General features: G+C 45.9%; 2 pseudogenes; both read right to left on the bottom strand.

Moving 5' to 3' along the window:
• Nucleotides 1–28469: 28469 nt before the first annotated feature.
• Nucleotides 28470–106561, bottom strand: LOC146861165 (zygote arrest protein 1-like; annotated as a pseudogene).
• A 16292-nt stretch (nucleotides 106562–122853) lies between these two features.
• Nucleotides 122854–123324, bottom strand: LOC146861164 (nucleoside diphosphate kinase B pseudogene; annotated as a pseudogene).
• Nucleotides 123325–144179: the final 20855 nt, after the last annotated feature.

Genomic DNA, 144179 nt, shown 5'->3' with positions numbered 1-144179 from the left:
ACAAAAGTGACTAGGTTAAGTATCTATACATACATATCCATAAACACATCTCACATGGGCTATTCTGCAATTACTCCATACATGTATTTTACTTTCTAGTGAGTCACTGCACAGATTATTTAGCCAGAATATATTGGAAGTTAACATCGGGGAACACAATCCTCCATGCCACTAGTTTTCACCTGGATAGACTTAAGAAAAGATTGAATCGGCTCAAAAGGAATTGACAGAGAGATTTAGAGAGGGGATACAGTGTGACAACAATAATGGAGGCCAGAACTAAGTCTAAACAAGAGAAGAGAGAGAACCCGCTTAGACAAAAAGAGAATGGGAAAGCATGTAAAGGACCAAAGCTGAAGACGTAAAACAACATACAGTAAAGAAAAGGAGGCAATTAGAAAGATAATGCAAAAACACTAGCATCTAATTAAAAATGGTCCAGTGCTAGGGAGAATAGTTCCAAAGAAATCAGGAGTCACATTTAGGAGAGGTAAGTTGATGAGAGACAAACTAGTTTGAAGTGGCCCATAGATGATAAGGGGACCTTCTTCAAAGAAAGCTGTGGTTTCAAAAAATATGGAATCAATAAAACAGAGTTTGACTTCCCTTTTCATAACATCCCCAGAAAAATCAGGATCCTGACGCGCCCCTGTACAATGTTATGTGTGGGAAGTATCATGTCCAACTCCACAAAAGAATATAATAGCATACAGGTGCACTACACAATATGGATAAATCAACCCAGCAACTCACTAATTTGAAGAAATACATAATAGCAATTACAAGGACTGAAAATATGTTGTCATAGATTCCATACTTAAGACCATCAGAGGACAAGAAAGGGAGAGAGCATTGAGAAGGGTAGAATTGGGACGTACTATTGAACTCATCTCCAAATAAACAATGGGCCACAACATGGTGGTTTCTTGCTCACTAGATTTGATTTGTTCCTGGAGCCTACTGTTATTCTGGACTCTGTTCTGTTCGCACCGATCCATACTCTGTTCCAGAGTTTCATATTCTAAGTCTTTTGTATGCTGATTCCCATGGTCTTCCCTTCTCCAGGTCCCAGTTCAAGCTTCCCTTCATTGGTGGTTCTCTTATTCCCGGCACCTGGTTAACTCTTTGCAGCTTGCTTTCTCCCTGCACCTGTGCACCTCCCTGAGCCTTCAGCTATTTCAGCCCTGTGAGCGCAGAGCGTAGGGGCTTGCAACTGACTTCTGTTGAGTCTACATGTGCTCTGTCTTCCTGCCGGTGTTATTACAAGCTTGTCCCTTTTCTTCTGTTTCCTTTTCCCCCTGTACCTATTTTCCTGTTTTTGGCTGTTTGTAGTATCAATTTCTATCCCTAGGTTTACTGCATCTCTGTTCCTGTGTTAGCCATAGTTCATAGTCTCCTGTCTACACTCTTCTTTGTCTGCCCTGTTATATGCAGACTCCTTGACTTGAATTATGTGTTCCTGTTTGTCTGCATATTTGTGTTTTGCCTTGTTTGAGTGCAGATCTTCCCTATCCAAGGTCTCAGAATTTCAGTGCTCTTCCCGACCCTGATTCAAGTCCCACTTTTGCCTGAGCCCAGTTTCTCTTTTGGTGTTCCTTGTTCTGTTCGATGTTGTTCTGATTTTCATTGCTTTCAAGGGTGCCAGTTAGATTTTAAGGCTTGTGCCTTTGGCACAGGGAACTATCCTGCGCTCCTACTCTACAGGAGCTGCTGGGCGTCTCCCAAAACTCTGTGAGATTAATATGCTCCTTGCTTTCATAAAAGATCTTTTTATCTAATTGAGAGATCATTTCTAAGGAGCAGATTATTTCCCTGCTTTATATTCTTGGTGTGTGTACTTGTGTTCTCCCTGCAGACTTCCAGTGCCCTAGTAACAGCATGTTCCAACCTGCTTCAGTACTCTGCTTCTGTCCTCCTTCCCTTCCAGCCTTCTGGCTTTGTATTGTTTACATTAACTTCAGAGACTACACAGAAACACAGGATCCAGTCTTGTCCCAGTCTCACCCAGCTAGTCCTCTGACCAATCACCCTGTTTGCTTAAAGTTCAATGACTGTACCTCACAAAAGTGGACAGCAGGTCAATTCATATGCATTTCACTAAAGGTGCATTTATTTAATCCAATATATATATATAAATATATATCTATATATATATCTATATATATATTCACTGAAAAAACCATAGGTTTCACACATGTTATAGTTAGCTGGACATTTTACTGATAAAAAACCAGTGAAATTCCCCCGTTATAGTTAGTGCAGGCAACTATAACTCACGCGACCGCAATCCCCTGCTGATGCTAATACTGTATTTAGACACTTATTTGCCCATGTCTTCTTCCATTAAATTTTAGCTATACATATATTACAAATATTTTTTTTTCATAAAGACACATATGTCATCAGCAGAGGATTGCGGTCGCGTGAGTTATAGTTGCCTGCACTAACTATAACGGGGGAATTTCAATGGTTTTTTATCAGTAAAATGTCCAGCTAACTATAACATGTGTGAAACCTATGGTTTTTTCAGTGAATTTGCAAGGTTTTTTAAATGCTAATTCCTAACTATAACGTGTGTGAAACCTATGGTTTTTTCAGTGAATTTGTACGTTTTTTTAAATGCTATGTTACTTTACGCCATTCGTGGCGTGCGCGCCCACTTAACGCAGTTCGTTCCGTGCGCGCACCGTGCGCGCACAGTGAGCACGCGGTGCGCTTTGCGCACCGCGCTCCCACTTTACGCAGTTAGTGCCGTGCACGCACGGTAGGCACGCGGTGCCCACGTTACGCTAGATGGGCCATGTACGCACGATGCGCTTCGCGCACCGTGCGCACATGGAGGACATATTATGCGCTTCGTTGTGAAAGGTAATCGTTTTAATTCCCATATTTGTTTATATGCCTTGCACAAATGGTGCCCTTCTGGCACCATTTGCATACGGGGTGGGGAGAGTATGGATAATTTTTTAAAAAAAATGTTTTTTTACCGTACGTGTACGGTAAGCGTAATCGGCAAATTTTTAGAAAAAATTTAAATTGACTTTTTGGCCTTGGGGGGTCTTGGGGGACACCTTCATCAAGGCTAGGTGGTTAGGAGCTGTCTAAACAGCCCCTTTACATGTTTTTTCCCTTTGTTTTCCCACCCCCCCTCAGAGTGCGAGAGAGAAAATGGCGGCCGCCGCTTCCTGGTTTCGACCGATTCGAATGTTTACTAAGATCTAACAGCCAATCAGATTCGCGCTCGCGCACGGCACCGTACGCGTACGGTAAGCTTACCGTAAGCGCACGGTAAGCGCACCGTAAGCTGCCACAGATATATATATTGATTTAAATGCTATTTTCTCAGGAACTACTGAACAGATTTACACCAGACCTACAAAAGGCACTTCCTTGACCTGAGGACTACCTCTCTGCCAAATTTCAAGTAACTCTGTTCAGCCGTTCGGGCTGTAGCTGTGTCTAAAGGTCCTATGGAAAAATGCATGGGAAAAACGCGTTTTGGGACCCCCCTTTTTTCTCAGCCCCCGCTTGACGAATCCCCCCGAGACTTTCAGGGTAGGAGCGGAGCGTAGCGCCCCACCTATTTTGAAAATTTCGCGAGGATTCGTCGACCGGCGCCAAAGTTATTCCAAATAGAATGTTGCGGTTTTCCTATGGAAACAGGGTCCTAACTATAACTACCTACTGGCGACCGCCAGTAGGTAATATATATATATATATATATATATATATATCTGTATATATATCTGTATATATATTTATATATATATGTGTGTGTATATATATATATACATATATATTCTTGAGCTTAATACCAAGATCCCAGAGGGTCTTAACTCTGAGGAAGAGCTATCTTGGTTTTTAGGGGACTAATTGATTGCAGTTTTTCTGGACTGGGCCTTTTGTGATTTAATTCACATTGCAATTGTGGCATTAATTCGATGTATTTTTGATTTTGTTTCTGAGTTCTTCTGCTAGACATCCATGTTTTTAACAGTTAACTGTCATATACAGAGTGTTTAATCTTATTGGGGAGATGATTTTATCAATTGTTATTTGAAGAATGTCTTGATTATTGATTTTTTCAGATGATGTTGACAGGTGAAGGTTAGCCGAAATGAAGAGATAGACAGATGTCATACCTAGTACAGTTATCTCAGAATTTGAGTTTGTGTTTAAGTAGTAAGTGAACAATGTGGGATGACCCATTGGGTTCCTACAAAGATACATAATGTCTCCACAGATACGAATATGATAACAATTGTACAAATATCATGTGAAGAGTGTGGGATGACCCACTGGGGTCTAATAATGATACACGATTATAATGTCTCCACATTTTGAGTAATGATTACAATTGTATATAGTCATCTTGATGAGTACATTATGGCTATGACCACCCACTGGGGTTTAATTTTACATATGGTATCCTGTTCCTTACAATGGTATTTTAAACAGGACTCATTTTGAATATAGGAACGTTATTTAATTTCCAATTTTCAATTTTTTTCTTTTTCGCCCACTGGGGCTGTATTGTTTTTGTACGAAGGGATAATTTACCTATTTACTCATCCAGGCATTACTTGGATGCCTTGTGCACTTACGAGCGGTCCGTGTGTCAATAAAGTTGTATTACAATACGATAACGTAGACCAAATAGCGATTGAATTAGTCTTCACGGTATAATGATATAATGATTTGTGGTTTCCGTGACAGACCGCAGCAACAAGTACAATGTGCGCATTTACATCATCTGTCTATACCATCTATGTTTACATTGGAATTGTACCCGACAAATATTTAATTAATTTATTTTTCAGGTTTTTGGAATTAGATAATCTGTATAAATATGAGACCTTGTAAGAGCAATGATTATGTGAATTACGATCATGCACTTTCATATGTAAAGGTTGTATACACTTTACCATTCCAATATGGCCGATACATTAAGAATGACACTATGACTCTGTTTACATGACTTTGTACCTTTTCTGTGTCTATTTTGTTCACGTCATGCATACGAAAAATTTTAAAAAACTGAAGGTAGAATGGCGGAACTTACCCGTGAACAAGGCGGCTACGCCGAAACGCGTTGGGCATGTATGGCTGGGTTTTTGTTCAATAAAACCACTTTAAAGCCCTGAGGTTGTGATTGTGCTTTCGATTGGAAGGAGTGCATGAAGTGCTTTTGCGCATTGTGGAACGGTATCGGAATAACAGGGAATCTTAGACCCTGGGATTGCACCGAGGTGGAAGTGTCCCGGTAATCTCCAAGGATGTGGCTTTACATATATATATATATATATATCTATATATATATATTATCTACTGGCGGTCGCCAGTAGATAGTTATAGTTCCAACCTAGTTTCCATAGGAAATCTCAAAATTCTATTTTGAATAACTTTGGCGCCGGTTGACGAATCCTCGCGAAAGTTTCAAACCAAATGGGGTGCTCCGTTCAGCTCCTACCCTGAAAGTCTCGGGGTGATTCGTCAAGCGGGGGCCGAGAGAAAGGGGGGGTCCCAAAATGCGTTTTCCCCATGCATTTTTCCATAGGACCTCTAGTCGCAGCTACAGCCCGAACGGCTGACCAGAATTACGTGAAATTTGGCAGAGAGGTAGCCATAAGGTCAAGGAAGTGCCTTTTGCAGGTATAAATCTGTTCAGTATTTCCTGAGAAAATAGCATTTAAAAGCATATCAATATCTATATGAGCGCACCGTGCGCGCACGGTGCGCGCACCCTGCCGTGCGCGAGCGCAATTCTTATTGGTTGTTAGATGTCGGTAAACATTCGAATCGGTCAAAACCAGGAAGTGTCGGCCGCCATTTTGTCTCTCGCAGTCTGAGGGGGTGAAAAAAAAGGTGGAGAACGTGAAAAGGGGGCAGAGTGGACAGTTCCTGACCCCCTAGCCTATGATACGGAGTTGAATCCTATTGTTAAATTATTTCACAATTGTATGTCCTAATATGACATTATTATGTGTCTTTTCTCTTCCCTTGTCTCCCCTCTTGGTTCCTGGATGTAAAGGTTACCAAAATGGATTGCAAATGAATTATTCATTGGAAACTTCGTTGATTCTAAATTAGGAACGATGGACAATTCAACCATGACAAGGGATCTAGAGTTATACAACTAAATCATGACTTGTGTAATAATGTTATAAATGATTTGGAGTATGGAAATAGAAGAATGATGCACTATTGATAGATTGGTATTGTCAGATAATGTCACTCTCTTTGAATTTTCTCCCGTACTTTTAATGGATGCTTTGATTTGAATGTAAATATGTAAATATATGAAATATTTGTAACTTTTAAATCCAATCCATTTTTTTGACTTATTTGAATGAGATAAATTTAGATATAAGAGAGATTTCTGGCACTATGTCATGACAACGTTGTATTGGAAAAATTAAGCATCACGGCAATAATAGTCTGCTGTTTATGTCTATTGAGGAGCTAATCATGTGACCTTGTATTTTTTGCTTAAAATGGAAACGTTTGGTCCACATTAGATTGTGTGAGCAAGGGATACGTCCCGAAACGCGTTACGAAAGGAAATAAATACCCAAGCCGGATGGCTGAAAGCATCCCGAGTGTCGGTGTCTGATTTGGAGAAAGTCGGATTTGGTTGCAAATATTGTGCCGTTGAATTGCTGGAACAGCGGCGAACCGAAGCGTCCTCGTTCAGGAGCATCCTCGACTTTCTGGCAATTTGGAACGGAGTGTTGTGAACACTACGAGGAAGCCCCCCCAGAGCCGCCTACCTGTATATTCGATCCGTGTTTCCGAGAGACGTCTTCTGTAAGCAGCGAGCATCCACGGAAGCAGCTTGCCGAACGAAGGCGCCAAAGAAATTAACGGTCAGTGATTCAAGGCAACGGGGAGAGGAGCTGGGTCTTAGAAAACCCGGCGGGATATGCTCAGCAGGCAAAGGGTATTTCCAGCGTGAATTGCATCTAATAACGAACGTTTTTTGCAACTCGATTTGAGAATGGATACCATTAGTGAACAACGTGAGGCAGCTGCTGACTCCGTGTTTAGTGAAAGGAGCAGCACAGAAGTAACTTCAAAACCAGGAGTGGACTCGGTAGTGAAGGAGTCTAATGATAACATTCTAGCGCTAAAGAAAAAAATTGAGAAACTTTATCGAAATGAAATTTCTAAGTGGTTGGAGGTCAAGTCGCTAAGCAGATACCTGGATGTGGGGAGGGTTCCCCGAGGACTGCGAGTACTGACAGCCCCCACGTATGAAAACCCTGATCCTGAAATGTTAAAGGAGTGGGCGGCCAATAACGCGCAGGCTTCTGAATGCATGATGAAAATTTTGGTGAAATATGCTGTGAGGGACCGAGAGAAAATTCTAGTTGAAATTAATATGTTGGAAGCGGAACTACTAAAATGTCTGGGAGAGGACGATACAACTAAATTCAAAGCTGACGTCAAAATCCGCTTAACCAAATATGAGCAATCAATAACGGCGCGAAAAGCTACTAAGTTTCAACGAGACAGGCAAGATTACCTACTCGGTCAAATCTATACTTTTGCACGACGCTTCGATACAATTCGAAAGCAACGTCTCTCACAGGTGCAGACATCAGCAAGTAAAGAAGCAACAACTAAAACCCCACCCAACATCCCAGGAGAAATGTCGGATCTGAGTTCAGTAGCAAGCTCAGATGTTGAATCACTTTCTGAAGATGGAGGATTACAACCACTGGCTATGGCAAACCCCCCATCGGTAATTGAGGAGTTTGGTTTTTTATACAAGGACCGGACTCAAAACCAACGTCCTTCGTTCCAAAATCAAAGTCAAAGAAAAGAAAGCTACGTAAGCGAAAAAACCGACGGAGTAGCCATGGAACTACGATCAGGGAAGAAGAAGCAATTTCAACGCAAGGGCTGGAAGAAATAGAGTCAACGGTTATAAATCTAACGGATCTTGTTTTAACGGATGAAGAAACAAGAATCCTTTCACTTGGCTTTTCTTTCTGCAAACGAACTAACTTTAATTATACTCAAACGCGCATTGACTTCTTTAAGTTTGTAAGGAAACTAAAACTACAAAAATTCTTTGATACGAAAAATACTAATCGAAAGGAAATGAGACAAGTGGTCAGTGAGGAACCAGGCAATCTCGATGTTGGGGACATGCAGGTACTTTTTGAATGTCAGCAACTCATAAGAGAAGGGGAAGGTATGACTGTGGTAAATCAAGTTAGTCAAGCAGATGAACTTTTTTGTCTAGATGTCTTTGACAGTACTACCACTAATTTTAGACCAAAATCGAGTTTCACACCCAATACCCCTAGAGATACTTTGGATATATACTCTGACCTGGTAATAAAAGATTTAAAGGAAATATCCTTAAACTCTAGCAAAGAATTTTTAAAGAAAGCTTCAGGTTTTGATAAAAAATACGAATCTGTGATGGCTAAAATTCAAAGTAGACAGGACATAGTAGTAAGGCAAGCTGACAAAGGCGGTAACTTGGTACTGTGGTCCCTTGAAGCATACAACTTTGAGGCAGCCTTACAATTGAGAGATAGAGAATGTTATTCAGTAGTCCCCCACAGTAATCTAATTGAAATCAAACTTAAATACCAAAAAGACCTTGCGAGATGGCGAGGAATTGGGTTGATTAATCAACTAGAATACTTGTTTTTGAGGGTGGATAACCCAGTGGTACCCATATTATATTTAATACCAAAAATTCATAAACACAAGGATAAACCACCAGGGCGTCCTATCATCTCAGCCATCGGTAGTCTCTTTGAACCAACCTCCAGATATTTAGACTCATTCCTACAACAGTATGTGAGGGCATTACCCGCTTATATTCAAGATTCAAGGGATTTTTTGAATCAATTAGAAAATATAAGATGGGAAGAGTCTTATCTCCTCATAACATTGGACGTCGTGAGTCTGTATACTAGTATTGCCCATGAAGATGGTCTAAGGGCAATGAGGCATTTTTTAAACTCAAGACCTATTAATCTCTACCAGCATACCAATATGCTGTTGGAGATGTGTAGGCTGTGTCTCACCAACAATCACTTCCTTTTCGGAGGTGATACTTACAGACAGATGAAGGGCACGGCGATGGGCACCTGCTTCGCCCCCAGCTATGCCAATCTACACATGGGCTGGTGGGAGGAGCAGGTGCTCAAAGTTGACTACATTAATGAGTGGAGAGAAAATGTCATTAAATGGATCCGCTTCATTGATGATTTATTTATCATATGGAACGGATCTAGAGAATCAGCACAAAAGTTTATTGAAAGCATAAACATAAACAAATTGAACTTAAAATTTACTGAGCAAATAAGCACAGAGAAAGTGACTTATTTAGATCTAGAAGTGTACATTGCACAAAATTCAATCCAAACGTGCACTTTCAGAAAACCAACTGCAGGAAATTCAATCCTGCATGCGGCTAGTTTCCACCCTACTAAACTTAAGATGAGTATCCCTTATGCAGAGAATCTGAGAATGAAACGCAACTGCAGCGAGGCTACTGCTTTGGGGCAGGCCCAGGAAGCCTTGAGCCACAGATTTCTCCAGAGAGGATACAAAATGGAAACGCTAAGACAGGCAAAATCGAAAGTAGCAAATATGGAGAGAAGTGTACTATTGAAACCAGACATTAAAAAAGCTGAAGAAAAGCGGAATAATACAGAAAGTCAGATCCGCATGATCACTGGTTTCAGTACATACCAGGCTAGAGTGAGAGATAGCCTGAGTAGACACTGGCACCTCGTCAAGCAGGACCCTATTCTAAAGGGGAAGGTCACACGAATCCCTTTGGTGACTTTTAACCGTGCTAAATCTATGAGAGATGACCTATTTAAAACTGATTTTGAAGCCAAGAAAGGTGGGGGTTGGCTTAAAGCAAGCCCAGGCTTCCACAAATGTTTTAAATGTAAGGCCTGTAGACACGGCAAAAATACACATCAAATAATGTCTCCCCTTTTGAATAGTCCTTGGAAAATAAGAAAGCCACTGAATTGTAAAAGCGAATTTGTTGTTTATGTCTTGAAATGCTCTTGCCCTAAGATGTATATAGGAAGCACCATCCACATGGTCCACGTGCGTATCCTGCAGCATCTTAGGGCAATCGCTAATAATGATAAAAACTATGTTGTTGCTCGTCACATAAATGAATTCCACAAAGGCAATACTAATGAACTAACATACTTTGCCATTGATCAAGTCCCTAAAGAACAAAGAGGAGGCGATAGGGAAAGGAAATTAAGAAAATTGGAGTCTAAATACATACTTCTGTTCAACACAAAAAGTCCTCATGGTATGAATGTTGAAGAAGATCTACACATACATTTAAAATAGAGGTATCGTTCCCAATCACGTTGATTTTTATAAATTTTGGTTTTAAATTTTGATTTTAACTATAACTATCCAGTGATGGATTGATTGCTCCTTTTTTCCATACTCTCCAATATGATCGTTTTAAGGACAACCGTTGTTTAACAATAATCATGGGATTCCCTGATAGATAGAATACTGTTGCACTAGCACTTTATTGTGACAACATTGCGATTTTTTGCACAAAGAAAGGCACTAGCACTTTATTTTCAAGCATTGAATTGCACAAAGCACTAGCACTTTATTGATACGGAGTTGAATCCTATTGTTAAATTATTTCACAATTGTATGTCCTAATCTGACATTATTATGTGTCTTTTCTCTTCCCTTGTCTCCCCTCTTGGTTCCTGGATGTAAAGGTTACCAAAATGGATTGCAAATGAATTATTCATTGGAAACTTCGTTGATTCTAAATTAGGAACGATGGACAATTCAACCATGACAAGGGATCTAGAGTTATACAACTAAATCATGACTTGTGTAATAATGTTATAAATGATTTGGAGTATGGAAATAGAAGAATGATGCACTATTGATAGATTGGTATTGTCAGATAATGTCACTCTCTTTGAATTTTCTCCCCTACTTTTAATGGATGCTTTGATTTGAATGTAAATATGTAAATATATGAAATATTTGTAACTTTTAAATCCAATCCATTTTTTTGACTTATTTGAATGAGATAAATTTAGATATAATAGAGATTTCTGGCACTATGTCATGACAACGTTGTATTGGAAAAATTAAGCATCACGGCAATAATAGTCTGCTGTTTATGTCTATTGAGGAGCTAATCATGTGACCTTGTATTTTTTGCTTAAAATGGAAACGTTTGGTCCACATTAGATTGTGTGAGCAAGGGATATGTCCCGAAACGCGTTACGAAAGGAAATAAATACCCAAGCCGGATGGCTGAAAGCATCCCGAGTGTCGGTGTCTGATTTGGAGAAAGTCGGATTTGGTTGCAATATATATATATATATATATATATATATATATATATATATATATATATATATATATATATATATATATATTTATAGCCACATCCTTGGAGATTACCGGGACACTTCCACCTCGGTGCAATCCCAGGGTCCAAGATTCCCTGTTATTCCGATACCGTTCCACAATGCGCAAAAGCACTTCATGCACTCCTTCCAATCGAAAGCACAATCACGACCTCAGGGCTTTAAAGTGGTTTTATTGAACAAAAACCCAGCCATACAAGCCCAACGCGTTTCGGCGTAGCCGCCTTGTTCACGGGTAAGTTCCGCCATTCTACCTTCAGTTTTTAAAAAAAATTTCGTATGCATATATCTATCTATATATATTACCCACTGGCAGTCGCAAGTAGGTAGTTATAGTTAGGACCTATTTTCCACCGGTCGACGAATCTTCGCGAAATTTTCAAAACTTGTGGCCAGCTCCGGTCTGCTCCTATACTGAAAGTCTCGGGGTGATTCGTCAAGTGGGGGCCGAGAAAAAAGGGGGGTCTCAAAACGTGTTTTCCCCATGCAATTTTCCATAGGAACCTTTAGCCGCTGCTACAGCTCGAATTACTGAACGGAATTACACCAAATTTGGCAAAGAGGTAGCTCTTGGTTCAGGCTCGTGCCTTTTTGTTAAATGGTGTAAATCCGTTCAGTAGTTGCTGAGAAAATCAAAAGTAAAATCACTTATATATCTATGGCCACGGTGGATCCGCGCACCCTGTGCGCATCCTGCGCGCACCCTCCCAATCACGAGCTGCATGCTAATTGGCTGTCAACTGGCTGTCAACACTCCAAACCAGAAAGTGTTGGCAGCCATTTTGTGCCTCGGTAGAACTGAGGCACAAGAAATCAGTGCAACAAGTGCGCAAAACGTAAAAAGGGGGCAGGGTAGAAACTCCCTGACCCCCTAGGCCTGCTTAGGGGTCCCACAAGGGCCCCCAGGGCAAAATAAATATATATATTTTTTAAACTGCAAAATCCGCGCAGGGTGTGCAGATCCTGCCGAGAAAAACAAAAAACGAAACGCAGGCTCCCGCGCTTCTTTAATTATTAGCCCCCGGGGGGGCCAAATCCCAGGGGCAAAAATATTTAATGTAATGGGGGGCCCAGAGGCACCCCCAACATCAGGGAATGCCACCCCCGGGGATTTTATGAAATATGTGTGGGGGGCTCACAGCCCCCCCAGCCCCGGGAATCGCCACTCCCCAGGGCTTCACTTATAAATGGGTGGGGGGGCTCAAACGCCCCCCCAAACCCTGGGGACCCCCACCCCCAGGGCTTTGTACATTGTGGGAGGGGGGGCGTGCAGCCCCCCTCCTGGAGCACTCGAGGGCCCTGGGGTCCACCACCCCCTGCAGTGTCACGGGCTGCCCACCCCCGGGACACTGCTGCTTGCTATGGCAGGGTGGGAGCCTCGTGGCTCCCGCCCTGTCATAGCAAACTGTGGATTGGATTTTGAAAGAGAGTGCAGGGAAACCTGCTCTCTCTTTGAAAATGCAAACCCGATTGCTTTTCCACACGGGGAGCTGCATGTCATGCTATGGTCGACGGCTCATTGAACTATGTCATCCGACTTCTGGTAGGATTTATATTTTTAGATTTTGCGCTTCCTCTGCTTCTTCACTACACTCTGGTCACTGTACTACATGTGTGTAAGTACTGTTAGTATGCGTTTATACTAACAAATGCATCATGGTCCTAGGGAGGGCGACCTCTCAGGCGCAGCTCATACAATGTCTCGGGGTGTGCATTCGCTGGACATTTGTGTTTGCTATTAGAGGGCGGGTGCATGGCTTCCACCCTGTGATAGCAAATACGTGTTCGACTACTTGAAGCGAGAAGAGGAAAACCTTGTATCGCTGAAATAGACGGGATGCGGATTGTAAAAATGGAGAGAAAAGAACCAAAAAAAAGAAAAAACGGGGTCTCACCCGTTCTTTTAAATGAGGCCCCTGGTGGGTAATGTTTCATTGCCAATCCAATTATTGTATTGCGGGGACTCTGTAGGATTGGGGATCTTAATGTCACATGTGAATTGGGCGCAGAAGGGCACAGAGACGTTTTGCAGTCTAGGAGAGCGCCACCTTCCCGGGTATTGTTTACTAATTGTTCGGGGGTTCGAGGCCAACTTAAGTCCGGGGATCGCCATACTCCAGGTCTTTATTTAAATATGCAGGGTGGGCCTCGGCAATCCCTGAAGCGTCGGTGGTCCTAGGCAGTGCCTTATTTGTCTGTAATCACATGGGCAGTACTTATCGAGTTATAAAGTGATACACTCATAGAACTTTTGCAGTTGTACAATTACCCTGGCTTCATTTGTCTAACAGTTAGTTAGATTATGTTTGGTAGGTGCACTCTAATATTAAATAATGTTGTCTTTAAAATCTCCTATAAAGAGATGATTATCACAATAAATAATAGACAAGTGTTGTCAGAAAAATGAGACCTATACACTCAGTTATTTATTTAAAAAAAATAAGTAACCTTTATTAAAACAGAAATAAATACAAATGTAACTTTAATAGAACAGTATAATAAAAATAAATGTGGGTTGGACTCCAGTGGAAGCAGCAAAGGAAACCTGCAAGACAAAAATGAAACATAAGTATGTGTGCTATGTGGAAGAGGTAAAGAAAGCTAGTTTGAATGAAAGGACCATACTGAAAATGGAAGGGAGGGGGAGTGGGTGGAAGGGAGAAGGGGAGGGAGAGTCAAAAGAAGAAAGAGAGGAGGAGACAGAGTGTCGGCCTATTGCACTCTGTCCTTAGTGTTTACACTCCATCACCCATTTGTCTAGGACACTGGCGTCTGCGAGAAAGAGTATGGTTTAGGAAGTCCTTAAAATTAAATACATGAAGCCAGAGATTATGGACCACATTATGAAGGAAGGGCGATAACATTATCTCTGCTTTAGTGGCAGGAAACTGCTGCTAAAGCGGTGATAAGGGGTCGATAATATGCCCTTGTGAATTCCCTTAGAAGCTCAGGTTTTGGTGTGAACCTGGGCTTCTATGGGAATTCACAAGGGCATATTATCAACCCCTTATCGTCGCTTTAGCGGCAGTTTCCTGTCGCTAAAGTGGTGATGTTATCGCCGTTCTTTGATAATATAGTCCTACATTAGCTACGGGAAAATCACTTGCATGCACCTGTGCACCCAGGTGCTGTACCCCAACCCTTTTCCCCGCACTGTGCTCAATTGTAGGTCTTGCAGACCGAGGCTTCACTGCTCACCTGTGATCACTGGTGTGTTCCACGACGTGTTGGTGCAAGCTCTTAGTTCGGAGTACGTTTGTATGGTAGACCAGGTCTCCAAAATGGAATGGTGTCTTGATATTGCCATGGAAGGTGTTAGAATGCTCAGGGCATCATTGCGGGGAAAGCTCCTGCTCAGTCCGTCTTGAGCCAATCAATGGAATTTCTGTAAAGGGAGAAATAATGTAATGGTGGAAACATCTGGAGGTAAATGAAGGTTTATTTCAAGCTTGATAGAAAATAGGAGTTGAGTGAATCCTTCGTTTTTGAAGTACGATCAACTAACTGTTAGTGGTAATCGTGGTTCAAAGAGGAGTTGGAGTGCACGAGAATACACAAGATTAAATAATAATATGTTATGGCAAGGTTCACATACAAAGGAATAGAGCGCATGCTAGAAGCATAATGTTTGCGTGTAATGCAGTGGCGGGAGCCTGTGTGCATGTACACTTAGTAAGGAGCTCACTACAGTGCCCTAAAAGTCAATGCCACATGTCTGTAGGGCAGCGTTGCGCTCTGGCTCAGGTCTACAGTACGGTCCAGAAGGTCCTTAAAATTAGACTGATGTGACTGAATGAGGTCAGAGATCACATCATTACGGACGGCAACGTCGCTTTTTCGCACTTGCGCACTCAGGGTGATGCACCCCACCCTTCCCGCAGAACCGCCCTCAACAGGTGTCTGTAGGGCAGCGCTGCCCGTAGGCTCAGGCCTCCCTTATGGTACAGCTGGTCTTTAAAATGAGACAGAGATGGGACTGAATGAGGTCAAAGATCACATCATAATACATGGCAATATCGGTTATTCGCACGTGTGCAGTCTGGCTGATGCATCCCACCACTCTCGCAGCACCGTGCTGAAGAGGTGTCTGTAGGGCAGCGCTGCCCGCTGGCTCAGGCCTACAGTACGGTCCAGCAGGTCTTTAAAATGAGACAGAGGTGAGACTGAATGAGGTCAGAGATCACATCATTACGCACGGCAATATCTTTTGTTCGCACCTGCGCAGCGAGGCTGATGCACCCTCTCGCCGCACCGCGCTCAATTGGAGGCCCTGTGCACCTAGGCCGCTCTGCTTACCTGCTGTCATTGTTGTGTGAGCAAACACTACAGGCAGCAGTGCTCACAATTCAAGTGGAGTGTTGATTGTCGGAGAGTGTACACCTTATGGATCCCTTTTGAAGACAACGGAGAGTAGGTCTCACAACTTACAGCCAGTGTTATTGCCGTTCTTGATAATATGGCCCTTTAACTTAAGAAAGAATGAGAGAGAGGAAGAGACAGAGAGAGAGAAAGTGTGAGAGAGAGAAAGGAAGAGATGGAGAGGGAGTGTTGACACTGGAGAAAATCTTCGCAGCTCACCTTTCTGCCACCGGTGTGTGTCCAACCACGTGCCGGGTCATAGTGCACCCTCAAGTTTAGTGATCTGAAAGATAGTATAGAATTAGTAATTGCAGAGTACATACAACTGCACACGCATAATTCTCTGTTTCGCCTCTGCGCACCCAGGCTGCTGCATCTCATCAACTCCCACTGCAAGGAGGTGTCTGTGCGCTCTTATTCTCCCTGGGTGCTGTACCCCATCCACTCCCACTGCCCAGCGGTGACTTCCCATTCCTGCACACCCAGACTGCTGCACCCCATCCACTCCCACTGCCTGGAGGTGAGTGCCCGATCCTGCGCACCCAGACTGCTGCACCCCATTCACTACCACTGCCTGGAGGTGACTGTCCATTCCTGCGCACCCAGACTGCTGCACCCCATCCACTCCCACTGCCTAGAGGTGTTTGCCCGCTCCTGTGCACTCAGGCTGCTGCACACTATCCACTCCCACCGCCCAGAGGTGACTTCTCGCTGCTGTGGAAAGAAGCTTCTCTGCTCACCTTCTGCCACCGGCGTGTGTAAAAGAGGGTCCACCACGTGCCGAAGCAACCTTCTCAGGTATTGTCAGGATGGCCACGCATCATCACAGGTTCCACAGGCATTGAGCTCTGGTGGTGTTGGGGGGACGCCAATTCGTGAAACAAAGCCTGTTAGATAAAAAGCAAGATAAGATTGTGCGTTATGCGTCCATCAAAGGAGAGAGGAAGAGAGAGAGAGAAAGAGTGAGAGAGTGACACTGAAGAGAATCTTCGCAGCTCACCTTTCTGTCACCAGTGTGTCTCCCACCATGTGCAGGGACATAGTGCACCCTCAAGCTCCGCATCTGAAAGATAGTAGAGAATTAGTAAATTGTAGGAAAGTCCAGTATGCAGGAATGAAAAGACAGAGGCTGTAATTCTCTTGATGTGGATTGATCCTCAGAGCACGTCTTGTATGCAGCAAGTATAAAGCAAGAATGACTGAACCCCCGTTAATTTCTACTTCCCAACCTTCTCACATTTAAAACATAACATTCCCAAAGCGACGCGAGGCAGCCACGAGCTGTGAGAGGAATGTCACGCTTGTGTCTGCATGCTTCGATGCTCCCAACACACCTTACCTCCTGATTGCTAAAAAATGCAACACCAATACCTCAAACTTTAATAATGCGAGACCTATTGCATTGCAAATGCTTGTTCTATGAAAGAGTTCAACTTAAAGTGATATTGCAGAAACCCTTATGTAGGACACAGATTCTTTAACAGGAATAACACGAAGGAAGATATTAATTGCCACTATCTTAATCTGGACTATAATAACACTGCCCTCTCACAACCCCCTCATTAAAAACACAACCACCTGCACGGTTCCAACTATTTTTCCGACCGCGTTGTGATTCCGCATACCATTACTCCGCAAGTCGGAACAACGACATGCGGAGGGGGGGGAGGTGTTGGATTTAAAATCCAACACGTTCCCTATTATCCGCACAGACTGGAGTTGGAATAGTAAATTATACTATTCCAACATCCAACACCCCCCTCCGCAAGTAGTTGTTCCGACTTGCGGAGTAATGGTATGCGGAATCACAACGCGGTCGTTCTAATGACCGCGTTGTGATTCCCTGCAGGGAAAAAGACTGCGGGATAAGAACATACATTCGTTCAAGATGGATCCCTTCCTTGTTTCAGACTTGCAAGGAATTATATGTACAGTCTGTGATGCTCCTGCAGTCATATATCACTGAAAGATTATTGACTGACCACATCAGGTAGTATCCAGTGTCAAAGTAGAAGTGTAGAAGTGTCCCCGAGGAACACATTCCACTTTGGGGATAGCTGTGTCTACCATTAGAGGGAGCCGACAACAGTCCCAAGGACTACTACATGCCCCCCGACGCATAAGTCATCTTGTACCAGATTGTTTTGTAATTGCTTTGTAAGTGTGAATAGGTATAAGTTAGCCGAAAATAACCTCTATGACAAGAACATTCAGTGAATAGACTTCATTATACAGTTGAAGAAATAGACCAATTTAGGGTACCTGTTAAGACAAAGAAGGGAGTTAAGAACTCTGAAAACAACTGAGATTACTGGTGAAAGAGAGAGTAGCAACCTCTGTAGTAAGATGCTACTTCCTGTTCTGAACCAAAGGTGCCAGTGTAAATTAAATCACAGAAGGTAGACAAATGCAGCAGTGGAATGACCATTGAGAGTTGTGAAAAATCATATGTTTACTGTCCAAGGAACAGGCAAATACCTGTGGAATATAAAGATTTCATTGCTACATATGGTCTTTTCCTAGTTGTATTGTACAGATGAGTGTCTGGTGTCTTATCTTGTGTTTGCCAGTATCAGTGGAAGTGCAGATGTGGAAGTAAAGTGGTGGAGGGCAAGTAGAGAGTGAACCCTGCTCTTTAAGAGCGGTGGAACCATAGCAAAAGAACAGGGCGTGGCTTGGAGAGTTGGAGAGGGGATGCAGGCGGTGGATGTTGCCTAACTATATCTGGCAGAATGAAGAATATGCCAGTTCACCCCAGTTGTGCCAGCTTAATCACTTTGTATAACGTACCCTGGTGGAATTATGGGGGATATAAATGCTTCATCATTTCCCTTATTTTCTTGTGACCGTAGACACTTGTAACAATTGTTTGTACTGTGTTATGAAATAAAGAACAGCATCTGCTTCTCCTCCCAAACTGGTCCTCATAAGTGAAAGGCACCAGATGTGCTTTATCCAATCGACTTATGCACATTTTAAGTTGGCGATTGGAATCCTGTATTATTTCTTCCTTCAATCTTTGGAGACTGGATTGGTAAACATGTGTCATGTTCCTTGTGGGGCTGTATAGACAAATTGTTCAAAGTATATATATATATATTATTTACTGGCGGTCGCCAGTAGATAGTTATAGTTACAACCTAGTTTCCATAGGAAATCTGAAAATTCTATTTTGAATGACTTTGGCGCCGGTTGACGAATCCTCGCGAAATTTTCAAAACAAATGGGGCGCTCGGTTCAGCTCCTACCCTGAAAGTCTCGGGGTGATTCGTCAAGCAGGGGCTGAGAAAAAGGGGGGTCCCAAAACGCGTTTTCCCCAGGCATTTTTCCATAGGACCTTTAGTCGCAGCTACAGCCCGAACGGCTGAGCAGAATTACGTGAAATTTGGCAGAGAGGTAGCCATAAGGTCAAGGAAGTGCCTTTTGCAGGTCTGGTGTAAATCTGTTCAGTATTTCCTGAGAAAATAGCATTTAATAGCATATCAATATCTATACGCGCCCACCGTGCGCGCACGGTGCGCGCACCCTGCCGTGCGCGAGCGCAATTCTGATTGGTTGTTAGATGTCGGTAAACATTCGAATCGGTCGAAACCAGGAAGTGTCGGCCGCCATTTTGTCTCTCGCAGTCTGAGGGGGTGAAAAAAAAAGGTGGAGAACGTGAAAAGGGGGCAGAGTGGACAGTTCCTGACCCCCTTGCCTTGGTCTGGGGGTCACAGAAGGACCCCCAAGGGAGAAAAAAACATTTTTTTTTTTTTAAATCGCGAGGTGCGCGCATCGCGCGCGCACGGCACGCACTGCAAACAGTGGGAGCTTGGTGCGCAAAGCGCACCAAGCGCCCAAAGCGCGCGCACGGTGCGTGAAGCGCACGGTGCGCGCACGGTGCGCGCACGGTGAAAAGCCTGAAAATAATAATAATTAATAAATACATAACTTAGCATTTAAAAAAACGTACAAATTCACTGAAAAAACCATAGGTTTCACACACGTTATAGTTACGAATTAGCATTTAAAAAACCTTGCAAATTCACTTAAAAAACCATAGGTTTCACACATGTTATAGTTAGCTGGACATTTCACTTGTAAAAAACCAATGAAATTCCCCCGTTATAGTTAGTGCAGGCAACTATAACTCACGCGACCGCAATCCTCTGCTGATGACGTCAGATATTACATCACTGATGACATATGTGTCTTTATGAAAAATAAATATTTGTAATATATGTATAGCTAAAGATTAATGGAAGAAGACATGGGTAAATAAGTGTCTAAATACAGTGATGTAATATCTGACGTCATCAGCAGAGGATTGCAGTCGCGTGAGTTATAGTTGCATGCACTAACTATAACGGGGGAATTTCATTGGTTTTTTACGAGTGAAATGTCCAGCTAACTATAACATGTGTGAAACCTATGGTTTTTTCAGTGAATATATATATATATATATATACACTCCTCACTGTCCCCTTCAAACCAAGGAAACACTCGGACACTCGCTAGAAAGCAAATTCTTTAATCCAGCAAGCAGAACGACGCGTTTCACCTTTACGGCTTTATCACGCTCGTAAAGTCAACACTACACCATGTTTAAATACACCATGAAAGTAAGTTAACCATAAAAATTGAAAACGGACTTCTCATACTCGTGTAGCTCAATCCAAGTGTTAATGCAGTGGCCATTTTACAATGTTGTATATACATAAAAATACAAGCACGTTAATCCCAAATCCATACATGACATAGAAAAATGATAATTATTACTGTGAATTCATGATGATTTAAATGAAATACAGAAATCAGCTTATGAATCAATATACCTTCCAAAAAAAACGTTTCTTTACACAAACGGAATAATGTGAAAATAGCGTTACCGGATATTAGCTGTAAAAATTTGGAAAGAGGAAAACCACAACATATTCATCGTCCAAGTGGACAGTAAAGAACAAAAATATTGGTACATGCCGCATAATAAGCATAGTAAACAATGGCCACACTAGCTGCGTGTATGGGTCTCATATTGGAAGTGTGCCAAACAAACTCTAGAAAATAACTATCAACTCAAATATATAAGAGAAGACAGGAGAGCATTCTCTCAGGTTAATCTATCAACATGGTACAGATGCATTGAATAACATGTGCCTCGAACAAATCACGCCCAAGTGGGCTACTGTATCGACAAGAGCATATTGACAAAAGTCCACATACATATAGATCTTAGATAATCTTCAACTAAATAGTCCACACGTGAGAGAAGTATCTGAAAATAAACAAAATCTAGTTAAAATCATGAAAACCTCTTTACAGCAGACAATACATATACAATTTAATTGTGCAAATGCACTGCCAGTTCTTCACTTAGATTCAACCCCATAGGGGCCAGACTGCCCAAATCAATAATGTACCGAGATTTCAATTTTCTTAGTGACAATTCTCTATTGCCACCCCTTACACCCAGATCAACTGTGTCTATTACCACCATGCGAACCAGTGTGTTATCTTGCATGTGTTTGTCAAAGAAATGTCGTGCTATGGGATATTGTTTGTTGTTATTTCGTATAGCACGAAGGTGTTCCAAAACTCTTTTTTTCGCCTCATGTTTCGTGCTCCCAATGTACCACATGTTACAGGGACAGATCAGAACATAAACACAGTACGTGGTGTTACATGTAAGTTTCTTCTTAATTACAAACTCTCTGTTGGAGTTAGGTACCGGTAATGTGTTGCAATCACTGCTGTTTCTGCATGCTTTACATTTACGACAGCACCTGAAACCTGGTGTCCCCTTAGAAAAATTACTCTCCCGTTCAGTGATGTGATTGTGACTTAATAAATCTCGCAATGATCGTCCTCTCTTAAAGGTAATTTGGGGGTTACTAGCCAAGTCCTTTTTGAGATGATCATCAGTGAGCAACACATGCCAATGTTTTATATGCATACATATATATATAAAACTTCAGCAGGCAGCGTTAAAAGTAAAATCCTCATATCAACACCGTAAATAGCAAGCGTTAGTTCACGGTTTGTGTACTAGCTCCGTTGAGATGAGGCAGGTTAATTGGCACAGGGCACTTATCCGGATCGTATGTAAGCTGCTGTGTAGAATAATGCTTCGTCTGAGCCCCCTGATATGTCTTTCTCAGATAATGATGAATGCAGAGATCTCCGACAGCCCTACAGAAAAGAAATGTTACACTTAGCTAGCGGACCACGGAGAGAGACAATGCATTTCTTGTTGTCGGCAGAGATAGGTTCCTTTCATTAGTTTATTAATGATAACCCATTAAAACAATTATTACCGAAGCTTCCTTTAACGGAATGTGTGCTGTAAACCTTACAAACAGTAAAGGGTGCTGAAAACAGCTCCGGAACCTTACTGTTCTAATCATTTCTTGTGTGTGTACAGAAAAAACAGCATTCAGGATGCCACATGTTTGTCTGATCTTGCTTACCCCAGCTAAGAACGTATTTATCTGTAATGATGACAAGTGAGAGCCTCCTGGGAGAGAAAATAGTGTCAAATTGCTTCTCAGCTTAGAAATGTTTCCCAGAGCCGCAAGGGAGTTGGTGCTGCTGAAGCTGTCTAGTTTTGCACCTGCACTTGTACCCTGGCACCATCAGAGCACAGGCAGGGACGTAACATCAAGCATAAATACGGCTTATATGCTCCAGTTTTGACTCACGATGCACCTTTTTTCCCCAGACTTTTCCTTTAGCACTAAAATATGGTAGAACGGGCAGCGGAACACTTCGCAGGTAACAAACACTACAGAGTAACAAAAACTACAAATGTAGGCCCATATTTACCGCGGGCATGCGTTGGCCTTGCGTCACAGGCACCAGGGCGACGCAGGCAGTACGTCAAATCTATCAAACTAGGTAATAGCACAACTGCGTCGTTTTTAGGGAACTGCATGGTGCAAATGCTGCACTGACTGCCTGCATCACACAGCAGATAATGTATGCAACGTAGGCGTTCCCTCATGAATTCTAACACAAATGTAACGCAGTGGAATTTATTATTTTCCACTGCTTCACGCACCATCATGCAGTGTAAAGCTATTAAAGAAATGCGTCAGAATGCTTTGCATCACCAGCGAAGGTGTAGGAAATGACACAGTGACTTCAGTATAAAAAGTTTATCACCACAGTACACTTTGGCATGCTCAACTACGCAATGGAAGTAGTCATATTGCAATTGAGAGTAGGTAGGAGACAACCAGGAAGGCAGTGTGTATCCTGTCAACGTATATGCCTCTTTGATCTCAGGGAGGAAGTGGTCATCCTGTTCTACAGACTGAAGAAGAAGAGTACCATGAAACTGTTGGCGAAGATACTGCCATGAGCAGACTGAAAGTCTTACTGTTTCAGTAAGGCTTTCAGTCTGCTTAGGGCATCAAAGTGCACGTTCGAAAGCTTTATCGAAGGCCAAAGCGTCGCCTCCCTACCTGTACGGGCAGGTGGAAACAGTACTTGTGTACAGCAAGTGACCACAGAAGAAACCGTGACAAGATAGGCTATGCCCAGTCTCATACCGCAGAAACGTTGATTGTTGATTGAGAGTAATCTGAAAGCCAAACTAATCATGCCCGCTGGAGAACCTTTCCAGTAGCAAGATAAGTTTGCTACGGTAGCTTTACAAGCCATGTCAAGCAAAACTTCCTTGCACACTAAGGAACCATTTTAAGCATTCTTGCAGCCAGAACAGCTGAGAAAAACTTCAGTTTCCTTATCGCGACTCTGAAATTTGAAAGGTAATTCTCACTACTTACGTACATACCCTTCCCCTAACGCGTCATACCTGGTGACTTGATGGTGATCTAAGCAGTATTGGGAATAAAATGTCGAAATCGGCATAGTAATGAACCTGTGGATTATCCAATCCCGGAAGGTGTTTCAGCAACAGTGCTGGTAGCTTCTCTAATTTCTCAATGTGTAACCTAGTGTATGTCGCATCTTTGCGTGCCATGAGTATTTTAAGTTTTGTAAGTTGGTATGGTGAAAACAGGCTTGTGGCATTAATATGTCACCATGGTAAGTGACCAGAATGAAGTGTCTGAAGTGTCCAACTCAATATCAGGATGGATCTAAGTTGCGACTGCCCATGTTGTGACGCAGACATTTCATGTAGTATAATGTCTATTGCCGATGACACTGAGGAACCTGCTGAGAAACTTTCCATATTTCATTGTATATTGCATACAAGAAGCGTTTTTGATGTGGGTTTCAAGGACTTAACAAGAATTCCAATAGTTACAAGTCATCGGAAAGAAGGGACAAGTGTTGTTTCACCTGGGACAATGTTGAGGTTTTTAGCCAATCAAGGCACAACTTCCCAAACAGTTGTTACCACCCCAGAGTGTTCTATCTGCACGCAACGTGGGTCAGACCTGCTGATCTTAAAGCCCACGTGTTACCTAGGAACCGTGCTTGATATTCATTAGTATCTAATGGCCAAACTAACTATCCACTCCAATTGGTTCTGACAAATTTTACATGCCATTGCATAGCATGATGTCTAATGTTCCTCCTTGTATTTTGTAAACTACTGTTAGCTTTCAAAACGTGCAAATGTGGGAATGCATGACGTGTTCAAATTCTAGCTAACCCAAGACATGATATTTCTTGCACAGATTTGTTCAGGGAAATCATCTTTTGTGGTGTAGGCATGCTCTAAACAAAGCCTCGTTCCCCTGAACCTGCCAAGCTCTTGTCCTCCAAATTGACTTGACATCAATAGTGTCTCTCCAAAAGTCAAACCCTTGTGTGGACAACTGGGAAATAAAGTAAGCAGAATACATCAGCTTGGTGTTTGTTAACATATTTTTCTTTGCAGGTGATGGTGCAAACTTATAATAATAATACACTGGGTCTAATGTATCATAACCAGAAAAATAAGTAAACATCTGCAAAAATGTTTATGAACTACCACGTGGTGGTGTAGGGCAATGTTTCTATTGTGTGCAATTAAAAATAACACATGGAGTACTTTCTTTATGCTAAAAATGATGACCGTAATGTTGTAAACAAAACATGCCATCATAATTAGATTTGCCTTTGTACAGTTCATCAGATGAAATAACAGTGGAATGCTCTAGATCTTCTAGCATTTAATGCACTGGATCAATATCCTAACCATCAGCGATAGTAGTAGGGGTAATGATATAGTTTAATGATAGGAACAGGACAGTCCTGATTGCTACTGGTCCATATCTTTAATAGATGCTATGGCTAAAATTCTGGGTAGGGTACTGCTGGATAAGCTTGAATGCTGGGCTCATGAGAAGTGCTGTGCAAACAAATGAAGGACGGAACCCTGACCAAATCAAACATTCACCCCCAGTCAAGCGATGTGGGTAAAATCCATTGTTCTTTTGCTCACCATGCCACCCCAGCTTGGACCTAGCCAAATGCAAATCAATCTTGATGCTTCGCATCATGAGAACAGTCCAGGCAGAACTGCCAAGCCAGGTCATCCCTGGACGGGAAACAAGCATCCCTGGACCGGTTTCATGGTATCACCCCTCATTAGTCAGGCCAGCTTGAATCCAGAGGGACAGCGAGCAAGGGACCCACGTCTGAGCATGCCCATCCAATTTAGGGCAAAAAATGCAGTGCAAACAAATGATGTATGGAATGCTGAACAATTCAAACATTCACCCCCAGTTAAGCGATCTGGGTTAAATCCATTGTTCTTTTGCTCACCATGCTACAACTTGTACTCACCCATAAGCAAATTAGTCTTGACCCTGCTCCTCATGGGAAAAGTCCAGCCTTAACTGCCAAGCCAGGTCGTCCCTGGACCAGAAACAAGCATCCCGGGACCGGTTTTGGAGTATCGCCCTTCATCAGCCAGGCCAGCTTGAATCCAGTGGCACACTGAGCAAGGGATCCACGTCTAGGCATAACCATCCCACTTAGGGTGAAAAATGCTGTGCAAACAAATGATGGACTGAATGATGAACAACTCAGACATTCAGCCCCAGTCAAGCGATCTGAACTAAATCCATTGTTCTTTTGCTCACCATGCCACCCCAGCTTGGACTCAGCCATATGCAAATCAGTCTTGCACTCACTCCTCATGGGAACAGTCCAGCCCAAACTGCCAAGCCAGGTCCTCTTTGCACCGGAAACAAGCATCCTGGGACCGGTTTCGGGGTATCACCCCTCATCAGCTAGGCCAGAATGATTCCAGTGGAACAGAGAGCAAGGACCCACGTCTGGGCATGCCCATCCCATTTAAGGTGAAAAATGCTGTGCAAACAAATGATGGGCAGAATGCTGAAAAATTCACCCACAGTCAAGCGATCTCGGTTAAATCCATTGCTCTTTGCTCACCATGCCACCACAGCTTGGACGCAACCATATGCAAATTAGTGTTGACCCTTCTCCTCATGGGAACAGTCCAGCCTTAACTGCTAAGCCATGCCCTCCCTGGACCAGAAACAAGCATCCCGGGACCGGTTTCAGGGTATCACCCCATATCAACCAGGCCAGCTTGAATCCAGTGGCATATCCAGAGCAAGGGACCCACTTGTGGGCATACCCACCCCACTTAGGGCAAAAAATGCTGAACAAACAAATGATGGATAGAACGCTGAGCAAAATCAAACACTCACCCCCAGTCAAGTGATCTGGGTTATTCATTAGTTCCGCCCTCTGAGCCTTTTGTACTGCAAATCTGCAAATGTGTAAGTAGCTGTCTTTAAAGGTCTGTATTCTAATTCTAGACAACATGAATGATCTGGTTTCATCATGGGAAATAAGGGATTATTCATTGAAGAGGTGCAACTTTCTATTTACACCATGGCATTCAAGTTGTTGGAGAATTTCCCTAAATAGTTTTTTAGCCTAATTTTTAATGGGGAATTATCTTTGAGGTTGTGGGGTTGACCTCAGTGGTATTTCATGATAAGGAGAACTGTTATTCCACTCCACATGGTTGTGATATAATGCGAAAACCAGTGCTAACACCCACTCCTGGGTGTATGAAAGTTAACTGATTCTGGGATACGTTCAGAAAAAGCAGGTAAAATGATGGTTTCTCCGTTTGGGCAATCAATCACAAATTCAGGTGTCTGATCCTTTTCGGCCAAAGAATATCATAACCGAATGACACGTCCTTCCAAAAGAGAAAATTAATATTCCTAGATACATCTCCCTCTAGCTGGAGTTGTATTTCGTCCAAACCATTTGGGACACTTATCCTAGTATCCTGTGTTTCAACCTGGATATTTTAACTCAACGCTGCTCCCACCAGACATTCCATCAAGTTCCGGTGAACTATCGTGACCTCTGCCGCACTGTCCAGCATGGTCACTGCCCATTCCCCGCTCAGAAGTAGTGTCCTCAATATCCACCGCATGCTTGACCTTCAGTCCAGCTACCTTCTTCTGTTTGAATTGAGGTTTTGATGTTTTATGTTTGTCTTCTGATGTAGTCAGATGAGCATTGTGACTCCTTCGGTTTCACATACTCCTCTGATCTGCGCTCTGACCGTCCACCTCTATCCGAATGTTTTTCAGATGACTCCTGAAAGTAACGAGATGGAAGTATATCAGTATCCTGATACCTGACAGGTGTCTAAGATTATCATGGTTATGCAGGGTATAGCACTTCTCAGTGACTTCCTGCTGAGGAGACCCAGCCCGCAATTCAGTTTTGTCTTTGTTTTTCTTATTGTCCAACTTCTTCTTAGTAGAAGACTTAGGTGCTTACTTAGAGTTATCCTTCTCAGAATTATTGCTTAGTTGTCGTTTACCAGGTCTGGCGCTCAAATTATCTCTACCTAGCGTTGCATAGGTATTCTCGATAATTTTAGGTAATTCACGTTCCTATTGTCCCGCAGCCAAATCCCTTAGACTATGGCATATAGCCAATGCTGCTGCTTCCCCTTGTATGTTATTTAACATAATGGCGGATACTGCGGCAAAACTGCCGATCAGTTTCATCCCCAAATCCAGGGCAGGTGCTGCCCTGTACTCATTCTGCATCTGTTTAAGGACCTCTGGCAAAAATGCTAATGAATGGGTGCCATGTGTCCGGTTATATACTGCAGCAAAAACTGTACTCCAAGTGATGTAGTCTTCTACTAGGGGAGCCATCCCCATCGGCAAGCAAATTGTTAAAATCCTGTGTTTTTCCTGTGGTCCTGTATGGGGAAACACCGCTTCAAGCTGACTTGTCTTTTATGCAATCCAGAACGGAACCTCCTCCCATCTGATGGGAACGTTACCCATGACTGCATTTAGTGTTTGTGGACGGATGCCTGGTTTAGCCAAGTTGTGGTTGTGCAGATTCAGCAGTCTGCACAGGATTTAATGCTGAAGTTCACTTAATGAACTGTGTCAAGCATCTTTATATTGTCACTAAATGTTTCTGAAGTCTAAGCAATTGTACTGCTGATAAATTATCAACATCAGGATGTAGTGTGCAACCGGCTAAAACTGGCCATGTTGCTCCCTCATTGCTAAGGGGGCCAGTCTAACATTTTCTGTTGTGTGTAGTAGGTGCCTTCAAACCAATTTCTGTGCTCTTGGTTTGTTGTAGGTATTTCTATTTCTTCATGTGTTGTGCAGTTGTTAGGAACTTCATCTTGTGCGTAGTTGTGGAATACCCTTGTCGTGTTGTCTGCTGCTGGGAATGTACCCCATGAATAGAATACTTCTGTCCTATATGCTTCGTGTGCCTCGACCATGAAGGTCACATCTCCACCTGTAAGTGTGAGACCATGTTGTAATAGTTTCTGACTAACCATATGTCTACAGTTCTTAGCAATGATAAGGGCTGCAGGGTTTTCTGTGTCAGACATAATCTGAAAATGGAAATCAGAGAGGATAACGCAATGGGAAAAACCCTTTGAAAAGTTCATGCTTGAAAAACATGCAGCCAATACATAGGGGGGGGGTTACCTACTCAGTTGAAGAGGATATTCCCTACTACCACAGACATCTCCAGTTAAGAGGTGTGTGGGGTTCTCTGGGTATGCACGCGAGAACTACTCAGGCAATCCATTCAATAAGAACCCAAATTACCAACGTTGGTAGTGCCATGTCATAGGGTTTCCCCTGACTGAGAAGGAACTGTTTGTTTATTGGAAATCATAAACATTGGGAGGGTGCCAGACTGATTCCATGCACTCCCTCACGATATGTTGGCCTATAGACCTGCCAGCTCACAGTGCAAATGGTTTGGGCAACCTCAGAACATGACAACCCTGACTCCCCAAGGAATATTGGTAACAGATCTAAAACCTTTTTGCCCCAGTCACTCGTGCTCTCTCAGATAGGTACATAAGAAATACACAAAGGGGCATATTCAATATTGATTGAACCATTGCAATTCTTGTATAAAAATATATGCACTGCAATAATTCCTAGACACAAGCAAATAAAAGTCATTAGCAATACAAGAGCAGTGAAAAGGATAAATGATTTCACCATTGTGCTAAAACAGTGTAAATATGCTGGCAATAAGTACTGCATGTAATGTACCCCTACTACGCGTTCCCTAACCTTGTTGCCTAGGGCAGGTGTTCTGTCAAGAATCCCCTATTGGATTATCTAACTCCCCATTGCCTGAAAGCAAGGTATTTATTTCCCCATCTTGGTCACAAGTTGGTCATCCCTCTTCATTGAGGGAAAATGGGAATCAGCTGGGCTGAGACTCCGACACAACAATGACCTCGCAATGACAGCAGGGTGTTCTTCTAATTTAGGCATGGAAATGCGTGTGTATTTAGAATAACATCATCCATGCTTCTGTGTCGAGGCTTGAACTGGGCTGACATTGTTTATTGTCTTGGTGAAAGCCACGTAATTTCAAGGACAAATAACAAACAACAGGCCTTGTACGAAGTGTTCAAGGTGTCGTGATAGTGTACTTATGAAGTGGGATTGTAAGCAATGTGGTTTCAGAGAAATTAATCCTGCCCTTTCATGCAAGCAAATGTGTGTCAAAAGTCATTGTGTAGAAAAGAAGTCAACTTAAGAACACATGTACATGTAAAATGGCAGTGTTTCTTCCCGGGCCTAACCTAGCCATGTGGCATACTTTTTCCACTGCAATCTATACCATTTGGGGGTAAAGTGTTGGCCACTAAAGGGGTGACATTTACTATTCCTACTCAAATCTATACAAATTTGAGGAAGGTGTTGGACACTAAAGGGGTGAAATTTACTATTGCCACTAGAATTTAAACCAATCTGGGGAAGGTGTTGGACATTGGGGTGCCGATCACGAGCCTGCAAAAACCGGGTACGAACCGTCGGACGGAGCACAATCTCCGCCCGACGCGTACCCGGTCGTCAATTTTCACAAACAAGGAATTACGATTCGCACGGGTACACCATTACCGTACGAATCGTAAAAAAGCCCGACCGAACAAAAAAACACCTACCAATGCGATCCGGGAAAGCGCCGACCTGACGTCGGGACGCTCGCAGCCAGCCATTCACGACCCAGGAATCACGATTCGCACCGACGTCACCCCGCACGGTGAATATTTTGCGGCAGCCAAAAACTGCCGGGAAATCAGGACGACGCGAACAAGGACCACCAGTACGCGACGGACAGACGACGACGCGAACAAGGAGGACCAGTACGTGACGGACACACAGGACGACGCCACCAAGGAGGACCCGTACGCGACAGGACGACGCGATCAAGGAGGACCCGTACGCGACAGGACGACGCGAGCAAGGAGTACCAGTACGCGACGGACAGACATGGACCCGAACCTACGAGTCATCCCTGCCCTCATAGCAGTACACCTCCTCTACAGGTTACGACGCAGACGCCGCAGAAGGTCAGAATAACTAAGGGAGGGGGGAAAGTGGGGTGGGGTGGGGGTGGCACGACCAGGGCAGGCCACAAAACAACCACATAAGTCACACACCACACATGGCCTGGACATACCTGACTCCCATGCCCTGGTCACCACGAGGGGGTGGGGGCGTGTCCTGATAAGCCAGCGACCGCCACAACGGAAGTCCGTCACCACGCGAACCGGCAACACAACCAGACAGGTACGTCCCGTACCCACGCCTGAAGAGCGTGGGTACGAGTCGGACCACGCCCACACACGTCACCCCAACAATGGCGGGACGGATCGCACCCACGTGGCAAAGGCCTGGGTACGGGCCGCACAAACATCACATAGCGTGGGGACGGATATGTACGGACCCTAGTATGCAAGGAGCGTACCCCCCAGCCCAACAGTGTAAGTACGACCCGTACCCCCACCCGCGTATGCATGGAGCGTACCCCCCATGCCAACAGTGTAAGTACGACTCGAACCCTCACCCGCGTATGCAAGGAGCGTACCCCCCAGCCCAACAGTGTAAGTACGACCCGTACCCCCACCCGCGTATGCATGGAGCGTACCCCCCAGCCCAACAGTGTAAGTACGACCTGTACCCCCACCCGCGTATGCATGGAGCGTACCCCCCATGCCAACAGTGTAAGTACGACTCGAACCCTCACCCGCGTATGCAAGGAGCGTACCCCCAGCCCAACAGTGTAAGTACGACCCGTACCCCCACCCGCGTATGCATGGAGCGTACCCCCCAGCCCAACAGTGTAAGTACGACCCGTACCCCCACCCGCGTATGCATGGAGCGTACCCCCCATGCCAACAGTGTAAGTACGACTCAAACCCTCACCCGCGTATGCAAGGAGCGTACCCCCCAGCCCAACAGTGTAAGTACGACCCGTACCCCCACCCGCGTATGCATGGAGCGTACCCCCCAGCCCAACAGTGTAAGTACGACCCGTACCCCCACCCGCGTATGCATGGAGCGTACCCCCCATGCCAACAGTGTAAGTACGACTCGAACCCTCACCCGCGTATGCAAGGAGCGTACCCCCCAGCCCAACAGTGTAAGTACGACCCGTACCCCCACCCGCGTATGCATGGAGCGTACCCCCCAGCCCAACAGTGTAAGTACGACCCGTACCCCCACCCGCGTATGCATGGAGCGTACCCCCACCACACCAGTGTAAGTAGACTCGTACCCTCACCTCGAATGCATTGAGCGTACCCCCACCGTGTATGTTCCAAGCGTACATATCCTGAAATCGGAGGTGTGTGTGCAGAGTCCACCCAGCAGTGCCCTGAGACAGGAGGGGTGTGTGCAGAGTCCTCCCAGCAGTGCCCTGAGACAGGAGGGGTGGGTGCCTATCACTCCCAGCAGTGCCCTGAGACAGGAGGGGTGGGTGCAGAGTTCTCCCAGCAGTGCCCTGAGACAGGAGGGGTGTGTGCAGAGTCCTCCCAGCAGTGCCCTGAGACAGGAGGGGTGGGTGCCTATCACTCCCAGCAGTGCCCTGAGACAGGAGGGGTGGGTGCAGAGTCCTCCCAGCAGTGCCCTGAGACAGGAGGGGTGTGTGTGGAGTCCTCCCAGCAGTGCCCTGAGACAGGAGGGGTGGGTGTGGAGTCCTCCCAGCAGTGCCCTGAGACAGGAGGGGTGGGTGCCTATCACTCCCAGCAGTGCCCTGAGACAGGAGGGGTGTGTGCAGAGTCCTCCCAGCAGTGCCCTGAGACAGGAGGGGTGTGTGTGGAGTCCTCCCAGCAGTGCCCTGAGACAGGAGGGGTGGGTGTGGAGTCCTCCCAGCAGTGCCCTGAGACAGGAGGGGTGGGTGCCTATCACTCCCAGCAGTGCCCTGAGACAGGAGGGGTGTGTGCAGAGTCCTCCCAGCAGTGCCCTGAGACAGGAGGGGTGGGTGTGGAGTCCTCCCAGCAGTGCCCTGAGACAGGAGGGGTGTGTGTGGAGTCCTCCCAGCAGTGCCCTGAGACAGGAGGGGTGTAACACATGTGTGTGAGGCCAGAATTATCCACATGCATACTGGCTACAAGGGAACATGTCCCCATGAACTCATGTCAACAGACTCCACACACAAGTACAGTGATCACCAAGGATGCCACGATTGTTGCAGGTGGAGACATGGCCCTGCATGCATGGCCAAAGTAGAAGGGCTCCGTCACACACACAGCTCATGTAGACACAGCTCTGCGCTAAACATTGGGAACACCCTGCAGGGAAGAAAGCTGGGTACACAGAGGAAGGAATACACCCTGGGACAAGTGCACCATGCAGTAACTGCTTACATGAACAAAGAAAGTTAGCCAACACCTTGTGATGGCACACAGATCCCAGGGTCCCACCAATGAGCAGTACACTACTACACATCCCACACACCCAAACCCTTACACACCACCCAAAACCATGTAGCAGCCCCACCAACACCAATACCAGCATAGCAGTAGTGTGATAATGAAAAAAAAATTAAGCTTTATTCAGCATGAGCACAATGTCCGTGGATCGCAGGCAGTTCAATCTTCACAAAGCCCATAGGGCAGTCAATGATTCTCAGCTGGATGGGGGACACAGTGGGATGCGTGTCCCCTACCTTGCCTGCACAGTCAAATGGCATCGTCTTCCACACTGGTGAGGGCATCAGGGGGGGGGAAGCAACAGGCACCGCAGGGACATCAGGGCAAAGGGGCGGCGTTGTGGGTGCAGGGATGGAGGACTCCACCACAGGAGGTGGGGCAGGGCCAAAGGCGGAGGCCAGGATGGCACTACACACCTTTGCAAGGTCCTCCAGGGAGTCCCCTGCACCCGAAGGGACCTCAGGCCCCAAGGAGGGGGGGGGGTCAGAGGGATGGGTCGCAGCGCCACTGGGGGAGGGTGGAGACAGGGGGGGAGACTCAACCACCCTGACCGGGGACCTCCTTGACCGCTTGCGTGGTGGTGTAACCGTGGGGCTCAGGGACAGAGCGGCCATGAAGGAGTCCTTGGGGGAGATGTGGCCAGGAGAGCTGAGGGGAGGGGATTTGGAGGGAGTGGACTGGGTGGAATGCGGACTCCCACTATGGCTGCGTGTCACACGTTTGCCCCCCGACCCAGTGGGTGTGCCTACCTCACCCTGTGTGTGCGTGTCAGGAGGAGTGCGGTGGACCTTCCCTGCTGGTGTGGTGCCCGTGTCCGTTGATGTGGGTGCATGCCGACGTCTGGGTGTACGTGGGACAGGCATGGGAGTGGGAAGTGTGGATGGGGCAGGGGTAGGTGGGGGGAGGTCGCGCTGCAGGAGACCCACTGCTGCAGTCAGTGTGGAGTCTATGGACCTCAGCAAGTTGCGTTGGTCAGCCTGCGATGAATGAATGCCCTCCAAGAAAGCCTCGATGTTGGTGAGGGTTTTGCCGTGGGCATGGAGGACATTAAGGATCGCAGCCTGACCAACCTGCAGTTGCCGCTGGATGTCCACAGACTCTGCATTGGCGGCAGCAGTGGAGACAGGGGCAGGGGGTGCGGTGCCTGGCAGGAAGGAGACATGCTGTGACCGGGCACGCTGGGAAGGGACACGAGCAAGTGGGAGGCGGCTGATGGAAACTGAGGGGGCGGTGCGAGGTGTTGTTCCGCTGTCAGCTGCTGGTGCAGCCTCCGCCCACTCGGAGACATCCTCCTCGGACCTGTCAGCTTCGTAGTCTGATGTGCCAGTCGACAGGTCCTCGGCCACACTCTCCTCCGCCTCTGTCCCACTCGATGTGCCAGACCCGATGTCACGGCTGGCACTGGTGCTCGGTCCCTCCGCCTGGTCTGTGTCCATGTCTCCCTCTGTGTCCCCCGACGATGCTGTGGGCAGGGTGGAGAGACAGAAATTAATCAGACACCTGTACACATCTGTCACATGAGTCTAATCTACATAGGTAACATTGCATAGCCTGAAAAGGAAGATCCCTAACATCTACTGAACAGGGTACCGATGTAGGGCATGAAACACACAGTTGGTTGAGCCACCATGCCACTGAAATACCATGGAGAGCATGAGACAATAGCTAAAGACAGGAAACGGAGTCTGACATAGCACCCAGGCCCTGGGGACAATCCAGCACTGCATCTGCACCACACAGCGTTGGCGAAAATACCGATGACCAGGGACCATATCCATGAACTTGAGACACATGCTGCATAGGTAATGCTGAAAACATGCCCAACATGACTCGGTCACTGCACATTGCGTGTGTGTCCAGACACATCACACACTGCCCAGACCCAGCAAGTGGAAATCAGGATTTGACACATAGGCATTGCCCGCCCCAACAAGACCCTACACGAGGCAAATTGTTGAGACACAGGTGGCACCAACATCTCATAGTCTGGGTGATACACACAGGGGCAGGCAAAAAGCAAGATTGGACGCCAAACAGCCAAGGTGCGCCTGTACAAATAATGAGGTACCAGTGCCCATCCTCAGATGAGTATAACAAGACACACAGGCACTGGCAACTGTGAGTATGAAGAAGGACAATCAGGTCAGGCTGCACAGTGGACACCTGTACAAAATAGCACGTCAATATACATGGTGACAGGGGACAATGGCACAGAGCACAACCTACGCTGTAGACACTGAGATTGGCCACGTTTATGATGACACATACACCACTGAGGAAGAGCTGCCCCAGGGGACAGTAGTGGGCACACAACTACATGCTACTGAATGGTAATGACTGCAACACACGTCACCATCCCTGCAATATGTGTATCGCACACTCATGCACATCATGTCACAGGCCACTACATAGGACATGCGCGCTGTAAGGCATGACACTTGAGAGACCAACTCCCATGTCTGGAGTCAGCATCAGTGCCAACTGACATGAAACCCACATGCAGTGAACTTGACAGTGCACAGGCAAGGTCCCACAACCTGTTACACACAACCCCCACACATGATGCTACAGTCATTGTTCTCGTGGACAAAGCGCCAGCCTACATTACCTTGTGAAGGAGTGACTACACACAGACCAGGGAACACATTGCAAGGAGGGGAAGGGTGGCAGGGGCACAGCGCTATACTGGGGCAAACAGGATCTGCACAGCACCTTTAAACCCTGCCAGTGAATTCATGCTACTGTGCCCTTACAAATGCCGGTGACACACAACAAACACACATGTACCTACCCCCTTCCGGCTGCTGCATCGCCTGTAAGCGCCTCTCCAGGTCTGGAAAGACCACCGGCAGCACACGCCTGTGGAGGTGGCTCAGACGGCGGCGGCCGCGGTTCTTGTGGCTCTCAGGTGAGTCCCCCAGCAGGAGCCGTGCAATCCTCCGCGTCCAGCACCGGATATCCTGCCAGCGTTTCCTCACCTGGGGCAGGCTCCGCCTCCGACCATCCACACCCCTCACGGCACTGACGGCGGTCAGCCAGATCTGCTCCTTGGCAGTGGCGCCTACCTGTGAGGAGGAACAAGTGACACCACATCAATACACCAGCCACATGTCACAGAGAGACATATGGGTACAAATTAGCTGGTTACAACAAGGCATGTCATGCAGCTAACGCATTGCACCTTTGTCATAGGGACATCATCCCCTGGTGAGGGAAAAAGCAGTACGTGCCACAGTGGGTACACAGGTGGAATGATGGCAATGTCACAATCAATGATCAAGGCTCACACTGTGCATCACACCCACCCCTCCTGTCTCAGGGCACTGCTGTGAGTGATAGGCCCCCACCCCTCCTGTCTCAGGGCACTGCTGTGAGTGATAGGCCCCCACCCCTCCTGTCTCAGGGCACTGCTGTGAGTGATAGGCCCCCACCCCTCCTGTCTCAGGGCACTGCTGTGAGTGATAGGCCCCCACCCCTCCTGTCTCAGGGCACTGCTGGGAGTGATAGGCCCCCACCCCTCCTGTCTCAGGGCACTGCTGGGAGTGATAGGCCCCCACCCCTCCTGTCTCAGGGCACTGCTGGGAGACATCAGGCACCCCCCCCCCTGGGACCCCCCCGACAGTACATGGCATGTGTGTTACACCTGGACGCAATGGCAGAAGTCACAGTCACAACATAGGGACAGTCTGTGGCAGTGGCCTATGCACTCACCTGATACCCTGGTCGCCCATACAGCATGGAGTACTGTGGGAGGATCACATCCAGCAGAGCCATGTTCTCCTCCAGGGTGAATGGCTGTGTCCTCTCCACAGCCCTTGACATGGTTCCAGGGAATCAGTAGCAGCAGCTGGGTCGACGAATGCAAAGATGTGCAGGCAAGTGCTCCCTCATGGGACCTGGCTGCCTTATATGTGCCCTTCTGCCCAGTCTCATGCACAGGAGTACAGAGTGATTGGTCACTCACATTTGCATCCTATGTTTCCACCAATCCCTTCAAACCTAGCAGTCTGTGGGTTCTCTATCGGTTTCATTCTCCTGCATGATGTCAGCCCCACAAACACATTGCAACAAAGTAGAAGAATTCCAACTGACTTCTGCTGTGCACCTTCCAGAACAATTTCGAATTTTGAACTTGGTCTCCATGACAACCAGCATGCATGTAGGCCTTAATACTTGTCCCCTATGTAATTTGGAGCATCACACACAGGTACGGTGCGTTTCGGGGCCCTAGGGCACCCCAAATGCATGGCAACGGCCCGTACATGCATGCCTACGCTCTCCATCACTATGGGTCTGCACGCGTATGCGTACCCGTAGTGTTACGGACCGTACACACGCATGTACGCTCTATATCACTATGGGTCTGCACGCGTATGCGTACCCGTAGTGTTACGGACCGTACACACGCATGTACGCTCTATATCACTATGGGTCTGCACGCGTATGCGTACCCGTAGTGTTACGGACCGTACACACGCATGTACGCTCTATATCACTATGGGTCTGCACGCGTATGCGTACTCCTAGTGATAGTGAGCGTACATGCGAGTGTACGGTCCGTACCACTACGGGTACGCATACGCGTGCAGACCCATAGTGATAGTGAGCGTACATGCGTGTGTACGGTCCGTACCACTACGGGTACGCATACGCGTGCAGACCCATAGTGATAGTGAGCGTACATGCGTGTGTACGGTCCGTACCACTACGGGTACGCATACGCGTGCAGACCCATAGTGATAGTGAGCGTACATGCGTGTGTACGGTCCGTACCACTACGGGTACGCATACGCGTGCAGACCCATAGTGATAGTGAGCGTACATGCGTGTGTACGGTCCGTAGCACTACGGGTACGCATACGCGTGCAGACCCATAGTGATAGTGAGCGTACATGCGTGTGTACGGTCCGTACCACTACGGGTACGCATGCGCGTGCAGACCCATAGTGATAGTGAGCGTACATGCGTGTGTACGGTCCGTACCACTACGGGTACGCATACGCGTGCAGACCCATAGTGATAGGGCCGTACACACGCATCTACGCTCACTATCACTATGGGTCTGCACGCGTATGCGTACCCGTAGTGGTACGGAACGTACACACGCATCTACGCTCACTATCACTATGGGTCTGCACGCGTATGCGTACCCGTAGTGCTACGGACCGTACAAATGCCTGTACGCTCGCCATCACGATGGGTACACATACGGCAGCACTCCCACAGTGATTTGGGAACATGCACAGGCCCTCTCAGCAGCAGTACGGCGGTTTTTACACATCACTGTGGTGATAGGCGACACACATGTAGGAATAGGGCGGACATACTTGTCCATGGATGGACATACTGGTCCAGGAATGGACATCAAGGCATCGTCTGTGCATTACTACATGTGTGGGGCACAGGTGTCACAGGCTGTGATGTGGAACATGCCTCCTGAGTGGAGAAGGCACCAGATGTATGATGAGATGTGTACATGTGTACTGTGTGAGGGTGCAATGTGTGCCAGGCATGCCCTTGACTCCTTTGACATGTGTGCATGTGGGACTGCGCACTTGGGGTGAGCGTCACTGGCATGGCACGGACACCAACACACGGAAGTGTCCCATGATGCCCGGTACAGGGGTCATGACACATGACTTGTCACTACCCACAGTGCACAATGTGACTATGTCATATATGTGTCCGGGATTTACATCAGGTTGATGTTGTAGCACCCTCAAAAGCTGCAGCCGTTGCAGCAACCAACATGTGGCTGTGTGTAGATTGTCATTGCACACTGTTCCCAACACCATGCCACATGTGTTATCGGATGTGAGGTGCACATGTATGCAAGGGACACGGAGTAGCGTGACAAGGCCATGTCAGCAAACTCACAAGGAATGTGTGGTGAGTCATGACATGTGCACCTTCATGGCAAGGTGTGTGGGCTGGACTAGTGTAATGTCATGTGACCTGTGGCTCCAGTGTTCCGCTACCAGTCTCTGCAATCGGCATCACACTTCTGCTGATGTGTGGGTGTATGTCACTCCTGTCTTGCGTCGGGCAGTGCACTTGCACTGGGACACAGCTATTTCCATGGCGTGGCATGGGGAGGTTCTCAATCACCGTGTGTAGCTGGGTCTTGGAAGGAGTGTCACCTTGCATCCATACGTGTCCTGGGCATGTAGCACATGCCTGACTCCCTATGTGGCATGTGTGTATTGCCAGATTTACATGTGCTCAGTAGACATGAGTTGTTCTCGTAGTGCACTCACTCTTCCTTGTCACTTCCAAATTACTGCAGAGCGCCTCCTGTTGCCCGAAGAATTCCAGACTTGGCTACCATGCAGGAGAATGACAGGATCCGGCTCTACCGCTTCACCCAACCGTTGATTCTGGAGCTGACGGCGAGACTGGCACCACACCTGCAACCGCAGCACAGGTATCCTACGGCACTGACACCCCAGCTGAAGGTAATGGCTGCCCTACATTTTCTGGCCACGGGTACCTTTCAAAATACCATAGCTCATGTTGGTGGCATGTCCCAGAGCATGTTCAGCGGTGTGCTGCATGATTTCTTGGAGGCCATGTTGATTCACCTGGATGACTTCATCAAGTTCCCAACCCCTGAACAGATGACTGAGGTCAAGCGTGGATTCTATGCCCTGGGAGGGATGCCCCATGTCATTGGGTCCATAGATGGGACACATGTAGGTTTGGTACCACCACACGCACGGGAGGTGGCGTACCGCAATCGGAAGCACTACCACTCCATCAATGCCCTTGTGGTGTGTCTGTCCAATATGGTGATTTCACATGTCTGTGCTCGTTTCCCAGGATCAGCACACGATGCCTACATCATGAGGCGTAGCGGGATGCCTGATATGATGATGCAGCTGCGCAACGAACGGGCATGTGTTGTTGGTGGGTACAGTCTGTCTGTCCTGTATTCTGTATAGCCGACCAGCACGACCGCTACACCAGTTCTAACGATGTCCATGTGCTTCCCATGTAGGGGACGCTGGCTATCCCAACATGCCTTGGCTGCTGACACCTCTCCGCAACCCCATCACGCCGGCCCAGCTCCGCTATAACACCGCCCATGGCCGGACAAGGCGAGTGATAGAGAGGACGTTTGGCATGCTGAAGAGCCGATTCCGGTGCCTCCACAAGACCGGCGGTGCACTCCCTTATGCCCCGGCGAAGGTCTGCAAGATCTTCATGGTCTGCTGCATGCTGCACAACATGGCAGTTGAAAGAGCTGTGCCACTCATCCTGAATCAATATGACGAGGACCATCCACCCGTGGAGGACGAAGGGCTTGGCAATGGGGCTAGTGATGTGGAGGATGTGGAGCCGCAAGAGGACATCCGGACTCGGCTCATACGCGACTTCTTTGCTTAGTGGTGAGTACCAGGGTCTGAGTGTGCACGCATTGGTCCCCGTGTGGCATGCGTTGTGATGTGTGTCTCCACCTGCATGTATGGCACGTGGGTCAGAGGTGTGTGTGGGTGTGTCACTGGAGTGATGGTGGCAGTGATGGTAGTATTTCCCCAGTCATAATTGTGACCTAGCATGTTGTCATCCATACATGTGTCGAGTAACTGCACATGCAAGTGGCTGTGCTTTTTGTGGCTGACTTCTTGTGTGTCTCTCTTCCCCAGGTACCTGCGCATGCCGTTTGCTGGTTGCATTGTTGTGGCACTGCTATTCCTCATGGACATGACATCGTGGGCTGACTCAGCGTTACAGGCACGGACACGTTTGGAAGTCTCCATGGGGTAAGGGATGCATCTGGGGTGTATTGGGTGTGGCAGTTGTTCACGATGTGTGCACACTGCCCCGGTCGGAGTTTGGTTCCTCTGCAGACATGTGGCATCCCCATGGGACACGACATGCAGCTGGGTACACCTGAATAGATGGGCTGCCTGGTTGTCAGTCATCAGTGATGGGATAGTGGATTGTGATGATGGCATCAATGTGTGTGACACTGCGCTCGGACACATACGGTTAACATTGTCTTGACATGGCGTGGGACTTCCACATCAGCGGATGTATGGTGTATGGCAGGCTCTCCGTGAGCAGCTGTGGGTGTTTAGCTGTTAGCCGACGCTTGTGTGCCAGTTCCATGGCTATCACGCATTTGTGCTGCAGAAGGGGGGTGCCAGTGTTGGAGCCACATGTTACTCCACATGATGTGTTCATGTGTACTTCAAGTTGCCTCTGCAATCCCAAAAACATGACTAATAAAGGTGTCCCTATGCCTCCAAGGTGCCTCTTCTCAGTCAATGCTGGTGTGTTGGCACGGTGCATCCTGCATGTCTGGCATGGTATTCCCTGATTGTGGCTATGTGTCAATGTGTCGAGTGGCAAGATGCAAGCTGTGTGTGTGTGCTGAGACTGTGTATTGGGCATGATGTCCATGACTGTGTGGGTATTGTGACATGTGCCATCCCCATGCATCCAACGTTGTCCATGACCCCATTCTCTGCATCCACCGGACTCAAGCTTGCAGGACATGGTTCTGCCACCTGTCTACACATACCTGGGTGCCCCCCAGGACACAGGCCAGGATCCCTGACCTCTGCGCATGACTGTTGCTGTACTCAATGTGTCTGTCAGCACGGTTGTTCGGCCACCCCCTCAGCTGGTTCTGACCATCACGGGTGTGTATGGTGCTCCATGTCTGTCTTGCCTAATAAACTGTGACCCATGTGTCCTGTGCCAGACTCAGGCCCCAGGGTGTGGATGGTTGAAGTGAACAGATGACTCAGGCATGTTTAGACTGTACAAGACACATGTTAGGTAATAATGCTACCAGCAGGCATCTACTCTTAATAGTGTGATTTATTATTGGGGGGGGGGGGGGACAAAGTGAGGGGCTTTCCGGGATTAGGGAATCCAAAGTTCAGTAGGGGAGTTGGTGTCCTTGCCATTGGAAATCCTCAGAGTCCATGCCACAGTCTTTGTCAACATTGGTCAGCCAGTGACCAGCAGGGCCATGTGGCAGAGAATGTCTCTTGATGCTGTGATGCTGTTGCTCCAGTGGGCCAGGTGCCAGGCCAGGTGTCCTGGGAGATGGTGATGTAGCAGCCACCCTCACGGTCCTTTCCGTGGACGACCCGGCTTCCTGCGGGGAACCTCAGCAGCAGGCCGTGACGACGTCTGGGATGCTCCGTCGGATGTTTCCTCCTCCTCCTCATGATCCCTCCCTGTGGGTGGTGATGTTCTCCGCCTTCTGGCACAGGGAGGGTCGGCCATGGTGTCGGCCATCCGACGGAGTTCAGCGTGAATCCCCTGGGACGCCGTCACTTGCTCAGCCTGTCTGTCCTCCATCCTCCGTTGGTGTACCTGTAGACAGGCTATTAGCTCCGCATGTTGCTGGGCCTGCTGGACCTTGATCCCCTCGAGGACGGACACAACCTGGGCCATGCCCGTGGTGTCCTGCCGGTATGAGTCCAGGATGTTACGGACATGGGAAAATACCGGATCCCCAGCCAACTGGTCAGGCTCGCGCCTCCGCCGTCCTCCACTCCCACACCCCTGCCCACTTGCGTCTGGCCTGCACTTGTGGGAACATCGGGTCTCCGGGACCCCTGAGGGGTGGCATTGGCGTTGTCGCCTGCCTCCTCCTGGGTGCCCGGGACACCGTGTCCCTCCTGGCGAGCCTGGCTGCATTGTGGTGTTGGGGCAGGGATCCTGGGTGTCTCCTGGGATGTGGCAGGAGTGGGGGTGGTGGTTGGCACGGTTGTACCTGACGCAGGTGCTGCAGGTGGTTGGACACCAGAGGGGCCAGGTCGGTCGGGGTCGTCCGCAGAGTGGTGAGAGTGGTCGCTGCCGGTGGGATCGGTCTCCTGCAGATCCGGGTCCTGTGAGTGTTCCCCCCCAGTGTTGGGGGGTGCAGCACGACGTTGACCTGTGTGTGAGAGAGAAAATGTTAATTTTGATCCATGCAACATCCATGTTTCATCCGTTACAAAGTTGGCACATTTCCTCTTGGAATTAGGATCTGTCTTGCATTCCACTCACAGTGCACTTGTGCATGGGTGTGTCCCTTGGGCACCAATTTGGCCCCTTTAACTATGTGTGGCACAGTCTTACTTGCTGCGTCAAGTGTGACTGCAGTCAGCAGTGGAGTGTGCATGTGTGGCGAGCCATGCATTTGCGCCTTCCTTGTAGCACTGTACATGTGCACATGGAGTGGATCCACACACTTATATGATGCAGGTGGCTGTCCTTGTGCTCGTGTACAGGTTGTGACATGGCCCTGCGTTTTGCCATGATGAAGAGGGGGGGTTCTGGCACTGGCCACCCTTGTCTACATGCACGCAGTCCACCTGCTGACGAGCAGACATTCCCACACACCAAAGGACTGATTTGCTCTCCCTGTGTCTCCCTCCTTCTCTGTCCCCCTCTCCCTCCCTCTCTGTCCCCCTCTCCCTCCCTCTGTGTGTCAGCCTCCTCCCTCTGTCCATCTTCCTGTGTCTCCCTCCCTCTCTGTCCCCCTCTCCCTCCCTCTCTGTCCCCCTCTCCCTCCCTCTGTGTGTCAGCCTCCTCCCTCTGTCCGTCTCCCTCCCTCTCAGTCCCCCTCTCCCTCCCTCTGTGTCCCCCTCTCCCTCCCTCCGTGTGTCACCCTCTGTCACCTTGGCCCAGCTTCCTGGGCACACACTGTTAGCAGATCTTTGAGTGGCCCTTGGCCTGTTGATGTGAGTTTGTTTCTGATCTCCAGGCACCCATTTTGTCTGCTGTGTGTCTGTGCGCTGCTGCTGTGGTGGTGTGTGCTGCCACACTTTCACAATGTTGGCTGTTCATTAGCTGCTGTCATGTGCAAAACAGTGCCTTCACCCCCATGTGTTGATGCAAGGCGTCCGCCATTTGCTGGCAAGTCATTCCTGTGTTGGGACACAGTGTTTGTCTGGCTGTGACCTAGGCCATATGGGCAGAGGGCATTGTTTTCTGCTTTGGAGTCGCACTATGTGATTCTTGGTGCCCAGCCTCCCGCCATCCAGGTTACCGTGTCATGTGTTGTTGTCTTCTGTGGCCTGTGACTTGACATTGTCCAGCTGGGTGCATGGGGCATGGTGGCAGCAGTGGCATGTGCCTGCTCATGGAGTGTGGTTGAGTCATGCGATGGCTTGTGGTGGTTGCGTGCCTGTTATTAATTTTGGTTGTGGTTGCAGTTCCCCCCATGTGAGGTGCGTTGTTTGTGTACTCACCCGGGTCTCGGAGTCCTTCTACTCCTTCAACTGCCTCCACCGGCAGTATGGCCATCACCCTCTCCTCCCAGGGATGGTACTGTACGGCTCTGCGGGAGGGCCCTCCTCCGGTGGCGTTGGCCTGGTCGTGTTCCTCCTGCCTCTTGGCTCTGACCCTCCTCCGCAGATCGTACCACCTGTTCTGGCAATCCTGCTTGGTCCTCCTGGTGTCCGCAACAGCATTCACAGCATCGACGATGGTCTGCCACATGGCTGTTTTGGCTGCCTGGCTGGTGCTTCTGACCAATGTTCCAAAGATCTGTGGCTCGACTCTGAGGATTTGATCAACAAGGACCTCCAACTCTCGGTGACTGAACTTTGGATTCTTGGTAGTGGGCATGGTGAGGGGTGTGGGTGGGGATGGTGTGGGTGTGGGGGGTGTGTGGATGTTGGGGGGGGTGTGGATGGTTGTGTGTGTGTGTGAATGTGATGAGAGGGTGTTTGTGAGGGTGGTCGTGTGAAGGTGTGCAAGTGTAAGATGTGGTGTAGCTTGTAGTCTGGTTCTGTGGTGTCTGGCAGCAGTGAGTCTGTTGCAAAGGCTCATGGTTTGTGTGTGTGGGCCCTTTTCATTGGTCCATGGGTGGGTGTGGCAGTGTTTGAATTTTGGGTGGGTGTGTTATAAGGAGTGGTGGTGTATTGGGCCTCTGTTTGTTTTTGACAGTTGCAGGTCAGTGATTGTGTTATTTTAGTGGTTGTTGGCCATGTTTAGTGGCTGTGTGCCTTTCGAATGGTGTATTCTTGTGTTGTTTTGTTTTGTCCTTGTTGTGTACGTGCGTTTTGAGCGTGTGTACGGTGTGTACATGGGCCATTTGGTTGTACGATTATGTCCTTGTGTGTGGCTTTGTACGACTCGTACATGCGGTTGTGATGTTGTGGCATGGGGTGCGCTCCGTACTTAGGAGGTTGTGTTGGGGGTGCGCCAGGAACATACTGGGGTGTAGGTACACGGGGGTATGACACGTACTGGGGTGGGGGTGGGGCTCGAACGTACTGGGGTGTACATAGACGGTGGTACGACACGTACAGGGGTGGGGGGGTGTACATTGACGGTGGTACGACACGTACTGGGGTGGGGGTACGACTGGAACGTACTGGGGTGTAGGTACACGGGGGGTATGACACGTACTGGGGTGGGGGTGTGGCTCGAACGTACTGGGGTGTAGGTACACGGGGGGTACGACACGTACTGGGGTGGGGGTACGACTGGAACGTACTGGGGTGTAGGTACACGGGGTATGACACGTACTGGGGTGGGGGTACGACTGGAACGTACTGGGGTGTAGGTACACGGGGGGTATGACACGTACTGGGGTGGGGGTGTGGCTCGAACGTACTGGGGTGTAGGTACACGGGGGTACGACACATACTGGGGTGGGGGTACGACTGTAACGTACTGGGGTGTAGGTACACGGGGGGTATGACACGTACTGGGGTGGGGGTGTGGCTCGAACGTACTGGGGTGTAGGTACACGGGGGGTACGACACGTACTGGGGTGGGGGTACGACTGTAACGTACTGGGGTGTAGGTACACGGGGGGTATGACACGTACTGGAGTGGGGGTGGGGCTCGAACGTACTGGGGTGTAGGTACACGGGGGGTACGACACGTACTGGGGTGGGGGTACGACTGGAACGTACTGGGGTGTACATGGACGGTGGTACGACACGTACAGGGGTGGGGGGTGTACATTGACGGTGGTACGACACGTACTGGGGTGGGGGGGTGTACATTGACGGTGGTACGACACGTACTGGGGTGGGGGTACGACTGGAACGTACTGGGGTGTAGGTTCACGGTGGTACGACACGTACTGGGGTGGGGGTACGACTGGAACGTACTGGGGTGTACATGGACGGTGGTACGACACATACTGGGGTGGGGGGGTGTACATTGACGGTGGTACGACACGTACTGGGGTGGGGGGTGTACATTGACGGTGGTACGACACGTACTGGGGTGGGGGGGTGTACATTGACGGTGGTACGACACGTACTGGGGTGGGGGTACGACTCGAACGTACTGGGGTGTAGGTTCACGGTGGTACGACACGTCCAGGGGTGGGGGTACGACTGGAACGTACTGGGGTGTAGGTACACGGGGGGTATGACACGTACTGGGGTGGGGGGGTGGCTCGAATGTACTGGGGTGTAGGTACACGGGGGGTACGACACGTACTGGGGTGGGGGTACGACTGGAACGTACTGGGGTGTAGGTACACGGGGGTATGACACGTACTGGGGTGGGGGTACGACTGGAACGTACTGGGGTGTAGGTACACGGGGGGTATGACACGTACTGGGGTGGGGGTGGGGCTCGAACGTACTGGGGTGTAAGTTCACGGTGGTACGACACGTACAGGGGTGGGGGGGTGTACATGGACGGTGGTACGACACGTACTGGGGTGGGGGGGTGTACATTGACGGTGGTACGACACGTACTGGGGTGGGGGTACGACTGGAACGTACTGGGGTGTACATTGAGGCTGGTACGACACGTACAGGGGTGGGGGGGTGTACATAGACGGTGGTACGACACGTACTGGGGTGGGGGTACGACTGGAACGTACTGGGGTGTAGGTACACGGGGGGTATGACACGTACTGGGGTGGGGGTGTGGCTCGAACGTACTGGGGTGTAGGTACACGGGGGGTACGACACGTACTGGGGTGGGGGTACGACTGGAACGTACTGGGGTGTAGGTACACGGGGGGTATGACACGTACTGGGGTGGGGGTACGACTGGAACGTACTGGGGTGTAGGTACACGGGGGGTATGACACGTACTGGGGTGGGGGTGGGGCTCGAACGTACTGGGGTGTAGGTACACGGGGTACGACACGTACTGGGGTGGGGGTACGACTGGAACGTACTGGGGTGTAGGTAGACGGGGCTATGACACGTACTGGGGTGGGGGTTCGACTGGAACGTACTGGGGTGTACCTAGACGGGTGGGGGTATACATATACGGGGGGTACGTGTCGGACGTACGGGGGCTGGGGGGAGTGTTGGGCGCGTATGCGGGCACATGTCTCCATGGTTGCTGTAGGAGTTCGGTGCGGACGGTGTTTTTTCCATACGGTTGTAACCTCGGACGCACGGGATGGATCGTGATTCCTCGGTCGGACTTGGATTTTCACGTTTGTAAGGTAAATCGTCCGAGGACGTGTCGGACACATTTTCTGACCCGAGGACATGTGGGGAATGATTCCCAGTGCGGTTCGTATGGACTTTTTACCATGCGAATCGTGATTGCCAGTTCGTACGGCACTTGTACGATTCGTACGGTAAAAAGACCCGATACGAGTCGCACGGGGGAATTTTTTACCGGATCGTGATCGGCACCTAAATGGGTTACCTTTACTATTCCCACTCCAATGCAACCATATTGGGGATGGTGTTTGACACTAAAGGGGTGATATTTACTATTCCCTCTCTAAACGACACCGTTTTTGGGGAAGGTGTTGGACACTAAATGGGTGACAATTACTATTTCCACTCCAATCTAAGCCAATTTGTGAGAGGCGCTGGATGCTAAAGGGGTGACATTTACTGTTCCCACTCTAATCCAGCCATATTGGGGAAAGGTGTTGGACACTAAAGGGGTGAAATTTACTTTTCTCACTCCAATCTATACCAATTTGAGGATGGCGTTGTTCACTAAAGGGGTCACATTTGCTATGCCCACTCTGATCTAAACCAATTTGTGGAATGCAGTGATCACTATAGTGGTGACATTTGCTATTCCCACTCCAATCCATCCATATTGGAGGAAGGTGTTAGAAAATAAAAGGGTGACACTTAATAATATCACTCCAATCTAAGGATATTTGAAAAGGTGTTGGGTGCTACAGATGTGTTATGTACAATACCCAATTCAATATAGCACATTTTAAAGAAGGTAATACAAATTAAGCAATTTCAAAACACCATCAATACTTCATACTCATACACTCATTTTTTACTATACTGTTAACTATAATTTAATCTAAAAACAAACTAAGCTAAACTACAGACATATATACAAACTAAAATAGTAAAACATTGAAAAAAATCATTTTATTACCATTAATAATTTAAATATTTGTGAAATTCTTTTTCAACCTTCACAAAATTATAAACCATAAAATAACAAATGAACTATGATTTAAAAATGAACAATCGTAAAATTATTGTGAAGAATTAAAATTTTTATAAATGTAAAATATATATTTCAATTACAATTATAATTTCAAAAAAATGTTCACACATTTCTAAAATTTGAAATTACAGAAAATATAAAATTTTTACATTTTTAAATAAAAATATTTCTAAATAATTTTTTTATGAAAAATGTAAAAAAATGTTTTTATTTTTTCCTATCTTATTATTATATATGCTAATGAAAATTAACATATTGCTAAATATTAGAAAATATCAATCAATCAATCATTCATTTGTTAAGCGCACTACATACCCGCGAGGTTCTCAAGGTGCTGGGGGAGGGGAGGTGGGTTTGCTACTGATCGAACAGCCAGGTCTTCAGTATCCTCCTGAAGGTCAGCAGGTCTTGGGTCTGTCGTAGGCTCAGTGGGAGGGTGTTCCATGTCTTGGCAGCGAGGTGGGAGAAGGATCTCCCACCGGTGGTTGTTTTTCGGAAGCGCGGGACTGTGGCGAGTGAGAGGTCGGCGTAGCGTAGCTAGCGATTGGGGGTGTAGAAGGAGAGCCGTCTGTTGAGGTAGGCTGGGCCGGTCTTGTGGAGTGCCTTGTGTGCATAGATGAGGAGCTTGAAGGAGATCCTCTTGTTGACGGGGAGCCAGTGCAGGTTTCTCAGGTGGGGGGTGATGTGGCCGTGTCGTGGTACATCTAGGATCAGTTATGCCGAGGCGTTTTGGATGCGTTGTAGTCGACTGATGAGCTTGGTTGGGGCTCCCGCGTATAGGGCATTTCCGTAGTTGAGTCTGCTGCTGACGAGGGCCTGGGTGACTGTCTTTCTTGTATCTGTCAGGATCCATCTGTAGATCTTGCGGAGCATGCGGAGGGTGTTGAAGCAGGAGGAGGAGGCGGCGTTGACTTGCTTGGTCATTGAGAGCGTTGAGTCGAGGATGATTCCCAGGTTGCGTGCGTGGTCGGTGGGGGTCGGGGCTGCCCCCAGTGCTGTTGGCCACCAGGAGTCGTCCCAGGCTGATGGGTTGGAGCCGAGGATGAGGACCTCCATCTTGTCCGAGTTCAGCTTCAGACGGCTGATCTTCATCCAGTCAGTGACGGCCTTCATTCCTTCGTGGAGGTTGGCTTTGGCGGTGATGGGGTCCTTGGTGAGGAAGAGGATCAGTTGAGTGTCATTGGTGTAGGAGATTATATTGAGGTCGTGCTGTCGGGCGATGTGTGAGAGCAGGGCCATGTAAATGTTGAACAGTGTCGGGCTGAGGGAGGATCCCTGGGGTATGCCGCAGATGATCTCGGAGGCTTTGGAACGGAACGGGGGAGGCGGACGCTCTGGGTTCTGCCGAAGAGGAAGGATGTGGTCCATTCCAGAGCCTTGTCTCGGATCCCTGCGGTGTGGAGGCGTTTGCGTAGTGTGCGGTGGCAGACAGTGTCGATGGCGGCATAGAGGTCTAGGAGGATGAGTGCTGCGATCTCCCCGTTGTCTAGCAGGGTCCTGATGTCATTGGTGGCGGCGATGAGGGTGGTCTCGGTGCTGTAGTTGCTGCGAACCCAGACTGGAAAGGGTCCAGGATTCTGTTCTCTTGAAGGTATTGGGTTAGCTGTCTGTTGACGATTTTCTCGATGACATTGGCCGGGAAGGGGAGCAGAGAGATGGTCCGGAAGTTCTTGAGGTCTCTTGGGTCTGCCTTGGGTTTTGTGAGTAGGGCGTTGATCTCGGCGTGTTTCCAGCTCTCTGGGAAGGTCGCGGCTCGCGGGAGAGATTGATGACATTGAGCAGGTAGGGTGCGATGGAGCTGCTTGCTTTGTTGAAGACGTGGTGCGGGAATGGGTCTGACGGAGAGCCGGAGTGGATTGTGCTCATGGTCTTGATGGTGTCATCGATGCTCACGCTGGTCCAGGCTAGCAAGGGGACGTGGTCGATGGTGTGCGGAGGGTCTTTTTTGTTGCTGTCTATTGGGGATGTCTGGGTGTTGAGGCTGTCGAGGATGTTTGCTATCTTGCGGTGGAAGAAGGTGGCGAGGGAGTCACACAGGGCTTGCGACGGCGGGATGCCGTTGGTGTTGGAGCTGGGGTTGGAGATTTCTTTCACGATGTTGAAGAGCTCCTTGCTGTTGTGTGCATTGTTGTCGAGGTGGTCTTTGAAGGAGGTCTTCTTGGCAGCCCTGATGAGGTTGTGGTGGTTGCGGATGGCGTCCTTGTGTGCTGCGTGGCTGTCCGGAGTTTGTTCACTGTGCCATTTCTTCTCTAGTTTCCGGCAGGCTTGCTTGGAGGCTAGGAGTTTTGGGATGAACCAGCTGGCCCGCTTGCTGGTGTCTCTGTGGGGGGGTTTCTTCAGCGGGGCGAGGGTGTTGGTGCAGTCCTCGATCCAGCGTCTGAGGTTGTGGGCAGCGTCGTCGGTGTTGGAGGGTTCGGTGGGTGGGCTGAGAGCGAGGTTTGCATGTAGTTGGTCTTCGGTGATTTTGCTCCAGCGGCGGCGGGGGATCTGTTGGGTGCGGTGGTGTGTGGTGGGATTCTGGACGGTGAAGTGGATGCAGCGGTGGTCGGTCCAGAGGAGTTCGGTGGTGTGGCTGACGGAGACGTGCGGGCTTGAGGAGAAGAGGGGGTCGAGTGTGTGGCCGGCGGAGTGGGTGGGCGTTATGATGAGTTGTCTCTGTCCGAGGTTGGTGAGGTTATCGATCAGGGTTGTGGAGTTGTTGTTGTTGTTCTCAAGGTGAAAGTTCAGGTCTCCGAGGAGGATGTAGTCGATGGATGTCAGGGCATGTGTGCTGATGAAGTCAGCTATGGATTCGCTGAACTGGGGCGGGGTCCAGGGGGTCGGTAGATGAGGGTGCCTCTGAGGGTGGAGTTGGGGTCTGTGTGGATCTGGAAAAACATGTGTTCGACGGTGCTGAGCGCGTCATCGGTGCTGGTCGAGACCCTGATGCTGTTCTTGTGGATGATGGGGATTCCTCCTCCGACTCCGTTGGTGCGGTCTCTGTGGGTGATCTTGTAGCCGTCTGGGATGGCTATGGCGATGTCGGGTGCGGAGGAGTTGTTCAACCAGGTCTCTGTCAGGAGGGGGACGTCCGGGGAGGTTGTGTTGAGCAGGTCCCACAGCTCGACACCGTGTTTGCATGCGGAGCAGGTGTTCCATAGTATGCATCGGAGGTGGTTGAGGTCTTTCTTGGTGGGTGGTTCGATGGCTCTGTGGCTGGTGTAGCTGCAGCTCCGGCAGGTGAAGGGACCGTGTGTGTGTTTCGGGGCGGCCTTGAAGCAGGTGTGGGTCCATCCTGGGTTGAGAGCGTGCAGAGTGCTGGCGTCGTAGTGGCGGGTGCGGGGGCCAGGGGTTCTGGCGCTGGGCACGGTCCAGGCATGGACGGGCGCAGACGGACTTGCCTTAGGCGGCCGGCATATATGGGGAAGTGGGAGGGAGGAGCAGCTGGGAGGTGGGAGGCGGGGGCAGCAAATGGGCAGTCAGGGGGGCGGGGATCTGCAGGGGACCAAGCGTCGGGGGCGGTGAGGGGCGACGAAGGAAACTGAAGGCAAAAAGGGCACCACAATTGAGGGGGAAACAAGTGGCACAGAAGGCAAAACGGTCACAAGAAAGGTCAAAAAGGTAACAAAAATCAGGGGGAAACGAGTGGCACGGAAGGCAAAAAAGGTCACAATAAAGGGCAAAAAGGTCACAAAAATCGGGGGGAAACGAGTGGCACAGAAGGCAAAAAGGTCGCAAGAAAGGGCAAGAAGGTCACAAAAATTGGGGGGAAACGAGTGGCCCAGAAGGCAAAAAAGGTCACAAGAAAGGGCAAAAAGGTCACAAAAATCGGGGGGAAACGAGTGGCACAGAAGGCAAAAAAAAAATCGGGGGGAAACGAGTGTCACAGAAGGCAAAAAAGGTCACAAGAAAGGGCAAAAAGGTCACAAAAATCAGGGGGAAACGAGTGGCACAGAAGGCAAAAAGGTCACAAGAAAGGGCAAAAAGGTCACAAAAATCGGGGGGAAACGAGTGGCACAGAAGGCAAAAAAGGTCACAAAAATCGGGGGAAAACGAGTGGCACAGAAGGCAAAAAGGTCACAAAAATCGGGGGGAAACGAGAGCAGGGAAATAGGACCTATCCTTTGGAGTCACTTGATCAGAAGATGTAGTTAAGGCTGGTAAGTGAGACGGAAAAGGAGGAGGGACAGATTTTTCAAAATCAGAATATATGGTATCAATTTTGGCGATAAAAAATTAATCCAAAGAGTTGCACTGAGCGGTATCGAGACAAGGTGGTTTAGGCTGACACAAGGCACCCGAGAGTTTTTGTACTACCTTAAAAAGTGCTTTAGGACGATTATGTGCCTCAAGGATAGTTAGATTGACATGTTCAGCTTTTGCAGTTTTGCATAAGGAATGGCATACCTTTACTACGAAATTCATAGTAAAGGCATGTGTGCTAAAGTTAAAAGAAAAAAAAGGGGGGGTTGGGTGGTCCCCCCCCCCCCAAAAAGTGAGATTAAAAAAGAGGGCTTGGGGGGGGCACCCCCAAAAATAAAATATTTAAAAAAACGTACCTGATTCCGTCAATTAAAAAGAGATATGGAGCAATCCACGTCATTAGAAGAAACGGAAGGACAATTTAAAGAGTAGATAATAAGTGCGATATCCTTTAACAAGAAAATGCCATTAACATGCATAATTTAACAACGAAAATTGTTGTAAAAGTGTGCGTGTTAAAGGCATTTTCGTGGTAAAGGATATTCGTGGTGATGGCATTCGCGTTGTAACGCATGCGTGGTAAAGGCATGCGTTACAACGGAATGCGTTGTAAAGTAGTACATTCCTGGCCACCAGGGATGAGGCGCAGGTGGTAGCCTGCGGGTGGAGGAGGGCCTCGAACTTCCTCAGCAGCGGCAGCTGGGGCAGGGTCACACAGGCGGTGCTGTGCGGAGGGGGAGCGACCTACCTGGAAGAGTCAAGGGTCGCTCCCCCTCCTCTTTAAAAAAAATCTAATTTACAAATATCTCTAAATCCTTAAAAATCCAATATCCCGCTGCTAATCAATAAAATATAAACAGATACAATAAACATAATACAATAAAATACATACTAATTGACAATTTCAAATGATACTACATACAACAATATTTTCTACATAGATATTTTTTACAACGATATTCAAAACAACACTTAAATCGATATTTTTACCTTTGATATTCCTGCCGACAATATTTTTGATGTCCTGACACTCTTGACACTATATTTGTCTATCACGATGTTTTTGAGTGGCAACATTTGATCTTCCCATGTTGTGTTTAGGGGTCATTCCTGTCACGGACACTGAGCTCATCCACATTTTTGGGTATAATTCTTACTGGGAAACATGTGGGAATACTGGGTGGTCAGAAATCAGGGGACCCCTGCAGATTACAGAAAATTCTCTAGCAGAAAAAAGAGGAAAATCAGTATTTTTTGCTAAAGTTCAAGTTTTGAATGGCATTGCAGGTATGAAAATTTAGGAGAATCCCTGCAAGGCGGGCTACTCTAAACTCCCCTGGTATCTAGTTTTCAGAAATGATTGCGTTTGGTAGGTCCCATTTTGTTGCAGTGGAATCTAGGCCCAATATACTCAGCTACCCACATTGCAAAGAATGGTCAGCTGGAGTGGCAAAAGTTGATCTGTCTATGTTGCATTCTAGGGTCTTTCCTGTTGCAGTCACGGGATCACCCACACAAGCGGGGTACTGTTTTTATTTGGACATTGATGGGAATACTGGGTGGTAGAAAATGTACTGGCTCGTTCGGATTCCAGAACTTCCTCTCACAGAAATATGAAGGAAAAACACATTTTTCTGCCAAAGTTTGTGATTTGAAGGGCAATTTGGCTAAGAAAGTTTAATGGGATCCACACAAGGCACACAACATGGACTCCCCTGGATGCCTATTTTTCATAACTGTCTGGGGTTTGTGGGTTTCCCTGGGTGGCAGTCGAGCCCAGGCAAAACATTCACATCTACGCACATTGCAAAAAAGAGTTGATTTTGAGTTGAAAAGTTTAATCTGTCCATGTTGTGTTCTTGGGCCTTTTCTGTGGGGAACACTTGGCTCATCCTCACAAGTTGGTTAGCATTTTTATCAGGACAAGACTGAGAATGCTGGGTGGCAGGAAATTAGTGGAACCATGCATATTTCTGAACTGTCTTTCATGATGTGAAGGAAATGCATGTTTTTGTCAAAGTTTGAAATTTGAAGGACATTGTAAGAGTAATGGCATCCACACAAGCCAGCCCACCCTGGACTTTCTTGGGTACCCAGTTTTTAGAAATGTATGAGTTTTATAGCTTTCTCTGGGTGACAGCTAAAGCACAGACACACAATCCACAGCTACTAACATTTTCAAAAAAGGACTAACTTTCAGTTGGAAAATTTGACCTGTCCATGTTGCGTATTGGGGCTTTGCCTATGGCGGGTGCAAGGCTCACACACAAAAGTAGGGTGCCATTTTTACCGGAACAAGTATGGGAATGCTGGTTGATAGAAAAGTTGTCGATGATCACAGACTCTGGAACTTTCTATCACAGAAATTATAGGAAAATTAGAGATTTTATGCCAAAGTTTCAGATTTGAAGGGCATTGTGGGTAAGAAAAGGTAGGGGGATCAATGGAAGTCAGACCATCCTAGACTCCCCAGGGTGCCTAGCTTTCAGAAATGTTTGAGTTTGGTAGGTCTCCCGGGGTAGGAGCTAAGCTCAGGCCACAAATCCTGAGCTAAGCTTCTTTCAGTGCAAAGAAAATCAGATTTGAGTTGGAAATTGTCTATGTTGCGTTTTGTGGCATTTTCTATTGCGGCTGCTGGGCCCGACCCACATAAGTGAGGTACCATTTGTATAAGGATATGTATGGAAATGTTAGGTGGTAGGACATTTGTAGATCTCTGCAGATTTCAGAACTTTCTCTCATAGAGATATTAGGAAAATGCTTGTTTTATTCGCACTGTTAAAGGTTTAAAGGACATTGTGGATGAGAAAAGACAGGGGCATTCACACCAGTCAGACCACTCTGGACTTTCCTAGGTGTCTAGTTTTTAGAATTGTCTGGGTTTTGGAGGTTCCTTTGGGTGGCAGACGAAGCCGGGCCCAAAATCCACTGTTACCCACACTGCAGAAAACAGTCAGTTTTGAGTGGAAAAATATGGTTCGTCCAAGTTATGTGTTAGGGCCTTTTCTGTGGTGGGTGCTAGGCTCACAAACAGCACAAGTGCTGTACCATTTTTACTGGGACAAGAGTGGGAATGCTGAGTGGTAGAAAATATGTGGATCCTTGCACATTCTGGAACTTGTTCTCACAGAGATGTAAGGAAAATGTATATTGTTTTGCTAAAGTTTGAGGTTTAAAGGGGTTTGTGGGTAACAAAAGGTAAGGAAATCCCTGCAAGCCAGATCACCCTGGACTCTCCTGGGAGTCCATCTGTCACACATATCTAGGTTTTCTTGGGTTGCAGATGAGTTCAGGCCCAAAACCTGGGCTAAGCTACCCACATTGCAATAAAACGTTAGATTTGAGTGGGAAACGTGATCTGTTCATGTTGCGTTTTTGGGTCTTTTCAGTTGTGGGCGCTACCTTGTGCCACTCAAGTGAGGTATTGTTTTTATTGGAATTAGTGTGAGAATTCTGGATGAATAGAAATGTGTGGATCCCTGCAGGTTCTGGAACTTTCCCCAAACAAAATATGAGGAAAGTTTGAGATTTGCAAGGGCTTCTGGTAAAAAACATTCTGAGATTTTATAAGTTACACCATTCTACTCTACCCTGATTGTCTAGTTTTCATAAATGTCTGAATTTGGTATCATTCCTTCGGTAGTGGTCAAGCCAGGGCACAAATCCTGCAGCTACCAACATTGCAAGGAAAGGGTCGGTTTCGATTGATGAAATAGGATATCTCCACGTTTAATTTTGGTGTGTTCTTTGTTGTGGGTGCTAGGTCCAACCACATAAATGGGGCACCATTTTTATCAAGACAAATGTGGGAATGCTCAGTGATATGAACTTTGTGGCTCTCTGCAGCTTTTGAAACTTTTTTTCACAAAAATGTTTTTAAAATGTGTGTTTCTAGCCAAAGTTTGAGGTTTGCAAGTCCTTCTGGGTAGAATACATTGTGGAATGCACATGAGTTACACCACCCCGTCCTTCCCTGGATGTCTAGTTTTTAAAAAATTCTGGATTTTGTATTTTTGTCCAGGTGGTGGCTGAGCCTGGACCCAAATTCTGAAGCTTTCCACATTTAAAAAACATTTGATTGATGTTTCCTGGTGAAAATGTCTCCATGTTGTGTTCTTGGGCTTTTTGTGCCACAACTACTAGGTCCAACCACACAACCAGGATACCATTTTTATCGGGAGACATGTGGAAACAGAAAATAGTAGAACATTTGCTATTATCAATTGAATTTTTGGCTTTCAAATGTAAGCCATTGTAGAGGAAAGAAGACATTTTGGAACATGCCTTCTGAATAACATGAAGGTAACCTCAAATTCAGAAGTGTACAAATAACCACTGTTCCAAAACTTTGTATCTTGGGCATATTTCAGAAATATAAAGGTTTTCTTCAAACCCATTGGTACTTCTTTTACATTGTACTATATGAATTGCTGTATGGTCTGGGCACAATGAAAATCATTATAAACTGCATCTTAGTTGATGGCTCTGGGTATTGTGATTTTTGGTAAACCTATAAACCCTGTACATCCTTGCGGCCAGAAGGGTCTATTAAGCATGATACAATATTGCTTTTGTAAGTCGGCCATAGTGACAACAAATTGCAGATGAAAATGTTGAAACCAATGGCTATAATTGCTTATTTTTTCCATTATTTGTTTATTTCAAAGATTAGTTTATATGGGAAAACCTTGAGGAATGTACACAAATGACCCTTGGCGAATTCAGAATTGTGTCTACATTTCAGAAATATATAGCACTCCAGAATAACTCTTGGTTTTCACACGTTTCCCCCACAAACTTCAAGTAGATTGAAACCAAAAAAATTAAGAAAAATGTGGTACCTCTTAGAAAAATACAAACATTGAGGTTAAAAAGAAATCGTTTTTTTATACAACTCTGGTAGTTTCAGAAAGCTGGGAAGACAGTGATCCTAGCACAGCAAACCTTTTGTTTATGCCCGTTTTAGAAACAAACCTAAAAATGTAGCTATAGTTTTGCTATTATCGTGGTAAATCTACAAACCCTTGCTACCTTAAGTATTCCTGTGATGTTAGAAAAAAAGGGACACAAATTTGCCATCTATAACTTTAGTGGAAAATCATTATTATGGCTTAAGGACAAAATACCCCAACCACCCCAAAAGGGCTTAGCATTAAGAAGGGGAAGACTTCCAGCCAAGTGGTTAATTAATTGTCAATCTTGAAAAGCAGGAGGCCTAAGACCATTGGCAAAGAGGATGATCTTAGGTTTCCGCCCTAGCAGGAGATAAGACACAATTGAAGACGACTGTGGTACAGAGGAGATGGTTTTTGCACTTTTATATTGAGGTCTAGCAAGCAATTTCAAAAGTTTGATATGCATAGTAGTACTAAGTAGATATGTCTATACTTCAGTGCAAGAGTATGCAGCGCCAGGTGCCTCCTCAACTCCTGCCTATTCATAGGCCAAGACTACATCATGTGGTATGGCTCTTGGTGACCCGATGTGCCCTATGGGATGAGGGTTGAAATCGTCAAGATGAGCTTTTAATTGCCTGCCCCAGATTTCAAAACCCATGTAGATATTCAAGTAAATGTAAGTTGAGTGCACCAAATGTCAATGCTTCTGATTGTTTTGTTAACATAATGGTTATGTTGTGCCAGTGCTCCTATCTTTCTCTGTAAGCAGGGCAAATGTAAAATGATATGGATGGAAGAATGTAGTGGCTCATGTAGTCAGAGATGTTCATGGGCAACTTTATAGCATGACCAGAGGCTCTAATATGCTTCCATTTCCTGCTTTAGTAACATAGCAGCCAAGACAACAAGCAAACTACACTGCACAAGAAACTAAGGGCCCAATTCTGATCTCGTTCGGGAAGCATAACGAACGACTGGGGTCCGGAATGCTTTCCATACGACTCGGATCGGGGGAGTCCAACCAAACGAGCATGATGCATTTGAATGCATCCGGTTACGATTCGGTCGGACTCCCATTGACTTCAATAGGAGCCTGTGTAACGAACGCGAACACAGGCTCGCATTGACAAAAGGGGTGGTTGGGGATAATCATGCACCCTGTGGCAGTCACCCCATGGTGTCTGCCATACTGTGCATGGTTGGGAAGAGGGGACCCATGGGTACCCCTACGGGTCCAATTCGGAGGGCCCTGGGTGAAAGAGGGCCTGCTACGTGCCACCAAATACCGAGTCCAGAAGCCTTTTCAATCTGAGCAAACCGAATCGGAAAGGCTGTCTGAATCGTTCATCGTACTTGCTCACTCGGAAAACCGAATCCATAGAGCTGTACGAATCGGCTGCGAAAGGCTCTATCCCTCTGAATGCCTTTCGGAACCAATTTGGTCAGCGCAAAGGCTTTCCAGACATCACACTTGGTCATTCGGAACTGTGAACAATTTGGTCGAAAACAAGGGCTCCGGATCGGTTTAGGTAATTCTGAATCCGATTCGGAGCCCTTCCGACCAAGATCGGAATCAACTCCTAAGTAGCTAACCAATAGAACCCACAAAAATCCACCAGAGTGCATAGGCTTTTAGAATAGCTTAACCGAGACCAACATTTCCCCTTTTCTTGTTGGGGTAAGTACATATAGATATTCTGATCACAGTGTGTATGTGTGTGTGTGTTTGAATGCCTGCAGTGCGTCTTGAGTCTTACGTTGGTGATGCAGTTTTTTTTTTTAAAGTCAGGCTCTTTTGGCCTCCGTCAAAAGAAAACTTCCCTTCCTGCCATTTGATGTCAGAGCACTTGCTGTTCATGACCATTTTCCCTCCTCACAGAGCGCTCCGCTTACAGTGATGTCAGAAACTGTTTTTTCACTCCAACGGCAATTCTGCTGTGCCATGCAGACCCGGCCGCCTGCCTCAGAAGGGAACTTCAGGAAAAACAGCAAACTTTTCCACAGACTTTATGAGGTGCTTGCCTTTAGGTTTAGAATTACATTTGGTTTCTTCTAGTGGTGACTTTCACATATTGCATTTCGTGAGTTAAATATTACTATCCCATTAAATGTTTTCTTCTTACAGATTACAAATGCCTGACTTAAAGATTTGGTGCTTTCCTCAGTAACTATCTCTACATCCAGCATTATTAAGAGTTTTTCTAAAGAAACTGAAGTCTCAGTCTCTCAAGCCTTGGCTAAGTCTCCATTGGTTCCCCCAAAGGAGAATGCAGGAAGCAAGAGCCATGTTCTTATTAGCATAAGAAAAGGAAATACAATGCATACTGCAGTTGTCAGATTGTTGACATCGTATCTCTAAAGCGGATATTTTGTGAGTCAAAAAAGCATTCTTTTCCAAAATACACGAAAAAGGGCTGTGGATGAATTACCTAAATGTTCACCTGCTTATTGTTATATTTAAAATACGAACAGAGACTTAAATCTCACACTGTTGATGAAGACCAGACCTCATTGAGGAGTAAACACCAGGAAGTACATGCTTTCTGGGTTCTTGTTTTCCACAGGTTTATGACACCTTCTCAGTCTCATTGAGAGCGTTCCCTCTGAACATGTTGCCAGATATGTTGCCACTTGCTCATCCTTACCTTTAGATAAAGAAGTGCATAGTAGGCTGCATTTCAAGTGTCCCCAGCAGTCTTTAGAACACAGCATTCCATCCACTACTGTTATAGACAACAGGATGTTACTATTTTTCTCCAAGTTTCAGAAGGATACTAAAAATATACTAAGCATGTTTGGTCCTCCTGTAAATTTGATGATATGATAGGGCCTTTAATGAAAATCATAGATATGGCAAAATTGACATATTCCCCTATAAATACAAATTCCCTTTTATTTGTGCCCAATGAACTCTATGGGGCATATGTGCAAGGGAAGTGGCGGAGTTTGTCGTTGGCCTCCTTGGCTTAACGACATGCTTCACCACTTCTTAAATATTACAAGAATATGGTGCAGCCCTGAATTTCCCCCTGCACTGGCACTAAGTTTAGCAGCTAAGCGCCAATGCAGACACCCTTGCACAATGGTGCAAGGGTGTATGCATGCAGGGGAAGATTTAAATGCTACTGAGGACACCCTTCCTGCACATAAACAATCTTGAAATGCTGTTTTGTAATGCTGAATGCAGAACACACAGAATTTGCAAAACTGCATTTTTTAAAAATGATTGTTTATGTGCAGGAATCGGTACCTTTCTGTACATAAACAATCATTGGCTTTTTGCTGTTTTCCTGTGTACTGCACTACGCAGCACAAGTGAAAACAGCAAAAACGAGGAGAAATTAAACATTTCTTCTTGCTTAGCCATTCTGGTGCTGCCTCCTATTTACGCCTTCCTTGTAAATAGGAGGCAGCGTCAGAATCAATGGGTGTTGCGGTGGAACACCCACTGCAACACCCATGGCCCTCCCCTTTCACGCTAAGCATAGCAAGGCGAAACCACTATCGACACAAGTTTTTCAGCTATGCAAATGCTCAATATCTCCAGACAGAGGAAAGGTCTTCTTCTGACGATCAGTAATAAATAAGGCAATACAGTGCAACACAGGCAGAGCCTTAAGCTGATAGTCAATTGTTTGAAGATAAATTTATCAGTCAATTGTTTGAAGATCACTTAAAAAAAAAAAAACAATAATTATGTCTTAACCATTTTTTCACTGCATAAAATACAAATTTCACTTTAGTGAACTTATGGCTTGCTTCTTTTTTGTTTGCTAGGGCTGGAAAATGCAGCCACCGCTCTGCAAGCGTTCAACTATTCAGTGCTCAGTGCTTAGGTTCCCAGTTTTTCCAACAGAATTTCAGGTGTCAATTATTTCACTGCAGACAGAGAGGCATTTACCTTTTTGGAAACAGGATGCAAAAAGTAGCAATTGAAATAGGAAAATCATTTGGTTTCTGGCTCTTTTCCTAAAGAGGGCATGTTGGCAAATGTTTTATGCAGATGGAGAGACATCTACTGACATTCATATATTCTACTGACTGCTCAAGGGTACCAACCTCTAATCCAAATTATTCCATTTTTTCTTCCCACAACTTAGCCGTTCTTCAAGACAAAGAGATGGTATGTCAGGAAATGTTGCTAATCCCACCAAAAAGGAGGTGATCAATAACAGTTTCTCCACTGCATTCTGGAGGTTTTCTCAGCACAATTTTTCTTCTTCAGAAAAAGAATGAGAAGGTATGTCAGCTGATAAGCTTGAATAATTTCAACCATTTTGTGATGTACTATCATTTTCAAAGCGAGACAAATCTACAGTTCAGAGAGCCGTTCCTTTCGGGAGATTGGTTAGTGAGACAAGACCTTCAGACTACATTTCTAATAGTCTGTCTTAAGTTTGTCTTAAGTCTGCGTTAAGTCTCTCTTAAGTTTGTCTTAAGTCTGTCTTAAGTCTGTCTTGAGTTTGTCTTAAGACAAACCTAAGACAAAATCCTAACTTCTGTGAATACGAAAAGTAGTAAGTTTAGGATTTTGTCTTAAGTTAGTTCTGTGAATCGGGCCCTTCATTCCTGAGCCCTGCAAAAAATAAAAATCTGACATCTTTGAAAAGGATTAACTTTTTTGGATATAATTCCTTTAGACCATGAAGCACAAAGAAAAACTCAAAAGTGGGTGGTGAAATCACCCCGAAGCCTGTAGTGGCAGAGCAATATTTGCTTGTGTCTCAAATCTAGACTTAGAATCTGGTGTCAGCCTTTCAGGACAGACAAAATTACAACTGGCGGATCACGATACAAGAAGGAGTCTACATTGCTTATGATGACGTAAAGCCCCTAAGGTTTGACTCATCTGACATTATTCTAGATAGGCCACATAGCCATTTTAGATCAAGGTGGTTGTCATCTTTCTCTGTTTATGCAGATTCACTATCATGTCTGCCGTTTGACACAGGTGTCGTCTGACCTTAATCTTTCTAAGAACTATGAATGTGGTGTCAGGTCATCCGACTGATGACATAGATATAACACCTGATGCAATATAAGTCTTAGTCAGGTGTCTACATGTCACCATGTCTAGGTGAAATAAGAACACTCTCTCTCTCTCTCTCTCTCTCTCTCTATATATATATATATATCCACACACGCAGGTAGCCCCAAAGGAGTGTGGCCTCAGACACTTAATTCAGCTCACTGATTTATTGGCGAAATGCAAGCAGGCAGCAGACAAAGGACAGACATCTATGTAGTCCAACGCCAGACGCGTTTCGGGAGTCCTAGCTCCCTTTCTCAATGGCGTAAGTTCAATGAAAGAAAGCAAAGTTCACCGCACACCTGTTTCATCAAAAATACCCGCCCCGATGTGCAGTGAACGTTGCTTTCTTTCATTGAACATTGGACTCCCGAAAGGCGTCTGGCGTTGGACTACATAGATGTCTGTCCTTTGTCTGCTGCCTGCTTGCATTTCGCCAATAAATCAGTGAGCTGAATTAAGTGTCTAAGGCCACACTCCTTTGGGGCTACCTGCGTGTGATGATTTATAACGGCTGTTGCCCAGCCGTGAAGTAAGGCCCACTGTGGTAGTGGGTCCGTGCTGGCTTTGACGAGGCTAGCAATCACGGGAGACACGCAAGTTCGGCGCCTCCTGCAGGGTGGTGCTGCCTGAAGCTTCCTTTGACGTCTGGAGAGCGGGGCAGGTCGCGGACAAGACTTGACATCAACCCACTTGGGTAACAAACTTTGCATAATATGCTTGGGAAGAAAGCATGCCCACTGGGGATATGTTAACTTCGCACCACAATGACCAGAAGGCTGGGAGAGAGCCACGCCCATCGGGGCAGGTATTTTTGATGAAACAGGCATGCGGTGAACTTTGCTTTCTTTCATTGAACTTACGCCATTGAGAAAGGGAGCTAGGACTCCCGAAACGCTTCTGGCGTTGGACTACATAGATGTCTGGCCTTTGTCTGCTGCCTGCTTGCATTTCGCCAATAAATCAGTGAGCTGAATGAAGTGTCTGAGGCCACACTCCTTTGGGGCTACCTGCGTGTGTGATAAAGACATTGGTGTTTAGACAGGAGTGAACATCAAACCCACGAGGGCTTTTACATTCTTTGATTTTCTGGGATTTCAGATGGACTCACTTGAGAATGATAACGGAGCATTACAGGAACCATAATGCTGTGAATACAGCCACGACCACTGGGGCAGGCTCTACAAAAATGACAGTGCACGTGATAAAACGTTTGCATCCACAGAACGCCATTGAGGAAGGGAAGGATTCCCGAAACCGGTCTGGCTGATTTATTTTTCATGATTGTTGCCTCCTCTTTTCACTGCATGCAGTTGCCCTTAAATAAATGTTGGAATATTGGCACTTACCTTGTGGCTTCTTCCAGTGGGGCAACCTTTTCTTGTGGATATTGAGCCGCTATGCCCAGCCGCGGAAGAAGCCCGTTGCAGTTGCAGACCCTGATGGCGCCACGAAGGTGTCATCATTCACGGAAGGTATTTTCCGAAAGGCAGCTGATAAAGACATTGGTGTTTAGACAGGAGTGAACATCAAACCCACGAGGGCTTTTACATTCTTTGATTTTTTGGGATTTCAGACGGACTCACTTGAGAATGATAACGGAGCACTACAGGAACCATAAGGCTGTGAATACAGCCACGCCCACTGGGGCAGGCTCTACAAAAATGACAGTGCACGTGAAAAAACGTTTGCATCCACAGAACGCCATTGAGGAAGGGAAGGATTCCCGAAACCGGTCTGGCTGATTTATTTTTCATGATTGTTGCCTCCGCTTTTCACTGTATGCAGCTGCCCTTAAATAAATGTTGGAATATTGGCACTTACCTTGTGGCTTCTTCCAGTGGGGCAACCTTTTCTTGTGGATATTGAGCGGCTATGCCCAGCCGCAGAAGAAGCCCGCTGCAGTTGCAGACCCTGATGGCGCCACGAAGGTGTCATCATTCACGTAAGGTATTTTCCGAAAGGCAGCTGATAAAGACATTGGTGTCTAGACAGGAGTGAACATCAAACCCATGAGGGCTTTTACATTCTTTGATTTTCTGGGATTTCAGATGGACTCACTTGAGAATGATAACGGAGCACTACAGGAACCATAAGGCTGTGAATACAACCACGCCCACTGGGGCAGGCTCTACAAAAATGACAGTGCACGTGAAAAAACATTTGCATCCACAGAACGCCATTGAGGAAGGGAAGGATTCCCGAAACCGGTCTGGCTGATTTATTTTTCATGATTGTTGCCTCCGCTTTTCACTGCATGCAGCTGCCCTTAAATAAATGTGGGGCTACCTGCGTGTGTGGATTTATAACGGCTGTTGCCCAGCCGTGGAGTAAGGCCCACTGTGGTAGCGGGTCCGTGCTGGCTTTGACGAGGCTAGCAATCATGGGAGACACGCAAGCTCGGCGCCTCGTGCAGTGTGGTGCCGCCTTGAAGCTTCCTTTGGCATCTGGAGAGCGGGGCAGGTCGCGTACAAGACTTGACATCAACCCACTTGGGTAACAAACTTTGCATAATATGTTTGGGAGGAAAGCATGCCCACTGGGGATATGTTAACTTCGCACCACAATGACCAGAAGGCTGTGAGACAGCCGCGCCCATCGGGGCGGGTATTTTTGATGAAACAGGTGTGCAGTGAACTTCGCTTTCTCTCATTGAACTTACGCCATTGAGGAAGGGAGCTAGGACTCCCGAAACGCGTCTGGCGTTGGACTACATAGATGTCTGTCCTTTGTCTGCTGCCTGCTTGCATTTCGCCAATAAATCAGTGAGCGTGTGTGGATATATATATATATATATATATATATATATATATATATATATATATATATCACTGAAAAAACCATAGGTTTCAGGGGTGTTATAGTTAGCTGGACTTTTCACTTGTACAAAACCATTGAAATTCCCCCGTTATAGTTAGTTCAGCTAACTATAACTCGCGCGCCCGCAATGCACTGCTGATGACGTCACATATTACATCACTCATGACATGGTCAGTGACATCACTCATGACATCACTGATGACATCTCAAATGACATCACTGATGACATCACTGATGACATCATCCAGTGAATGTGTGTTTTTCTGAAAATTAAATATGTTTTATATATGTATATCTCAAGGTCGATGGAAGAATAAATGGGTATATAAGTGTCTAAATGGATGATTTGTTTTTGAAAAATTGATTGTGTAACTGACTGATTAAGTGTATCATAGTGAATACATGGCTTAGTGAGTAATGTTTAAATATGTAAATATCTGTATCAGTCTCTCACTTTGTGTATAAGTGGCTGCATGGGTTGGTGAGTAGCTACATGGGTGTCTATATAGGTTATTAGTTGGTCTTTTGAGTATCAGTCTGAGGGTCTGCATGGTTCGGTGGGGGGTATTATGTAGTGCATAGGTGCATGAATGAGTGACTCACTGTTTGTATGTGTTGAACACAGCATGGGTGCAGGACTGTATGGGTGGATGAGTGTGTGTATGGGTGTGTTAGTGAGTGAATGACTGCCTCAATAGTGTCTTTATGAGTAACTACATATGTTTTAAACTAGTATTTGTAACTATTGGTGTATATAAGTGAGTATATGTTAGAGTGAGATATTGAAAGAGTTCCTGTATGAATAAGTATGTGTTTCTATAAGTGATTGTTTAAAAGACTAAGTATGTGTAAGTGTCTGTAGAAGTAAGTGTGGTGGTGTGTGTATAACTGTATATGCAAGTAAATGTATGTTTGATTCTTTATTAGCATGAGTGACTATGTGTGTGAGTAACTCTATGGATGAGTGGCATTGTGTAACAGGATGTATAAGTGTATGAGTACATATGATGAGTGAGTACATGTATGAGTGACTGTATAGGACTGTTGGTGAATGAGTGGATGTGTATGTGGATCTTAGAATTACCGAAGAGGTTGTTGTAACTGGTATTGGTATGTCCATTGTTTTGAAAATTTTAATCTCTATTTTTGAATGTGTGTATCAAAGGTTATATTAGGGTGAGAGGAGGTCTGCCACTCTATCACAAGGATGATGCCATCAGTGATGTCATCAGTGATGTCATTTGAGATGTCATCAGTGATGTCATGAGTGATGTCACTGACCATGTCATGAGTGATGTAATATGTGACGTCATCAGCAGTGCATTGCGGGCGCGCGAGTTATAGTTAGCTGAACTAACTATAACGGGGGAATTTCAATGGTTTTGTACAAGTGAAAAGTCCAGCTAACTATAACACCCCTGAAACCTATGGTTTTTTCAGTGAATTTCTGAGGTTTTTTAAATGCTAATTCCTAACTATAATGTGCCTGAAACCTATGGTTTTTTCTGTGAATTTCAAAGGTTTTTTAAATGCTAATTTCTAACTATGCCTACAGAGATAGGACATGTGAAGAAAGAAGAAAAAATGCACAGAAAGAAACAAAAGAAGTGCAGAAAGAAGCAACAGGAGTCCTCAAATACGAAGATAAGTGCAGGAAGAAGGATAACGTGCAGAAAGAACAAAAAGAAGATCAGAAAGAAGCCTTGTTGCAAAATCATCCTGTACCCTCAACTTTTTCAGATGGATACTGGTGGTAACTGAGTCTGACTAACCAGTCCTAGAGCCAGTGCTCTGTTAAAAGACACTTAGAATACAGTGAAAACACCTACATACACTAGGGAACATTATGTGTTGGGGTCCCCCTGTGATTAGCCTGACCTCCTCTGTAAGCCCCTAGTATATAATAGGGCATGGGGATTAAAACTACCTCTTAAAACAGGCCACAGGGCGTTTTTGCACACGTTAACTCAGGTCCCGTCCCCTCCCTTCACCACTGTGTAAACACACCCTGTGTCCGTTTTTAGTTGGGAGATTAAGTTCATTTGAATCCTGAGGGTCCCTAGGGTCCAACTAGCCCACTAGGTACCTCCAGTAAGTGCCACAGAGCTGCGTTGCAGAGAGGTGTAAAAAGTGGCACGGCCTGGACCACCTCTCTGCAATGCAGCTCAGTGGCACTTACTGGAAGCACTTGGTGGGCTAGTTAGCCCCCAGGGGCCCTCAGTATTGAAGGGAAATTATATCCCCAATTTAAAACGTGCCATAGTGCGTGTTTGCACACGTCACCTTAGGCCCCGTCCCCTCCCTTCACCACTGTGTAAACGCGCCCTGTGGCTGTTCTAAGTTGAGAGATTAAGTCCCCTTGAATCCTAAGGGTCCCTAGGGTCACACTAGACCACTAGGTACCTCCAGTAAGCGCCACAGAGCTGCATTGCAGAGAGGTGGAAAAAGGGGCTTGGCCTCAGAACACCTGTCTGCAGTGCAGCTCCCTGGCGCATACTGGAGATGCCTGTTGGGGGCGCGTTTGCAGAGTGCTGCACGGAGGGGGCATGGCCTCCGGCACGATGCCAGTCTTTTATTTATTTGAATTTTTTAAGAAGGGGGGCTGTGTGGTTCCCCTTCTTATTCTAATTTATTGGCCCTGATGACCCCATCCCCCAGGGCCTGTCTCCTAATTATATTTTTTTGACCCCAATCCCCAGGGCTGGCCACTGTTTTTTATTATTTTAAAAATATATATATTTATAGACACACCTAGGACATGCTGGACAAACCGTACGTACCTATCACCATGACGATTTGCGTGATATTCATTAAAAGGCGACTATGCATGCAATGAATCCACGTGGAATGTATTTACACCACTAGTGAAGCTCTGACATGTCTGATGCCCTACCGTGCCTAATCTCGGTAGACACCCTTGTCGTTTATTTATACAAACATGGGAAGCTATTGACGGGCACATTTAATACACATGCACACCAAGCCATTCAAAGGGGATTCGACAAAAATTCGACCAAAACTATGCAAGAAACCCCCCTCACGGTTAATAAAACACACATCCACTGCCGGATGTGTAATACTTTTTATTTTACTCTCTGGAAAGGGGACGAACATCACTTGAGAGTCACAGCGTGCTCCTGACAGAGCCCAATGCTGTGTTACACCAACCATTGCCTGCCGAGTGCCACACACCTCTGTGTTGTATTCCACTAGCTAGTGCATATTTTATGACACTCTCTAGCCCATGTGCACTGTAACACCACCCCGTGAATATGTCATGCCACACTTGTCTTCGCATGGGTTATATCGCCCCATCTAACGTGCCTTCCTCGATGCCTATGTTATAACGCACAGTGCTATGCCATACATATTACAATCTGGGATCCATATCTTTGTCACAGTGCATATGCAACATTACACTCCCCAGCACATATTTTATATTACAACTTTAGAGACTAGTTAGGTTACACAACACTGCCCTGTGCATATTACACTCCAAGGCGCATATCGCATAGCACGCGCTAGTGCCTGTGCTATCTCGCGCTCTCCAATGAATCTGTCATTGCGCACAATGTATTGCATATTATATTTCACGCCTGGTTCATCTTATATCACACTTTTTGGTGCATAGTTTATACCATACACTATATCTAGTTTTCATTTTCAATCGTGCTCTCAGGACTATGTTCTATATAACACTGTGTTCACCTACCCTTTTCACGGGCATTACATTTTGCGATAGGGGGTGGAGGGTCAGGGGGTGTTTCTGCAAAGTGAGCCCGGAGTCACAGTCACAAACGTCCTCTTCTTCCTGAATAAAAGTGAGATTATGCTGCATACTTGTTCATATTTTAAGTAGTTCGCACAGACACAATGTTTTAAAAACAATAACGTTCCTAATACCCGCCTTCTCTGAACAGTTAGCTTGCTGCCCCATCCCCCTCCTCCCTATCCTCTATTGTGTGAATCCATGGACTAGCCTCCTCCCTCCTGCCATGCATGGTCTGATTTGCTGCTACTGCCCTCAATTTAGTATGATGTACCAGTCCACTCCTCCTGCCCTCCATTGCCCAATTCTATGCCCCATCATTGACCTCCTGCTTAAACTCTGTGCTTAGCTTGCTGCCCCTATTCTCCTTCCCCCTGCCCTCCGATGTCTTTGTGCATGCCCCTGCTCCATCCTTTTTGCCCACCATGTCCCATGGACCTGCCACTCCTATCTACTCTGAGTGTTCTGTTGAGCTGCCACTCCCCTCTCACCTGCCTAGCATTGTCAGATGACTGTAACCTGTCCCTGCCACCTCCACCCTGCCTGTCCACATGCCATGCCCCTATCCTCTTCCTCCTCTCCTACATGGTCCATTGTACTGCCACACCCTTCTGCCCTCCCTGGTCTGTTGTGCTGCAACTGCTCCTCCTGCCTGCCCCGTGTGGTCTGTTGTGAGGCCCCTTCCCCTGATCTTTCTTGTCTGTGCACAGGTCCTGACCCTCCCTTCTATCCTCCATCGTCCTTTGTGCATGCCCCTGCACCCTCCTTCTTGCCCATCATAGCCATTGTGCTGCCACTAACCCTCCTGCTTGCCATGCATGGTCTTCTGTGCTGCCATGGCCCCTCCCACCTTCCCTGTGTGGTCAGTTAGCTGCCCCTGACCCCCTCCCACCTTCCCTCCATGGTCTGTGTGTATGCCATCACAGTCTCACTGTTACTCTTCATGGTGTGTCTTGCTTCTAGTGCCCATCCTGCCTGACCTCCATGGCTATCTTGCTGCTCCTGCCCTGCCCCCTTGCCCCCACCCCTCTACATGAGCAGACCCCTACTCCCTCCCTCCTGGCTTGTCTGTTCCATTGTAATGCCCCTGATCCGTCCCTCCTGCCCTTTATGGTCTGTTATGCTGCAGCTTTCTCTCCTGTCTGTCCATTATGGTCAGCTAGCTACCATTGCCTCTTGCCCCTCTGTTCTCTGTTGTCCATGTGCATGGTCCTGTCCCCTCCCTCTTGCTTTCTATGGATTGTTGTGCTGCACTCCCGTCCTGCATGCCCTGTGTGGTGTATTGTGCTGCTGCAAACCCTGATGCCTGCCCTGCAGGGTCAGTTTGGTGCACCTCTCCATGTCCCTCCTGTCCTCTGTTATCCAAGTCCATGTCCCTATCCCATTTCCTTCCATGATCAAATGTACCATACTTGCGAACATTTTGAACTTGGTAAGAGGGAGATTTTGAAAAAAACTGGGGTATTGATTTTCCCCTTTGAGTTACATTGAAAAAGAGGATATTGTAGACAGGAGACAGATCAAATAAAGCCCATTTGAGCTTAAAAACATTGGACGTTTCCTGGCTGAATCGGGTCTGTTGGCATGTATGGTTGTACTACCATTCCCTCTTCCTTCTGCCCACAATGGTCTATTACATTGCCACAGCCTTGAAGGAGGGTAGATTTTGTATCACAGGGGGCCCCTGGCCCGTTCTGTCCACACCTGAAGTATGAGACCCTTGTCCTTGCCCTGCCAGCCGCATTTGTAGGCCGTATTAAATTGACCAGCGGGTCCTGTGTTGCTATATAATTATCCTGAGACATCCTTACCACTCAGCCAGCATAAAACCCCTGTGTAGGCCCTTCTGTTCAATATGTAGGCCTCTTTGTTAAATTGACCATAGCTCTGCAATTTTAGTGTATAGCAGTCTGAAGGCAGGTCTGCGAGGCCTTCTGCTCTAAACTAGTAGCCCCCACCCTACCCGAGTGCTCCGTGCTCGGTATCAAAGTTCAACATCCCCCTGAAGCTGTCGACGTACAGTAGGCTGCATCCTGGACTGGTACTTGCTTCCTGGGCAGGTTTCCCGCTTTTAAGGAAGTGGCAACCGCAGAGCGTCAAGTTAGGAGAACTGAGGAGATTTTATACATGAATATATTGAATTCCCATACAATACCCATTATTTTCTGCTTGCTCTATGGAACTTACGATAAGCGATTGGCCTGAGAGACTGACCTTTTCACCCAGTCCATTGTCAGCATTAAGTGGGTAAATGACGAAATGTCTGGTAAAATCTGCAGACGAAGCTTTTGGGTAGCATACGTAGGTAGATGTAGCGTGCAAAGGAGCCCACAAAATGATATAAAAAGGGAGCACCCACAGATATCGACGGACTACCTCGCCGTCTGTATGTAGGTTAACAGGCTGTGCAGGTTTTCCCCAAGAGCTGGGAGCTCTTGTCTTCCTTTGCTTAAAATGTCTTGCTCTGCTTTGCTTGAAGTATCTTATTCTATTTTACCTATATGAAATGTCATGTTATGTTTAACCATTGTTCTCTTTACTTTTGCATTTAAAAGATTTTGTATTGTAATTGCAGGAATGCTTGCTCTAAGAGTAAACGTGAGTGTTCCTAGGTAACATTTTCCTTGGTGTAACTTGTTTCTCATGATGCATTTATAGATGCGTTTTCTCTCTCTCTCTGTCAGTACATTAATTGAGATACAGAGAATATCATGACAGCTGTATGATTATCTGGATTCTGTATTTTGTACTTTATGTCTCTATTCTGCGGTTTCTTTGAAGTTGCATCTTCTCATTAAACTGCCATTGTATTCTGCCTCCAATTCCATGTCTCATATGTCTGTTTTCTTCATTTTTGGAGCAAGCGTTCCTAGGCACCCCGGCTCAAATTAAGGTGCCCCTTTTGTCCCTGACTAACTCTCCTGCTCAGTTCTGTGGTGGCTCCTGGGGCTCTGGGGACCGCCCCTAGCTTCCTTGACCCATAATAGATCTTCCCTCCAACAGCCTCTCTTGCAAGTCCTGTATTGTTGGTTTGTTGCCCCTGCCCCCCTTTCCACTGCCCTTCATAGTCTGTTGTGCTTCCATGGCCCTTCCTGCCTGCTCAGTGTGGTTAAATTGTTGCCTTTGCACCCTCCTACCTGCCTTCAATTTTCAGAGTCCGTTCCCCTGGCCTCTGCCTCTCAACAGTATCCTAATGAACAACTAGATTGCTAACATTCTATATTTATTACAAAAGTGTGGAACGCCTGACATCATCTTGATGTAATCAAAACTGTAATACCTAGAGCATTTCCTTTAGAAATTACATATATGAGAGGGTCTTATTGGCATCAAAATTATGGTTAGTGCTCTAAAAGACTAAAATAAGGACATATTTTCTGAGTTTTCAAATAGCGACAAAGCACTTTTAAATTATTTGTTATCTTTATGTTTTTTTATCCAGTTGACCACTTGATTAAATGTTGCACTTAGGGGAGAGGATGTGGTGTTACTTCCAGAACTGCAGACTTTGCAACTGGGGAACCAGGTTGAAGTTTCTGCTTCAGCTCGACATTCTGTGATTCTGGTCAAATCACTTAGTCTCCCCATGTCTACAACCAAAATGAATGTGTTCTTGTGTGATGTAACCAATGCTCATGTAAAGCACTCCAATACCTGACAAGTCTGCACTATATAACACTGCAAAAACACAAAATAATAAGTGTTTTGCACACTTCTGTCATTGGGCTATATTTGGGCTATATCTGGGTGATTTTGGGCTACATTTGGGCTCTTTTGTCTCCGGTGGCCATCTTGGGAGATTTATTTCTTATGAAGTTTCCTAATTTCCTCATGAACTGCAGTCTCCTCAGTAGGAAATGCTTTCAGTTTTTTACTTTGATTCCATCATGAAGGTATTCAGATATGTCACACATTTGCCATACATTCTGAATGTTAGCACTCTAGTTGCTCATTAGATCACTGTAGTAAAACTACTGTACACCATGGAAGTCTGCTCCTGGTATTAAAAGTGCATGTTTCAGTCTGCATGTCAGAATTTTTTAATGAAATAGAAGAGGATTTGAGAAGTCACTCAAAATGTGCCCTCATTGTCTTTCTTCAGCATTAATCATAATTTCTATGGCAAAATGAACCCCCTCATTGTGTTCCTTTTTAAATTAAATGTTTTAAGTGTTACCAGTTTATTCCAATCAAGATGGCTTCAGGTGTGCCATACTTTTGTCATAATGAAGACAGTAAGCGCTCTAGTTGTTTTTAAGAACATTCTTGGACATTCTGTCATTGGGCTATACTTGGGCTACATCTGGGTGATATTTGGGCTACATTTGGGCTCTTTTGTCTCTGGTGGCCATCTTGGGAGACTTATTTGTTATGAAGTTTCCTAATTTCCTCATTTACTGCAGTCTCCTCAGTAGGAAATACTTTCAGTTTTTTACTTTGATTCCATCAAGAAGGCATTCAGATGTGTCACACATTTGCCATAGAATGTTAGCACTCTTTTTGCTCATTAGATCACTGTAGTAAAGCTACTGCTCACCAGGGAAAACTGCTGCTGGTATTGAAAGTGAATGTTTCAGTCTGCATGTCAGATTTTTTTAATGAAATAGAAGAGGATTTGAGAAGTCACTCAAAATGTGCCCTAATTTCTCTTTCTGCAGCACTAATCATACTTTTTATGGAAAAATGAACCCCCTCATTTTGTTCCTTTTTAAATTAAATGTTTTAAGAGTTACCACTTTAATCCAAGCAAGATGGCTTCAGGTGTGCCATACGTTTATCATAAGTAGGATGGTTAGCGCTCTAGTAGTTCTTTGGAACACTCTGGGAAGCTGCAGTAGAACACAAAGGAATCAACTGACAGTCTCTGCCCTTGTTGGATGTACATGTTTTACTGAGAATGTCAGACTTCATTCTCACATGACTGAGAAAGATAATGTGAATTTACAGAAAATAAGCTCTCAGTTTAGCTTATAGATCACCTTCCAAACCTCTGTGGTAAAAGCATGAGAAAATATTTTTCTCTCAATCATGATATCCCAGCAGAAGGCTTTTTCACATGGTGAAATCACCTTAGAACATACCACAATTCCTAAAATGAGTATGGTACCATCAACAAATGATTTATAATGTAACTAAAGTCTTAAAACCTTCTATTAACTGCAATGCTTTTTAATGAGGTGCTATCATGTATATTGGTCCCAAGATGGCTGCCAACACTTCTTGGATGAAGTGCTGACAGCCAATCAGATCTCAGGATGAGATGTGTGGCTAGGCTCCGCCCACATATATATATGCTTTTAAATGCTATTTTCTCAGGAAATACTGAACATATGTACACCAGACCTGCAAAAGGCACTTCCTTGACCTTATGGCTACCTCTCTGCCAAATCTCAAGTAACTCTGTTCAGCCGTTCAGGCTGTAGCTGTGTCTAAAGGTCCTATGGAAAAATGCATGGGGAAAACGCGTTTTGGGACCCCCCTTTTTTCTCAGCCCCCGCTTGACGAATCCCCCCGAGACTTTCAGGGTAGGAGCGGAGCGTAGCGCCCCACCTATTTTGAAAATTTCGCGAGGATTCATCGACCGGCGCCAAAGTTATTCCAAATAGAATGTTGCGGATTTCCTATGGAAACAGGGTCCTAACTATAACTACCTACTGGCGACCGCCAGTAGGTAATATATATATATATATATATATAGTTTTCAAAGTAATGCAGTCTGAATTGACCACCATTTGATCATTTAGATGAGGGGTCCTTCACTCAAATTATCACCCGAGATTCTGCCAGAAGACAGTCTCACCTACTGCTGGTGCACTTCAAAGATGTGACATCTTGCTAAGTGCTGAGACAGCCAAGTCACAGGGAAGGCTGCTACCACAGTGCATGTGTGCCCTTTAGAGGGAACACTGCCTTCATGCCTCTGCTGATAACAACAGCTTTACCTGTTAACAAAGTATGCAGTGTGCCGCTTCTCCCTGAGACATCTAGACTGCAAGCTGTTCTGCATTCCATGTTCTCTCCGTGTAGCGCACAGAAGTAAGTTTTAGGTTGATAGGGTTGAGCTTACATTTTAACAATGCTTGAAATGTTCAGTTTATTTTCTTTGGTCACAATTTTACTTCTTGCTGTTTTTATGCTATCCTGTGTAGTTGTTTTAGATGTAAAGTGCATCCTACTCAACACCCGCTCCGTCCACAGACACGCCATCGAGCTCTGGAACCTGCTCGACACTACTTCACCAGACGTCGCCTTCCTCACGGAAACCTGGATGAACGCCTCTTCAGCGCCCGACATCGCCATCGCCATCCCAGACGGCTATAAGATCATCCGAAGGGACCGCATCAACCAGACCGGAGGAGGCATCGCTATCATCCACAGGAACACCATCCGCATCACGACCAACACCGACGACACCCTCGCACCCGCCGAGCACCTGCACTTCCAGGTCCACATCAACCCCAAGACCACCCTCAGAGGCACCCTCATCTACAGACCCCCGGGACCACGCACACAATTCAGCGAAGACATCGCCGACTTCATCAGCCCGCACGCCCTCCCCTCCGCTGACTACATCCTCCTCGGGGACCTCAACTTCCACCTGGAGAACAACAACGACCGCAACACCACCACCCTGCTGGACAACCTCGCAAACCTCGGACTCAAGCAGCTGGTGACCACCCCCACCCACTACGCCGGACACACACTCGACCCAGTCTTCTCATCCAGGAAGAACATCGCCTTCAGCCACGCCACCGGACTCCACTGGACGGACCACAGCTGCGTCCACTTCAGCTTCAAAAGGACCACGATCCACTACCAACAGCAACAGGTTGCACGCAGAAGCTGGAACAAGATCACAGCCGACCAGCTCGCGACTTCCCTGAGCAAGAACCCACCCACCAGCGCAACGAACCCCAGCCAAGCGGCCACCAACCTCACGAAATGGATCAGCGACTGCGCAGACGACCTCGCCCCCCTGAGGACCCCGCCTAGCAGACCCGGCAGCAAGAAAGCCCCATGGTTCACCGACGAACTCAAGAGCTCCAAGAAGGACTGCCAAGCCCTCGAGAGAACCTGGCGCAGAGACCCAACACCGGACAACATGACTGCCCTCAAGCTCGCCACCCGAAAACACCACCAACTCATCCACGCAACCAAGAAAACTGCATTCAAGGAACGACTGGACAAAAACGCACACAACAGCAAGGAACTCTTCAACATCGTCAAAGAGCTCTCCAACCCCAACGCCGGAAACAACGACATCACCCCTTCGCAAGACCTCTGCAACTCCCTCGCCTCGTACTTCCACAACAAGATCGCGGACATACACAACAGCTTCAGCACTCAACCGACGCACGCCACGACCGAACCACTGCCCCCCACCACCACCCTCCGTGCCTGGACCCCGATCAGCGCCGAAGATACCGTCCGCACGATGAACTCCATCCACTCCGGATCTCCGACCGACCCCTGCCCTCACCACGTCTTCAACAAGGCCGACGCTGTCATCGCACCCCACCTGCGGGACATCATCAACACCTCCTTCGACACCGCGACCTTCCTGGAGAGCTGGAAGCACGCCGAACTCAGCGCTCTACTAAAGAAGCCATCAGCCGACCCCACCGACCTCAAGAACTACCGCCCCATCTCGCTGCTACCGTTCCCTGCAAAAGTCATCGAGAAGACCGTCAACAAGCAGCTGGCCGCCTTCCTCGAGACAAACGGATCCCTCGACCTCTCGCAGTCTGGCTTCCGAGCCAACCACAGCACCGAGACCGCCCTGATCGCAGCCACCGATGACATCCGAGCACTGCTTGACAACGGAGAAACAGCGGCCCTCATCCTCCTAGACCTCTCCGCGGCCTTCGACACTGTCTGCCACCGTACACTAGTGCAGCGACTCAGCAACGTCGGAATCCAGGAGAAGGCACTGGAATGGATCATCTCCTTCCTCACCGGAAGGACACAGAGAGTCCGCCTCCCCCCGTTCAGATCTGAAGCCACCGAAGTCATCTGCGGCGTTCCTCAAGGGTCCTCGCTCAGTCCAACCCTCTACAACGTCTACATGAGCCCCCTCGCAGACATCGCACGCCAGCACAACCTCAACATCATCTCCTACGCCGACGATACCCAGCTGATCCTTCTCCTCACCAACGACCCCGCCACCGCCAGAGCCAACCTTCACGAAGGGATGAAAGAGGTAGCCGAATGGATGAAGAACAGTTGCCTGAAACTGAACAAGACGGAAGTCCTCATCCTGGGATCCTCACCCTCCGCCTGGGACGACTCCTGGTGGCCCCCCGCCCTAGGCAGCGCACCCCAACCAACAGACCACGCACGCAACCTGGGCTTCATCCTGGACTCCTCCCTCTCCATGACCAGACAAGTCAACGCCGTCTCCTCGTCGTGCTTCAACATCCTGCGCATGCTACGTAAGATCTTCCGGTGGATCCCCACCGAGTCCAGGAAGACGGTCACCCAGGCCCTCGTGACCAGCCGTCTGGACTACGGCAACTCCCTTTACGCCGGAACCACCGCCAAACTCCAGAAGAGACTCCAGCGGATCCAGAACGCCTCAGCACGACTCATCCTGGACATCCCCCGTCACAGCCACATCTCCGGACACCTGAGAGACCTGCACTGGCTCCCGGTCAACAAGAGAATCACCTTCCGTCTCCTCACCCACGCACACAAAGCCCTACACAACCAAGGCCCAGGATACCTCAACAGCCGCCTCAACTTCTACGCTCCCAAACGCCAGCTTCGATCGACCGGCCACGCCCTCGCCACCGTCCCCCGCATCCGAAGAGCCACCACAGGGGGACGGTCCTTCTCCTACCTCGCCGCCAAGACATGGAACTCCCTCCCGACCCACCTCCGCCTGACCCAGGACCACCTCGCCTTCAGGAAACAACTCAAGACCTGGCTGTTCGAGCAGTAGCAGACCCCCCTCCCCTAGCGCCTTGAGACCCTCTGGGTGAGTAGTGCGCTATATAAATGCCTTGATTGATTGATTGATTGATTGATACTGAGAAACAGGTTATTCCTGTCACAATAAATGCTATTATTTTATATGTCTATTCCTCTTAGTGCAGTGTGTGACATTGTGAATAACAAAATAGGGTTGTTTCTGATAGCAAACCTCTGGAAGCACATTCCCAGTGAAGGGAGGGATGCATTATTGGCCATAGGAAAGGGAGACAGGATGAGGTATACCCTCATGAAAGACACCCTTGTCAGAAAGTATGGCCTCACCCCTGAAAAGTAAAGGTGGAAATTTAGAAACAACCAGAAGCTGCCCCAACAGTCTTTGGTGGATTCTGTGGATCACTTTTGTAGGGCACTGAATGGTTGGGTGAAGGGCAGTGATGTGAGTGGTTACAAGGGTGTGAACAATCTGATAGCCAGAGAGCACCTGTTCAGTAAATGTTTTGCATAGCTGCGCTAACACCTAATAGATAGCAAGCTGTCTGTTTTAGGGAGCTTGCCAAGGACGTGGACCGATGGGTCAGTACTAGGGTCCACAAGAAGGTACCTAGGCGTTACTCCAGGAAGAGTGGTTCAGGTCCCACCCCAACAGAGTGATGAGAAGGCCCAGTGTAACATGGACAAGTCCCAGAGTAAGGCGGGGGGAAAGGGTTTCCATGCATCTTTTGAGAACTAAGGGTAAGGCTCTGGTGGGCGGTGCCACAGGGCACCCCATTTCTAACCCATTTGATTTGAGTGTTCCTAGTTTGGGCATAAGCTTGTGGACTCTGGTGTACCTTAGCTTGCAGGTGGATTACAAAGGTAACCTTGTGATCTTTGAGTGTGCGAGTCGTTACTTCCATCAGGCCACAGTTAATAGGATACCTGTCATTGCTCTGAGAGGTACTGGTGGCATCCTGATCATGGTAATAAAAAGGATAGTTTCTTCAGATCAGTGCACCTACAGGTGTGTAGGGTAACCTAGGACCATGGACAGGATTTTTTCCATCCTATGGCTCTGGGATCCCTGGAAAGTGGTGGGAGAGCGGGCCTGAGGAGACTCATAGTTAGTTCCCAGATGCCAATTGACTATTCTACAAATTAAGATGCCACCCATGCTAGAATTGCTGAGCGGGACGCTTGTCCTGGGCACCTTGAAAGGTCAGACTTCTGGGGGTAGTACTCCCTTAAGGAGAGTACAGAGGACATGATAGAAAGGAAGGGACAGGAGGTGGAGACAGTCCACAGTGGGAGGACCAGTGGATCAGAGATTGCCAGCTCTGAGAGCAGAGCACTCCAAAACTGATCCTGGTGAGGCCACGTCTGGCCTGGAGGTTCTCCTTGCACTGTCACAGATATAGAGGGCCGGAGACCTGCACCAGGCCGACCCCTGCATCAAACAGTCAGAGTGTGTCACCATTGAGGGGGTGATGGTCCTCCCCTGGAAGTCCTAGCTTGCCAGACACCTGTTCAGCTACAGGGTACCGACCCTGGACTGGTGGGAAGGAGAGTGCAAGTAGGGGGCCTAACACCCGGGGCTGATGCCACCCATTCGAAGAAACCACAAATGTCTGGGAAGCCTCAAGAGCAGTTAGGGATCCCCTTGCCAGCCCCAAGGCTGGAAATCAGGTTTACCCTAGATTTCCACTTGGAGCCTCCACCTGGCAGTGGATGGCCCAGGAATTGGCGTTTGACAATCACAGCTCTCAGTAGTCTCTGTTGGTTGTTGTCCTTATGGGCAGAGTTATCCTTATGTTGTGGACAGTGGTCTGACCCAAGGGGCGGAATGAACCATACCACTTTGTTGGCCATTGTGGTACTGTCTGCGTATTGGGATGCATCTGTGAAAAACCTAAGGTCAGAAGCATTATAGATTGGATCCACAGGTGAGGAGAAGAGTTCCCCTTGGGTCTGTCCAGTTGCTAAGGAGATTGTTGACAGAGGGATGCAACTGGGTTTAGCAGGGTATATACCTGACTAATACTTCTGCAGTAGAGAGTCATTGTGCATTTTCTATCACCTGAGAAAGGATGCCCATAAAGGTATTTATTAGTCTACTCTGCTTCAGGAAGGAGGAGGGAATGTTGGACTTGGCCCTCTCTGCTGGTCACCCTCAAATGTTTTATCTTCACCTCTCCTGTTTTCTGAATTTAGTTTTTGTTGGCATTAGGACCTCTGTGCAGTTTAGCACTGCTAAGCAGTGCTAAGGTTTTTGTGCTCTCTCCCTAAAACAAGGTAAAATTAGCCCACATCTGATTGGAACACTTAATTTACTTGTAAGTTCCTAGTATATGGTACTTCCTCCTCCCAGAGCCTGTAAATTAAATGCTACTAGTGGACCTGCTGCATGATTAGCGTAAATCTGTGTTACATAGTCACACAGAATTACCCTAGAATTCCGCAAGATTACATTTGATTAAGCCAGATTAGTAATTCTGCATTTATTGATATTTTTTAGTGCAAAAGTGCCTTCTCATGTCCAAAATGACCACAAGAATGCATTTTTTGTACTAAGAAATAAAGATAAATACAACAGAACATGAAAAGCAAGCGCGAGCAGTGACTTGCACTCGCTAAATGTGCTTTTGAGGTAGGATTTGAATTCAAATTACCCCTGCATTCAGCTCTATTTTATTGCAAAATGCCCCCCTGCATTCACGACAGTGCAGGCATAGGGGGGACAACATCTGCCCACAGCCACAAAGCCCACTGGTCAAAAAACACATGTGGGCCCTATTTGGGGCCCTATTTGGAGCCCCCTCATTGCCTTTCTGCCATGCTTTTCATGGCGGGATCCAGCCATAAAAGGTTGTTGGAAAGGCAACGAGTTATATGCACAGCGGTGCTGGGGTCAGCACCACTTTCATACCTTGCCACTTTACACACCACACCAGGATCCATGATCCTGGCAGTGGCAGCGGTCTTCATCGGGCTGGTTGCCGTCCAACAGCCGCACTCTTAATACGGCAGTCGGACCGCCAAGGTCACGGCTGTTGGTCCGCCACTGCGGGTTTGGATGTTTTTGGACTGCCAAACACATAATCAGGCCCTAAGTCCAAAGGTAAAAATCTTCACTGGGCTCAACGGCGACAGACTACCCCATTGACAACAATGACATCCTCAGCCTGGAAATCTGTCTTCTCCCGGTGGGAGCTTTTTTTACAACTATCATTGTGGGCTTTATCAAGACCACGTCCCGTGCTCCCCAGCAACGATGACTCCTCCTGGACACATCCTGCTGCTTTGCCCTTCTTCTTGCCATATCTTAACAAATGTCTTCTAATTCTGAAGGTAAGCCGAGACGACTCAATCCACCTCGTGTATCTGACCCATGCTCCATCGCAGTCGGCCTTAACTTTGGACTTTGCCCCAGTCTCATGCAATCAGGCACACCCATTTGGCAGTTTGATCTTTTAGATGCTATTTTGAACTAAAACTTGTCTTAACCCCTTTGCTGCTAAGCCTTTTTTTGGCTATTTGGGGTAGTTTGCGCTTAGACCCCTGTGGTATCCACGCCAAATTTGCGTCCTTTTTTCCAACATCATGGGGATTCTAAAGGTACCCAGGGTTTGTGGATTCCCCTGGAGGGGACCCAGAAATTAGCCAAAAAACAGCTACATTTTGTTTTTTGGGGGAAAAATGTGAAAAAAGGGCTACAGATGAACGCGTCTGTTTTTTTCCCTGCAAATGGTATCAAAAAAGGGGTTGTGGTGCTGAAATCACCATCTTCCCATATTTCAGGGACAAGCAGACTTTTGTCAGAAAACCAACATTTTTTACACAGTTTTGGCATCTTTCTGGGACATTGCCTATTTTTTCTATTTTTTGCGCTTTCAACCTCCTTCCAGTTAATGGTAGAAATGGGTATGAAAGCAATAATGGATCCAGGAAAGCTATACATTTTGGAGAAGTAGATAAAATTCTAAATTCAGCAAGGGGTCATTTGTGTAGATCCTTCAAGGTTTCTTTATAGAAACTAACAGTTAAATATAGGAAACATTGAAAATTAATTGAAAAAAACAGCCTTTTGTGTCAACGTTTTCACATGTAACATCTTCTAATTATGGCAACTCTTTGAAAGCAATATACCGTTACATCCACTGGACCTTTCTGGTTGTGGGGATATATAGGACTTGTAGGTTCACCAAGAACCCGATGAACCCAGAGCCAAAAACTGAGCAGCAACTTGCAATGGTTTTTTATTATGTACCAGGTAAATAGCAATTATTCTGGGAAAATGTATACATGGAAAAATCGGTATGAAAGACACCTATGTATTTCTGAAATGGCAACAAAATATATAGTTTAGAAACAGTAGATATTTGCACATTTCCAAAATTGGAATACTAAATACTAGCATGAGAATTATCGATCATTTTTCAAAATTACTTCTTTTTTACACGTTGTCTTTCATTTGGAAGGCAGAAATGCATCAAAAGTCAATAGGTAATAACAGTTGCTTTACAAATCTAAAATACCCTAAGTCTCCCGATAAAAATGGTACCTCACTTGTGTGGGTAGGCTTAGTGCCCACGACAGGAAACGGCTCTCAACGCAACGTGAACACACCACATTTTCACAATGAAAAATTACGCTTTTTTTGCAAAGTACCTAGCTGTAGTTTTTAAACCCTAGCTCTGCCGGCACCTCTGGAAACCTAGCAAACCTATACATTTTTTAAAACTAGTCACCCAGGGGAATCCAGGATGGGGTGACTTGACTGCCTCTCACCAGGTTCTGTTACACAGAATCCCTTGTAAACCTAAAACATTGTAAAAAATAAACCACATTTCTGTGGTGGACAGTACTGGAATCTGCGTGGATCCACAAATTTCCACCCACCCCACGTCCCCCAAAGTCTTGCAAGAAAAATGGTACCTTACTTGTGTGGGTAGGCCTAGTGCCCGCGGCAGGAAACGGCGCAAAACGCAACATGAACACGCCACAATTTCACAGCGAAAAATGACCCTTTTTTGGCAAAGTACCTAGCTGTAGTTTTTTAACAATAGCTCTGCCGGCGCTTAGGGGAACCTAGCAAACCTATACATTTTTGAAAACTAAACACCCAGGAAAATCCAAGATGGGGTGACTTGACTGCCTCTCACCAGGTTCTGTTACCCAGAATCCCTTCCAAACCTAAAAAATTGTCCAAAAAAACACATTTTCCTTACATTTCTGTGGTGGAAAGTTCTGGAATCTGCGTGGATCCACAAATTTCCACCCACCCCGCGTTCCCTAAAGTCTTCCGAGAAAAATGTTACCTCACTTGTGTGGGTAGGCTAGTGGCCGCGACAGGAAATGGTGCAAAACACAACGTGGACACACCACAATTTCACAGCGAAAAAGACCCTTTTTTGGCAAAGTACCTAGCTGTAGTTTTTTAATCCTAGCTCAGCCGGCACTTAAAGGAAACCTAGCAACCTATACATATTTAAAAACTAGACACCCAGGGGAATCCAGGATGGGGTGACTTGACTGCCTTTCACCAGGTTCTGTTACCCATAATCCCTTGCAAACCTAAAATATTAACAAAAAAGACACATTTACCTCACATTTCTGTGGTGGAAAGTCCTGGAATCTGCGTAGATCCACAAATTTCCACCCACCCCGAGTTCCCCAAAGTCTTCCGAGAAAAACTGTACTTGACTTGTGTGGGTAGGCTTAGTGCCCACGACAGGAAACGGCACAAAACGCAACGTGGACACACCACAATTTCACAGTGAAAAATGACCCTTTTTTGGAAAAGTGCTTAGCTCTAGTTTTTTAACCCTAGCTCTGCCTGCACCTAGGGAAACCTAGCAAACCTATACATTTTTAAAAACTAGACACCCAGGAGAATACAGAATGGGGTGACTTGACTGCCTCTCACCAGGTTCTTTTACCCAGAATCCCTTCCAAACCTAAATAATTGTAAAAAAAAACACATTTTCCTCACATTTCTGTGGTGAAAAGTTCTGGAATCTGTGTGGATCCACAAATTTCCACTCACCCCGCCTTTCCCAAAGTCTTCTGAGAAAAATGGTACCTCACTTGCATGGGTGGGTCAAGGACCCGTGACAGGCAAGGGCCCAAAAACTATTGAGGCGACATCAAAATTACCTATCACAAACCAACCTGGTTTTGCAAGGGGGGTCCCATGAGTTTTTGGCCCTGGGCTCAGCGACCATCTAGGGAAACCTACCAAACCCACACATTTCTGGAAACTAGACACCCGGGGGAGTTCAGCGAGGTATGGCTTGCGTGGGACCCCTAACGTTTTCCTACCCACAATCCCCTGCAAACCTCAAATTTAGCTGAAAATATCACTTTTTTCTGAAATTTCTATGTGGGAAAGTTCTGGAATCTACGTGGATCCACAAATTTCCTCTCACCCAATGTTACCCAAGGTCTCCCGATAAAAATGATACCTCCATCGCGTGGTTGGGTCAAGTACCCACGACAAGCAAGGGCCCAAAACCTATTGAGGCGACATCAAAATTACCTATCACAAAACAACCTGTTTTTGCAAGCGGAGTCCCATGAGTTTCTGGCTCTGGGCTCAGTGGCCATCTAGGGAAACCTACTAAACCCACACATTTCTGAAAACTAGACACCCGGGGCAGTCCAGCGAAGTATGGCTTGCATGGGTCCCCTAAAGTTTTCTTACCCAGAATCCCCTGCAAACCTCAAAATTAGCTGAAAAAATCACTTTTTTCTCAAATTTCTGTGTGGGAAAGTTCTGGAATCTACGTGGATACACAAATTTCCTACCACCCAGTGTTTGCCCAGGTCTCCCGATAAAAATGGTACCTTACTCACGTGGGTGGGTCAAGTACCCGCAACAGGCATGGGCCCAAAACTTATTGAGGAGACATCAAAATTACCTATCACAAACCAACCTTTTTCCCTGTTACAGTCTCGTTTAGTCCGCTATCCGTATTACTGGTTAGTAAACACATAGGCAAGCTTCTTTACCTTTTATGTTGATGAAATGCGTGATGATTAATCACAAGACACAGTTATTTGATGTTAATAAGTTAGACGACAGAATTGAATACAAACAAGTCTCTTACAAACGAGTCCTTGCTCCATCAGGGTAACCACCCCCCTCAATCAACAACCCAATTGTTTACAGTCAATTTCATTGTAAAGTTTTTGACCTCACTAGCCTGTCAAGATGATTCTCCTATGATAGCTAATTCTTACCAATTGCAATTTCTAAGGAACAAGGTTAGGCAACACATTTGTAGGAGAACACTCTTTGATCATATATATCCTTTTGGAAAGTGTTTTACAAAAAAGCCCTACTCTATAATACTGAAAACTCTGTGGTGTGATTATGATACTTACCTTATTAATTTCATGCCCTGACATTGATCTTTACTCATTCAAAATGTTGTCATGTTTGGTATCCATAAACAGAATTTCTGATGTTAGAGCTTCGACTATTTATTTATTTTTCCAAGTTGTTCTTTATTTTCAATCATTAAGTTAAAGTTTTACAGCATCATCTAACATATGTATCATTTACATTTTTTCCAATGCGTCATTTTTCACAGGTTCACATAGTTGGTGTAATTCTGTGTGTGTCCCCAGGAACTCAATGTGACAATATACTGTGCATCTTGGATGGGAGTAGTACTTGCATGTTACTCAGTGTTCACGCTTGTTTGTTGCATAGAAAAGAACAAATTAAGATTTGAAACTTTGTGAGGTTCAAATCAGTGAAGTGGCAGTTTGCAGTTGCATGTATTCGGTTCTACTTTGCTCGACAACCCCCCTGGAGTCCCTTAACCCATTTCTTAGGATGGGGTCCATCCTAGAACCCATGACATTTTTTTAGCAACATTATGTATCATTAGCACACATATCACCCTCTAGAGGGTGAAGGATTGTGGGCATGCCTGCGGACAGCTGGGGAGGATCCAGCATCGGGACGCTGGGGGCAGTTCCAGGTAGGGGGGACATCTACTCTCTCCCCGCTGTCTGGGACATAATTACGTGCTATGTCTTTTCCACCTACTACTCCAGGGAATGGTCACGCCTTATTGGTGATTGGGGTTTTGTGGCATTTTATATGTGCGTGTTCATGGTGGTCTCTCATCTGTTTTGGTTGTTATTGCTTCCTTGTAGTCCTCCCAAATGTCTTTTTGGGGGCTCTTTTCACCTGTATCTGCAAGGGTGATTGATAGATTCACCTCTGCTGCCGTCCACATACCACGGTCTGCAGCTAGGCTTCCTCCAGGGAAGCCACGGATTACTTTCAGGCTACTGTGATCCTTCTTTTGACCAGGATATATCCGCGGCCTATACATTTAGCTCCATATTTAGTCTTTTTGGGGATTGTCATAATCACCAGCAGGCATGGAATTGGGTCTAGGGGTAGAGGATTATCTATAATTTCTGATGCCAGGTTTACTGTTTCATTCCAAAATTGACCAATTACTGGACAAGCCCGGACTATATAATACAAATCAGCTTCGGGACATGTATACCGTGAACATTTGGGATTCACTTTTGGGAACATACAATGAAGCCATCTGGAGGTCTCATATAATCATTTAAATTGAGTGTATTTGAGGCGTATATTTCTAGTTATCTCTTTGATCCTTGTCAGTGCTGTGTCCCATTGTATGTCAGTCAACTCCTACCCCATCACGTCTTTCCACTTCTCTCTCAGGGTTAAATGTACAAGGAAATGGCACAGTGCAATTTTGGAGCGCCGTTCTGCGTCATTTAAAAAATGCAGGGATACGCCATGTTTACAAGAATATGGCTCACCCCTGTGTTGTCCCTTGTGCTAAAAATAGCTGCCTAGCACCAACACAGACACCCATACGCCATAGTGCAATGGTGCCTGAGTTGCAGGGAGATTTCCTACAACACAGGCACCCTTGCACCATTGTGCACGGGTGCCTGCATTGCAGGAAATTATCCCTGCAACGCAAGCACCTTTGTACCATGGTGCAAGGGTGTCTGTGTTGCAGAGAATGATTGTTTATGTGTAGAAGCAGACACCTTCATGCAGATAAACAATCCTTAAAGGGGATTTGCTCTTTATATGTGTGCTGCAGTTGGTCAGCAATGTCTCGTCCCCGCCAGCACCACCCCTAGCTTCCCCTGGATAATGACTCATCCAAGTTGTATATATTGACTTCTGAGGAGCTAAACGTGTCAAGGTTCCACTTGGGGCCTACGTGCGGTAGAGTCTCTTGTCAATCACCAATAGTCTCCTGAGGGGGAATGGGCATGTCTTGGCCCAATTTATCTTCAAGCTGCAGTGCAAGCCAAATTCATTGAAAAGCTGTCTGTACATTTGGTATCTAAATCAATGCATTGTCTGCATATAATGGCGTCATCTCCCATGTATTGCTGCTCAGGACTTCTCAATTTGGTCCTCCTTCGAGTGGTTCCATGGCAAGAGCAAATATTATCAGGGAGAGTGAGCACCCCTGTCTGGTGTCTCTGCTAATTTTGAAAAGGTCCAAGATCTCCTTCCTGTGCGCACCCTGGCTCTTGGACCAGAGTAGATGAGGCAAATCCAACTTATGAGATTCCTGCCCATCCCCATTTGTTTTAGGACCTTCATTATATAGGGCCATCCGAAGGAGCAACAACTAGTTTATGGCAGTCCATATCTCCTCTATTGTGAGCAGCTCGATGTTGTGACCTGGGCACAGGGCACTAGGACCCTGGACCCGACTGGTGGGGAGGGGGGCAAGGAACCGGACACCACTTCCGGTCAAGGGGTGGGGGACGGGCAGAAAGCCAAGACCAGGGCATGAGGCAGGACATGTGGCCTTATGCTGTAAGCAAAGAATAAAGATACCTGACTCCAGCAACCGACTCCTGTCGTGCTTCACCGATAACGATACAACACTCACCTTGTTCCTGTCATTGGACTGGGCCTAAACATGGTATAGGAATCCCCTCTATATCTGTCTGAAGGGAAGTGACATCTGTCCTCTGTTGTGCAGTGTACAATGTTCTGCAGTAGTCTAGAAATACTCTGTTAATATCTTCTTGCATATTGAGAGTAGGCTAACGGTGTTCTGCCCACCTTTGCTCCCTGCAACCAATCATGAAATGCACTATTTTGTTACCCTCCGAATGTTGTTTAACTATGTGTGCTTGATAATCCAGTCTACCCAGTCTGTCCAACGGGGTTCTATGTTCTTTTCTGAGATTGCTAAGTATGTGTCCGATGTCGCCCCTCAGCCCCACATCCATGTCCCTGTCTCTAATGGTCCATTCAAAGTAAGTTAATTGCTCGTGAGTAATGGTCAGCACCTCAGTGTTGGTTTTAATACACAACCCTCAGATCACTGGCCTAAATGTCCCATTCCACCCCTCTGTTTGTGGCTGATTCCTCGTTATCTATGAAGTATTGGTCTTTACGCCAATGCCGATGGTTTCACAGAATGCGAGGTTGTGTAGTGCATGTGTTTGCAATTTCCATGCTGCTATTGGAGCCCTGCTTCTACTCCATTGTAATCCCACTTTAATAGGGCTATGATAGGATATTGTACAGCCTAAATAGTTGATAGTTAGTATGTGTTGAGTCATTGCTGTATTTCGGACTAACAAAGTGATCTAGGTTTGTAGGTAATGCACGAGAGTAGTGTGACTATTCGGCTGTTTGGGGGTGCATTTGTCACCATATGTCTTGTAACTGTCTATGTCTCATCCAGGATTGGAGTGAGTCTGCGGTCCTTATCCTTGTCGCACCCTGTAGTGGAAGGGTTGATCTATCCGGTACGATATTGTGTGTGCAGTTAAAATTGCCACCTCAGATACTAGGCGCATCAAGGTCATGTTCTAGTGTGAGAGAGAGGCTGCCGAATAACTGTATGTGGTTACTATTGGGGTGACTAACGTCATCAGCGATAGTCCCATCCCTTTTAGTGTGCCCTCCACTGTGACATAGCATCCCTCTACATATACCTGTCTCCTAAGGATCTCCAGTGGCACTGCAGGAGAGATCCAAAAGAGGTGATTCAAATGAGGCCCCTCTTGCATACACTGAGTAGGTAGTGCCCACTATTTGGCACCTCCAACTCCTCGCAAAGTGGGTGAATTCAACCGCTGTCAAGTGGGTCTCCTTCAGGAATGCTATATTGATCGATCTCATTTCAGGTATGTATAGATATAATACTGTTGTTTTGGTGTCGCCAACCCTCGCACGTTCCAGGTTAGAACATTATATCATGTTGGTGTGTGAGATGTCGTCATAGTACTGTACCCTGTGCTAGCACTCTTCTCTGCCCTCTCGCTCCCCCATCGCCACCAACCACCGCATATCAATCTGACCCATTGCCCTTCCCATCACTCTACCTCACATTAACATTAACTTCAACATCTACCTCAACTCCCACCCCAAGTTGCAGGTGAAGCAAGCCCATGACCATTTATAAACAGTGAACACAAGAAATTGAAAACATTCCATCTCAGGGGAGCCTGCTGTGTTCAGTCATGTGAATATGCATGTATGTAGTGGCTACTTCACCTCCCACTCGCCTGTTCTGCCCCCAAGACTTGTGTCACGTTCAACCCTTATCATAGCCTCCCACTCCTCTGATAAGTGTGGGCCCCTCATATTGGCTGCCCAAGGGACAGTTGAGAGTAACAAGTAAAGGATATTTTGTCTATGCATTAAATGACTTAGTCATCCGTCATCAGTGTGAAGGACGGGCCTGCTCTAATTTCTAGTGCTATCTGTGTTGTAGATTCATCCGTGGACCATCTTGGCGAGTGTGCTGTGGGCCCTTTGGACCTTGCATCTGGGCTGCTGTGGAGATCCAGGTCTACTAACGCTTTCGCTCGTTCCAAAACTGCCTGGCCCTTTCATGGTTTCCCTCTGGCTCTCGTGCATTGCCTTCACTGGGATGGTTGTGTGTGCCAGTCAGCGTTCAAAGGGGAGTCCAAGACAGGGTGTGACACACCCTTTGTTTCTAAGCATTCCCATGCAGCCATGGGGTTCTGGAAAAAGTGTGTCCGACACTCAGAGTTTGGCAGGATATATGAGTGAGTACTTAAGGCCTAGCTGCTGAAGCTGCCTTTTGATAGGGATAAAGGAGCTTCTCTGTCTCTGAACATTAGCTGTATAGTCTGAGTAATCCATTCCTTTCTGTGTTAGCCACAGTCCCTTCTTCCTGACTATCTGCAGCACATTATCACAGTCTCTATAATTGAAGAGGTGTGCCACCATCGGCCTCGACAGGGCACTGGGTGGGGGAGGTCTACACGTTACTCTGTGGGCGCACTCAACCAAGAAGAAGTTTCAGCGTTTTCCCTCTAGAACCCCAGTCAATAGCCAGTCCTCTAGGAATAGTTCCAGGCTGGGTACCTCCGTACCTTCTGGGATACCCACGATTATTTCATCTCAAACTACCCTCAGCATCATCTGCTTTTGCGCTTAATACGTCTATCTCCTTTTGCAGTGCCCTGAACTGTGTTTGGAGGCCATCAAGCATGGGGTGCATCGTGGACAAGGTGGATTTTGCCTTTTCTACTCTATCCCTAACTTTGGCCTGGTCTGTCTAATGAAGACTGATATTGAGTGTCACGTGGTCTATTTTGGGTTCCAGAGAGGAGTTGACATTCTGGATGGCTTGGAGTAACTTTACGTAGTAATCATGTCATGCTACCATCTCAGTGGGGGCTACCTGTGTATCTACCATGGGGGCCAGTTTGCATACTTCCTACCCCTTGGGTAGGTGCTGTTTGACCATGATGCTGTCAGACCTGTGAGTGGGAAGGAATCACTATTCTGGTCTCGGGCTCGTCACAGGTCCAGTGTCTTTTGTGGTGTGATCCCTTGAGTGATATGCAGTGGATGGTGAGGGGCTCTACCACGCCACCCCTCATGGGCCTGGTTTCTAAGTTCCATGATCACTAAGATCTCACAATACCTGGCACTAACACAGGCTGCTAAGTCCGTTTTGGGACTGATCTTGGTCAGGAACGTTCCACGCATTGCGGTCCACGGGTCCCGGAAAATGGTGATGCCTTGATTGCTATCTGCTGTGCCCATTTTATCAATGCCTGCCCTGCTTATTAGAAGCCTACTAATTAGTACTTTGACGAGAGGGCTGCCCCCCAGTGCTCAACCTCGTTCACCAACTGTTCAATGTAACACATCGCTACCGGTGGATTAGCATGGCAATTCTTGTATCGGTGTCTATCTCTCATGGGTGGTGGGTAGCTGGCCATTTGTGCAGCACAATACTGTCACCCATAGCGGCATAGAGGCATCTGGACACTGAGGGTGCCATGTCTCAGTCAAAAAGCCAGGTCTTGAGCTTCTTCCTTAAGTTTGCCAGGGAGGAAGTTGAACGGAGGTGGAGGGGCACATCGTTCCCGGTCTTGGCGGCGATGTAGCAGAAGGAGCGGGTCCTGCTTTGGCTGCAACAGGTGTGCGGGTGTGGGTGAGGGCAAGTGAGGAGGAGCGCAAGTGTCTTGGCCGGTAAGTGGAAGTTCAGTTAATGGTTGATGCAGGATGTAGAGCTTTGTAGGTGAGCGTGATGATCTTGAACTGGCATCTCTTCTTGATAGGGAGCCAGTGGAGATTTCTGGGGCGGGGGCGATGTGGGTCCATTTGGGGAGGTCAAGGATGAGTCTAGCTGCAGCATTCTGCATGGTCTGGAGTCTTCTGAGAAGCTGGGTGGAGATGCCCGAGGTGAGAGCATCGCCACAATGGAGACAGCTGGTGATGAGGGCCCGAGTGACAGTCTTTCTGGTGTTGACTGGGACCCATCTGGAGATTCTGCAGAGCATGAGGAGGGTATGCAAGCAGGAGGAGATTACTTTGTTGACTTGTCCTTTAATGGTTAGTTTGCTGTCGAGGATGATGCCTAGGTTGTCTGCATGGTCAGTTGGTGTGGGTCTGAGTTCCACTGACTACCATCTATGGTCCGGGGCAGTTGTCTCGCATCTAGTTGGCTATGTTGGTCATGGTATCACAGAAGTTGGTTTTGGTGTTCGAGGGGTCCTTGATGAGTGAAAGGATTAGTTGAGGCTCGTGACTGCCATCCACATAGGAGATTATGTTGAGGTCATGGTATCTCATTACTTCTGAGAGGGGGGTCACATAGGTGTTGAACAGGGTGAGGTTAAGGGATGATCCTTGTGGTACGCCACATATTAAGTGCTTGGGTTCTCTGAAGGGAGGCAGCTGGATGCTCTGTGTGTGTCCTGTAAGGAAAGAGGAGATCCACTTAAGAGTGTTTTGCTGTATACTGATGTTGTAGAGTTGTCCGGAAAGAGTGCGGTGGGAGACAGTGTTGAGCGCAGCGGAGAGGTTGAGGAGGATCAGGGCTTCAGTTTCTCCACATTCAGGAGAGTTCTTTTTTTTAAAACTAATTATTTATTCCACAGCAACAAAAACAGCCATGATGCAAGTAAAAGAAACAGAAAGGGAAGAAATTATTTAATAAATTCATATAATCACAAAAGGTCCCCCAGATGAACATACCCATTTGCCGTTTCCTTACCCCCTTTGCGGAATATAGGCTCATTTCTAAATGGAATAAATTATACATTTTAGCACGCCAATGCTCGAACGAGGGGGGCTCGGGTTGAAGCCAATCAGAAGCAATACACAATCGAGCAACAGTCATAGCAATGAAAATCAAAAAGCGGTGTTCATACAAAGGGTACCCCTTTTCTACATCTTGCCCAATTCCTATTAGCATTAAGGCAGGGGTAATATTAATCGGAGTTCCGATAATCGTAGACAGAAATTTTTCAATATCAATCAAATACCTGAGCAATTTGACACAGTTAAAAAGTATATGAAGACTATCCGCGTTATCCACCCCACAATGAAAACATTTCCCATCATACCCGCCCCCCCACTTGAGCATACGTGCTGGAGTATAATACAAATTGAAAATCGTTTTAAAAAATTGTGCTTTCAGGTTGGCAAATAGAAGAGTTTCCCTAGATCTGGCAATAGCACTCTCTATTGATATGTTATGTTCCCCCAAAGTAGTGGACCATTGGGCATTGTGCTTCTCTGTCATCCGTTCTAAAAGAAAGTAATATCTTATAGAGCCCACCTATTTTCACCTGCCGTCTTATAGCCTCTACCAGTGGATTTGATGTCAATACCAGATTTTTACGACTAACAAAGTCGCGAATTTGGAGAAATTTAAAGAATTGGGCAAATAATATTGTCTCGCTAAGTCTTCATACGTAGAAAGCAATCCCCCAGTTGGATACAAATCTCCCAACTTCACAATACCTTGTTTCCTCCAACCCAATGCAACACTATCCCAAAAAATAGGGGAAAAATCTTTGAAACATTCATAGGCGTGTAGTAAGTTAACCCCATCAAAGAGCATTAGCTTACGGATTTTCTGCTGAACTTTAAATGCAGCTGCCACTACTTTAAACCTTGTTCTTTTGAAATAACTACCATCAATTTCTTTAAATAAAGATTGTCTAGCCTCAGGCCCCAATAGCAACCGGAATATCGAGGGACCCTCTGCTCTATTACCAACGTCCTCCCCAGTCAGTAATAGCCACATCTTCAGAAGAAAACAAGCATAGTAATAAAAAGTGAAATCTGGTATAGCCCGGCCTCCTCTCTCAATAGGTAGCGTAAAAAATCTGGTGGCTTGCCTAGATTAGCCGGGGGCCCAGAGAAATTTGGCACAAAGCGATTGTAGATTTGAAAGTTGGGCCGGCGACACTTCCAGGGGAATGGATCTAAATAGATATAACACCTTTGGTAAAATGTTCATTTTTATAATATTACCTCTGCCTATTAATGTAAAGTGTAGTCGACCCCATCTCTCTAATGAATCCCTGGTGCTGCGTACTATGGCCGACCAGTTAGCATCAACCAATTCTGACAGCGATGTTCTAATTTTGATGCCCAAATATGTCACTTCCTTTACCACTCTAGCATCGTGCAGCACAATATTGTCTGTACATAAAATTTGTGTTTTGATGACATTGAGTTTATAGCCAGATACCTGGCCAAATTCAGTAGCGACACGCTCAATCTCTGTAATTGCAGTAACTGGGTCAGCCGACGTCACAGCTATGTCATCCGCATAAGCGAATACAGCATGTGGAATATCTTGTACCACAAAAGGCTTGATCAAAGAGTTATTGCCCAACATTTTCCCGAGCGGATTTATAAATAAAGCGAACAGCAATGGTGAACAAGGGCATCCTTGCCTAGTTCCTCTTTTAATTTTCACTGCATCTGATATCAAACCCATAGCGGCAATTTTGGCGACCGGTGAAGTGTACAACACCTGTAGAGCAGTCATAAACCCCTTCCCAAAGTCCACTTGGATCATCAACTTCCACAGGTAGTTCCACTCCACACGGTCAAATGCTTTTTCAGCATCCAATAGAATTAACCCTAATTGCTGGTTTTCAACATGAGCTATATCGAAAAGCGTCACCACTTTGTTAACATAAGTGACATAAGTGACTGTCCCATGACCAGGAATGAACCCATGTTGATTTTCTGACAGGAGAGTTCTAATGTCATCTGTGGCAGCGATCAGTGGGGTTTCAGTGCTGTGGTTGGCAGAGAAACCTGATTGTGAGGCGTCGAGTAGGTGGTTTGTTCCAGGTTTTCGGTGAACTGTTGGTTGATGGCTTAATGACACAATGGCGAGGAATGATTTGTATCTGTTATGTTATCCTGTCCTAATGTGTTCTGCTTGGTTGTAGCTTGCGCATCCTCTGCTGCTGCCAGTGTCTAAAGTAAGCTACATTCATTTTTCTTTTGGCTTTGCTGGCTGTTATATTTATTGTACCTTTGTTCTTTCATTCTTGATTGATTATCAAACACATGTGAGGAAGACAGACACCTCATAGTCAAGAGTATTCCCGGAGCCAGCGTGCTCTAATGGGTGGTATTTCTTAGGTATTCAGTGGCTAGCTTAGGAACTTCCCTGAAGTTCTCAGGAGTGTAACTTGTTTTTTCTTGTCTGTTATATTAATAAAGCAAAAAAAGGAAACATAACACTCGTAATAGACTTTTAGGTTTAAAAAAATCAGAACATTTTTACACTGCCAGTTAGGAAAATCGGCATTAGCGCCCAGAGTGCAATGTTGGGAGTTGAACAGTCAAGCACAATATTGCCTTTGATTGGCAATAGCTACTGGTAGAGGCCTGATCTAGATGCATTATTGAAACCCTTATAAAATGTACGTATCACTGCACAGTGATGCTTTAAAGCATTCAATGGTCAGGAGTAATCACTGTGTGGTTGAACAGTTACAATTGCCTTGCACAGAAGTGTAACTGTTCTACGCGAATTTCCATTTGGGTTAGGCATTTGCTGTGATATCTTTCGTAAATATGAAATGACCCGCTCAACCCTGGCGCTTTAAGTAATTTTTAGGTGAAGTCTATAGCAGCTGCGGTCATGCGCTGCTCGCTTTTCAAGGTAATCAGTATACAGTATGGAGTGAAGCTTCGTGGAAGATTCGCCCACTCTCCGCCCATTGGCTTGTGTCTTTGTTCTCTGTAAATGCTGTCTCTGATTCATTTTGAGGCTTATTAGTCCCTCCTTATGACAGCTAAGTCGTTGTTTGTCACCTCCCATGGCTACAGGCCCCTTTACTTCACTTGTTACTGCCGCTGCCCGCGTCCCAAGCAGTGGGACATCAGCAGGGCAGCATTCTACTGGCCGCCCATCGGAGCCTTCCCCCTTGCTGCCTCGCGCGCGAGGCTACGCCCGCTAGGGTTATGACCTCCAATAGTGTGGAGCTGGAGGCAGGCCGTTGTGGGTGGGGGGGCGCGGCTTGCCCCCCCTACTTAGGAGGCCCCCTCGCCCAGTTCCTCCTCTGTTCCCTGCGCGCCGCTCCAGCCTGGACACACGTTCCCTGCGCGCCGCTCCAGCCTGGACACGCGTGATGGCTCCGTTTAATCTTTCGGTGCAGTTTTCTGTGCAGGCCGTCGAGTTACGCGTTGTTAGAGGATCGGCGCGTGGTCTTTGATGGACGGTAGCTGAGGGATAGCAGGACTGCGGGTTAAGGAAGTGGAGAGCAGCGGCGTTCCCGTAGAGCCGGAAGTGCGGCGCAGCCTAGAAGGAGGTGATTTGGTGGTGTACTTGTGAACGGAGGTAAACAGTGCGGGGTTTCTTCGGTTGCGGGCAGGGCGGTTGCGGAGGTAGCCTTAAATTGTTTCGTGGTAAACGGGGTGCCCCCCCTTTCACGCCGATTGTCCCAGCGGCTGCCCAGTGCGCGATTGATTAAGATAACGCGCGTGGAAAGGATTATTTGCTTTGGTCACCCTGCACCCTAGTTACCGATCGTTTGCCGTAAATGCGGCGGGGTAGGGTGCAGGGGACGCCGAGTGTGGGTGCGAGGCAGGGGGGGGGGTCTTTGTGGTGCAGGGCTTTCATGCCGCTGGTTTCCTGTGCCGCGCGAGTTCCTGTGCCCCTGCCTCCTGGTCTGGCGTCGGTCACGCGGTTTGTGCCCTTGGTCTGGCGCTGTGTTCATTGGGGAGTGCAGGGCAGTGCCGCCTCCCGTCTTTCCCCATACTATGTGGCGCTAGGCCCCAATTTTGGCAGTGTGTGTGTTGTAGGGGTTGAAGGCCCGCGATCGGGCACTGCCTTTGTGGTGTCTTTGGGGATCTCACACTCATGGTCACCAATCAGAGACGAGATTTCACTCTCAAATTTAGCCTCCTTTAGACTTGCCTGTAGATCATATTTTTCATCAATGCTTTGGGCCAAATGTGTGCTTGAATTAACCGTTTGATAGATATGAGATGCTATGTTAGAAAATTCAGACGATATTCCCACCAATTGTCTCAAAACGTGTGACCGTGGGCACCCAGAAGTTTCTCACAAGCCCGAGCCAGCTGACAACATCCAAGTGTATGGCTTTACCATCCCCCAACAGAAAATAAACCCCTTTCGCAAGAGGCCAGCATTCCCTCGATGACAGAATATCTTGCACAGCACTATTCACTCACAGGCACGCTGCCCACACGGGGAGTTTAATATGGGGGCGGGAGGTATCCGTCCAGCTATGTTGCTTTAATGTTTGTGCAGTGGCCTGCTCCCTTCAGGGCCCTTTCTGCCTCGATCCAAGACCAGCAAAGGCACACGCGGCGGGTACACAGTGTCCCTTTCACTTTGCTGACGTTGAGCTGCGGTGACTCCGTCAGTCGGATGTAACTCAGCTCCCGAATGGCATCAGAGATCACCATTAACGAGCAGGCAGAGACGGGAGATTTTAATCTTGAACGACAGCAGCCACGGCGGTAAGGGGAACTTAAGAGGAATTTGTAGGTCTCATTGCTAACTTACAGCTAACTTTAGCTGTGTGGCGCGAGCTCAGGTCATCACACAAGGGCGGTACTTCTTGCCGTTGGAGGTTCCATGCACGGTTGGGAGTGGTGGGACGTGTGCTTTGTCCCCGGCCCAGCTTTGTGTATCGCTATGCTATTATAATTTTGTTGTGGTGTAATGAGCGTCGGGTTGCTGGGCCCTATTGCATTTTCGATGCTTGTTTGCAAATGTTTTGGTCGAGACTTGCTGTGCTCTGTATTATTGAGGAAATTGTGGAGCATCAGTCATGACTTCAAGAGAGGCTTTTAAAATGGTAATCTGAGGTCACTGCGTCGTTCAGGCAGGAGTGTGCGTCGGTCACTGAAGGAGATGATGCGGGCGCAGGAGGTTGTGCTTCGGGCGTTGGAACGCCGTAGTCACATGACCCCTCGGTACACCTCTCCTCAGGGCCGGCTTTAGGGCGGTGCGACCGGTGCCCCCGCACCGGGTGTTGGCTTCCTGGGGGCGCCGTGTTTGAACGTTTATTAAGCTTTTTAAGCACCTGCTGCAGCGTTTCTTTCCCCCGGCAATGGTCAGGCCTCACATAATGTCAAGATAACTCCTGCGGTGAATTATCTTTCTGGAGAGAGATCAGCATTTTGGATAGTTGAGGTTTTGACTTAGGTGAAGTTAGTGCAGAGGGTTAATATGCCTGCTGCAAAGAACGTGTGCTAAGTAGATTACAGAGTGCATATGATGTAAACAGATCAGCCGGTTACTGCTTTCAAAAGGGACATCCTTTGGTTACTTGCAATTTATAACTTAAAGTCCTAATATAGGATAGTGAGCTATCAACTTTCATCCTAGAACTGCATACACAATGCAAAGTATACATTATTAGAACATTGATCAGTGTTGCAAAAAGGGTTAATTTGGCTAGGAATCGATTCTTATTATAAAACAGAACTCCCAACTGTGCTGTTTCTTTTTAGACTCTGAGTTTGTGCTTCTCCATACCAAGCAGCCTTAAACTATACTGCCTGCCAGTAGGGATGACATGAGTCTCCTACACTTTGAGTCCTTTGGCTCAGGTAACATTTCCTGTACATAGATTCACATGCATATGATTGATTGGCCCGGCGGTTTTTTTTTTTTGTGTGAGATGCAAAGTTCTCAGACACCCTACACGTGTATTCCAATGTGGTTTGGTTTGTCCATAAGGGCGCGTCTGCGCAAACCATTAGTATATTTAGAGGATGATTTAACAGCAACGGTACAAGCACCACTTCCATCAGGGTGGTCAGCCCATTCTACGGTACAAGCTTCTTTTACGCATATGCGTGTATGCGAGCTCTCTCTCTCTCAAGCAGCAGTGCAACCGTGAGGAGGGGCGGCAGTAGTGCAAGCGATATCAGATAATATTCCACTAAAACATCCTATGACACACCTACTATATCACTTTGTTGCATTATTTTCTAGGATGATTTACATGCCTGTAGTTGCTCTAATGCTTTTAAAAGAGAGAAGATACGGCCTATCGGCTTGAGCTACGCTGCGCAGAAGGGGACACTATTTGCATAGGAAGGAGTCTCAATAGCATAGCTTGGAGCAGGAAGGAGTCTCAGTAACATACCTTGGTATAAACTACGCTTATCCTCGCCAGGCGAGGACTTCGTATCGGAATGTTGTCAGTTTTTGGCCCCAGGGCAAGATTGCTAGGCATGGTAATAAAGACACTTGTCTCTCTGCTCCGGACGTATCCTTGTTGAATTGCAATCGGTTTTCTCATTGGGGAATGGCATTCCATAATTAGATCCAATTTCGTTACAGTATCACATGTCCGTTTGATAGTTGATTGGCTCATTGAGATTCGCATTTACATTCCATGTTCCGATACACCCTGCTAAAAAATCCTTTATACAGAGTAGTGTTTAATCTTCAGCTAGTGACTGCAAGTGGGGCATACCGGAATACCCTTCTGGAGACATGACTATAAAGAAAGCAGGAACAATGTAGGTGCCGCTGGCAAAACAGTCGGATGTGCGGCGTTCCGGCCAGGCTGCTTTCACCTTAGGCTAGTCCAGAGCTTTGCAATTCAGTCCGTCCTGCAGCCATAACGTTCTCAGCTCATATGCCTTCCGGCAAGCTGTGAGGTGCCGACTGGGAGCGGTATGCCAGGTTCGAGTGCGCCGCCCGTTTGCGACATTGTTCAGGTCCAGCTTTCAAGGTTTTGGAGCGCGGTGGGTGCTCTGGGCGAACCGGTTGATATGCCTGGCGAGCATTCAGTTTGTATCCTAACTACAAAACGTAATAGGCAGAGGAAATAAAGCAATAACGATTGGTCACTCTAGTTTATGCTTTTATGGGAAAAAAAAGAGTGTGAGGATATATTGTACTTTGGAGCGTTTAAGTAGTCCCTGATACTTTCAATAAAAGCATTAACTTGGAGGTGGAATAATCCACCGAGCAGCCAGTAACATGATGTGAGTAACGCTGCTCTGGGGGAACCAACATTTTATCCCATTCCGAATTTTGAAGCATTTGTAGCGATAGGGTTATAAGAAAAATGCCCTGTCAAGCCAGATATCAAAAGGGCAAGAACCAGGGGCGGTCAATGAACATATTGGCCTTGAGCGTATAGTATAAGCAATCCACCCGTATTTATTCATAATTCCTTCCGTGTGAACCCCTCAACATATATTTTCTCGTGTTTGGAAATGGGGGACATATTTACTTTCTAAATCTCAGACTGCCACAACTCCTACAACAAATGCCGCTTCTCAAATAAGTTCACTCACTCTAGATGTGTTTTAAACACAAGTGGCGCTAGGAAAACCCATAATATCTAATCACATATAAGCGTGTTTTCATTATGTGGAAAGGCAATCGAACAACTCTGGTGTGATGCCTCTAGACAACTGTTGATTTGCATAAGAATAGAGAAGTCTCAGCGCCTTATCAATATGCAGTGATTCTGGAAAATCACTTAATCTCCCCGTGCCTAATAAGAAAAGTGTGTGTCCCTGGGGTGGCGTCAGTTGGTGTGCAGGTAAAGCGCGCAAACACTCGATACCTTGCTGGTCGTGCAGCACTACCATACACTTTAAAAATTTACCTTGGAGGCTGTTTTCATTCCTGAAAGCCGTGAACCAGATGCCCCTTCACTATTCACACCATCGCCACCAAGCTTTCCTCCGATTCCTGTCTGCATGTTGAACATGCATGTCTTTGATATTGCGAACGTACCCCTTGCCAGCCACCCGCGATTTATTAAGGAAGTAGGCCTGGCTGACGGTGGATAAGATAGTCACATGAGATCGGGTAGTGGTTAAAATGTTTGGTCTCGGAATACGGATTTATTATTGTGAGTTCCACGCTTAGGTCAGGAGATGCTGCTGCCTTTCATCTTTAGCCTTGCTATTCGGAAACAGCTGGTGTAATGTTCAGCCTAGTCTATACAGGACAGTCAGCAGCCTGAGCTGTTTTAAGACAAGCGGAGGGTCTGGGTTGGAGTCATGCAAACCATCCGTAGTCATTCTCACGAAGTGACGAACCTTGTGTGTCCCGAGAGGGGCAACAGGACAAGGGAGGGGAGGTATATATAGGTGTGTATATATATATATATATGTGTGTTATTATGGTAGTAGGAGTACAAAGGACAAAGGTATTTAGTAAGCACGAGGGGCGTTCCAAGCTCTAAAAGGATAGTTGAGACAGCCAAGTTAAGTTCATTTCGAGGCTTCATTTGGTGGGGCAATTCCAGGCGTAAGCATTAAGCCAGACAGCCCCAGGAATTAGGCAGGCGTACGATGAGCTCTGATTTGTTCAGACTGAGGGAGAGCATATCGACCACAAATAATTGTGAAGAAAAAAAAAAAAAAAAAAAAAAAAAAAACTTTACAAGGCAATGCGGTAGATTTCCGGTAGAATGCTGGATGGATAAGCTTCAGGGATAAGGCCATGACCTTTCTGGAAGGGGCATTCTTCTTCGACCTGTGTCGAACTGGGAAAGGAAGGAAGGAGGGCTGGATAACTCTTTATTCTACCTGCGGTGGCACGTCTTGCCAGGAGTGATTGGCAAAGGTTTTGCCTTCAGCCAGCCTAGGTTAACACCCATCCCTACAAGCCAATTGTTCATGGTGGTATCGGGCCGCATTTACACAGCGCAGTATTTGGCCCCTGGGGCTGTCAGTGTTGCGAATTACTAAAATTCCCTGAACTGAAGGTGTGGCCGGGTTTTACACGAGCAGAAGTTTGGGAGTGCAAGCCTCCACATAGGGGGTGGTTGGCTGAATCTGATGAACTACTTCAAACGGTTCACAGCACTGCACGTGGGAGAGTGGCAATGCCCTGTGCATACTTCACCCAGACACCACGGAATGTGTGTCAATTCCCTGTGCATACTTCAACCAGACACCGGGAATGGCATGCCCTCACCTACATGGGCGTATCACCTTCTGAAATAAGCAGGACCAGAGATGTGCTGCTCTCCACTGGCATTTGACAGGTTAATGGACAAGGCTAGCGGAAAAGCCAGATGTATTGTCATGAGTTAAGGTGGTCGTGACCGAGGCACTGGCAAGATAGAGACACTGCCAATTATGGGTTAGGAACGAAATTATAACTGGGGCTCACAACAAATTATTTGATAGCAATGAGAAGTTTCCTTTTCAAGCCATGATGTCGGTGCCACGACTTACCTACAGCACTGCAACACCGGTGTAACAAGGACTGTAGGCAAAGATATTAACTCCTTTCAGCAGCAATAGAGTCCAAAGCCAGCTGCTATTCAACAAGCAAGGAATTGGATACGCTGTCCCAGTGGAGAGTAAGGAAAGAGTGGGATAACAGCGGGACTAGTATAAGACTCTATCGTCCAATTTAAGGTAACTTAATTTGCAAGTAGAGAGGCCAAAACCGGGAGATGTTGCTAAGATATGGGCCGGTTTGTAGTAAACAATAGACTAATACGATGTGAAAGGGAGCAAATTTAGGTAACAGTGATGTCAGCTTGTGTTTATATACGTAGGTGAAGGGGTTAACTCACACGTTACCTTCACCCTGCTTATGGTGCTGTAGCTGTTGGGAACACAATTCCGTGCCAGGTGGCACCTAAGTTGGCCAATTGGAAAGTATTAAGGGGATGGCAGGTCCATAAGCGCCTATTTCACCAATGCCTTGTTACCGATGCCATATTTCCAGCCTGAAAATCAGATTTAGGTGTTACTCTTCTCGCCCAGCCTTTCCTTGGAGCCAGGGAGGGGGGGAAACGTTCACAAATTTGGGTCCTCGAGCTGAGCGATGTACCTTCGGCAGCTCAGTCAGCCATATCGGCTTTATCCGGAGTCATGAAAGAAGAAGACGTCCATTTAGCAGTTACATAAAAATCTTCTGTCCTGCTAAAGAAATCATGCAATTCCCCGCAGCAGCAGCTGCTTTTTAGGTACCATGCCGCTATCTATACATCACCTTTGTAGACAAAGCGGAAATCAACACCTTAGTGCTAGGATATGAAGGGAAGCGATGGATTGACGAATTCAGCTATGGTTTAGTTCTGACTCCATTGGTAGGTGCTAGATCTTCCCATAATTACGATAGGAAGATCTGCAGTGGCATCGCTTATAAGGCTAGTAACTCCAGTCACGCCTCAGCTGAGCGGCATTGGGGCCAAGAGTCATTCGTGGTTAGTCTGCCCTGGGCTTCTGAGTAATGTTGCAACTTAATGCCGTATATTTACGGTTACAGAACAGGACCCATGATTTAGCCCACTAAAAGCTGGCTCGCAGGGGCAGGCACCTATAAACAGCGAAAGGAGGAAGGGGGGCTCTGGCAGCGACGGTAGCCTCCCCAGAGCTGTGGCGGAGTTACAGGGCGATCTGGATGCAGACGGGTACAGTAAGGGTACCTCTGCGACAGGCGGTACAGTAAGGGTACCCCTGTCCGGCACAGTAAGGGTGCCCGAGCCAAGGTCCAGGAGCCGAAGGGGGTTCTGGGAAGACCGCGACGGCGCCCCGTTAGTCCTTCGGGCGGTTGGAGGGCCTGACCAACCGGGGGTGTGCCACAACACGCTCCGCCCCTGTCGGAAGGGGCGGGAGTAGGAGACAGATCACGTGACCCAGTGGATGATCTGTAAATAATTATGTGCCACACTGCCGGGCATCGACCCACCGTGTGTGCTGGCTCACCAGGCGGGCGGAGCAGCAAGGGGCTGCCTGCCCTGGATCGCCCGTAAGATAACCCAATTTTATTATCATACTGTGTTGTATGAAATAAACCTGCAGCAGTTCTTCACCCACAAATAAAGTGTCAGTGTAATCATTGGGTGACGTCTGTGTATGCGTGTTGACTGAAGCGGATGACGGTGTGGTCACTATGCCGCTGCCCGCGTCCCAAGCAGTGGGACATCAGCAGGGCAGCATTCTAGTGGCCGCCCGTCGGAGCCTTCCCCCTTGCTGCCTCGCGCGCGAGGCTACGCCCGCTAGGGTTATGACCTCCAATAGTGTGGAGCTGGAGGCAGGCCGTTGGGGGTGGGGGGGCGCGGCTTGCCCCCCCTACTTAGGAGGCCCCCTCGCCCAGTTCCTCCTCTGTTCCGTGCGCGCCGCTCCAGCCTGGACACGCGTTATCCCACCCTTTCCACTTACCCCACGTGTCAGGCACAGCGCGTTATTGGAATGTTTAATGTTTTCTTTTTGCGTTGCAGGCGGAGTTACAGGGCGATCTGGATGCAGACGGGTACAGTAAGGGTACCTCTGCGACAGGCGGTACAGTAAGGGTACCCCTGTCCGGCACAGTAAGGGTGCCCGAGCCAAGGTCCAGGAGCCGAAGGGGGTTCTGGGAAGACCGCGATGGTGCCCCGTTAGTCCTTCGGGTGGTTGGGGGGCCTGACCAACCGGGGGTGTGCCACAACACGCTCCGCCCCTGTCGGAAGGGGCGGGAGTAGGAGACAGATCACGTGACCCAGTGGATGATCTGTAAATAATTATGTGCCACACTGCCGGGCATCGACCCACCGTGTGTGCTGGCTCACCAGGCGGGCGGAGCAGCAAGGGGCTGCCTGCCCTGGATCGCCCGTAAGATAACCCAATTTTATTATCATACTGTGTTGTATGAAATAAACCTGCAGCAGTTCTTCACCCACAAATAAAGTGTCAGTGTAATCATTGGGTGACGTCTGTGTATGCGTGTTGACTGAAGCGGATGACGGTGTGGTCACTAACGGTACGTGTTCTTAAGTAGCACTATTTATTTTATGTAGCTCCTCACCTGGAAAGCAGTATGCCCTTATCGAGGGAGGCAATGGTTTCTTGCTGCCTGGGCTGTGCAGCTGCATCTCCTTTAGCTTTCTGGTCTCGCTTCTCTTCTTCTCAGCTAGACTCCTCTTGTCAGTCTGCGCGGCTTCCCTCCGTGGGGCTATCCTTCACCTCTGCGGGCGGCTTCCCAGAACTCTCCCCACTCTCTGGTTTCTCCTCTCCGCTGCCCTTGGCCTCTGAGTTCTCTTCCTCCGTGGCCTGAGGCCAGTTTGAAAAAACCCTATATCTTCGTCGAAACCTATTCTGCTTGCGCTGCGAAAAAATCACTCACACGCTTACGCAGTTGCTCTATTAGACTCGACTTTAAGTAGTAGGCACCCTGCGCATGCGCCCACTACTTCCCTGTAGCTGCCATTGCTCCATTTGAAACATGGCGCATTCAGTGGTGCTGCAGCGATGCTTCGTACCAGCAAGAGGGATTCACACTGCCTCCGACTCCTTTCTGCATGGATCAGGTCAGTGCAGCGTTGGTGTGCTCAGAGGAGAGCAATGCAACAAATGGGGGTTGATGCCACACTGCAATCAGCAAAGCAGAGGCCTCTTTCCGAGCTCTCAAATTTCCAAGTTCCCTGCACGAGTACCTCATCAAACCTGGATGTTTTCTTTGTATTATGAGACTAGTGGTCCTGGCTTTGATAATACGTTTGCTATGACTACATATATCCCGGACTGCAACGAAAGTACCAGAGCACTGCTGGTTTGGCAGCACCACTCCAGGGAATATGTTCTAGACAGAAATAGTGGCCTTGGTACTGGAAGGGTCATAGAGACATGGGTTAGACATTGTCCCGGTTATGGTACCAACAAAGAAGGCAGAACCTGAAGAACGAAGGCAGCAGAGGCAAAGGTAGAAATCATGGAGAGCAGAACACATGGTTTAAAGGGACAATGGTTGAACAAAGTTGAAATACATTTACCAAGGAGTGCAAAGGACTATGGTTCAAAAGGACCGAGAGTGCCGAAAGCTCCAAAGGGACATATATAATAACATGATGGGTATTTCTAAAGAGCATGCCCATTCTTTGTGGCATCTTAGCTTTGAAGGTGTTTATTATACATGCAATGACCAAACAGAACAAAGAACCATGGTAACAGAGTTCTCAGGTTTCTGAGTTCAATGCATGAGTATCTGATCCAGTCCATATTTTTTAGGTCGAACCTATAGCGGCAGGGTGCATGCACTGCTCACTTTGCGAGGCATGTAGTATACAGTATGGAGTGAAGCTTTGTTGAAGCTCCGCCCACTCTCCGCCCACTGGCTTGTGTCTTTGTCCTCAGTAAATGCGGTCTTCTGATTCATTTTGAGGCTTGTTAGTCCCGCTTTATGACGGCTATGTCGTCATTTGTTACCTCCCATGGTTACTGGCCCCTTTACTTCTCTTGTTTCTTGTAACACGGTACGTGTTCTTAAGTAGCACTATTTATTTTATGGAGCTCCTCACCTGGAAATGCAGTCTGTCCTTGTCGGGGGAGGCAGTGGTTTCTTGCTGGCCGGGCTCTGCGGCTACGTCCCCTTCAGTTTTCTGGTCTCGCTTCTCCTCCTCTAAGCTAGACTCCTCTTGCTGGTATGCACGGCTTCCCTTCGTGGGGCTACCCTTCTCCTCTGCGGGTGGCTCCCAGGAACGCTCCCCGCTCTCAGGTTTCCCCTCTCTGGGGAAGCGTATGGTCTTGGGGGGCGAGGCGACCAGAGTCCCATCTGGCTTTTGCAGAGCCTATCTCCACATGCTCTGCCTCCTATAGGACACGGTGTGGGCCCCAGCGAGCACTGCACTGAGGCATCCTGCCAGGGGTTCACCTGCACCCGACATCTCGTTTGTCAGCATTGCGTAGGCGCACGGTCAGGTTGGGGTTCACCTGGGACAAGATGGCCTTAAGCTGTGCACGCTGGGAGATGTCAAAGTACTTTCCGGTGTCAGTATAGGAGGCAAGACAACCCTGCTGCCTCCAGCCACCTGCCTTGTTTTTGGGGTTCAGATACCTACAGTTGTACGGTGTGTAGTCCGAGTACATGGGCTGTCCATAGCCTCGTCTGGTAGCATAGCCATAGTGTCTGGCCCAGAGACCTAATTAAATAAGGGCGGCAGGTAAAGTGTGCAAATGGCTCAATTAAGACATTAAATTGGCGTTTTGCAACCCCACCTGCAGAGACAGACCCCCAGACGCAGCATAAGAAGACAGCAGGGCTTAGAGTGGATAACACAAAGTTGTTTAGCCCTAACCAATACATCTGGTCTGTAAAAAATGTTTCGTTTAGCTGAACCCGTCCCTCCCGTGTACGTTATGCGAGTAGTGCAGTACTTATTCTAGCTTGTCGCTGGAGGCAACTCTGTCTCATGAAATGTTATCTCGCTAATCAAATGATGCCTAAGTGTTTCTAGTGGCACTGAAACGGACCTAATAGATAGGGCAACAGTATGTTAAGATAATCTATAGTAAATTATTATTTTCTTAAAGTGGATCGATGTTGACCTGATTTTACTATGGTGTCCTCCGTGGGCGTTTATTGTTAAAACAGAACTTTGAAATTAATTAAGAATACAGCTGCCTAGTTCGAGCACAATTTTAGCTGTGTAGGGAGAGGCTACTATTGCTACATTATAGTCGCGCTTGCAGAGCCCTGAAGTTTTAAGCCCATGCGTGACTAGTGCATTCAGTCCATGCGTTTTCTTTGCATTGTGGGGTTTGCAGCCTTGATTTCACACGGGACCGGCATCATTACCAGTACAGGAATGCATAGTAAAACATTGGCACTATGGGGCATATTATCAAGCCAGGCGATAAAATTCTTGCCGCTTTAGAGGCAGAAAACTGCCGCTAAAACGGCGATAATGGGCTTGATAATATGCTCTATGGAATCCCAATTGAAGCCCATGTTAAATGTGAAGGACGTCTAACCTGAGCTTCAATTGGAATTCCATAGAGCATATTATCAAGCCCATTATCGCCGTTTTAGCGGCAGTTTTCTGCCTCTAAAGCGGCGATAATTTTATCGCCTGGCTTGATAATATGCCCCCAAATTCACTGCTCCAGTATAGGCGTGGAGAACTTGAGAGCTCTGCGGTTGCTTGCCAACCAATGCAATCTACAATCAGGGAAGGTTAGGGGGTGGGGGCGCTGAAGAGTCACTTACCCAGTGTCAGGTATGGGATTGTTCGCCCAATTGTGTGTTCTTTACTTTGGGTTCTAGTATTTGCAGTTTTATTTTTTTTTAGCTTTGTGCTTGTAGCGCCACAATTAATGGAAAGGAAGAAAAAATTATGCAGATCTACTCATACCTTGGCATGCGCAAATGATTGCTGCTGTTAACACGGCTTGCAGAAACATTTCTTTTCTCTGGATCAAAGTTGGCAGAGCCATGTGTATGAAAGCTCCGTTTTTGGAAAAGAAAGGCAAACAGTCGGGGGGAGGCTCTCTCAAAAATATGTAGCATCGACCTGGATACTCCTTTCCCATCAGGTATGGACACCCCACAGGTAGGATGGCCCAAAGATCAAGAGGCACTCACTACACACACCTGGTAGAAGGGCTTCAGATGGTTAAGGATCCAGCACACTGCTACACTGCATGCTCCCGGACTGCAGTCACTGCGGGCAAAACAGGTTATGATGAATATGGTTCCGGTGCACACTCCCACGGCATGCAGTTTGCTATCACACTGATTGCCATGATGTCACCTCAAGCTCCATACAGTTTTCCCACAGTTTCCACACTTCATCCATTGCACACCGTGTAGTAGCATTTCAGCTGAATGCCCCGCAATGTCCCCCTGCACACTTAACTCCAGGTTGAATTACGCTGCAATCATTCCTGTCATGGCACCCACTGCAGCCTTAGCCTATTCACACTATACCCAGTGTGCAATCACTATTAATACTACAGGGCACAATACATTTATACCAGAGTTGCAAGACACTGTAAATTCCCATAACATTGCATAGCTGGTATGATTTGGGTAATTCCATCAAAAATGAATTCACTGCGCACACACCTGTTGCCAAAGCAACTGCTGCATGCTCACTTCGCACACATTTCACCAATCGTATTTCACACAGGAAGTTAAAGATGGCCGCAGTACATTTGATGCATGATTTCCCCACGTTGTGAGGTGGAAGCTATTCAACTACAATATCATACTGTGAGCTAGGAACAGTTTAGGAAAGTGCAGACACACAGCACAAACTACCATTGCAGCTTGCAAACGACACTCTAAGAACATGCTCCCCTCACTGTTGTCCTTGCACATTTCACTATTGCAGTATGGTGGTGAAGCTAAAATTCAACTGATCCACGCTTTAACAGGGCAAGGGCTGAGTGTTAAAACAGCTTCCAAAATATCCGTGTTTTTTTAAATTGTGCTTCACCATGAGTTTAGTGCTCTCAAGTTCAAGAGGAACATATTTCCTGTCCCTTTTGTTACTAATGTACCGTTTTCACAATGTGTTGTAAGGAAGCAAACCAGTATTCATAGAGTAAAAAATAAAATGGGTATTGTTGACGCTAAACTGCATCAGCAAAAAAAGCAGTATGATGATGTACATGCGGGCAAACATCATTAGATCATCACACATGCTTCATGACATATGGACATTTGAACTTGTACGGTATGCCGGTATGGCAGCTTTTAAAAAAAAATCAGTTTCAAGAAGGTGGAAGCACATCTTGCAGCGGTAAATTTAAAAACAATAAAATGTGCAAAAGTGCCTTATTTGGAAACGAGCACCCTCCCGCAAATTACAGAATCTGGGACAACAGACGGGGAATCAGCGGTTGAGCACATAGTGGTTCAAGTAAAAGCTGGGGAGAGGTGGGAAGAATGGGGGTAGGACAGATAGGAGAGCAACAGAGCAGTTGGGTACGGCGAAAAGAAAAAACAACAAGAAAAGAAGGCCTGTGTGCGCAGAAAACAAATTCGGTAGACATTTGCTGTAATATGCTGTGTGCTTCAGCACTAAAAAAGTAATTTCGAGGCAGCATAGTGGAAGTTACATATCATGTTTCATTGCAAAGGTTCCAGTGACTGCATGGTACAAAAGGGGGTGGTGATGGACGGAGCATTAGAACCAATCAAACACTCACACCCAGTCAACAGATCTGGGTTTAATCCATCACCGTTCTTTAGCCCACTCTGCCACCCCAGTTCAGACATGGCCATATGCAAATCAGTCTGACCCTGTGCCTCATGGGAACAGTCCAGCCCGAACTGCCAAGCCATGCCTTCCCTGGACCGGAAACAAGCTTCCTAGGACCGGTTTCTGGCATTTCAGCCGTCTTCAGCCAGGCTTGCTTGAATCCAGTGGCAAAGTGAGCAAGGGACTCATGTCTGAGCATACCCTGCCAACTTATGGCGAACAAAGCGGTACAAAAGGGGGTGGTGATGGACGGAGCATTAGAACCAATCAAACACTCACACCCAGTCAACAGATCTGGGTTTAATCCATCACTGTTCTTTAGCTCACTCTGCCACCCCAGTTCAGACATGGCCATATGCAAATCAGTCTGACCCTGTGCCTCATGGGAACAGTCCAGCCCGAACTGCCAAGCCATGCCTTCCCTGGACCGGAAACAAGCTTCCTAGGACCGGTTTCTGGCATTTCAGCCGTCTTCAGCCAGGCTTGCTTGAATCCAGTGGCAAAGTGAGCAAGGGACTCACGTCTGAGCATACCCTGCCAACTTATGGTGAACAAAGCGGTACAAAAGGGGGTGGTGATGGACGGAGCATTAGAACCAATCAAACACTCACACCCAGTCAACAGATCTGGGTTTAATCCATCATCGTTCTTTAGCCCACTCTGCCACCCCAGTTCCGACATGGCCATATGCAAATCAGTCTGACCCTGTGCCTCATGGGAACAGTCCAGCCCGAACTGCCAAGCCATGCCTTCCCTGGACCGGAAACAAGCTTCCTAGGACCGGTTTCTGGCATTTCAGCCGTCTTCAGCCAGGCTTGCTTGAATCCAGTGGCAAAGTGAGCAAGGTACTCACGTCTGAGCATACCCTGCCAACTTATGGCGAACAAAGCGGTACAAAAAGGGGTGGTGATGGACGGAGCATTAGAACCAATCAAACACTCACACCCAGTCAACAGATCTGGGTTTAATCCATCACCGTTCTTTAGCCCACTCTGCCACCCCAGTTCAGACATGGCCATATGCAAATAAGTCTGACCCTGTGCCTCATGGGAACAGTCCAGCCCGAACTGCCAAGCCATGCCTTCCCTGGACCAGAAACAAGCTTCCTAGGACCGGTTTCTGGCATTTCAGCCGTCTTCAGCCAGGTTTGCTTGAATCCAGTGGCAAAGTGAGCAAGGGACTCACGTCTGAGCATATCCTGCCAACTTATGGCGAACAAAGCGGTACAAAAGGGGGTGGTGATGGACGGAGCAATAGAACCAATCAAACACTCACACCCAGTCAACAGATCTGGGTTTAATCCATCACCGTTCTTTAGCCCACTCTGCCACCCCAGTTCAGACATGGCCATATGCAAATCAGTCTGACCCTGTGCCTCATGGGAACAGTCCAGCCCGAACTGCCAAGCCATGCCTTCCCTGGACCGGAAACAAGCTTCCTAGGACCGGTTTCTGGCATTTCAGCCGTCTTCAGCCAGGCTTGCTTGAATCCAGTGGCAAAGTGAGCAAGGGACTCACGTCTGAGCATACCCTGCCAACTTATGGCGAACAAAGCGGTACAAAAGGGGGTGGTGATAGACGGAGCATTAGAACCAATCAAACACTCACACCCAGTCAACAGATCTGGGTTTAATGTAAACATGGACCACAGAAAAGATTTCAAACACACAATGTGTGATAGGGGGTCTGCTTGCAATAAATCTAACCAATGCCAATTCCTCGGGATAGTATTTCAACCTCTTGCTCTTTTTCCCACTATGCTACCTCACTTTGGGCACGCCACATAGTTTTAGTCAGCATAATTTAACTCAACGCTACACACTTCCAAGGCACAGAATTCAACTCTATACATTTCCGTTCCACACTACATAGTTCGACTACAAACCGCATTTTTCAACTCAACAACAGAATTACACAACACACCATATACATTCATCCACACTAAAGAATTCCACATCTTGCCACAAAATTCAACAGCACACCACTTAACTAAACTCCACAACATACCACTCCACAAAAAATTCCATTCCACTCTATAACACACAATCCCACTCTACATACTTCCAGTACACTCATTACCGCATAATTACTATCCACATATTTCCACTACACTTCATGCCACATAATTTCACTACAGAAATCCTGTCCACACAATTCCACAACTAACAATTCCAATCCAACCCATGTAATTCCACTCCACACCATATACATCCACTACACTCCAATCCAAATCACATAGGTAAAAGACATTGTCATTTACATCGCTAATACCTCTAACTCTCACAAATGCGAGACTAATTTGCATTGCAAATGCTTGATAGGTCTGGCTTTAGCCAACACCTTTTGATTTTAGTAACATTCTACTCCTAATATACTTGCATCTAGAGGTTTTCAGCCATTGGTTTGTTATTATGTCATTTTCTCCCCTCCCCCCACAATAGCATACAGCAAGGGGCAATAGTTCAGCCTACTTTAGCCACTGGGTAGCTTCTCTACAAGTGACAGCCTTCTGTTCTGTCACAATAAGCACATCCTCCCACAATGTCATTCCTTTCAGTACCAGGTACTACTATGGAAATGTATACTTTTTTAAACCCAAAAATATTTTTGATTTTAGCCAATTTTTTTATTTATTCTTACATTGATTATGGCCCACCAGCTTCCCTAACAACAAAGTTTTGTAAAAACCATGACAAAGTAAAAGAAGTGTTGACAAAGCTTAAAGGCTTGCAGCAATACCAGGCCTATTGGCTTTGCCAATGTATGTTGTACTAGCATCTTAGAAAGGGAATATATATGTTTGATCATAAAACACATGAACAATCCGAACTGAAGCGGCTTCTCACCAGATGTTTGAATACGTGCACTCTCGCTCACCATCGGGGACTGGCTTACCCGACGGGCTAGATAATGCTTCTCGGTGCTTTCCCATAATGCGTTTCTCTTCCAGTTTTCAAGCTCTGGGATGCAGTATCCTCCCGCGCAGCACTGCAGAGGTAGCTGGGTATTTTCACCGGCATTATTTCTGAGATGATTTGTGGATCAGGTACAGTAGCCATAAGCTTCAGACAGCTGTGCAAGAGGTTAATACGATAAGGAGCTCGACACACCGAGGTCTTACCTTCTCAAACGAGAAGAAAAGGTCAGGCTGCGCGAGGCAGCAAATTCACAGCGGGAAACAAAACATTCTCCTGAAGAAATTATTTAAGCGATGAAAGCATCACATGACGAAAAATGGGTCCTGAAGATGGTGTGCCATAAATCTATATATGATTATTTTAGGCGTGGGTAAAATGCACATGAAAGTAAAAAAAATAATTCCCATCTTTAATAAAAAAAAATTACGAAGGAAAGTAGTTTTATGGTACAATCTATAACTTTGTTTTAGTTCAACATTAGTGCATTGCGTAAACGAGAGTGTTTAAATGTACAATTTATATAATGATTCAAGATACGTTCTATCGGTTACATGATATGCACAAAAACTTCACCACAAACATTCCATTAACAAATACGTTCATAGGCTACATTTTTCAATTTAAAAAATAAACGTGCAAATTTACAACATTTATTTAAAAACATAATGTCCTTCTTTTTACTCTCCTAGCTGAGATTAAAACAAACACAAAGCAAAATAAACCAAAGGAATAAATATTGTCAGGAAATATTTGAACCAGATTAAAAATGAAAAATTTCCCAACTAACGAGAAAGAAAGCTTCAATTCTATTAAGGACACGGAGGCGAGGATATGCATTTCTTTCTTCACTTTATTAAATCAGCAGCCTTTAAAGAACATATTTAAGAAAAAACAACACCGACTACATATCCCATGAACCATAGGAGATGAGTCTCCATAATAACCATAGTCCAATCATAGTCAAATTCCCATGTATATAACTGTGTGACCTCCTTTCCTGTTCCTCGTCTTCGCTGGAGGAAGTTAACCTTGAACGCCTCTCCTATTCGAATTTCTGGTCATTCCCTACAACAGAGAGGTAACTCATGTTATCCAATTCTTTATGGTATTATAAGATTTGTATTTACAACCATGATTTCATCACCGTAATATCTTTACATTTTGAGAAAAACATTTAAACCAATTCCATAAACATCCTCATAAATAGACATATGATATTAACTTACTTACTGATAACAAAGTACCATCCGGAGGGTCTGAAAATCATTTCATGATGTCCCTGGGTGGGGTAATCCTTGCCTCCTTGTTCTTAATAGAATAGAAACTTTTATTCTCGTTAGCTAGGACATTTTTCATTCTATGTCAAGACCGGAGGTGAGGATTATGCATGTTCAAAGCTTACCTACTACCAGAGTTGCGGCCTCGGAAATGGGTTTGAAGTAAACCTTCTTGAAGGTTGACTCAGATGACCGGTCTGCCGCACTCATGATATCCTGAAGTCTGGCACCTACATGTATGGTCTTAGATGCCATGGCCCCTCTCGTGGAGTGAGCCCCAAACGTATGCACATCTACACTGGCCGCGGCCATGATCCACTGTACCCAACTGGCAATGGAAGGTGATGATTCCGCCTTGCACAGCTTTTGCATGGCAATTAGACGTTGCCTCTCACCTGCCGGCCTGATATCCACTGTCATCTCTTTGTATGCCTTAAAACATCTGACCACATGCAGCTTAGAGCATTCCAAAAAAGCAGGAATGGACACCAACCTTGTATTAGTTCTCTTAGATATGGTAAACGGGACTCCTGCTGGTGTGAAAACTCTAGTGGAGATATCCAAAGCCCTCACATAGGAAACCCTTTTACATGAAATGAGACATAGTAATATGGTCAGTTTTGCAGACAGTTCCTTTTGTGACAGGTACTGGTTGTCGTGCGAACTAAGGATTTGTCTGAATACATCACTAACGTCTGAAAGGCCAGAGAATCTGGGCTCCGGGGCCTTAGAAAGTCTGATGCCCTTCATTAGTTTACATACCCCAGGGTGTTCTCCAGCTGGTTTGTTATCAATAATGTTATGTCCGGCTGACATGGCTGACCTAACGGAACTGACTGTACGATATGCCAGCCCTAACTGTGCCAATTCTGTCAGAATATTTAGAATGTGAGTAACTTCTGTCCTCAAGGGATGTCTATCCAAACACCAACTATTAAATCTTCTCCAAGCTGAGCAATATTTCTTGATGGTCTCTGAAGCCCACGCCTGCTGGTTATAGGTTGCAGTGTCTGCTGAAAGTTGATAATCTTTCCAGCATCCTGGAGATCTTCTATGCCATTAGGTAGAGGTGTCCCTGTAGCAACAGTGGGTGAATGCAACCCTGCGGGTGTCAGAGTATTGATGGGGATGAGGGCAGTTATATTGGTTGGTCCCATGAGAGCACCATCAGTGTTGGGAGCCATTCCTGTGACTTCCAAATTGGTGTAACCAACACCAGGGATGCTGCTTGTCGTCTGACTTAAGCCGCTACTCTGGGAATTATCATAAATGGTGAAAAGGCATACAGAAGATCCTTCGCTCAGTCTTGGAGGGAGTCGTCCACCGCTATGGGTTCTGGGTCTGGTCTCCAGCTCACTTCGTGGTAGTTGATTATTCAACTGAGATGCGAAAAGGTCCAAGCCACATGGACCCCATCGTCTATCAATCCCAGAAGGACCGTGTGTTCCAGCTGCCAGTAGCTGCTGTCTGAGAAGTTCCTGGAATTCCAGTCCGCTACCTTATTCTATATCCCTGGAAGGTACTCTGCTGTCACCATGGTCTGTTTCTGGAGGCAATAGGGCCAGAAATCCTTCGCAAAGTTCAATAATGCCTTTGAGCAGGTGCCCCTCAGTTAATTGATGTACTGGACCACCGAGACGCTGCCTATCCTGAACAGAATGCAGCAGTGTACTCTGTCTCTGGTGAGGGATTTAACTGCAAAAGATCCGGCTAGGAGTTCCAAGCAGTTGATGTGCAACTGCAACGCTTCCTCTGACCATTATCCCCCCATCGACACATCTCCCACATCTAGCTCCCCTGCCCAACTGGCTGGCATCTGATTCTATGATTATGTCCAAAGATCACTTTCCCATTCCAAGCATCCATTTGTTCAATCCACCATTGGATTTCTGTGTTGGCTTTGTGTGTCAGTTAGATTAGTTCTGAATAAGTTAATCCCCTCCATAGGTGTGTCGCCTTCAGTCTCTGTAGGGCTCAGTAATATAGCAAGCCCAGATAGATGGCTTGTATGAATGACGAGAGTAGTCCTACTATCCAGGCTAATTGATGCAGAGAGATCCTGTCCCATCTTATGACTGCTTTGAGTTCCTTCTGGTTCTTGGAGACCTTCTAAAGTGGTAAGCTCAGGGAAGCCGAGATCGAGTTGATGCGCAACCCAAGGAAGGTCATCTGTTCTGCGGGTATCAGTTGATGACGAAGCGTAGACCCTGGAGTAGCGCAATAGTCGTGTTCAGATTGCATCTGAGTTTCAACGGGGACTGGTCCATGAGAAGGATGTCATCCAGGTAAATAATCATTCATACGCCTCTCGTGCGGAACATCTCTACTACTGGCTGCAGTAAGATGGTGAAGCACCAAGGGGCTGATGAGACGCCGAAGGGGAGAGCCCTAAACTTGTAGATTTGTCCCCTCCATGTGAACTGGAGAAATCTCCGGTGTGGTGGGTAAATGAGAACTGAAAGATAGGTATCCTTGAAATCCAGTCTGCCCATCTAGTTCCCTGTAAGGAGAATATCTATGAGCAGAAGGATACCATCCATCTTGAAGTGGCGATACACCAGCCACTCATTGAACTCTTTCAAGTTTGTGACAGGCATGAAGCCCTTGTCTTTCTTCTCTAAGAGGAATGAGTATAGGAAAGTAGGATTTGCTTTCATGGCTACCCCCACTTTTTGCTGGTGTCATTATGTTTTACTGACTAGTCTGACTCGGATCCTGCTAATCAGGACCCCAGTCTCTGTGCTTCTTCCCTAAATTGGACATGGTGAGTACTTAGGTACCGCCCAGATTGGCTACTGGTGTACCCTGATAAGTACCTAGTATATGGTACTAAGGTACCCAGGGCATAGGTACACCAGGGGTCTCCCATGGGCAGCAGCATGTATTATGCCACCAATGAGAGACCACTCAAATTGTGAAGGCAGGCCTTTCAATCCTGAAGGCAGGGTGCTCAGCTCTAAGTGTGAGTGTGCCCCTGCATGAGCAGGACACCCCTACAACCTTCAGAGTCCATTCTCCCGGGTTGTAAGTGCATCAGCCATCAAGATACATAGAGTGGCCATGCAACATTACGCGATGACCATCTATAAATTGGCTGTAACAAACGCTGTCATGTTTGGCATCGAACATGTTGGAATCATACCTCCTGTAGAGCTCCTCAAGGAGGCACTCAGTGCTCCTGATACCAGTCTTCTAGACCCGGACAGCAAACTATAGCTGCTGCCGACTAGAGACACGATTCTGCCCTTCTGCTGCTGAGCCAAGCGCAAGCAGAGAAGACAGGACAATAGGTATCCAATCACACAGAGGTGTGACAACCTCCCAGACATGACTTAGTGTATTGGGACAGGGTGGGGGTGCTTGCCAGTGTCACTCAGACTGCTTGAAGGGCACATTTGGTGCCCTCCTTGCATACTCCAGTCCAAACCAGTTCAGGGAGCCGTTGGCTCCTACTTTGGCATGAAACTGGACAAAGGACATGGGAGTATCCTCCCCACTGTCCAGCCCCTCCTTTGGGAGGGACCCCTGAATTGTTTCAACCCTTTCCTTAGGGTACTGAAGAGCTTACCTGTGGGCGGGTCCCTAGATTCATCGTGGGACAATATTCAGATCACATACCACTTTAACGTCAACCGTTTGGGCACTCTGCACCTCACTGGACTTCGCTTTGGGAACCAAGACTGCAACTTGGAAGACTCCTCCTGCTGCTGGTCTCATCATCCTGCAAGTCTGCTACAACATATGTGTCTGTGCTCCCTATAGGTTCTTGACACGGGCCTGTGGACATTCAAGAGACCCAAAGGAATCTCCCTTGGAGTGAAGGAGTCACTCCCCTGCATCTGCAGACACCGCCACAAAGCTGACTGGTCTGCTGATCCTGGGCTCCCATGGTCTCCAAAAGGCTCAGCAACACAGGTGGTGGTTCTGCAACTCCCTTGAGGCCTGCACTGTCTTCGCAATGAGTTTGAGGCCAGTATACCTCGTCAGAACCGCTGGAACAGAACCCCTGTGCACTGCATTGACATACCATTGCCAAGGCTTGTTTACTCTCTCCTCCAGAGATCTTCGGACGCCAAGAAGCACCAGCCTCAAGCATCTCCTACAGCCAAGTTCTTCACCTGCAACGCATCATTTGCACCGTGGGCCTTCAAACTTTGTTAAGCTGCTCGGGGTCCTCTTGCGACTCCTGTGCCTTCGGTCCCTGGGTCCTCTCAAGGGTCTTCTTTGGCTTCAGTGGGCTCCCCTGCTTACTCAGGGCCTGTTCTGACTTACCTGTTTGTGGTGAGTCACTTGGACCTTGCTGGTATCAACACTACACCTTTTTCTTCAACAACGTTGGTTGCCATTGCTAAGTCTTGTTGGTGACCTCGCCGGGCACTGACTCCTTGGCTCTTGACATGGGGCAGCTCGTACATAGCCCCTGGTCTTCCTCTGCATCACATGGTCCGTACAGCTGCAACTTCAAGGGCACCATCAACTCTCCTGCATCCGTGACATTGGTGGGCATTCGTCTTCTGGTCAATCCTGAGTGGCATAGACTCTGTGCCCTCTGCTTACAGGTACCTCTCACCTTGAATCCACCTTTGGGTTTCACCGACACTGTCACCTTCTTCGTCAGTGGCATCTTTTCCAAAGTCCTCCTTTGTGGTCTACGGCGGTTTCTGACGTCACTTCACACCTATGCACCCGGCTTCCCTGGTGCAGGTATCCTGGTTCCTGGGGTATCCACGGGTGGGGTTACTCTCCAACCTTCCATCTACCACACGGTTTCTTCGGGGTCCACTGGGAAGGGTCCTTCTTCTTTAAAATTGAAACCGTGACTTACCTATTGACTAACATTGAGCACGCGGTCGTGTTCCCACTCTGCACATGACCTCCGTGGGGTTCCTAGATACTCACCTTGGGTGGTTCCTCGGGTCCCTGGCTCTTCTACGTCTTCTGGGTCCATTCTCGACTTAGGTCGTGGTTCGCATTCCACTATTTTAGTATATGGTTTGGTCTCTCCTTGGGCACCACTGTGTATTTTGCACTATTTACGAATTCAACCGACACAGTATTGGGTGTATTGTGTTCTATCTTGGGGTAGGAGATAATACATTGTGTTAGTGAGTGTTAATAATGAATACATATTTTTGATAACTACACTGCATGGTTCTTTTTCACTTAACCCATACTATAAGATTAAGTACTGGTAAAACAAGCTGCTTTACACTCCTTCTGGACTAAGCCTGAAGGCTGCTCTCCACAGCTACCACTTAGAGAGCTTTCTAAGGTTGTCTAAGACCACTAAAATCACCATAAGAGTTGTCTGGATTAGTGCAGCATGCTACACTTACATAAGTGAGCACCATACACTAAGCCAGCCTCTCACAATACGTTAGTCAGAAACATGTTTGGGTGAAAGACTGACCTGTAAGTGGCACCTTTTTGCAGAAGTTCTGCTACCTCAGAGTCTATTAGGTGCATCTCCCCAGTGGAGAAAACCAGTGGCCTTGGGCATATCTCCTTCACACGGGATAGGTAGAATTCTATTATGGAATCCTCTTGCTGTTTGTAGGACCCATGGTTCTTCTGAGATCTTCTCCCAGTTGTGTGCATATTGAAGGAGTCTCCACCCTAGGCCTTGAGGGGAAGAAGGGGTAATGCTTGCCAGAGTTTCCCCCAGGGGTGTTGTTGCCTCCTCTGCCGGCTCGTTTGCCCTTTCCTCTGCAGGAGCCCCTGCTGGGGTAGGAGGTCCCCTGTCGCCCATCATTCCAGCCGTGGTTCCTCTTGAACTGACCTCAAGAGAGACCTTGATGGTCTGACTGGTCAGAGGAGCGATCCCTGCCTCTTCCGGCCCCCTGAAAAAACCTTAACGAGAAAAATCTTTTATATGCGCCCTGTCAAAAGCGGAGAAGGTTGTTACAACTAATTCAGATCCTTGACAAAGGTTCCCCAAATAGGTGACCCTGTGCTATGACTCATGCCTCAGACTTAGCCAGTTCCCTAAGCTTAAGGTCGATCTTAATGAGGATCGATCTAATTTTTTCCACTTCCAATGCGCAGTTTACATTACCGAGCAGGTAGAGAGCTCTCTCTGCCCAGCTAGCCACTATTTCTGTGGGCATGGCAACCCATGAATGCTTAGAAAGCTCTGCCATCTGAATGATTTGGATGATGGGCCCAACTACATCTAAAAGGTTATCTTAGCAAGCTCTCCAGGATCGATCAATGCTCTTCCTGGGGTCTCTCATATTTACTAAAGAAGGTGCATAGTTTATCTTCGCTGTCAGGGGTGACTGCTACCTTCCCTTTCAGTGATGGAACTGGGACACTCTACCCTGAGCTCCTTCTCCAGATGTTGGTGGATTTTGCTGTTGACATATTCGAAAACCTTTTGGTCTGGGGTCCACTCAGCTGACCTAGGATGATATATGTCAGATGGGTCAAATGTGTCTGAAAGCCCGCTGTCCCCATCTGCAAAATTGGATCCCCGGCACCTAGTCTGCCAGAGTCCTTATCCTCATCGGAGGAGATGTCCCCATCTGATTCACCCTCCCCTCTATAGGGAACCCCACCATCGAGGTCGAGATTTTGGGCAACCATGTCGTAGTTTTCTCTGGGTTCGTTTTCCTCCCGAGACGGTACATGTTTAATTAAGCATGCGCGCACTCTTATAGAAGGTTTCTGTATGCCTATCAAAACCTTCCAGGTACCCTGCATAACAAGCAGTGCAGAAAGAGGAACAGGAAGGGACCTGGCACAGTTATATACATGGTTTGGACTATAATTGGACTTTGGTTACTATGGAGACTCATCGCCTATGGTTCATGGGATACTTAGTCTGTTTTTTTTCTGAAATATGTTCTTTAAAGGCTGTTGATTTAATAAAGTGAAGAAAGAAATGCATAATCCTCGCCTCCGGTCCTGACATAGAATTAAAGAATGTGTTGCTGCATCTGGCAACGTTTATGAATAGGTCCTTGTAGTAGGACGATTCTGATTGGCTACTGTCAACCAATCAAAGTAGTGTTGACCACCGCTAGAAAGAACACAGGCATTTTCCTTCTTGGTTTAGGCATGAAATCTACTCAAAAACGAATTCCATTCTCCAAGTGCACTAAAGTAAACAGGAGGACATTTTTCTTATTATACACCAAATGTGCTCATTAGTTTTTTTTATTATAATTTTTAATTTATGATCAAGGTAAGATGATGGTTTTATGGTAAAAAAGCACATCCACGGAACTCTGGAAATGTGATATGCCGGTATCATCCTTCACGAACAGGCAAGATACAATAAAGGCACAGGTTTCCAGGAGTACTTCTGGGAAGATTACCTGATAGTGTTGGGATCCTATTCCTGGCCTATGGAGTTCTCCGTAGCAGAGAGCTCCACACTGATGGAATAAGAATAGGTCACTGCAGTAGGACGATTCTGATTGGCTGTAGTCAACCAATCAGTTTGAGAATGCTGGCAAACAACTATGTTTTGGGGTTTTTACAAACTTCCACAGCAAACCAAGCCTTGGAATTCTAATTTTCCCATTCCATGAGTGCGATTTATGTATGCAGGGAACTCCTCACTCAATGCAGCGATCTCTTCACACGTAAATGGGTTTTTGCCTGCCTGGAATACTCTTGTGAACTCCTAGGGTACATAAAAAGATATTTTCCGTCATAAACATGTGTTTATGACCAAATGTATCTTTGTGAATAGGGGCCCCTCATTCCACAAAGGACAAATTTACATAAATGAAAAGAAATCTGTGTGTGAATAAATGCCCCTTTTTGAGTTGTCACACCTTTTTTTTTACTGAAGTTTATTGCTGTTTTTTCGACTCTGCACTCCAGGACGCAGCTGTCCAATGCACAGTGTATGTGTTCTGACCTTTAGAACGTGTAGACATTGGATAGTCTCAGAGTGGCGTAACTGACATGTAAGGCCATATTATTAGGGGTGGGCGGAATTTGCGAAATTAACTTTCGCAAATTATCGCGAAAATGTTTAAAATTATCGCAAACAAGCGGAAATATCGCGAAGATGCGGAAGTTTTTTTCCCGCATGTTCGCGAGATTTTCTGCATGGTTGCGGGTCGCCAACTTACCCATGTGGTTTCTTGCGGGCGCGGCATCTTGTTTTGAGTTGTCTCGCGGTGCATGATCGCGAGAAGAAAGACGTGATCGCGCGACGCATGACGTCACTGCGGGCGCGAACTGTTGCGAGACAGCGCAAATGGCTAAAAACAATACATCTCATGGAGAACGCGACCGGATCAAGAAAACTTGTCGGCGAACGCAGGGATTCAGGTAAGGCGATCAATGTATTATTTTACAGCGCGAGCAAGAAACAAATTATCGCCAAGCTGCGGAAACCAGAAATTTTGACATTTTCGCGCTCTCCGCGGAACGCGAAAATGTCAAATTATCGCAATTTCCGCGAACGGAACGAAATTTTCGCCCAGGCCTACATATTATATGGCATGAAAACTACATTCATGGAACGGAAAGTTAAATATGGCTTGTGGACTGCATCTCTTATAGTACCTTCCACTAGTGTGATCAGGATAACATGGCTTCAGGCCTACCAATGTAGGCTGAGTGTTGCAGTTGAAACATGCAGTCAAACCTGTCAAAATAATCCGTTTGACAAGGCAAACACATTCAATTCAAATATTATTAAGCCACCCATAAATAAGCTTTGTAACCTGTAAGGTAGGTTGCCTCTTATTTAAAAGGGGGCATGTAGAACTTTAATATTGGCATGTTCCTACATTGGAAAGCTCTGGCTGTCCTATGAGGAAATCTAGGATGCCAATTAATCTATTTATTTTGCTATCATGCCATGTTACCACTGATCCATACTTGATCTAAAGAAGTAATTATTATAATGTTCCCAGGTAAAATTACGTCATACAGTTTATTATTACAATTACAAATTACTTAGAGCTGAGAAATACAAGGTAATAAAAGCATAAAGTGCTCCCTCCAGGGAATGGTCTTTAAACGAAGAGGCGATGAAGGGACCTTGTGCCTCAGTTCCCCTCATTGATCCATTCGTTGGCTCAGCTAATGTAAGAAATCAGCTCTTCTGGCTTGAACCACAGGTTGATCTCCTTTTTGGCACTTTCCACAGAGTGACTGCCATGGCATATGTTCCTGCCAACCTGGACGCAGAAGTCTCCGTGAATGGTCCCTGGTTTGGAATCAACCGGGTTGGTCTCTCCCAGCATTACCCAGCCAGTCTTCACCACATTAAATCCTTCCCAGACGTTCGCAGACCAAAGGCACAACAGGGCTGGAGCCCATGTATTTCACTAAACCAGGGTAAAATCGTAAATGTAATTTTCCTTCACAATGTCACTGGAGGCCTGCATAAACTTCATGGACACCAGTCGGTAGCCCTTCTGCTCAAAGCGCTTAATTATCTCTCCCACCAGGCCCCGTTGAACACCATCTGGCTTAAAGCAAATGAAGGTGCGTTCTGTGATACCGTTACTAGACATGTTTCTGCTGCAGGAAGTGCTGTATTCTCTGTCAGTGTAGGCAGCGCTGAGCGAGAGGGAGCAAAACAGTAGTTAACTCATATATGCGCACATTTGTCCGCATTACTACTAATCTGTTATAGGTTGTCTTTGCCTATACAGCTACAGCAGTTACTCTTGGGCCAGATCTGAGGTAATTATTAAACAAATAATTAAAGGTTTAAGTAACTTAGATTTTGCAGCTATCCAATAAGAACATTTGTCCTTCTTTCCCAAGTCACTTAGATAATTATTGCAGTATACATGCATTCTTATGCAACATGTAGTCTAGAAATCCAACCTCCTCAAGCTTCACATTCCTTTTCAATCTACTCCAGGAAAACCTAGCCTTCTTTAGTACCCCCAAAGAAGCTCATTGAGGACCCTGTAATTTGAGGCTATATATTTCTTTGTCAACAAGTATAAAATACAACTAAATTAGTACACACATGTATTTGGAATGGCCATTTTTATGACATTCACTTTAATCAACAAGACCCAACCATGTTCCTGAGAAATTGAATAATGTGATTTTCTAAGGTTCTAGCAAGATATATACTTCTAAATAAATATACAATTGTTTTAATAAACTATTTAATAACAACACTTAACATTTGCTTGCTATCGCAAACCCTTTAAACCAGATTGAGCTCAGTCTTCCATTAAATGGGTTATATTCAGACACCTCACTGTATTTTCCTATCATATGCAAATTATATAACAGAGATTATCCTGATTTGGAAAGTAATAGTAGTAGATGATGACCAAGGAGTTCAAAGTGGCATTCCCTTCTTTCACTCTTTCTATTCCTGAGGCATTCTTAACATGGCAGATAAATAGCTCAAGGACCAAGTCAAAAAGAATACAGGAAAGAGGACATACATTTAATTGAAAACACTGGCAAATCGAAGTAGTGTAAAGCCATGAATATTCCCATCTAGTTCTGTCAACAATTTGCTTACCATCTAAAATGATTGCAGCCGGAGGAGTACCAGAATGCTAATTTGAAACTAGTAAATTTAGTACTATATGAATATTTGAGCTCGATTTGATAAAACACATATGCAAGTATTGAATAAGTGTGAAAACAATACCTTTGCATTCCATGAAATTGTCAGGTCTACAGTATATTTAGTAGAGATATGAGTCGGTAACTGGAAAATTCATGGTATCCTTGATCTTAGCTAAGAATCGTGTACCTTCCTCACATTGCTAACACCTTTCTTAAGAGTGCAAGACAGGACATTTAGGATAAAGCTCTGTGATTTTGAGTGGCCAATCTTAAAATAAAATCTTTGTCCTGAGATATATGGGATTTCATGATTCCAGCTAATCAACAGAAATAAATGTCTATTATGAGCAGCAATAAAGGAGTTAGCATAAACTCATCCTCTGAAAAAAATGTGGTTCTTATTACTAATAAGCCAGTTCAACTCGAACATCTCAATCAGATTAAATATCAAATGCAAAGGTTTCAGAATTCTTCTCCATGGGACTTTCTGTGGTTCTATTTTAGAAGCATTTGAAGACAATGTAGTGTCAGGGTATAATGGGCCTTAGAATATATACAAAGAGAGTTCTGAGCACCAAATAGACATCCATAAATTTAGTAGTCCATGCAACAGTGTAGTTGCTGTCAGCTCTTTATTGTCAGTCTTCTTGTATGTCCAATGAAAATTACAACATAAATTTGTAGCCAAGGATTCGTAACCAACATATGTTTTGTCTTACAGTATTGTTACTGACAACTTCATCAGGGCTGCACTACAAACAATAATCATCCTAACTAATCTTTATATGCTTTCTTATATTCTCTTAATCTTCCACCAAGTAAGCGGTGATATCCATGAGGTGGTACAAACTCATACCCAGATCTTCTTACAGACCGATAATGTGAACCAAGCAGTAATAGAAATATACAGTGATAACATTCATAGTGTGACAACAATATTTCTTAAGGTAAAATTACCTATTTATACGAGTATTCACTTCAGTCTCAACTTAGATCACGGCACAATTGTGATGGTCCATCCAGGAACACCTAAGCCCTTTATTCTGTGGCTGTCTGGAATGAATTAACAAAGCCCATATGCTAACCTCACCCAGTCATATGACCCAGGAACAGGCTGGAGGCACCAAATGGTTAGGGCAGGAAAATGGCAACTTACTAAAAGTGGCGTTTTCAAAACTGTAATTTAAAATCTGACTTTACTATTAAAGAGAATCTTTAATTACAATTTATCAGATACCAAATATGAAATGTTTACCTGACTTGTTCCCAATCAAAAGTTAGCACTTTTAAAATGTAATAAGGCAACCCAATGTTACCCTATGGGAGCGATAGGCTTCACAGCGGTCCTACCTAGGAGATTTTCAGTACCAGAACATGCAAAACGTAAACGTACAGGCCCAACATATTACTTAGAATGCGCCCTGCCTTATGGGCTACCTAGGGCCATCCTTAGGGGTGGCTTAAATCAAATGAAAGGGCAATTTAGGGATTGGTAAGGGGGTCATATTGCCAAGTCAAACTGTCAGTTTAAAACTGTATTCAGCCTACAGTGGTATGCCTGGGACATGTTTCATCGGGCTACTTAAGTGGGTGGCAGAATGAGTGCTACAGGCCCACTAGTCTCAATAAGTCTTAATAAGTAAGGGCCAACCCTGTATTCCAGAGAACATAGGTATGTAATCTATACCTAGAAAAATAGTGATTCCCTCAGAGAGAGCTATTAGCCTCTGCTCTCTTGGCAGTATACAATTCCAAAGAACAAACAAGACATTTAGATATATTTATACAAATGCATCCCTACTGTTTCAAAAAATAACAGTAGTAAGTTAATCAAAGGGAAAGCAGGTGCTCCAAAATATGGTGCAGTGCATGTGAATAGTGCTAAAATGATAATAGGTTCACTTGTGATATAAAACCAACAAAAATATATACACACTGTTGACTGTTTGGCAATGGCATTTAAGTACAACAAAACACCATTAATTAAAGTTCTGTTTGTTCACTCCTTATTAGATACAATCAACAAGATAGATTGCCTACGCTTCAGCCCCCTAGAATAACTTCCAGAGTGTCTTCATCAGGACTAGTAATTTGTAACAACCTACAATGAATAAGATCAATAGATCAACCTCTAAGGTTGGTTCTAGTATCACAAAACAGAAAACCTATTATTGATTAAGCAAAAATGATCTTACCCCTATAACCATCCATTTTTTATCCAAAAAGGGGAATTTCCTAATGTTACTGGATCACAAAAAAGGAGGGTCCCAATGCTGTTAGATCACCAAGTACTCAAAGGTGATATGAAGCAGCTTCCTTTCACCAGTTCACCCTACCATTCTGCAAAATAGGACCTACAGCAAGAAGTAGGGAATGTATCTAACAATTCAACACTAATCTTATAGAAGAGATACCATACACCGCACATTACGAGAAGGTGCAAGTCACCATGACACCATTACGCGACAATAAAATACTAGCAGTGTAAAAAACGAGCAGTGTAAAAAGTGCATTGCTCAAGAGTTGTGTATAGTAACATTAACAAAAAAGTTTAAAAGAAGGGTAACTGCATGACCCAAAGGAAAAGGAGTAGCAAGAGAAACAAAAAATGTCATGTAAATCCTGGAATCATCCAGTGTTTTTAGGCTTAAAAACCAGCTTATCCATTTGGAAAACAATGTTTCTCCCAAACACGCAATAGCCATCTGGAGGATCCGTGCTTCAAATAATGCATATAATGCAACATTCCATTCATCATTTGTTCTTTCTTTTTACTTTTGTCGCTCTAAGTGGGAAGCGTATGCCCAGACATGGGCCCTGTGCTCACTGTGCCACTGGATTCAAGCTAACCTCGCTGATGAAGAGTGCTTATTTCCAGTCCAGAGAGAACCTGGCTTGGCAGTTCAGACTGAACTGTCCCCATGACGGGCAGATCAAGACGGATTTACATATGGCTTGGTCCAAACTGGGGTATCTTGGGGAGCAAAAAAGCGATGGACTAAACCCAGATCTTTGTGACTGGGTGTGAATGTTTACATTGTTCAGCATTCTGTCCATCATTTGTTCTTTTTGCTCCTATCAATCTCTGTCAAAAGAAAAGAACTACTTAGAAGAATGAAAAATAATAAGGCATTGCCATCCAGTGGCAAGTGGAACACTTACTTGCAACAGCTACGGCGATGTCCCATCTGCTTAGTGTGGAACCACACATCCACGACCCTGCAAAATACTGACAGGATTCCCTGCATCTGCGTTGCTTGCACACTGGCAATATGGAAACAAATAAACTGGATTATGCCAACAAATTAAATATATCATTTAATAAAGGTAGGGGCATTGTTATCTCAGGAGGCGAAAAAAATCTAATCAAAGAGAGCTAACAAAAAATGTTAGTACCAACACTCCCAGTGGCCTACAATGAAAATGGCAAAAATCCAGAGATAAGGATTGATAAGGAGATTCACTATACACCATATAAGACCTGCCCATCTACTGTTGTAAGAAATAATGCAGGGCAATTATGTGATAATGTACCAACCTAAAAGACACATTGGTAAGAGCCTCCCTACCTAGACAGAATGCACCTACTTCATACTCCCCCAATTGTTGGGACACTTCAGATGTGACCATTGTTTGACAGTTAAATACATGCTTGATATTAAAACATTTTCTCATTTTAATGTTAAAATGGATTTGAAACATTTCATGAACTGTAACTCGAAAGATGTATTTTTTGGTATTGAGTGCCCATGTAAAAATCTTTGTATTGGTCAAACATCTCAACTAGTTAAGGGCAGCATTCTACAGCATAAAAACCACATCTTGCCACTGCTATTGTTTGAAACAGCAGGAATACACTTGTCTTTTTTGTTCCTGGGTATTGTGTATTGCCAGGAGAGCACAGACTAATAGCTGTCTCTGAGGGAATCACTTTTTTCTAGGTTTAGCAGGCCCACTAGAAGAATTTAATTTACAGTCCCGGGGTATATGATGTACCAGTACACAAGGGACTTATAAGTACATTTAATATGCCAATCAGGTGTAAGCCAGTGTCATCATGTTTAAGGGAGAGAGCACAAGCACCTTAGCACTGGTTAGCAGTGGTAAAGTGCACAGACTCCTAAAGCCAACAAAAAATGTTAGTAAAAAGTGGACGACAAAAGCAAAATGTTTGGGGGAAGACTACTCTAAGACTTGCAGGTTTAACAGTTGACAATAGCAGTGTACAAACAAATGTAGACAAGCAAGAACCCTAGAAACAACATCCCGGCTGGAGGCATCACTAGAATTTGCAGTATCAAATAAGATCTGTCAGTGAGTATTCGTCATAGCATTCTTCATAGGTGTGTTCCCTTTTAGTAAGTAGCCTAGGTGGGTCCCTAAGAATTTTATAGGATATGTTATACTTTTTTGAAGACACTAATATATATGATTCTTTTCAGAGATGATGGTGGGCACCAACTTTCTGATAGAGTACTTTAGTGAACCAGAGGATCTAAGAGGCATGAGGCAACAGGGGGCAGATAAAGAAGAGGTGGTTGTCAATTGCTGCCTCCACTTTAAAGACACCCAAGAGCACAGATGACATTTAAGGGACTGTAACAATGGTGCATGAATGGCTATTCCTGAGCTACAGAGAGGTTATGGACTCCTTAAAAACATAAGGTATGAGAAGCTTTGGTAGAGATACCATGCCACTTGCTGAAACTACATATGGCAGGAGCTGTAAGGTGATGTTTCCAGAAGCCTATCATGTGTTGGTACCAGAGAAAGGTCATTAAGGAAACACATACCAGTGCTACCACCGTGACCTAGGAGATGACAAGAAGCCCTGTACAGCCAAGCAGACCACTAAACCTTTTGAGATGGTCATTAATTCCAGCACCATTTAAAACATGATAATAAGGAGAGCTAGAATTAGAGATGGCTCCATGAAGTTCTGGGATGCCACTGACAAAGAGGCTGCCAGCATCTAAGATGGCTCCATGAGGTCGGACGAGGCAAACATGGTTTAGGACTAATCAGTGAATAATGGCACAGAATAAACCCCTATTATGAAGTGGATTCAGCACAGGTCATCAGAGGACATTGTGACTTGAATACTTGCAAACATTAAGAAGAGCCCAAGCAAGACCCCATCCAAAAGCAGGTGGTAATCGATTCTGATGCAAATCAGAAGCTGGCCTATCTTCTGGTAGCTGAAGAAGACCAAATCAGCCAGACTCCTGACAAGTAAATGCATTGGCTGAGCCCACTGTTGAGATTGGCTTACAAGACAATAAGTGTAGCTCGCATGTATAAACAGTCACCATACCATTTTCCTAATTCAGCTAGTTGTGAGGGTTGGTAGGGACTAGCAACGAGATCACTATCACAGATAGTTATCACTATCTAGACACTAATTTTAGAATTGATGTGCTCTTAGGTATTGGGTGTGTTGGAGCACTCAGATGTCAGAGAAGACACCAGTAACCAATCTATCAATATGCCACAATCATATTTGAACTGTAACAAAATGGTTGGTTAGTATGATGTCTGGAGAAGTACGTGGATCTGTAAAAAATAATACTGCAAGTAGGACAAACTGGCTATTAACAAGCGTGAAATTTTTGAAAGGTTGCTTGGTATACCTCTTCAATGTTAGAAGGTGCTGATATTTGTGTGGGATCTTGAAATGTAAACTGATTCAGAACAGAAATTTCAGACCGCTGACATGCAATTGAAACAAGATTACTGCGGCCAGTTTTTGTACAAAAACAAGAATGGTTTCTGCTCTTCTTAATTTGATCATTTTTAAAAGGTGATCTGTGAGTCCATGGTCCTGCAATATTCAATCTGGAATGCTGGCTTCTACACATGAAGACATCAGGTCTTTACACAAACCTCTACACCCGCAAAAAAAAGAAATTACACAATTAACTGTGAGGCCTATCATTGGGCAGACATTTTTGAAATGAGAAGGGTGGAATGAAAGTAGAGGAAAGCCTCTCCATCCAAAAGGGGGCTTCTGAACTAACAAGGAAGCACACTACCAATTTTTACTGAAACATCCTGGGATGCCTACCAGCACAAGTCTTTTGACAAGTTGGGCGAGTAGCTTAAAGCCGCTCAATAATATTATGGGTGATCTCATCAATGGATCTGATGCTAGAGGTACAGATGGAACTCAAACCCCAGAGAAAACAAGTTGATTAAACAACCTCCTCTGAGGAAATGTCCTCAAGTCACTGCATGGCATGGGCACATCCTAGACCTGCATTCACAGATTGAACCTGGGTTGATAATACCTACAGGCAACGGATAAATAGAAATGACATAGGGCCTTGCTATTGTATGGCAAGAGATTATTGAATGGTCCCAGGTTCTGGGAAGGGAAAAACCTACATTTTTAGTGATGTGGGGCCCGTGTGCCATAAAAGGAAAATGTAGGGTGTGCATCCAACCTTAGGTAGATTAGTTCTATGACCTCAAGGACATGGCCTGCAGGAAGTTGTGAAATTGTGAGTAGTCAGGATGGAATCCTGAAGAATTAGCTTTTTATCCTATCAAGATTTAAAAAAAAAAAATGAAAATTATGTTTTGTTAGATGTAACACCTGTATTTTTCACAGCACAACAACATGAAAAATAAATGTGTAAGAAATGCCTTTATTAATAACAAGATACACAGTGTGCATTATAATTACTTTGTGCTACGTAGTCAGAGGCTGAAATGTCCGTAGTAATACAACTTTGGGCCTCATTAGGATGTCGGTCGGAAAGGCTCTGAATGGCATTTGGAATTCCCTAACCCGTGTCTTAACCCATGTTTCCGACTCAGAACCATTTCCGACCGACCGATTACGATAGATGGCAACCGTTCGGTCTTTCTGACTTGGTTCCAACAGGCATTCGGAGACTCCGTGTCGGTCTGAGCCGAATAGTACAGGTCTATCGACCTCGTTTCTGACTGACGTATTACAATGTTGGATTATGACAGCCTTTCTGAAACGGTCTGTCCAACACGAAACGGCTGTTGGAAACTGACTTGGGGGGCCCCTAGCAGGCCCCCCTTCTCCCGGGTTCATCTGGTTGGGGCCCATGGGGATACCCATGGGACCCCTTTGTACAACCATGCACAGTGTGTCAGGCACCATGGGGTGCCCGCCACAGGGTGTAAGGTTTTCCGGAACCACCCCTTTTTTCACACAGGCTCCCATTGAAGTAAATGGGAGTCTGACCGAATGGTGTACGGAAACATCGTAATCGGTCAGTCTGACTCCCCGAACCCGAGTTGGTTGGAAACCATTCCGACAAGGAGTCAGTCGGAATGCTTTCCGACCGACATTGTAATGAGGTCTTTTGATGTTATAATAGAACAATGCTCATTATCACTCTCTTAGAAGAATGGGAGAACACAATGGCGTGATTTTAGTTTGGTTTTGTTTGAATGTGGGGTGGCCGCAGTCAAAGGCTTCTATGGAAAAATCTTCTCAAAGTAGTGCAGTGGTCTTAAATCTTCAGGCTCACTTGCAGGTACAAATAAAACATTAGGCCCACCAACATGACAAATATTTTCTCATAAGTATTTTCTCATAGGTATCCTATAAAATTGACAGCATTGAAAATATTTACCAGTAATGTTCTATTAAAAATTCACTCCTAAAAAGTTTGCAAAAGTACCCACAGTGTGATTCTTTATAAGAGACAGGGGCGGGGTTAAGGGTGATTCATAGCCCACAACCCCTCCTCTATTTGACACCTACTTCCAGTCAGGGAAGAAAGACATTAATGACAGCTTATCTTTTTCTTTCACAAAAAACACAGCACTGCTTTAAGCATATTCTCTAGGGGCATATTATAATGCTATTCTTCGCCACAGCCAGGCGTCTCCTGAGATCAATTCAGACCCCTCCAGCGTGGCCCGCTCCCCCCAATTTCAAGACCTCTAAAGTAGTGGCTGAACACTGTTCAAAACTTATGGTGTTGTGATATATTTGTGCTAAACTAATATGAAATCGATCATGATTTTCAAAATGTGTGTAGCGAAACTAGAATGGCCAAAAGGTATTGACTGTAATATAAGTTATTTTCTTTTGCGAAAAACATGTGTGTCATGTACACCCCAATAGCCAAATCAGTAGTCCGTCTCCCTCTCCAGCTCACAACCTGACGCACCCCACACCCATCACTACCATGCTGGGTATGCAAAATGCCCTACTCTTTCACTGCCCTTCTTAATAATCACCTGCTCTGCTTCTGTCACTGCCCTCTGGTATTTTAGGATTTTTAATTAAATGTGTTTGTGTAATTAACTGTGCTTGAACATTTTATAATGACATATATATCTAGATTTTCATACAGTATTCCTTTTTTTTGTGTTTTTTTCTATAACAATTTGTATTAGGTACTATTTGTTATTTTAATAAAAGTATTTATATTTAATTTGAATGTAGGAAAATTATTATTAAGATACTGTTTTTGGTTAATTTGATATTTAAATTAATTTGTTTAAAAATTACAATTTATTGTAGCGTGTTTGGAAGTTGTTAATTTAATAATTTCTATTTATTTTATTTTTTACCTTTTTGAAGTAATCTCATTGGACTGGCAGCAATTAATCTAAATCCCTCAATATCTAATAATTTACACAATGTGGCTCAGATTGGAGTAGGAATAGTAAATCTATCCACATTAAAGTCCAACAGTTTCCTCAATGTGCGATAACTATGAGTGTGAATAGTAAATCTACACCCTCATAGGCCAGCATTTTTCCCAATTTAGCTTAGATTGGAGTGTGAATAGCAAACCTGCTTCCCTCAAAGTCTAATGCTTTTCTAATATCGCTTAAATTAGAGTGGGAATAGTATGTTTTAGCCCCTCAAAGTCTAATGTTTTACCCAATGAGACTTAACTAGCAGTGGAAATCTACTCCCCTCAAAATGCAACAATTTCCTCAGTGTGGCTCTGATTGGAGAAGGAATAGTAAATCTACACTCCTCAAAGTCCAAAGATTTCCCCAATGTGGCTTAGATTGGAATGGGAATTATTTACAATTTTTACAACGTATTTTAGTTAGGATTTACAGTATTTTATATACTTGTAACTTGCACACTTAGTTCAGTGTGTTTTATTTGTGCTAGTTAGAAATAATGTATTTTTTTGCAAATTATTAATTTTGTTGTTGTTTGTAGATAAGTAGATGGAAGTAGTCTTTATATGTAAATACAAAATATCAATGTAATGATTTGCTTTCCATTGTAGGATATCAAGAGAAAATTCAATAATGACACCTTATTTTTGTCAGTTAAGCTGTATTTATGACAACAACCCATTTAGTAACATAAACAAATCTGTACTTCTTGTGTTTTTCTACATATTTTATATTTATATGCATATCAATATGGATTATTATACATTTTTCTAATAATTCATATGCACATAATGTTTTTATCAAAATAAACATTTTTAAACTTTTTTCGGGGGGTTTTTTTAATAGTTAATAATAGAAGTTGAACATTTGACATTTCCAAAACTTTTTGCTTTGATATATTTTTCCATACGTTTTTCCACGCACACAATTAATTGTATATGTTGTAAATCCAGGGAAATTTGAAATCTATTAATAAGTATTGTAAGTTATTTTTATATTTCTTTTGAAAATACATTTACATTTTTGGCCCAACTGCATTTTTTATATTTTTTATTTTTACAATATTTTTTCATATAATTAAATATAAAAGAAATATATTTTTTGCATTTTTCTGTGTGGGGTTTGAGTCATTTTTATGTTTTGTAACTGCCATTTTTTAACACATTAATAATTATTATTAATTGTGTAGTCTATCTTCGTTATTTTACGCTATTCCTGAATCCCTTTGGCCGCAGTTCACTGTTTCTCTTCTATGGGTAGGATAGGATAATTTTTGTATTGCTTGGTGGAGTTTTAGTGCTGTGGAGATGGATATATGATTAGTTTAGTTTAGGCTAATGGTTTTTTATATTTTGTTTGATTAGTGTTATATTTGTATTCGATTGTTGTAGAACACTGAGTATTGTAGTTTATTGTGTTTCTCTGTTATGTAGTCCTTCTATGTGATTGCCTTGAATTGCATGTTGAATTTTAAGGTGAATTAAGTTTATGTGTTATGTGAGTTGGTGTTTTTTGCTTCTTTTACAGGTTTTCATTTGGGTCATCAGAGAAGTTGTTTTTGAATGCTTTTTTCAAGAAAAATAAATGTTGTTACTTTTATTAGCCAACGGTATTTTACATTTCTTTGATATTTTGGTTTTCCTGGAGCGCTTTTATAAATGCAATTTTCTGGATTTGGATAGTGTTCATGGATTGTTATCACTTGTTTAATATTTTTGCATTTTTGGGAGGATGTTTAATTTTCTAAGTAGAGTGAATGCTGCTTTTAATCTTTTTGAGTTGGCTTGGATTTTATTTTACCAATCCTCGGCAGGTCTTGGGCTCAATTTCCACGGACCCGATAATTCTCGCCTCGGTGCCTATTCTAATCATGGGTCCCACTCTGCAACTCTGGTCAATAGCTTGCTTAATCTCCACAACGGCCCCAAAAGCGCTAGGATGCCTGGCTTCACCTTGGGGGTGCCTAGGAGTGGGCACTTCACCGGGAAAGGCCAGGAAGGGTTCCACAGCGGTATGTGCACAGCGCCTGAGAGACCCTTTCGGGGGTGTGCGGAGCGCTATATAAATGCACTACATTTACATTTACATTTACAAAGCTGTAATACTGTGCATGGAGTGGCAACAGGCTTTTGTTGTTTTTCAGTTCGATGTAGATGGCACTAGCTAATCCTATGCTTAAAGACTGTGATGTAAGAATGTCAAAAGACATTGTCACATCCTGGCTCAGCATGGATGGTACTGTGCCATTTCTATGTTTAACCCCTTCTATGCTCATAACGGATCAGTGGCGACATGAGCCACGGTGGGCGTGTGCTCATGACGAAACTGTTCAGTCATGGCACCCACCCATGGGGGAAGTGCAGGTGCTCCCCCCATGGGTAGCCCATCTACACTTCCAAGCAGTGATGGCAGTGGAAGAGTTTCCACTGCCACATCCAAACCCCCCCTCGGCGATCCTGTTACATAAGCATGCACAGCGCACACCAACGTCATTAGGAGCAGCCGGACATGCTGGAATCCTTTTTCATCCAGGCTTTGGAGGGAGACAGGTATGTTTCCTTGCTCCTGCAGGGGTATCATGGAGGCATTGGGGGAGAGCAAAGAGTTTCTCCTCTCCCCTGATGTCGCTGTGCAGGGCATTCCTTCTTCACGATCGTGCATGGGGTTGTGATTTTGCGTGCAGCAGGAATGCCCCCACTAGGCAACAGGGACATTTTTTTGGGTGAAAAGGAAGCGGCCCCTTGGGCAAGGGTCACTTCCAATAGGGGGTAATTATTTGAAACCATTTTCTGCCCTCGCTGGGGACTGATCGGCCTGTTTTTGTGGCCTTTCAAAAACTCACTGGACAACAGGGATTATTTTATTGCTGGTGGAATCGTCCCCTTGGGCAAGGGTCACTTCCAAAAGGTTTTTTTCTGGCCTTTTTGCCCCAAGGGGGGGGGGGGGGGCAGATATCTCCTCTAGGCACCACAGAATATTTTTTTGTAGATGGAAGCGACCCCTTGGGCAAGGGTCACTTTCAAAGGGGGTCAATCTTTTTCTGCTGGTTCCACCCCCCCGGGACAGATTGGCCCAATTTTGGGCCTTTTTGCTCTCGTGGGGGTGGAGGGGGGGCAGAAAATCCCAGTAGGCCCCAGGGATTCATTTTCTTTACAGATGGAAGCGACCCCTTGGGAGCCGGTCGCTTCTAAACAGTGAAAATTACTCTCTGCTGGCTTCCTACTCACCCCCCCCCCCCCCCCCCAGGACAGATCAACCCTTTTTTTGGTCTTTCTGCCACCGGGGGGGCAGAATACCCCACTAGTCACCAGGACTTGTTTTGTTTTACAGATGGAAGCGACCCCTTGGGTAAGGGTCACTTCCAAAAGCGGAAAAATTACTCTGCTGGTTTCTGTCCCGGGGGAGGGGGCAGAAAACCCCACTAGACCCAGGGTTATTGATTTAAAGTGCATGGGGTGATCCTATTTGAAGGCCCATCTGACAGATTGGCCTTTTGGGAAGTGACATAGCGTGTTAAAATGTTAACTTTTTTTTCTTGTGACTTGCAATTGTAATGTTTTATGTCTCCTTTTTATTCTAGTTCAAGGCTTTTGCTCTTTTGACTGATGTTCCAAGTTGCGGTTTCTTCACTGGTGGTTCTGCAGTTTGTGTAGTTGCGTGTGTTTGGTAAAAAAACAGTTTTTGTACTATTTACTGTAAATGAGTTTCATTTCCCTCCAAGAATGTGTAAATGCTGTAATAAAAGCAGTATGTTTAGCTTCTGTTTTATTGAGTATGCAACTCTTTTCGCATTTGTGTTCGATGATTATTTTGTTGTCTTATGATTAATTGGTTTTGTTTTTTCTTTCTAGTGGCATATCATTGATTTTTGCTGTGTCTTCGCAGAGTAGGTGCTGTTGAGTGTAGCTGTCTCTGGCGAGTGAGTCATTTATTTTTTGAGTATACACATCTTTGTGATAAAGCCAAACTTTTTTTATTACTTATTTTGCACAGTGTTGGTTGTTGTTGACTTGTTTGTGAAGTCTCCTTTCTTAGGAAGGCTTATGGCTTACTGCAGGATTACTGCTCAGCAGGTTGTTGGTATGCTTTTTGAGTCTTCCTCTGACCATGGTTCAGAGACTGACTCTGCATCTGAGACAGAGGAGGGAGTGGAAGATTGTGGCAGTGAGTTTTCTGTCCACGATGAATCATTGGATGGTGAAGTTAGTCTTAGTGCAGATGAAGTGCCTGTTTTAGAGGAGGACATTGCTGTGCCAATAGTGTAACAAGAGGCAGCCTTGGGCTGCAAGGCTTCCCATTGGAAGAGCTGACCTCTGGGTTGCCACAGGCATGGTGCAGCCGGCATTGCCTGACTTTGCTGGTGTCCCATGGTGTAGAGGAGATACTGAAAACATTTTGCCGATACATTTTTTTCAGTTGTTTATGGAAGATGAATTTTTGGTGGAGTTTGTTGAGCAGACTATTTTGTATGCTGAACAGCATTTGAGGGACAACATTGCCAGACTTAGGCCCCACTCTAGAGCTACCCTGTGGACTCCCACAAATCTGGAAGAGTTGAAGAAGTTCTTAGGTTTACCCTTTTTGATGGGCTTGATAAGGAATCCATTGATGTCTTCATATTGGTCTACTAGTCCCTTGATGGCAACGATTATATTTCCAGCAATCATGAGTCATGATCGGTATTTGCTTCTGCTTAGGTTGCTGCATTTTGTCGATAATGATTTAGCACTGGCACAATATCACAATGATTGTGACCGTCTTATTAAGATTCGCCTGTCATTGATCACTTTGTAGATTGATTTTCTGAGATCTTTGCACCAGAGAAAGAAATGCCTGTGGATGAGTCTTTGGTCTTGTTCAAGGGCTGCTTGGTTTTTAGGCAGTACATTCCTACCAAGAGGGCACGCTATGGAAGTAAGATGTATATTCTGTGTGACAGTAGGACGGGATATGTCTCTAATTTCAGGGTGTACATCGGTAGGGATACCAGGATTTACCCCCCTGGATTTTCATTCACTTTTGGAGGGAGTGAGAAAATTGTGTGGGAACTTGGTATAGGACTTTTTAACAAAGGTCACCATTTATATGTAGATAACTTCTACACTGGTGTGCAGTTCTTCAGGGAATTGGCCAAAGGGGACACTGTTGCTTGCAGCATAATCCGCTCTGACCGTAAAGGTTTCCCAAAAGAAATTGTTTGTCAAAAGCTTGAGCAGGGAAAGTGCAGTGCATTGCGTAGTGAGGAACTTCTAGCTGTGAGGTTTGCAGACATGAGAGATGTCTACATGCTGACTACCAAACATGATGAAAGCACTTCACCTGTGACTGTTTGGGATCAGGTTGCTGAAGTGTGCAAACCTGTGTGCATTTTAGACTATAATAGGCACATTGCTGGTGTTCATAGAGTAGATCAGGGGTTGGAACCTTACACTGCTCTTCGTAAGGCTTACATTTGGTATAAGAAGTTGGCTATCCATCTTTTCCACTTGACATCCTTTAATGCTTTTGTTGTATTTAAGGATCGTTGTCCTGAGTCAACGATGACTTTTGTTAAGTTTCAGGAGTTTGCGATAGGCAGCCCTCTTGTAGTGGAACAGGCAAGTGCTCCTAGAGTTGGAGTGGTGTAGGATGTGGCTAGATTGAAAGATAGCCACTTTCCTGTTCACATTCCTCCCACGCCCACAAAAGACTTTCCCAGTAGGAGATGTAGAGTCTGTTGGCGAAGAGGTACACTGAAGAGGACTCATATGTAGTGCCCGAGTGTCCTTCTAACCCTGCGCTGTGTGTGCCCGCTTGTTTTAGAATGTACCACATGCAAAATAATTTTTGGGAGCATCCATGAGTGGTAAAGTGAACTGCCTGGTGTGTATTGTTTTATATTCTTTGTTCAGTTTCAAAGTTGGCATTAGTGCAATGTATTTAGTTTTAGCTTTTGTGTTTGCAGATTTGTATCTACTTACAATTTGTTTGTGGTTTCTTTTTTGTATAAAAAAACCTAAATGTGCTGGTGGTGTGTGTGGACTGGCGGTTGGCTGGCAGTGTGCGTGGACTGGCACTTGGCTGGCGGTGCGCGTGGACTGGTGCTTTGCTGGTGGTGTGCATGGACTGGCGCTTTGCTGGCAGTGTGCGGGAACTGGCACTTGACTGGTGGTGTGCGTGTACTGGCACTTGACTGGCAGTGTGCGTGGACTGGCTCTTGGCTGGCAGTGTGCATGGACTGGCACTTGGCTGGTGGTGTGTGAGTAGTGACTTGTTGCTGGTCACTACACACACTGGTAGGCAAGCGCCAGTACACAAAATCCGGTAGCCAGTGTGGTTGCTGTGTCAGGCATGTGGTTGTGTGAAAGTGATGGGCCCTTGAATGGCACTGTCTGCTGATGTGAGTGTTGTAATGTGATGGGCCTGCGGCTGGCGGTGTGAATGGTTTGTATGTGAAAACAAAGGGTATGCAGTTCCTAAAGTTAACGCAGGGTGTATTAGAGACACGGGTAGTACTGTGAGGAGAATAAAGTGAAAGACAGGAGTGAAAGTTACTCCTTTTTTGGAAAAGAAGACCCTCACACACCCAACAAGCGGGTGTCTTGCTTCATCACCGGGTCTTTGCTCCTTATCGGGCCGGCAGCTGCAATGCCCGATCAGGCACCCATTGGGGCCTTCCTATCGGAGATCTTTATTTCCAACGCCGATGAGTGAGGTGTGTGTGGGGAAGAGAGGTTAATAGTGAGTGTAGGTGCAAGTCAGGTGAAAAAAGTGTACTAAAACAGGGGTAGGTGATCCACTTCAAACAAATTTAATAAAGCATGGTCACCATCCTGATTAAAAATAATCCGCACATTTCTCGCCGTAAGGTGTGTGAGTAAATATGCTGAAGGGATTAAGGGGTCAACATGTTTCTTGCCTTATGATGTATTAAAATGGCAATTCTTCAGGACCAGGAAAAAGATACGGCTACCTACACCTTTTTGGTGGTGTCCACTCCCTCTAAGAGTCACACGTATGAAAGGTTTATGAATGGCCGGTAAAGAGGTTGGTGCCTTGTCGTGGCTCTGTGAGTCAATGGTTCAGTTTCTTGCCCTTTCAGTTATTAACAGTGCATTTCATTTTTTGTGAAGTTTCTTGTTAATAAAGTTTTATATACCGAACCATCACTCACCCCATGCCAAATCCAACCAGTATTTGTGTTCTTAAGGAATACATGGTTGTGCAGTAACATTTGTCTTTTCTGTCTTTCTCTTGCAGGGTGTATATTTTCCCTTTTTGTGAATGTTGTAATGTGTTGGTTCCGTGCCTGGTGGTGTGAATGGTCTTGTGTGTACCACGTACAAAAGGTGTGTGAATGACCTGTAAAGCGATTGGGGCCTTGACCCGGCTTTACAGCTCACGAGATGTGAGTCACTGGTTCAGTTTTTTGTCCTTTCAATTATTGACCGCACATTTCATTTTTGTGAAATCTCTTTTTAATAAAATGTTATATACTGACCCCTTGTGCCAAATCCAACTAGTATGTGTGTATGCTTGAGGAATAGATGGTTGTGCAGTAATATTAGTCTTGTCTGTCTTTCCCTGCCAAGGTGTGCATTCCACCTAGGATAAACCTACCAACTCTAGATATTTCTTATAGGCTAAACACCCAGAGGAGTACATGGTGATGTCTCTCTTGTGGATCCCAACAAGTTATCTTACCCACAATGTGCTGCAAACCTCAAAATGTGACTCATATTTTCCTTGCATTACTGTGCCATCATTTTCATGCTTCAGAAAGAAACAACAAATTTCCTACCTCCCAGCATTTCCCCAAGTCTCCTGATAAAAATGGTACCTCACTTGTGTGGGTGGGCTAAATACCCTTGGCAGGGAAGGGCCCAAAACGTATTGTGGAGACATCAAAATTACCTATCACAAACTGACATGGTTTTGCAAGGGGCTCACCTGCGTTTTTGGTCCCGGGTTCGGCGACCATCTAGGGAAACCTACCTAACCCAGACATTCCTGAAAACTAGACAACCGGGCAGTCCAGGGAGGGATGGCTTGCCTAGATCCCCCAACGTTTTCCTACCCAGAATCCCCTGCAAACCTCAAATGTAGCTAAGAAAACTAATTTTTCTGAATTTTCTGTGTGGAAAAGTTGTGGGATCACTGGGCTGACACAAATATTCTATCCCCCAGCATTCCCCCAGGTCTTCTGATAAAAATGATACCTCACTTGTGTGGGTGGGCCAAGCACCCGCAGCAGAGAAGGGTCCAAAAAATATTGTGGAGACTTCAAAATTACATATTAAAAACAGACCTGGTTTTGCAAGGGGGTCACCTGCGTTTCTGGTCTCGGGCTTGGCGGCCATCTAGGTTACATGGACGTTATATTTAGGCTCAGGTTTCACACGTACAAAACCAGAGAAATTCAGCAGTTATAGTTAGCTCAGCTAACTATAACTCACGCCCCCGCAATGCACTGCTTATGACCACACATATTATATCACTCATGACATGGTCAGTGACCTCACTGATGAAATCACTGATGGCATCTCAAATGACATCACTGATGACATCATCCACAGAATCTTGGACATATCAACTTACACCCCAAAATAACCTTTCATACACCCAGACCAACTCCCACACTACCATTTTCAAAACCATTGACACACCAATACCAGTACTTAAACACCAACTCACTGATTCATAGGTCTACACACACATCTACTCAGTCACCCATACAGCCACTCATACACCAACTCACTCCCTAATACACACAGCCACTGATATATCCATTCACACACCAATAGAGCTACTCACACACCTACTCACTCACCCATAGAGTCAATCACACAGCCACCTACTCACCTCTACAGTTATACACACAGCCACTCACGTATTCATGCAGATACTAACACTCAATCACCTATACAGTCACTGACACAAGCACACACTCACCCATGCATCCACTCCCACAATCACACACTCACAAATACAGTCACTCATATACTCCAACACTCACCTATACTGCCTTTCACACATGCAGTTACTCACCCATGTACCACTAACAAATCCATTGACTCACTGACACAGCCATACACACACTCAATCACTCATACAGCCCCTCACACATGCACTCACCAACCCATACAGCCACTGACTCACCCAGTCACTCATCCATGCAGGCAGTCACACACCCCCTCACCCACCCACACAGTCACTCATACGCCCAGTAGGTACTCAGACAACCAACCAATCACCAATACACCAACTCACGTACCAACTCACCAACCCATACAGCCACTTAGCCACCAACTGACAGCAGTGGTGGCTGGTAAACTTTGAAAGAGGTAGGGCGTACATGTGTGCCTGGAATCAGAGCAACAAGCAAGGCTGACATTCTAAATGAGGCTCCGGGGGCGGATTCTACCCTGTAAGAGCATTTTGAAAATACAAGGCCAAATGGGGTATTTTACAGTAAAGGTTTTATGTAAATTGGATAAAAATCCAAAGGTGCTGAATGAAATATCCCAGTGCTTTTTGTGGGGTGCCAGACAGAGCTACTCCCTTACAGGGTGTTGGAACTCAACTTCTCCGAGATAAATGTGAACAAATGGAGGCAAAATGGTAGGATTTTCCACACAATTTCCCTTAAAAACTAGATAGAGACTTCAATATATAATACAGGGAGTTATAAATGAATATACCATATCATAAAACCCCTCATTTATTAAAATACATATTTTTCCATTATTTCTTAACAATGCGAATCAGAGTCACATGTATGAATGAATTTCTACTTGGAAAGGCTTAGCCAAAATAGCTGGAGCTAGAACTCCTAGAAGCACACCTTGAAGTCAACAGCAACACAAATACTGATAAAATCAACTGCAGGTAAGTTGAGACATTCCCAGTACAACAATAAAACAAAATACAATAATTGAAAACACCAGTCAGCAGTGGAATGTATTTTCAGTTAATTTTGGAAGACACCCAAGGTTCACAAACATCCTCAAAACAATTTTCAGTGCTTAAGAGGTAGTGCATGGTGACAGAAATAGTGGTCACCCAGCTGAAAATGAACTCAGGCCTGTACGCTGTTTCTTCAAGCCTTTCTTGATATTTAACCATATGGCCATCATAGCACCATGTAGGATTAGAAAGTGGGAAGATTGGTTGTCTCCTCTCCTGGCTGAAACCAATGGGTTCATTTGGGTATTGGATTGCGAGAAGTGAACAGGATGATAGATAGATATATCTCAACTGAAAGCTAGAGTCTGAAGCCTGCTTAACTTGAGGTCCTGTTGAAACCTCAAGCCCATGACAAGCCAAGCCTTCAAGTGGATTCTGTCTGCCACTATCTGTCTGCTGAGGATGTGGCATTATGGCCAGAGCTGCTGAGTTTGGAACTGGGGAACTAAGTTCGAGTCTCTTCGTCGGCTCAACATCCTGTGCTTTTTGGGCAAATCACTTTATCACAGATTTACTAAGGGCTTGCATTGCCCTTGCGACACGCAAAATGACGGAAGGGCACTGCACACCCTTAAGTGAGATTCACTATGCCATGCAGAGCCACCTTGAGTGGCTCTGCATGGCATAGTAAATATGGAGTATTGCAAGGCAGCTTCATTTGTGAAACTGCATTACTCTGCCCTGGGAAGGTGTTCCTTGGGTGTAGCATGGGTGTTCCCACGCAGCCACCTATGGTTTTTGGGGCATTCCCAGATTTACGAACAATACTAAACCTGGAAATGCAACAAAATGCTATGCCTTCCAAGGGGAGGTGAAATATGTTTCCTCCTCCTCATATATTCACTTTTTTATGTGTGCTGCATTCTGGAAAACACATAGAAAGAGTTAAAAGCCTCAGAGGATTGTTTTGTGTCAGATGGTGTCCTTCCGGCACAAAACAAATCCTACCTGCAATGCAGGCACCTTTGCACCATGGTGCAAGGGTTCCTGCGTGGTGTTTGGCAGCCAGTAGTGTATCAGAATAGAGAGAGAGCACGAATGCACCATATTTTCTTAGATATGGTGCATTTTTGACCTATCAATTTGACGCAGCACAGCAAGTTGTCTTGCTATGTTGTACTACATCAAATGTTAGTAAATCTGCCCCTGAATCTCCATGTATCGCTAAAAACATAATGTGATCTTGTGTGATGTAAGTGGTGCTCACTAAAGTGATCCAAAACCCTCTAGTTGAGTTTGTGCTACATAA

This window comes from Triturus cristatus, chromosome 3_1 (genome assembly GCF_964204655.1).
Source record: "Triturus cristatus chromosome 3_1, aTriCri1.1, whole genome shotgun sequence".
NCBI classification, from domain to species: domain Eukaryota; kingdom Metazoa; phylum Chordata; class Amphibia; order Caudata; family Salamandridae; genus Triturus; species Triturus cristatus.
This window is presented reverse-complemented; position numbering and strand designations above follow the sequence as displayed.